The 144179-nt window shown below is 36.2% G+C and overlaps 5 protein-coding genes and 3 long non-coding RNA genes across 8 annotated transcripts; 4 read left to right on the plus strand and 4 right to left on the minus strand.

Annotated features, from left to right (window-relative positions):
* Positions 1 to 9526: 9526 nt before the first annotated feature.
* LOC127987101 (SLAM family member 9-like) lies at positions 9527 to 16093 on the plus strand. The gene is made up of 4 exons (XM_052589395.1): positions 9527 to 9874; positions 10349 to 10678; positions 15023 to 15364; positions 15599 to 16093. Exons 1-4 carry the CDS (start codon positions 9832 to 9834, stop codon positions 15724 to 15726), a joined length of 843 nt encoding a protein of 280 aa, XP_052445355.1. The 5' UTR covers positions 9527 to 9831; the 3' UTR covers positions 15727 to 16093.
* A 206-nt stretch (positions 16094 to 16299) lies between these two features.
* On the minus strand, positions 16300 to 21321 carry LOC127987127 (uncharacterized). The gene is made up of 5 exons (XM_052589426.1): positions 21142 to 21321; positions 18272 to 18679; positions 17585 to 17695; positions 17445 to 17491; positions 16300 to 17265 (listed from the first exon to the last, which is right to left on the minus strand). Exons 1-5 carry the CDS (start codon positions 21185 to 21187, stop codon positions 17236 to 17238), a joined length of 642 nt encoding a protein of 213 aa, XP_052445386.1. The 5' UTR covers positions 21188 to 21321; the 3' UTR covers positions 16300 to 17235.
* A 15155-nt stretch (positions 21322 to 36476) lies between these two features.
* Positions 36477 to 38040, minus strand: LOC127987162 (uncharacterized). Its single transcript, XR_008161075.1, has 3 exons — positions 37592 to 38040; positions 37415 to 37482; positions 36477 to 37050 (listed from the first exon to the last, which is right to left on the minus strand). It is a non-coding gene; the product is annotated as an uncharacterized LOC127987162 (long non-coding RNA).
* Positions 38041 to 38164: 124 nt separating this feature from the next.
* On the minus strand, positions 38165 to 39803 carry LOC127988003 (uncharacterized). The gene is made up of 4 exons (XM_052590491.1): positions 39755 to 39803; positions 39093 to 39419; positions 38661 to 38969; positions 38165 to 38172 (listed from the first exon to the last, which is right to left on the minus strand). Exons 1-4 carry the CDS (start codon positions 39801 to 39803, stop codon positions 38165 to 38167), a joined length of 693 nt encoding a protein of 230 aa, XP_052446451.1.
* An 8122-nt stretch (positions 39804 to 47925) lies between these two features.
* On the plus strand, positions 47926 to 51664 carry LOC127987158 (uncharacterized). The gene is made up of 5 exons (XR_008161071.1): positions 47926 to 47971; positions 48922 to 48942; positions 49050 to 49109; positions 50509 to 50820; positions 51366 to 51664. It is a non-coding gene; the product is annotated as an uncharacterized LOC127987158 (long non-coding RNA).
* A 15095-nt stretch (positions 51665 to 66759) lies between these two features.
* LOC127987163 (uncharacterized) lies at positions 66760 to 71814 on the minus strand. The gene is made up of 4 exons (XR_008161076.1): positions 71676 to 71814; positions 69922 to 71470; positions 69395 to 69611; positions 66760 to 67388 (listed from the first exon to the last, which is right to left on the minus strand). It is a non-coding gene; the product is annotated as an uncharacterized LOC127987163 (long non-coding RNA).
* On the plus strand, positions 71475 to 76766 carry LOC127987067 (uncharacterized). The gene is made up of 3 exons (XM_052589354.1): positions 71475 to 73155; positions 73578 to 73646; positions 74275 to 76766. The coding sequence occupies exon 3, from the start codon at positions 74401 to 74403 to the stop codon at positions 76522 to 76524; it is 2124 nt and encodes a 707-aa protein (XP_052445314.1). The 5' UTR covers positions 71475 to 73155; positions 73578 to 73646; positions 74275 to 74400; the 3' UTR covers positions 76525 to 76766.
* A 51148-nt stretch (positions 76767 to 127914) lies between these two features.
* Positions 127915 to 138609, plus strand: LOC127987115 (uncharacterized). Its single transcript, XM_052589414.1, has 6 exons — positions 127915 to 128082; positions 134090 to 134494; positions 134876 to 134947; positions 136305 to 136409; positions 136501 to 136551; positions 138084 to 138609. Exons 1-5 carry the CDS (start codon positions 128034 to 128036, stop codon positions 136548 to 136550), a joined length of 681 nt encoding a protein of 226 aa, XP_052445374.1. The 5' UTR covers positions 127915 to 128033; the 3' UTR covers position 136551; positions 138084 to 138609.
* Positions 138610 to 144179: the final 5570 nt, after the last annotated feature.

Here is a 144179-nt window from a genome sequence, read left to right on the forward strand (position 1 = left end):
CCATTGTCCGGTGAGTCTCATATTGCATGATCTTATTAACTGTTTATGTCCTGAACTGAAACTTTCTTTACCACGCTATTCAGCGCTAATCCCGACATTCAGTCAATTTCACTGGTTAAGGTAAGGTGTGGGGTAGGTTTAGGGGTTAGCATTTTTGTTGCATAGTGTAGGAAACACTTTAACACAACCAATAAAAACTTCAGAATCAGCTGTGGGGCGGAGTTTGCCCTGAAGTGGATTGGCGGGAAAATTGTGCATGCGTGTCTGTCACAGGATGACAGACAGGGAGGAACTATTGTCCTGGGAAATGTTTCAGAGTGGGAGCAGTTTGACACCGTGACACCGGGCCGGTTCCGGGGTTTCCCCCATGTATTGTGTCCGGGGCGCAGCGATGTAATGAAGAGACGAGCTTCAGCTGTGTGATAGGAGGGAAGTCAATGGCGATCGGACACAGACTGATTAGGTGGATTATAAAAGGGGCATTCTGACATGAAGAGGGGGAGAACAGAGTGGGAACAGGGATGGAAACGGAGCAGATGGATTAATGCCGCGGGGACAGAGCTGACGGATTAATACCGCGGGATGGTGGAGGACAGAGCGGGAAGGACTAACGCGGCGGGAAGGTGGAACTCTAGTCACAGCGTTTTGGGGAATTGGAGGAACAAATCTACAGAGTGAACTGGATGAGGATTGGAGAGCGGCTGAGCACCCCTATCATCTATGCAGCAGTGTTGGAGATTTAAGTTCTAGAATAGTAGAAGAGCTATATTCACTGTGTGTCTGCAGTGGACTGCAGTGCTTAGTGTGAAGTGAACACGGGTGGTTCTTTGAAGTAACCGATTGCATGCACAAGTGTGGGTGTATAATTTGGCTGTCGGCTCCGAAGAGAAGCCGCTGTGTGAGGACGTCATACCATTGTCCGTCCCATTATCTGCTGCTGTCTGCTCTGAAGAAAGGCCACTGGGTGAAGCTGTCTTACCATTGTCTGTTCCACTATCTGCCATCCGTTCTGAAGGTCCGCTCTGAAGGTAATCTGCCATGTGAAAGTCTCTTACTACAGGTTGTTCTATTACCTGCCGTTGTCTGCCCCGAAGAGGAGCTGTTAGGCGAAGATCCTTGTATCACTGTCTGTACGATCACCTGCTGTTCAAGGAGGAACTGTCGTGGGCTCGATCCTACTATTGCCTATACAGATACGTAATTTTACTTGTTTGGAGAGGAACTGCTGTGATACTCCCTTGTCACTGTTATGCAGGTATTGGCCATTGGCTGTCCAGAAGAGGAATCATTACTTATCAATGACTGCTTGGAAATGAATTGCTGAGTCGAGATCTTGTAGACCTATCTGTGCTGTTATCTGCTCTGTGGAAGGATTGAGTTTGCTTCCCGTTCTGTTATCTGTTGAGTTGGGACCATTGTGCCAAGAGCCCAGTTTTTAATAAAACTGAACTTTTATACTTGCCTTGCTGTCCGTCTGTGGTGTCTCTGGGTAAACTCCTCGAGGTGGTACGTTCGTTAGGGGCCCGTTCCGGCCTGTGACAACTCTCTCAATGGGAGGAAGCCATGACCTGTTTTGGAGTTCCCACCCCTTTTTGGAGATCTCCAGGCTGCAGTTATACCCTGCTCGCTAAATTTGTCCCTTTCACCCGATTGCCGTCGAGAAATCTCAGATCTGATTGTAGTTTTTGCAAGTTCAACATGGGTTACAAGTCGAAAGTTGAATGAACGAGTACTTATGTCCTTTCGATTTCTTACAGGTTGAGTTGTTGCCCATAACACACTAGCATTCTATTAATGAATGCTGATTGGTCCGTGAAGGAATGATTATGACCAGAGATACTGCTCGATGGATTCCGAATAAGAATCTGCGGGATCAGAACGTTAAGGTGGACTTTTTCATCCAAGTTTTTCTTTTCAACGCAGCAACTTTTTTTTTTTTTTTTTTTTTGGGTTGCTGGTACTTTTATCTGCCTATTATGTATGTACTATGAAATTTACATGGAAAATAAAGTTAATTTGAGTACTTCTGTTATTCTTGTGTTAAGAAATACCAGATACATATGGTATAGTATCGCCACCTTAAACACAAACAAATGTCACGCTCAATAGTGCTAAGTATCAATAAAAACTGAAAAAGGAAAAAAAATGCCTCGCAGGTGTGCAATGATAAATTGTTCTAATAGCGGGCAAGGGTTCTATTTCTCATTTACCAAGGACGAAAAAAGTTAACCCATGTGGACGGTGTTAACTGTCAAAGCCAACCTGAATTTACAGTGGTTCACGTGGGAGGGAAAGTTGGCCAAATGCCAAGTAGGCTAATGTCCAAAATCGGAGCACGAAAGCACCAGAGCCGTTAAATAATACATTTTTAAACGGCTCTGTAAAGCACCATAGACTTTCTCTGAAAGCACCAAACTGACTGAAGGATTGCCGTAAAGCAGTACCTCTGGTCGTACGATGTGTATGACGTCATTGACATTTTAAAAGACTTTTTAAAGCAAATAAGTGTCTCTAAAAAATCTAACACCCAGCAATGTGTAATTTCTTTGCATCTCCTTTTAAATACAACATTCAAATTACTAGACAAAAAAATTATATCCTCAGAAAAGTGGATTTTGAGGGTATACCGCCATTGACCACCATTCATTCTGCACTTGTCCTGTGAGCGCCCTCATATGGAATCAGAGTGGAACTGCAACCAGTTCAGAAGCCGGAAGTGTAGTGAGAGTGAAACTTCTCGCCATATTACACATTCTCTGATCTAAGCCTGAATTGACAAAGACAGTTGATGAACAGCATCATGGTACCAACAAAGCCGGATTGGAGAGGTTTGGTTTTGTCAACTCAAAACTAACCCTGTAACTGAATTTGTTCATGGTACAGGCCCGTGGACTGAATGAATGAATGACATCATTGTGATTTTCAATAAGATTACTTTAGTCTCTGGATGAACCAAAACTGTATAAAAGGTTATCTGCAAGATTCTTATTTTGACACTAGATGGCGCTCAGACAAAATGGCGTTCAAAGTAAAAAAAAAAGTGTCTGTTTTTGCCAAATGTGTTGCTGTTGCATTTTGCTTTTGGTAGCACTGTTATACAACTGAAAAATATACATATTTTTTGTTAGCGGTGTTGTTAGCTAGCTATTTAATTATCCCCAAAATAAAAATAAGTCAATAACAACCATCAGACATCTGCATGATATAACAATCACAGCAGTGAACAATAAATTGCATTTATTTCTAATGATGGCAAAAACAGGTTATGAACTGTTTGGGGCTTGATATGAAGAACATCAGTAGTTTTGAGAAATAACTGACTGATTTGACTAGAAGCTCTTTATATTGGAGAATAGCACATACATTCAGTTTACTTGTGCAGGTCAGTATATATCAAAACACTGCTTCATCATGTAGATTATCTCCTGGCTCAAATCTGAAAAATATTACTGAGACATTAAGATATTAAACATTTTAACACCATCGTTTTCTGTAACGCTGCTTTGAAACAATGGCTATTGAAAAAAAGCGCTATAGTAACAAATCAGACTTCACTCGAATTGACTGATATTTTATCACATACTGTTTTATCTGAGATAGTCGTGTATCAGTTAGATTCAGGATTTCATGGTAAAGTGGTTAGTTCTTGCTAAAGTTAGACTGAGTTTCATATGAAATGGAAAAAATGCATTTAACCACACTCTAATGATGCCTAAAGCAGTCTGTGTTTAATTTTAAGTCAACCGCAAACATTCAGCAATGTTCAAGCACAACTGTTTCCTGCAAATCTACACCGATGTAAATCAGATGCAAAAATGTTTCTTGTTTTGGGAATTTGTTAAAAAGAATAAAATAATTATAATTCTTTAAGAGGCTATAGAGTCAAAGACGAAAATGTTTGTGTTTCACAAGATTAAAATGATTTGTTAAAAGTATTTTGTATTCTTTAAGAGAGAATTTCATTAATCCAGCCCTGAATTTACACTTACAATCCTAAAACTCAATCTACATGTTTTCAAGGGCTGAGATGAAAGACAGACTCTGAGGTAGTCACAGGAGCTTCCTGTGAAAGTCACAAAGCGGGTCTGATACGTGTCTGATCATCTTCTCTTGACGATAGGTGCATATTCCACATCATCATCCTCTTTAACATCCTGTAAAAAAAAAAAAAAAAAAGAATGAATTCAGTCTTAAGTGTCTTTGACATCATGATGTTTTCCAGAAGCATTTGAAGAATCACAAAAGAATGTTCAGTATCTGAAACTGAAGATTTGAACTGTGATGACATCAGCTGACAGGAAATACTTCATCAGAGGCTCATTTTGAGCACTGGAAGCATGAACTAAGGGACCTTTTGATCTGTTATCCTTTAGTTACATGGTAAAAGGTTTCTGTGCACTGAATATTGATCCTACGACTTTATACTTCTCTAATATGGAGCCGCTTTGTGCTTTTGGCTCTATCACACAGATGGACACACTGTTGAAATGACACAGATACACAACATTAATTAGTGTATTACCGGTTTCTGTGCTTCTCTTTTGTAGAATGTAGGCTCAATGTAAGTGATCTCGTCTTCATGAGTCTCAGCTGTTTCAATGATAAAAATAATGGATTAAAACATTGCATTTCTGTGTTTTTAAAGGAGCATCAGTGAGTAGAGCTGGAGATCTTTGCCCGAACCCGAATTTCTATCATCTTACGCGGGCTCGGGCCGGGCTCGGGCTTGCGCTCCGGTTTGCGAGGTAAACGAGCGGTCATGTGATGTGTTTCGATTAGCACGAGAAAGATGCGAAAATGAATGCTGAGCAGGTGTAACGGAGGCTTGCCTCTGGTGATTACGTTTTGGTTGCACCAGCAACTAAAGCAAAGTCTGAGGTGTGGAAAAGTTTTGACCATGTTTATAATGAGAATAATGAGTGAATAATGACGCACCATCAGTGAGCGCAGGAACGCGCTGAAGACATCTACAGTGGATTCAATCATTTTCCTCCACAAAAACATGTAGACCTAGCCTAATCTCTCTGAGTAAAGGTTTTTAAAATGATAACTAAATATTCATTGAGTCTTAAATGCATAATGTTGACAGAGTATTTACGCTAATGTTGGCATTATTCTTTTATTAAATAAAGCATATCCGGCGGAGCCTTTATCTTAATTTCGTTATTGCCAAATACCCATCTTAATTTAAAATTTATCTTAATTTAATTTTTTTTTTTAAATGACTCGTTTTTATTGGTGCGTTGGTCTATTTATAGGTTAAATGAGCCTATGTCTAGAATGCTGAGATGTTACGATGTGACACAGGTCCTGTCGGGCCTAACTTTTAAGGCCCGATTACAGCTCTATCAGTGAGATATCTGCAGAGGTGGAGAGTCCAGGGGTCAGAAAGTAAAAGTCCTGCCACATTTTTGCTCCACCCATGAACTCAGCAGCTGATTTCACCAGAGGAGGAAACAAGTCATTCCTTCCAAGTCACAAACTAGTCTCAACTCAAATCCCAAGTCCTCAAAGAGTTAAAGTCAATGAGATAATTAAGAGACTAATTAAATGATGATTGTGCATTGGTGATGAACACCTGCTGTTATTGTGCGTTACAGAGGATCAGATGCTGATGTTTTATTGGTTAAAATTATGCCACCATCATGGAGATCAGTGTTTGCTTCAGTTGGGCTCTTGACCTTTGGTTTCTTATGTTAGATATTTCTCTGTAAAAGTACATGTGCTGTTATAAAACAGTGTGATCAGTGCTGTGCAGAAAACCGTTACTAGCCGGTTTTACATGATGAAGTAATTATTAGGCATCAGCCTGTTTATTTCCAAAACAATTTTATGTATTTATTATTAACAAATGTTCAGTTTTTAAATAACCTACCTTGTGGAACCATTGGTTTAATCACTATAATGAATACATTTCCTATTGTATGTAATAAATATACATTTTTCGAAATCTTTTCCTAATAAGACGCACAGACATCATGACCCAGCATATGAATCTCAACAATGGTGACAATCAACAAAACGCTTCAAGCTGAAGTGCATGCTGGGTAACACCATAGTAAAAACTCTGATTATGCACTGTAGCATGAATAATTATTGTAACCACTGTTGAGGATCATGTGATAAGTGCTCATGTCTAAAATCCCGAGCCTGTACAATTTTTTCCCCCAATATTTAAGCATTACAATAATATTTGTTTAATAGGACTTTTTTTGTAGTTCAGTAATTGCTGAACATAATTTAACAAACCAAAGAGAGACACCTTCATCAAGTTAATTAAAATGTTTTAGATGAAAAAAGGGCAATTAAATTTTCTACTTCAAGCTTTTAATTCAGCAATGTGTTAATGTTTACTACGTAACACAACCGCAAGTGTTTAAAAGCAAATTACTTTGAATTATTAAAAGGGTCAAGAGCCCAACTGAAGCAAACACTGATCTCCATGATGGTGGCATAATTTTAACCAATAAAACATCAGCATCTGATCCTCTGTAACCCCCAATAACAGCAGGTGTTCATCACCAATGCACAATCATCATTTAATTAGTCTCTTAATTATCTCATTGACTTTAACTCTTTGAGGACTTGGGATTTGAGTTGAGACTAGTTTGTGACTTGGAAGGAATGACTTGTTTCCTCCTCTGGTGAAATCAGCTGCTGAGTTCATGGGTGGAGCAAAAATGTGGCAGGACTTTTACTTTCTGACCCCTGGACTCTCCACCTCTGGATATCTGAATAGTGCTGCATAGTGTGTGATTTAACACTTACCTTCTTTGTCTGTTTTTCTACATTTCCTGCAAATACAAACTATCACGACTGCAGCAACAATCAGCAGACTACTATACCAACTAACACATGCTTCTGGCATCCAATAATACACATGTTTTCTACTCTTCAGGTTTAACATTTCTTAAAAATAAGGCAGACCACAGAAGTTTCACTTCCCCATATATAGTGCATTCAAGGTATAATGTTCATTCTCTGTGCTAGAAAAACAAAACCATGAGCTGTGGTTTTCTATGGGTCTGTTTAAACAGAATGTGGTTTAGCTGCAGTGGGGTATTGAACAGGTTTGGGTGTGTTGGGTGAGATCTAGTTTAAAACATTCATGCATGTTTTAACATCTGTTGTGAACATACTTTGTCTTTCTTAGTGAAGCAGCATGCTGCATTTGCTTGACTCATTTACTCAAGGGACTTGGCTATCGTTACTGATTCTATTTGGAAGTCTACCGGAAGTTAAGTTAGGGCCATAAAAGCATGCATGCGCAGTAACGTTTGTTTATGTTGTTGCCATTGAAACTGTCTATAGCCATGTACGCAGCACTGTGTCATATGCCACAGTTGTGCACAAGTGGTTTATCACAGCTCCAGATTTATTTGTTCATTATTTACGTCATCAGCGACTAGTCAACTTCGATTCGACTTTTAAAAATCTGAAGTCGTTCAAGCCCTATTGGATACAGAGCTCTGTGAACAGCCAGCCTCTTTTGCAATGACCTTTAGTGTCTTGCCCTCCTTGTGCAAGGTGTCAATGGTCGTCTTTTGGACAACTGTCAAGTCAGCAGTCTTCCCCATGATTATGTAGCCTACAGAACTAGACTAAGAGACCATTTAAAGGCCTTTGCAGGTGTTTTGATAGGAGTGTGGCACCAGGTGTCTTCAATATTGAACCTTTTCACAATATTCTAATTCTCTGAGACACTGAATTTGGGATTTTCCTTAGTTGATAGTTATAATCATCAAAATGAAAAGAAATAAACATTTGAAATATATCAGTATGTGTGTAATGAATAAATATAATATACAAGTTTCATTTTTTGAATGGAATTAGTGAAATCAACTTTTTGATGATATTCTAATTATATGACCAGCACCTGTATGTGAGTCAAAGTGAAACCGGCAGCATACAGAGCTGTGGTTTGATCTGTTGGGTGAAAAGAAGGAAGAAAAAAAAAACAGCTATTCAAACATGTGGTTTGTGTGAGTGTGATCTACTGATGGCATCATAAAACATCTTAACCTCCTAAAATCCCTTTACACTTTTAAGAGCAAAATAATAAATAAACAATTAGCCTACATTTTGGGAAGTCATTGTTGCAAAAATAATATAGATCAGATTATCTACAGGTCCTTCTCAAAAAATTAGCATATTGTGATGAAGTTCATTATTTTCCATAATGTAATGATACAAATTTAACTTTCATGTATTTTAGATTCATTGCACACCAACTGAAATATTTCAGGTCTTTTATTGTTTTAATACTGATGATTTTGGCATACAGCTCATGAAAATCTCAAAAAATTAGCATATCATGAAAAGGTTCTCTAAACGAGCTATTAACCTAATCATCTGAATCAACTAATTAACTCTAAACACCTGCAAACGATTCCTGAGGCTTTTAAAAACTCCCAGCCTGGTTCATTGCTCAAAACCGCAATCATGGGTAAGACTGCCGACCTGACTGCTGTCCAGAAGGCCATCATTGACACCCTCAAGCGAGAGGGTAAGACACAGAAAGAAATTTCTGAACGAATAGGCTGTTCCCAGAGTGCTGTATCAAGGCACCTCAGTGGGAAGTCTGTTGGAAGGAAAAAGTGTGGCAAAAAACGCTGCACAACGAGAAGAGGTGACCGGACCCTGAGGAAGATTGTGGACTGAGTCTGGAGTAGAAACATCCAGAGCCACCGTGCACAGGCGTGTGCAGGAAATGGGCTACAGGTGCCGCATTCCCCAGGTCAAGCCACTTTTGAACCAGAAACAGCGGCAGAAGCACCTGACCTGGGCTACAGAGAAGCAGCACTGGACTGTTGCTCAGTGGTCCAAAGTACTTTTTTCGGATGAAAGCAAATTTTGCATGTCATTCGGAAATCAAGGTGTCAGAGTCTGGAGGAAGACTGGGGAGAAGGAAATGCTAAAATGCCTGAAGTCCAGTGTCAAGTACCCACAGTAAGTGATGGTCTGGGGTGCCATGTCAGCTGCTGGTGTTGGTCCACTGTGTTTTATCAAGGGCAGGGTCAATGCAGCTAGCTATCAGGAGATTTTGGAGCACTTCATGCTTCCATCTGCTGAAAAGCTTTATGGAGATGAAGATTTCGTTTTTCAGCACGACCTGGCACCTGCTCACAGTGCCAAAACCACTGGTAAATGGTTTACTGACCATGGTATTACTGTGCTCAATTGGCCTGCCAACTCTCCTGACCTGAACCCCATAGAGAATCTGTGGGATATTGTGAAGAGAAAGTTGAGAGACTCAAGACCCAACACTCTGGATGAGCTTAAGGCCGCTATCGAAGCATCCTGGGCCTCCATAACACCTCAGCAGTGCCACAGGCTGATTGCCTCCATGCCACGCCGCATTTCTGCAAAAGGATTCCCCACCAAGTATTGAGTGCATAACTGAACATAATTATTTGAAGGTTGACTTTTTTTGTATTAAAAACAATTTTCTTTTATTGGTCGGATGAAATATGCAAATTTTTTGAGATAGGAATTTTGGGTTTTCATGAGCTGTATGCCAAAATCATAAGTATTAAAACAATAAAAGACCTGAAATATTTCAGTTGGTGTGCAATGAATCTAAAATATATGAAAGTTTAATTTTTATCATTACATTATGGAAAATAATAAACTTTATCACAATATGCTAATTTTTTGAGAAGGACCAATGCATGCAAGACAAGCCTGTTCATGTGAAGTGAGTGGGTGGTGCTCAGATATTATTGGTAGATAAATCACACACAACACTAGCTATATTGCAGTTTATCACTGTCCTGTGAGTCCTCTCATAAAGGCTAGGTGTTCACACACTTTAAGTGCTGTCATCTGAAAATGGTTTACATGTTTGTTTTGTTCTGCTTGTGGCGCCTGGTTGGTAAGTTATAATCATATTAATTTTAACTTTTTACTTTAGTTTTAATCTGATATATTTTATTTATAGAAATTTAATACAGAGCCATTAATATTTTTTTTTTTAAACAGCCAGATGATTTCCAAGATAAAAGCTTAAATGGTTGCTTAAACCAAATATTTGTGAGATCTAATTTAATCCAGAAGAGAAAAATATTGCAGGGGCAAAAACTATTAATCTGTTTTATGTCAAATAATTCATGGCTTTTCCACCTTGTAGTGGCATGAAATGATTATTGATTTATCTGAATAGAGACTAATGACAGACACTGTTATATTCTTCAATTTGTTGTATAGTTACTGATGTCTTTTTCCTGTTTTAGGCACATGTTAACAAATTAAGGGCTCTAAATATTGAACTGGGCTGCAGTTCAGTTTTGTTCTGTGTGGAATCTGGTCTATTTAAGTAAAACATCAAATCTGTGTCTCTGTTCTTTAGATGTATTTGGTGATATGGTTACAGTCACAGAGTCAGTGTCAGTGACGGAGGGAGATTCAGTCACTCTAGACTCTGGTTTTACTGAAATAATGGATGAAGATCTGATTCTGTGGAGGTTTGGATCTGAAAACACTGTGATAGTTAAAATCAATGTAATAGCCAACAGCATCTCTGTATATGATGAAGTTCTTCATGGGAGATTCAGAGACAGACTGAAGCTGAACAAAAAAACTGGATCTCTGATCATCACAAACACCAGAACTGAACACACTGGACTCTATCAACTACAGAGCAACAGTGTGATCAAGAGTTTCAGTCTCACTGTACACGGTGAGTTAAATGTTTGCTTCATCTATTTTATTTAAATTAAATACAATTTTATTTAAATTCCATTAAAAAAATGGCACTTAAAGTATTGAACTAAAATATTATTTCATCCATATCAGCTGGCTCTTAACCTGTTCAATGAAAGAAAACAAACACAATTCTGACAGGAACGGAAGCAAAATGAAATTTTATAGTTCCGAATAGGAAAATGTGAAAAGGCTATTAAACGGATTATAACGTTATTTTATCGTTCAATTTAATATTTTAAATTTGCTGGCAACCAATCACGAATTCCAGTAGTACAGTATATGCAAATTCACACCACACACACACAATACGATTGTAATTGCGTTAAGACCCACGGATTTTTTTAACTCTTCAAACAACGAATGCAAATGCAATAAAATGTGAGACACGCAATCGACGCTTTTCACATGCCCTCATGCCACCCATTTTCTCATGCACAGAAAAATCAAGAAGCAAAAAGGACACGGAGACCGACAGACTAGACAGAGCAGGTTACATATGATAGAAGAAAAAAACTCAGCTCTCAGATTCTGTCAATTTTATTACGAAATTCAAACAATAAATACTCCTCCGCTTGTCCAGGAACTCTGTGTAATCCGTACGGCTGTTAACATGGGCAGTTCGTGAATTTCACAAACGGTTTTAGTCCAGGCCTGTAGTTTTTTGCTGTTGTTAAAACAGCCAACCACACAACACGCTCTTCCCGGCATCACTCGACAGCATACGTATTAAAAAAAACTAAATAAAAATAACTTTTCGTACAGCCAACATCTGCTACAGCTGCATACGGGACAAACACGCTGCTTCTGCTACTTCCCCAGCAGCAAGGCATGCAGTAATGGCGGCGCTGCTTTACTTCCGTGTTTCGCATTGTTCACATGGATATTCCTCCAGGGCGATCAACTAATCCACATTCATGCTGCAATCCAGCGCCTTGTTCTCCACACTACAACGATAACATGATCAATTTATCGTCATCGCCTCGAAGAATCAGGAAGAGAAAGAAACAGCAAAGAGTAAGAAACCGCAATTAACTCTGCACTCTACCCACGCTCACCTCTCCCTTTTGTCCTCCCCTTAACCTAAAAAGTAGAGGACACACCAAAAAGGGGCCTGCAAGGAATCATCTGGTGGAAAGCAACTGATTGCAGTTTTGCTGTCCTAAACTTTTACACCACCAAAGTGACCGCCTCTCCAAACAGACCATCCTTTGAAATAGGGGCATCCATTTGTCATTTTCTTTAATGTGGGTGAGATTAAGCCAAAGGTGGCGCTCAACCGTAATCAACCCAGCCATAGAACGGCCTGCAGATCTGGTAGTATGTTTGGTAGAGCGTAGCGCCAAATCTGTTGCTCACCGCAGCTCTTTCACAGCCTCGGGTGTGATGCCCTCTCCATCGCCGAGTTCCTTTAAGTACTCTGCTTGGTAGGCTTGAAGAACCGCCATCGAGTGGAGCGATGCGGCCACCTGACCTGCAGCCATGTAGGATTTCCCAACGAGGCTGGACGTGACTCGACATGCCTTTGAAGGAAGAAGGGGGCAAGACTTTGAGACTTTATTTATTTATTTATCTATTAACTAAATATTTTAGTTTGTCATGTACATTTTTTTTTATTTGATCAGATAACATTTTAAGCTTTCATATGGTCATGTTACAACGTATCCATCAGATGTTGCAATGTAGCCAACCTATAGAGCATGTTGTCACATTTCACTTCCAGAAAAACATACACTGTAATTATGAAACAAAGCAACATATTTATACTAGACAAGTGTAAAATTACTGTGAATAAAAAATTATTTTCCTAACCCCGTGTGGATGTACACAAACTGAGAAAGTCAAAAAGTGTTACTTTGTGCCCCGCGCTCACCTAGGTCTAATAAAATGCGACCCGAGTTGCGACTTAGCCTAGGTGGGGTTTTTTTTTTTACTGCTGTGTGTGTGTGTGTACTTGGATGGGTTAAAGCTGAGCACCAATTCTGAGTAGGATTGTGGGTTACCATACTTGGCAAATGTCAGACTTTAACTTTCACCTCACTTTGGACAAGTCATTTGCATGCGTAAAATAAACGATTCGTTCAAGCAGAGCCCAATTTGATTGACTAGTGTGAGAGCTCTGTGCTGTGCCTGGACAGGGTTTGTTTAGCTGTCCCTGGCCCAGTTGGAAGAGGTGGGCCAGAGTGTGGTTTACTTGGGCTGGAACACGGTACACATGTAGTGTGAGCGCTAACCGCGCCGGAGCATGGAACTGCTACTATTTTGTATGCGTTACGTTCATCATTGAACGTAAACATATTATTACAACTATAGTACATTTTTCAATTAATTTAATTCAATCATGTATGTTTGCGTTTATAACAGGTCTGATTCTCACATAATTGATGAACAGGAATTGTAGTTTGCAAGTAAAGCTGCAAGTTCTTTCATTAACGTTAGCTGCCTCCTTAATAATTATCTGATATATACAAGTGAAAATCAAAAAAATTAATTATACAATATACCTTCTCAAAAAATTAGCATATTGTGATAAAGTTCATTATTTTCCATAATGTAATGATAAAAATTAAACTTTCATATATTTTAGATTCATTGCACACCAACTGAAATATTTCAGGTCTTTTATTGTTTTAATACTTATGATTTTGGCATACAGCTCATGAAAACCCAAAATTCCTATCTCAAAAAATTAGCATATCATGAAAAGGTTCTCTAAACGAGCTATTAACCTAATCATCTGAATCAACTAACTAACTCTAAACACTGGCAAAAGATTCCTGAGGCTTTTAAAAACTCCCAGCCTGGTTCATTACTCAAAACCGCAATCATGGGTAAGACTGCCGACCTGACTGCTGTCCAGAAGGCCATCATTGACACCCTCAAGCGAGAGGGTAAGACACAGAAAGAAATTTCTGAACGAATAGGCTGTTCCCAGAGTGCTGTATCAAGGCACCTCAGTGGGAAGTCTGTGGGAAGGAAAAAGTGTGGCAAAAAACGCTGCACAATGAGAAGAGGTGACCGGACCCTGAGGAAGATTGTGGACTGAGTCTGGAGTTGAAACATCCAGAGCCACCGTGCACAGGCGTGTGCAGGAAATGGGCTACAGGTGCCGCATTCCCCAGGTCAAGCCACTTTTGAACCAGAAACAGCGGCAGAAGCGCCTGACCTGGGCTACAGAGAAGCAGCACTGGACTGTTGCTCAGTGGTCCAAAGTACTTTTTTCGGATGAAAGCAAGTTTTGCATGTCATTCAGAAATCAAGGTGCCAGAGTCTGGAGGAAGACTGGGGAGAAGGAAATGCTAAAATGCCTGGAGTCCAGTGTCAAGTACCCACAGTCAGTGATGGTCTGGGGTGCCATGTCAGCTGCTGGTGTTGGTCCACTGTGTTTTATCAAGGGCAGGGTCAATGCAGCTAGCTATCAGGAGATTTTGGAGCACTTCATGCTTCCATCTGCTGAAAAGCTTTATGGAGATGAAGATTTCGTTTTTCTGCACGACCTGGCACCTGCTCACAGTGCCAAAACCACTGGTAAATGGTTTACTGACCATGGTATTACTGTGCTCAATTGGCCTGCCAACTCTCCTGACCTGAACCCCATAGAGAATCTGTGGGATATTGTGAAGAGAAAGTTGAGAGAAGCAAGACCCAACACTCTGGATGAGCTTAAGGCCGCTATCGAAGCATCCTGGGCCTCCATAACACCTCAGCAGTGCCACAGGCTGATTGCCTCCATGCCACGCCGCATTGAAGCAGTCATTTCTGCAAAAGGATTCCCGACCAAGTATTGAGTGCATAACTGAACATAATTATTTGAAGGTTGGCTTTTTTTGTATTAAAACACTTTTCTTTAATTGGTCAGATGAAATAGGCTAATTTTTTGAGATAGGAATTTTGGGTTTTCATGAGCTGTATGCCAAAATCATAAGTATTAAAACAATAAAAGACCTGAAATATTTCAGTTGGTGTGCAATGAATCTAAAATATATGAAAGTTTAATTTTTATCATTACATTATGGAAAATAATGAACTTTATCACAATATGCTAATTTTTTGAAAAGGACCTGTAAATTCATCACACAGAATATTAGCGAAAATGGTTTTCTCTGTTATCTCGTAGGCTTTATGATGAAAGCGTGTTCCGGCCCGGAAAGTTTAGTGCAAGTATGAGTGCAGGCCAGCGGGGAAGTGGGGAGGGGGGCGAATGCACTAGGGCTCGGTTCAAGGCAACAGTGCAGTGCGAGTACACTAGACACTCACTGACTGACTGACACGGCAATAAACACATTCTGATCTACAGAAGTTTTGTTTATGTCATTTTCAGCTCGTCTGTCTGTTCCTGTCATCAGCAGTAACTCTTCACAATGTTCATCATCATCATCATCTTCATCACAGCAGAATTGTTCATTGTTGTGTTCAGTGGTGAATGTGAGTCATGTGACTCTCTCCTGGTACAAAGGAAACAGTTTATTGTCCAGCATCAGTGTGTCTGATCTCAGCATCAGTCTCTCTCTACCTCTGGAGGTGGAATATCAGGAGAAAAACAGCTACAGCTGTGTGATCAACAATCCCATCACAAACCAGACCACACATCTGGACATCACTCAACACTGTAGCAACCAGACTCAACATCTGGACATCAGTCAACTGTGTCACACATGTTCAGGTACAGCAGCTGTGATAAGAGCATCAATTGAATCTATGCAATTAATACATTTGTTGATTTTACCGATACTGATAGCTTAGGATACAATAATTTATTAATGAAATTATGAATTAGCTCATGTCATCTTAAGCCTACTCACGTATTTCTAAAGGCTTGATTTTGAATATGTTTGTTTTTATCTAGAGACTAAAGTCAGCTTATTGAAAATATCACAATGTATTTATTTACTTACAGAAGTCCACATCCATTGTTGTGATACAGTTGAAGCTGTGATCCGATTGGTTATCTCTGCTCTGATGGGCGTGGCTACTGCAGCTGCTGTGGTTGTTTTGGTCAATGACGTCAGATCTGCTAGAGGATAAAAGAAAACAGAACAAATATCAGAAATATTCTGACATATTGTAGTTTTAATTGTAAAGTTGAAACTATGTGTGGTCTAAAAGTGTTTAGTGATGGTGAAACAAAGCTTTTCTTACAAACGTTTTCTACTGAATTCGATCAGAAAGGGTTCATTACCTGAATCTGGTGTTTTAGGAGACATCTGGTGGCCAAAGCGATGAACATTCTTTTAACTTTCTTCTTTAATACTATGCAAGTGTGCATTGTACATTTATTTGTTATTTATAGTTTTCATTATTTTTTTTTTATTTTTTTAAATCAATTTATGTAATGTTGCTATTTTCATTTTGTTTTATAATTGTTTGCAGCAACCATGAAAATAAAAATGTAACATTTGTCACACCAATAAATCATCCTAGAATTAAACTAAAACTGAATATTTACAGACTGATATACATCTGTGAATCATACACGGGCCTGTATAATAACTGCAGGAATGCCATAAAATAATCTGAATGAATAAAAATTCAGATTCAGTTTAAAATTATGGTTGAATAGAAACATTTGCAGCAGAAAACAGTTTATTTAAAACCCAGTGTAAAATGTATTATGAGACAATATAAGTGCAATAGCAACAGTTTCAGTAGCCTTAGTTCTCGAAGTATTTTTCCTATTTATTTTTTTCTATAAGGATTTTACTTAAATAGCAATATCTCAGATATGAATCACAACACAATTTTAAGCTGAAGAGGAAAAATCAAATAAACTTAACTTCACATGTACAAGTTTACATACAGAATCAAAAGTCCTTTTTACTTATCTAGAAAATAAAGATTCAACAGAATCCACAACAGCAGCTGCTTTCAAAGTTATTACAGCTCTTTTCTTTGTCAACTTCTGTCAAAGTAAAAGCTATGAACGGTGACTTTTTGTCCTTGTTTTGGTGCTGCAAACATTCATTCATCTTCATCAGCGAGCTCAACTGATTCTTTGTTTCTGATAAATGGGCTTTTTAGCTATTTTCATCTTTTTAATAATCACAAAGCATCTGTTGTATACATTTAGACAATACATTTATTTGTGATTTAAATACAAACCACTTAGAAAGAAAAAAATTATTCATGAAGCACATAAGGTACAAAGATATTTTACACAACTTTCACTTACTGTTTAAAAATAATACACAACCATGAACTAAAAAGTACTTATTACATGAACTATAACAAACTGCAGATGTTCTTTTGTTGTTTTGGATAAAAGATTACATAAACTTGCAGGGACTTTCCTTTGACAAATAATTACATGAAAATGAAATTGGTTGAAATGAACAATAAGAAAGACAATATGACTGAGCATCACACAGTTAATATTAGCTATGTTTCCAGTAACAGCCATTTCAATATTTCAATAACAGATATCACTGAGCGCTTAAACATTAATGAGAGACCTGCAAAGCATTTCAATGTTTCAGCTCAAAACTATTGCTTATTTTTAGAGACGCTTTTTTTTTTGCCCAAGATGTTGCAGTCCTCTCAGATTATTAGACCTTTTTCATTCGGTGTCTGTAAGAAAATAAAGATTGACATGAAGCAAAGAGAGAGAAATGAAGAATGCCATTTACAGAACATCTGTCATCAGTCAGAGAAATGGTTTAAATGTGTTTCTTCTGGAGATGATTTCGTCAGTGCAGGTGAAATCAAACACAGATCTAAAGACACACTACAGGAGTGCAGTATCTTACCTTATCCTTAGACATTTTTTCTAGAAAGTGTTTGATTTTCTTCATGTCTGTTTGAGAAAAATCATTACACACAATTAAACACTAATTTTGCAAAATGAAAAGGTTTTCCTCTCACTATAGTATCTGTAGCTGATACTTACCATCGCTGGAGCTCCTGCGGCGAAAGATCATCACACCACCAACAACTGCAGCCAGAAGCAGCAGAACACCAACAACAATTCCTGCTACGCCACCTGGAGACAGACCTGAACCTGGAACAGATATCATCATTAGTGTAAGAGTGAAAAAATATATTATATATGAAATATATTGCTGACACTCCTGCATGTAACTGACAGAAATATGAGGAAAATGCTCCCATCAGAACAATTTACTTTTATAATTACACTGTAATAGGTTTTGTGCGATTTGTTATAATTTTACAAAAAAATTTAATAAATAAATAAATAAATAAATAAAACCGAGTGGATGACACGTTCTTGTGTCAGTATTTTTGGCCCTGTGATATATTTTTGGGTTCTTCCTAGTTTTTCTCAGCTTTTGAGGCTGGAAATCATAAGAGAATAAAAATGAAATACAACATAACACAAATTGATATTGAAGGAATAAGTTATTATAACAGTTTTGTTCATTTACAGTTTCACACTAATAATATCAGCTGTTCAACCAGTCAGAGCGATCATTTAGATTTAAGACTGTTAAGGATTCAGAAAAAGAGTCTTAAATGACCAAACTGTAACTTCTCATTAACATACAGGAAAAGACAATAAACAGGTCTGGAGATCACGGTTCAATTATTACAGAGAAAATTACATTAAATAACTCACCATTGACAGTCAGATTGATTAATTTTAAGATTTCACCACCATGGTTGCTGCTTTTTTTGATGATTTTTGTGCTGTCACACTTTCTGCTTTTCTTTTCAGTCAAGCTTTCACTTTTTCCTGGATGGCTTATTCTGATGATGTCTGCTTCATAACGTCCAGTGTGTTCAGTTGTGGTGTTTGTGATGATCAGAGATCCAGACTCATAGTCCACCTTCAGTCGGTCTCTGAATCTCCCGTCAGGACCATCATATAAACAGCTCGTATCGCGATGTCCATTGATCAGAGCGATGAGAGTGTCATTAAAGTACCACCGCACAATGTCATGTTGTTGTTTGATAACACCAGTGTTTAGAGCAACAAGATTTCCCTCCTTCACTGACTTCACTTCAGCTTCATCATCAAACACACCTGCAGACACAAACGAACAGTTACAAGTGTGTGTGTGTGTGTGTGTTAATCTGTTCATTGCACACATATTGTGGGGACCAAATGTATAAAAATCTATTATATTGCAGGGTAGAGTTGTGCCGATAGATGATAGTATTGTGTATCAGTGATAGTCAGAGATATCAGCTGTGACTGATGCCTTTGACGATATCAAGACGATTATTATTATTATTATTATTATCAGGCTAGTATTATTATCGAATAATATTAGGGCTTTTTGGTTCAATCATACGTCTTTTTACGTGTTTTACAGTGTTGCACATTATAAACAATCAAACACATGATTCCGTGGAGTTTGTGAATGCAGTGCCAATCAGAGGCATTCAGATTGAAGTCGATGTTCTTTGATAATGTTTTTTTGCTCGTTTTCTGAAGTTGCTTTTTGAATAACTTAATAAATGTGAGCATTATAATTAGTAACTTGTCATACAGTGATCAGCCTGGGCTGCTTCAAGTTGAACACCGCTAACGTGTACATGTATATGCATCGCTCTGATCAAACAGCAAAACAAAGCCAAAACCTGGATATTTTAGGGCGATATACTGTAGAAATCCTGGTCAGAATGTTTCCCTGAAAAATGGTACATAAGGTCACCCTCATTTAGATGCATTTACACAGACTGTAAGGTAGGACATGAATGCATTTTCCCTCAAGCTACAAATGCATAAATGTTTTGAGGAATTAAAAACGAAAATGTTAAAAACTTATTTTAAATGATTTTAAAGGTCCCATGGCATGTAAATTTCAAATCACTTCACAACTCCATTTTCCAAAAGATGGGCAAAATTTTGTTTTATTTGGGGATTCCAGCTGTTCTGTTGAATAGTCTTCAAGTATTACGAAAAGCAGCAACTAGACTGCTGACTGAGCCCCAGAAACAGGTCAGTGTTTCCTCAGAGCTAGCTTCGTTGCATTGGCTGCTGATTAATTTTAGAATTAAATTCAAGGTTTTACTGTATGTTTTTAAAGCCTTGCATAGCACCTGAATACATATCGGACATGATCCAGTTTTATTCTACAACACGCTAATTGAGGTAATCTCAATTTTTTTATTAAAGGTCCTTAACTCCTGCTTAAAGTCCAAAGGAGACCATGCCTTTTTGATTGCGGCACCTCACCTCTGGAATGACCTGCCACTGGAAATTAGATGTTGTACCTCACTAGGTCATTTTAAAACACTCTTAAGAGGGCACTTACTTGCCCGGGCATTCGGTGAGAGATATTTGTGTATATATAAGATGGTCTGGTGTTTGTTTAGGTCATGTTGTTTTTTGATTATTTTGTTTTATATGTTGTTTTATTGGAAAGCACTTTGGTCAACTGGAGTTACTTTTAAATGTGCTATAAAAATAATAAACAAACAAACAAACAAACAATATTTTCCTAAATTTGTGCACATGTAACTTAAGAAGTATTGATGATATCTCAATATGATTTTCGATTCTGGTTCCTAAAAAAAAAAAAACTTTATTTTTTTAAGATCTAAGTCCAAATGTAGTATCCTACCCAATTCAGGGTAAGATACTACAATTGTCTACAATTACTACAATTTTCAATTGTCAAAAACCAAATGTGGTTTTCTTGTAATCGCTGTTGACAATGCAAATAATAGCAGTAACCAAGAATGAATAATTTAAGAATGAACTGTGTGACACATCAGACTTGAGTGCCCATGATTTTTAACACTAGGTATAAACAGTGTAAAATGCAAACTAAGATTACTCAGGATCCCATTGACTTAGGGTTTAGAATGGATAAGTGTTCATTATTTCAAGTGTAAGAGCCCGTCAGTGTTTAAGGTACTATCTGTGATTCTATTAAATATGTATATAGCCATATACTACTTTAATCTATAACTATATGATTCACATTTAATAACAAAAAAGAAAAATAAATTCGAATAAATTAATCCAGCTGAGGTAAATCTTGGTTTATTGATCTGAATTCAATGTGTGGCGAAAGCAACCACACTTCCCTATGAGGTGTGGGATTTGTTTAAAAGGTTAAACACTTTGGTCAACTTCGTTGTTTTATTAGGTGCTTTGTAAATAAAGTTGGATTTGATCGGCAAATGACATTTACATTCATTTACACACGTTTCATTTTAAACAACGATCATTACGAAATTACAGATACATATAACGTTAGCTTGAATTAGAAATAAGTGATGACGAGCTTGAAACTGCGTTAAATCGGATTCCGGAACAGGAAGAACTAAAGAAACTAAGCAATGCACTTCCATAAAGTTGATTCATACGAACAAAATCACTGTATTTATGTTTTATACTAATGCCTTAAACAGCGCTAAATAAAAGGCAAAATTTTAAGTGAAATGCTGATGGGCATAGTCGAAAATGAAGAACTTTTCATCATGGAAAACAAAGTGTAAAAAATAGCCTATATAATCAAATAGATGTCTTACCCTCAACGAAAAAGGCAAATAAAATGATCACAACGTAGCATCCCATTATTTTCACTGCGGTACCTCAAATAAACGAGATATGTTGGAAATTCGAAGTAAAATTAAGTCCTACGCGGAAGCCAGGAGAGCACCCACACCGGCCGGCATCATCCCAACAAGGAAGTAGTGATGTGTAGTTTTTTAAAGATTTGAATCTTTAATTTGACTCGGGAATAACGAGTCATCTCGGGGAAGTGATTCGTTCAGTCGCGCATGCGCAATAGCTATTATATAGGTTATGTTCTGCTAGTAGTTCACCTGTGTCTGGTTTGAAAACAAATATAGCAGTTAGCCAGCTCCCAAACAATGATGGAGTTTTATTAACATATAAATAGTTTTTGAATAAATTCAAAATACCAGTTAAACCTAAGGAATTTGCAGTTGTAATGGATGCAATCCCTCAATAAGTTTTGTTTCTTGTTAGAAATGCATGACATGAGAAAGATTTGAATTTTGAAGAGATCAAGAGTAAAATATTTATTGCTAATACAAATATTATACAAAATAGAGTCTCAAATAATTATATTAGGAATATACTTAATAACATTGTTTATCCTCCAGCTCGCTTTTTCTGGTCTTGGAGATGGGAATTGGCGTAAAGCTTGGAGAACAGTAGACAAATTTTATATTAATAAAGTAAAAGAGTTTTCTTTTAAAATAATGCATAGAATAGATCCAGTTAAACATGTGCTGGAATGCTTTAAATCAGAAATTGATTACTCTTGTGATGTCTGTAAAGGTGAAAAGGAAATTATTTTTCATTTATTTTTTTCATTGTATACATACAAAAATATGGACTGATGTGGAGTTTTTTATTAAGAAAATATTGGACATTTATTTGCAGTTGAGTGGATTTGATGTAATAATATACTTCAGTGATCATGGAGTTGACAAAGATGAAGCATATTTCATACAATTGTTAATTGTAATGGGGAAGTTTTATATTCATAAAATGAAGTGGTCAGGCTCCAAACCAAACTTTTCTCATTTTCTAAATGATTCCAAGCTGAATTGTAAGATTCTATGAAATTGCACAAGTAAAAAACCTATTCGAGCTTATAGTAAACAGGTATAAAGTGACACCCCCAAAATATTTATCTATTTATTTTTATGTTGTTATTGTCCTCTGGCATGGTTTTCATATTAATGTTGTTCATATTTTTTTCCTTCTCATTTTAATGTTTCTCGTTGCATTGTTTTGATATATGGTATAATAAAATTAAAATAAAACAAAGTTCACCTGTGTCAGTCAATGCAGTATTGAGCCAGAAAGAGAACTGATCAGTTCATCTTTCAGGTCTTCGGGTTGTTTGTTCTTTTGTCCCGTGATGTGACAACATTAGCATCTTTTCAAATATAGGCTAATTCATAAAGGTTTATCAGTTTCATACGTAACATTCAGTTTTCAGTTTAATTCTACAGTGATTTATCTACGTGATATGTATTTCTATTTGTGTATTTGTGGAGTTGTTTCCTGCACATAATTATAAAACAAAATGAAAACAGCATACTGACAAAAAAAAGGAGTAAATAAATAATAAAATGAAATATGAATTTATATTCAGTGTTTTGACCACCAGATAACCTTTTATAACATTAGATTAGAAGCCAGAACAGAGTGCTAGATGACTTTTCTTTTCTTTTCTTTTCTAATTTTAATAAAGTGTCTGTGGTGGTGGCTCAATATATGTTTTTCTTTAGTATGACCTCTAGACAGTTATTTAGTTAATATATATATATATATATATATATATATATATATATATATATATATATATATATATATATATATATACACAGTACAGACCAAAAGTTTGGACACACCTTCTCATTCAAAGAGTTTTCTTTATTTTCATGACTATGTAAATAGTAGAGTCACACTGAAGGCATCGAGGGCTATTTGACCAAGAAGGAGAGTGATGGGGTGCTGCGCCAGATGACCTGGCCTCCACAGTCACCGGACCTGAACCCAATCCAGATGGTTTAGGGGTGAGCTGGACCGCAGACAGAAGGCAAAAGGGCCAACAAGTGCTAAGCATCTCTCGGGGAACTCCTTCAAGACTGTTGGAAGACCATTTCAGGTGACTACCTCTTGAAGCTCATCAAGAGAAAGCCAAGAGTGTGCAAAGCAGTAATCAAAGCAGAAGGTGGCTACTTTGAAGAACCTAGACATATTTTCAGTTGTTTCACACTTTTTTGTTATGTATATAATTCCATATATAATTCCACATCTGTTAATTCATAGTTTTGATTCCTTCAGTGTGACTCTACAATTTTCATAGTCATGAAAATAAAGAAAACTCTTTGAATGAGAAGGTTTCTCCAAACTTTTGGTCTGTACTGTAAATACATTATATATATGCTTTAATTGGGAAAATAACACTGAGGCCTTCTGTAACTCTCTAGTGCATTTAGCTATTATTATGTGTTTGCAGGCATTAAACCACTGTACATGCTTGGAAACATTTTGCTTTTAACTTTCCACCCTTATGAAGAGCTGATATTTATCAGGTCTGTGAAGGTGTATTCTGTAAACATTACTTCTTTGTAAATGAATATACAAATATATATGACATATTCACTGAAATACATGCAACAGAACATCCATGAGACACATGTTAGTGGTTGAGCTCACGGTGCTGATGTTGTTTAGCTGCTGTTCTTTAACAATCCTCCAGATGGCGTCATTAATCAGTTCAAACAAAAACAAACCACTGATGATCGATCAGTACACTCTTATCGTCAGCTCGTCTCTGGTATTAATTCCACGTTAGTATTATTTTGTGTATGTGGTTCATCAGTCCTGCTTATTTCTTTACCATCTGTGAATCTTTGTTGTCTTCCAAGAGAATGATGTAGTGATAACTCATAACCCAAATGACATTAGCTTGATGGAGACTGTGACTGATTGGGACATTAATGAAGTGTAGTGTAAAAAGGCAAGCTGTCTATGAATGTAATGATCAGGTAAATGTTCCCCAGTAGACTTTACTGTGACTTTTTACTGTGACTGACTTTAACTGCTTTTGTCTTGTTTCTCTTTTCTTCAGTGATTCTACTCGTTAACAGCAGCTGTTAATCAGTGTCTGAATTCACTCATTAGTGTTCATTCTCTCTGTCAGGTGGACTATATTAGTAAACTCATGTAGGGAATAGTGAATGAGGGTGTAGGGTGTGATTTGAAACACAGCCGCTGAGTGTCGACTTTGAACGTTGTTAATTTACGATATATAACAGCAGGCTACCTTCTCGAAAATGATGAATATTACCCAGAATGCACTGTTTTATTGAAAAACAGTATAGACCAACGCTACTTTTGCGTCATCGAACGGTAACGCCCCTCTTTGGGGGAAAACAAACGGATTCCCCTGATACAGAACTCGCTCTAATTTCTTTATAGCAAAAATGGCACAAACATACACACTCTCTTTGCCGGCCGAGGACCGTGTGAGATATTCAAAGAAGCTACTGGATACGGTGTTTACAGAGGTGTCCCTTTGAAATGGTGGAAAACTGGATTAATAACCCCACGCAGTGGCCAAATATGGACATATAACGTTACCATTATCTCGTGGAATCACCAAGTAGCCTATTTTTTGTCATTAACACACTCACAGTATGATAAACTAGATGATGAGGCCATGTCAAGAGGAGTCAGTGGTTTACTTGGATCATATTTCACTTGATTTAAGCTATTGACAATTTTGTTGTAGTTAGAAATACGAAGCTGCTAGTAGCTACATGATTAACGTTAGCTCTCATTAGGCACGCTACCTTGGCTGTTAACTGATTTTACATTTGATATATTCGCAGGTTATGACTAAACAATATCTGTTTGAAATTGTCTCTGACTGGCCTGTACACATCAGAAACAATGAAAAACAAAAGGTCCCTGGAGCGAGTTCTGTATCAGGAATCTGTTTGTTTTCCCCCAAAAACGGGCGTTACCATTCGATGACGCAAAAGTAGCGTTGAAAAAAAGTGAAAGTGACATGACATTCAGCCAAGTATGGTGACCCATACTCAGAATCTGTGCTCTGCATTTAACCCATCCAAAGTGCACACACACACACTGTGAACACACACCCAGAGCAGTGGGCAGCCATTTATGCTGCGGCGCCCGGGGAGCAGTTGGGGGTTCGGTGTCTTGTTCAAGGGCACCTAAGTCGTGTTATTGCTGGCCTGGGATTTGAACCCACAACCCTAGGGTTAGGAGTCAAACTCTCTAACCACTAGGCCACGACTTCCCTTGGTCTATGTTACTGTCATGTAAATTTGGCCGTTTTTTTACAGCGATTTTTAACAGTGCTGAAGTTGGACCAATCAGATGTGAGAGAAGTGACACATGTCTTACACAAAGTCACTCCAGTTTATCTTGCTCCAAATTAAAGACTACTAATGCAAAAAAAAAAAAAAAAAGCCATTTTATGATTTATATAATTATTGGAATTCATATTATTATTATTATTATTATTTATCTTTCACACACAAGCAATTTTAGTTGTTATTATAAATTGTTTATTTGAAGTAAATCAAACTTGCTTTGTGTTGCAAGGCTTGTGATTGGCTGTTCACCAGTGATGTCACACATTCATGCGCATGCACTCCACAAACTCGGAATCTAAGCAGAGCCCGTCTATGGAGAGTAGGGGTGCTCCGATCACGATCGGCCGATCGTTATGCGCATCTCGTCAGTAAAGCCGGTTCTCTAATCAGCTGTTAATTCCATCAGGTGCGTGATTTCACTAGGGATTTCACTAGGGACCAAACGGTACCCGGGCTAATGAAATTTGGAAGTGATCATCCTTATCCCCTTGGAGCGGGGACTTTGGAGTGAGTAGGGCATGTGCGTGCCATTAAGTAGTCGTTAGGAATGAACTTTGCAAAAGGAGCGACATAATTTCCTCATTATCTTCAGCTGAGATGTTCCCGTGACAGCAGATTCACTGATGGACATCGACATAAAAACAATATACATTTAATGTTTTAAAAAGTTTTAAATATATTCGTTTTTATATATTATATACACTGTAAAACCCGACATATACCTTAACTCAAACCGTTTGAGTAAATAGATTGCCTTGATTTAAACCCTGTAAGTTTTAAAACTTTGCATTCAAGTAATTAAGTGATTAACTAAGTGCTGATTGAGAATTAGTGATGAACAGCTGCTGTTAACAAACAGAATCACTGAAGAAAAGAGAAACACAAGAACTACTACAACTGACTTCAGACACAGACTTAGATGAAATCAACTGAAATAAAATACATGAAATCTCTCAAGATCTGATTAAACAACCCCACAAACAGCATCAGCAGCTCCACTTATTAATAACCAGACTGACTTTATTTCTGTCAGACGTCTACAGAAGATCTTATTGAGAATGAACTAAGGTTTAGATGTTGATTTATTGTTTCATTTGAAGTAACCATGTTAGAGATCACTGTTTGCTTTAGTTGGGCTCTTGACCCTTGATTTCTGTCTTAGTCTTTTCTCTGGCTGTTATAACCGTGTGTTTCTAAAACACATTTGTTATAACTCAAAAGCCCTAAAGAAATATCATCAGGTGTTAACCTGTACCTAGGTGTAGGTTGTTTTACTTTATATTGGTGATGATAATCATCAATTATTGAACTGCTAGGAGTGTAATCTATGATGAAATAAGTGTTGTGTAATTTGATTTTTTTTATAGTAAACGTGATTCTAAGAGCCAGTGGTTCTGTGAAAATCAGTTAATACAAAGACTTCCCAAACAGTTTGGTCTTCTCTGGCGTCAGCTAGTCACACACAGACATCAATAATCAGAATATGAATCTCAACAATGGTGACCATAAAAAAAAAAATGCTGCAGAGCATGCTGGGCGCAATGGATGAGTTTTGTACTACAATAGTACCCAGCATGCATTGCAGCATATTTTTTGTCACCATTGTAGAGGTTCATATTCTGATTATTGATGTCTGTGTTTGACCAGTTACTGGCATAGAAGACAAATTTATGTGTACAAAATGTGTATGAAGTCAACTGATTATTACAGAATCACTGGCTATTGGTGTCATTTTTATTATGTCCACTTCCACTAATTACACATTTGTTTCATCAGAGATTAGACTCTGTACAGATCAATATTTGTGAATAATAATGAATAATTATCATCACCTATATAAAGTATAACACCCTACACCTAGGTACAGGTAAACACCTCATGGTATTTCTTCTGGGCTTTTGAGTTACAACAAATGTGTTTTAGAAACACACGGTTATAACAGCCAGAGAAAAGACTAAGACAGAAATCAAGGGTCAAGAGCCCATCTAAAGCAAACACTGATCTCTAACATGGTTACTTCAAATGAAACAATAAATCAACATCTAAACCTTAGTTCATTCTCAATAAGATCTTCTGTAGACGACTGACAGAAATAAAGTCAGTCTGGTTATTAATAAGTGGAGCTGGTGATGCTGTTTGTGGGGTTGTTTAATCAGATCTTGAGAGATTTCATGTATTTTATTTCAGTTGATTTCATCTAAGGCTGTGTCTGAAGTCAGTTGTAGTAGTTCTTGTGTTTCTCTTTTCTTCAGTGATTCTGTTTGTTAGCAGCAGCTGTTCATCACTAATTCTCAATCAGCACTTAGTTAATCACTTAATTACTTGAATGCAAAGTTTTAAAACTTACATGGTTTAAATCAAGGCAATCTGTTTACTCCAACGGTTTGAGTTAAGTTTACTGGTCGGGTTTTACAGTGTAGCATATTTTTAAAACGTATTTAAATATTAAATGTATGCTTATTTGCAACGGTTATGCTAACAACAATAAAAATAAAATAAAAAAATAAACATTTATAACAGTAAAACAGCGACATCTGCTGACGGTCACATGCTGCGCTGTCACAGGAACATCTCAGCTGAAGATAATGAGGACATTTTGTCGCTCCTTTAGCAAAGTGCTTTCCTAACGACTACTTAATGGCACGCACATGCCCCACTCACTCCAAAGTCCTCACTTCAAGGGGATAGGGATGATCACTTCCATTTGGAATTTGTCCAGACTAGTACCGGAACATCCCTAGATTTCACATAGAGCAGCTGTTACTACACAGAGCCGTTGTTAATAGAGAAGATGCGCAAATCCACTTCATTTTCAGGGTTTTTTGGCGCATCTTCTCTATTAACAACGGCTCTGTGTAGTAACAGCGGCTCTATGTGAAATCACGCACCTGATGGAATTAACAGCTGATTAGAGAACCGGCTTTACTGACGAGATGGGCATTAACGATCGGCCGATCGTGATCGGAGCACCCCTAATGGAGAGCCTTCCCACTCCCTATTAAGTCCTATTGTACCTAATTTTGGTTGCAGTTCCACCAGAGTTCCAAAAATGAGTGCAAAATGAATGGGAGTCTATGGGGCTAGATGGCTAAATTCAAGTGGGTTTAACTGCATACTAAAGATCTCCATAATGGGGCGTGAACTCCAAAATTGGGCAGAACCTCCAAAATGGGGCGGGGTCTCCTTTCGCAAAGACTTTCACCATTGGCTGTGGCTTCAGCCAATTGTTCCTGGCTTACATTTCAAAATAAAACCTTATAAATTCATTGTTTCTAGTTCATCTGAAAAAAAAAAAATGCTATATATAGATATTATTATTTGTGATGCTGGGTGTAACTAAAAAGGTGCCATTGTCCGGTGAGTCTCATATTGCATGATCTTATTAACTGTTTATGTCCTGAACTGAAACTTTCTTTACCACGCTATTCAGCGCTAATCCCGACATTCAGTCAATTTCACTGGTTAAGGTAAGGTGTGGGGTAGGTTTAGGGGTTAGCATTTTTGTTGCATAGTGTAGGAAACACTTTAACACAACCAATAAAAACTTCAGAATCAGCTGTGGGGCGGAGTTTGCCCTGAAGTGGATTGGCGGGAAAATTGTGCATGCGTGTCTGTCACAGGATGACAGACAGGGAGGAACTATTGTCCTGGGAAATGTTTCCGAGTGGGAGCAGTTTGACACCGTGACACCGGGCCGGTTCCGGGGTTTCCCCCATGTATTGTGTCCGGGGCGCAGCGATGTAATGAAGAGACGAGCTTCAGCTGTGTGATAGGAGGGAAGTCAATGGCGATCGGGACACAGACTGATTAGGTGGATTATAAAAGGGGCATTCTGACATGAAGAGGGGGAGAACAGAGTGGGAACAGGGATGGAAACGGAGCAGATGGATTAATGCCGCGGGGACAGAGCTGACGGATTAATACCGCGGGATGGTGGAGGACAGAGCGGGAAGGACTAACGCGGCGGGAAGGTGGAACTCTAGTCACAGCGTTTTGGGGAATTGGAGGAACAAATCTACAGAGTGAACTGGATGAGGATTGGAGAGCGGCTGAGCACCCCTATCATCTATGCAGCAGTGTTGGAGATTTAAGTTCTAGAATAGTAGAAGAGCTATATTCACTGTGTGTCTGCAGTGGACTGCAGTGCTTAGTGTGAAGTGAACACGGGTGGTTCTTTGAAGTAACCGATTGCATGCACAAGTGTGGGTGTATAATTTGACTGTCGGCTCCGAAGAGAAGCCGCTGTGTGAGGACCTCATACCATTGTCCGTCCCATTATCTGCTGTCATACTCGAAGCTGCTGTGTGAGTCTCTTACAACAGCTTGTTCTATTATCTGCTGCTGTCTGCTCTGAGGAAAGGCCACTGGGTGAAGCTGTCTTACCATTGTCTGTTCCACTATCTGCCATCCGTTCTGAAGGTCCGCTCTGAAGGTAATCTGCCATGTGAAAGTCTCTTACTACAGGTTGTTCTATTACCTGCCGTTGTCTGCCCCGAAGAGGAGCTATTAGGCGAAGATCCTTGTATCACTGTCTGTACGATCACCTGCTGTTCAAGGAGGAACTGTCGTGGGCTCGATCCTACTATTGCCTATAAAAGACCAAGATGGCGGCGCGAACACATCGTGAGGCTCAGCGTCTCTCCAGTTTTTGCAATTTTGCAGTTTTATTCCTGCTCATCTCGGGTCTGTTCGTACTGAACAGCTTTGCTTTAACATCATACACCCGACAGGAGCTTTTGGATATCGGTGAGGACTTTACCAGCAGTTTTATCACCAATCTTCGACTCATCCCTGAGATCGCTAGAACACCCGAAGCTTCGCACTCTACCCGGCCGGGCGGAAGTGCTCGCAGGCGGCGTCGAGATCGTAAACAAAGGCGGGGGAAGCGCGGAGGCCTAAGAGCTAAGCTAAAGCTAACACCGCTCCGGCTCTCTTTACCCAGCATTTTTCTCGCTAATGTGCGGTCACTGGTGAACAAAATGGATGAGTTACGACTCCGCATCACCCACAGTAAGAAACTTCTGGACTGCAATGTCATGGTTTTCACAGAAACATGGCTACACAGCGACGTACCCAACAATGCCATTGAGCTAGCAGGACGCTACACGCTCCGGGCAGATAGAACGGCAGATGACTCAGGCAAGACAAGAGGTGGTGGATTGTGCATTTATGTCAACAAAGCTTGGTGTACGAACACTGTCATTGTTGGGAGACACTGCTCAGCTAACCTAGAGTTTCTCATGGTTAAATGTAGACCTTTTTATCTGCCACGGGAGTTCACTTCCACCATAATAACCGCAGTCTATATTCCACCGGATGCTAATGCCAAGCTTGCTTTGAACGAACTTCATGCAGCCATTAGTAAACAACAGACTGCTCACCCGGAGGCTGCTTTTATTGTCGCGGGTGATTTTAATCACTGCAAATTAAAAACAGTACTCCCCAAATTTCACCAGCATGTTTCCTGCCACACCAGAGGAGACAAAACTTTGGATCATGTTTATACAAACATTAATGGAGCTTACATCGCGAGCCCCCTCCCCCACCTCGGACAGTCTGATCACCTTTCTTTGTTTCTCACCCCTAAGTATTCACCCCTCATCAACCGTGTGAAGCCATCAGTGAGGACCATCAAAGTGTGGCCAACTGGAGCTGACTCTTTACTTCAAGACAGGTTTCAACACACTGACTGGAGTATGTTTGCTTCACAGGCTGCCTGTGGCTCTCACACGGACATTGATATCTACACCTCCTCTGTACTGGATCACATCAACTCCACCATTGACAGTGTAACAACAGAAAAACAGATAACAACATACCCTAATCAGAAGCCATGGATGAACAAGGAGGTGCGACTTCTGCTGAAAGCCCGCAACACCGCTTTCAGGTCAGACGACGCTCAGGCCTACAGTAAATCCAGGGCTAACCTGAAAAGGGGCATCAAAAAGGCGAAGTACTGCTACAAGTTGAAGGTAGAGGAACACTTTTCCAACTCTGACCCCCGACGCATGTGGCAGGGCATCCAGATTATCAGTGACTACAAGTCAAGCAACTCCACACCAACAGTCACGGACGTATCCTTCCTTAACGAGCTAAATGACTTTTATGCTCGCTTCAACAGCGACAGCAAGGAGACGGCCACCAAAATCTCAGCCTCTTCAGACCACCAACCTCTCAAACTCACCTCCACAGATGTCCACACTGCACTGAGCCGGATCAACGCACGCAAGGCTGCTGGCCCGGATGGCATTCCTGGACGTGTGCTTAGGGCATGTGCAGAGCAGCTTGCAGGGGTCTTCACAGACATTTTCAACATGTCCCTCATCCAAGCAACTGTGCCTACATGTTTTAAGTCCACATCCATTGTGCCAGTACCAAAACACTCCTCCCCAACGTGCCTCAATGACTATCGCCCCGTAGCACTCACACCCATCATTATGAAGTGCTTCAAGCGACTGGTCCTAGCACATCTCAAAGACTGCCTCCCACCCACACTGGACCCACACCAATTTGCCTACCGCAGAAATAGGAGCACAGAGGATGCAGTATGCACAGTGCTGCACTCTGCACTCACACACCTGGACCATAACAACAGGTATGTTAGGATGTTGTTTGTTGACTTCAGTTCAGCATTTAACACCGTCATTCCTTCCAAGCTGACCACAAAACTTGGAGACCTGGACATTAACAGCTCCCTCTGCAACTGGATTATGGACTTTCTGACCAACAGGCCTCAGGATGTTCGGTCAGGCCACAACCACTCCACCACCATCACACTTAACACTGGCGTACCACAGGGCTGTGTGCTGAGCCCATTCCTCTACTCCCTTTACACCCACGACTGCAAGCCTGTGCATGGATCCAACTCCATCATTAAGTTTGCGGACGACACCACGGTGATTGGCCTCATCAGTGACAACGATGAGACTGCCTACAGGGAAGAGATACAGCACCTGGCCACATGGTGCGCTGACAATAACCTGCTCCTTAACACCAATAAGACCAAGGAGCTCATTGTGGACTTCAGGAAGAAGAAAGGAAGCACGCATGACCCCATCCACATTAACGGGATGGTTGTTGAACGTGTCTCCAGCTTCAAGTTCCTGGGAACCACCATCTCGGAGGACCTGTCCTGGGCCACAAACACCTCCAGCCTGGTCAAGAAGGCTCACCAGCGCCTTTTCTTCCTCAGGACACTGAAGAAGAACCAGCTGTCTTCAACCATCCTGGTGAACTTTTACCGGTGTGCGATAGAGAGCATCCTGACCAGTTGCATCACAGTCTGGTATGGGAACTGCTCAGTGGCTGACCGCAAGGCACTGCAGAGGGTGGTGAAAACTGCCCAGCGCATCACAGGGACACCACTTCCTGCTCTTGAGGACATCCAGAAGAAACGCTGTCTACGTCGAGCTTGCAGCATTCTCAAGGACTCCTCTCACCCTGACCACGAACTGTTTAACCTCCTCCCCTCCGGAAGGCGTTTCAGGAGCCTCCGGACAAGGACCACAAGATTCAGGAACAGCTTTTTCCCTAAAGCTGTCTCCTTGCTGAACTCTGCCCTCTGACACCCCTCAACACCCCCCACACCACACATAGACTCCTCCCCCTCTTCAACACTCTGATTTATTTATTTACTCACAACAAGCAAAAGTAACTTGTTATTAAAGTAACTTGTTATTACTTGCACTACTGCCTGTTCATCCAGGAACACTGTATAATCCATTTGCACAGGTTGAGTTGTTGTTGCCCATAACACACTAGCATTCTGCTAATGAGCGCTAATTGGTCAGTGAAGGAATGATAATGACCAGAGATACCGCTTGATGGCTTCTGAATCAGCGGCATCAGAATGTTAAGGCGGACTTTTTCGCCCAAGTTTTTCTTTTCAACGCAGCAACTCTTTTTTTTTTTTTTTTGTTGCTGGCAATTTTATCTGTCTATTGTTATACATGTACTTTGAAATTTACATGGAAAATAAATTGAATTTGAGTACTTCTTGTGTTAAGAAATACCGGATACATATGGTATAGTATCGCCACCTTAAACACAACTGTCATGCTCAATAGTGCTAAATATCAATTAAAAACTGAAAAAGAAAAAAAAGAAAAATGCCTCACAGGTGTGCAATGATAAATTGTTCTAATAGCGGGCAAGGGTTGTCCTATTTCTCATTAGCCAAGGACGAAAAAAGTTAACCCATGTGGACTGTTAATCGTCAAAGCCAACCTGAATTTACGGAGGTTCACGTGGGAGGGAAAGTTGGCCAAATGCCAAGTTGGCTAATGTCCCAAATCGGAGCACGAAAGCATCAGAGCGATTAAATAATTTTTCAACGGCTCTGGAAAGCACCATAGACATTCTCTGAAAGCACCAAACTGACTGAAGGATTGCCATAAAGCAGTATCTCTGGTCTTACGATGTGTATGACGTCATTGACATTTTAAAAGCCTTTTTAAAGCAAATAAGTGTCTCTAAAAAATCTAACACCCAGCAATGTGTAATTTCTTTGCATCTCCTTTTAAATACAACATTCAAATTACTAGACAAAAAAATTATATCCTCAGAAAAGTGGATTTTGAGGGTATACCGCCATTGACCACCATTCATTCTGCACTTGTCCTGTGAGCGCCCTCATATGGAATCAGAGTGGAACTGCAACCAGTTCAGAAGCCGGAAGTGTAGTGAGAGTGAAACTTCTCGCCATATTACACATTCTTTGATCTAAGCCTGAATTGACAAAGAAAGTTGATGAACAGCATCATGGTACCAACAAAGCCGGATTGGAGAGGTTTGGTTTTGTCAACTCAAAACTAACCCTGTAACTGAATTTGTTCATGGTACAGGCCCGTGGACTGAATGAATGAATGACATCATTGTGATTTTCAATAAGATAACTTTAGTCTCTGGATGAACCAAAACTGTATTAAAGGTTATCTGCAAGATTCTTATTTTGACACTAGATGGCGCTCAGACAAAACGGCCTTCAAAGTTTTTTAAAAAAAAGTGTCTGTTTTTGCCAAATGTGTTGCTGTTGCATTTTGCTTTTGGAAGCACTGTTATACAACTGAAAAATATACATATTTTTTTGTTAGCGGTGTTGTTAGTTAGCTAGTTAATTATCCCCAAAATGAAAATAAGTCAATAACAACCATCAGACATCTGCATGATATAACAATCACAGCAGTGAACAATGCATTGCATTTATTTCTAATGATGGTAAAAACAGGTTATGAACTGTTTTGGGCTTGATATGAAGAACATCAGTAGTTTTCAGAAATAACTGCCTGATTTGACTAGAAGCTCTTTATATTGGAGAATACAACATACATACAGTTTACTTGTGCAGGTCAGTATATATCAAAACTCTGCTTCATCAATTTAAACATTTAGATTATCTCCTGGCTCAAATCTGCAAAATATTATTTAACTTTAACATCATAGTTTTCTGTAAAACTGCTTTGAAACAATTGCTATTGAAAAAAAGTGCTATAGTAACAAATCAGACTTCACTCAAATTGACTGATATTTTAACTAGTGCTGTCAATCGATTAAAAAAAAAAAACTAATTAATCGCACAATTTTTTAAAATTAATCGCGATTAATCGCGATTAATCGCAATTAAAAGACTGAAACTTTTTGGATATGTAAATGTAAAATGTAAATAATTAATGTAAACTCAAGACAAAGAAACTATTTAAATTCAAAATATGATTGTTTATTGGAATTTTTGTTTAACTTGTAACACAGATTTTCTCATGTAAACAACATACCTGCAATAAACCATCAATATCCTCCAAATTAACTGTTGGCTTGAAAGCCATATTTATTACAGAAATAAAAACACAGGCATGTAAGTACCATTTGAATTTCAAAACAATCAATGCCAATAAAAAACAAAAAATGATTTCCATGTTGAATTCTAAGTGGACTGCAAAAAAATTCCAAAGTATAGTCATTGCCAGTGCTTTAAGTGGGCCGGTACGCACCGGTACTCAGTACCGCCACTTCCAAATATAGCTCTTGAGCGTACCGCCACCTCTCCGTGCGCCCAGAACGTGCTTTTAGTGTACCAGTACGCTCATTTGGACATCTGTTTTAATAGAGGTTTTAATCTTTTACCTGCACTACCGATTTTCAGAGCGCCCTTCACAATGCAAGCTTCCTAATTCATCCCACCCAGAGCAGAAACTACATTACCCATTCACCCTTAAGTTATACAAGTGAATAGCGCATGTGTCGCTTTTCCCGCTGTTAAGTGTCAACAACTCAACGTGGCCGGGGAAGGTGTGTGAAACTCGTTGTGAGTTATACTAAAGCAAAATCTTGAGTATTTATTGTCTGATAAACATTAAAAACTGTCTGCGGAGGTTGAGTCGTCCTGCAGCCCCCGCTGGCGGTTCATTGGCTGCAGCATCTTTTTTCTAAGTTCTAAAAAAATACCATAGACGGCAAGGCACACATTTAGATATTAATTTATCTAATTAATCTATAGCCTATGCACAAAGACAATATGATCTTTTTGTCCCCTTTTTGTTTTAAAGCTTGATGAAGAGAGAGAGCGCAAGTTGCAGCTGAGGAGGACAGTGACGCACGCGCACAGGAGTGATTGACAGTTCGCGGCACTGTGTACAAAAAATACTCCGCTACACAATTATTTCGTTATTTTCGTTTAAGCTTATTAACGTTAGCGTTACAGAAAGGTCTGATTTACGCACTGTTACAGTCATACAGTCATAATGTTTCTTGTGGCAGACTGAAGAGTAATCCGGCAGAGTTTTATACTGAAACTTTCCGTCTAAAAGTCCTTCCTTGGTCTTATCCATATTTCTTTGCACGTTGAACACACATAGGCCACAACTGGAAATAAAAAAAACTGCAACCGCGTTAATTGCGTTATTTTATTTTAACGTGTTAAATATTTCAAATTAATCTAATGCGTTAACGCGCTAATTTTGACAGCACTAATTTTAACACATACTATTTTATCTGAGAGAATCGTGTATCTTTTCAGTATTTCATGGTAAAGTGGTTGGTTAATGCTAAAGTTAGACTGCGTTTCATATGAAATGGAAATGGAAAAAGGCATTTAACCACACGCCAATGACGCCTTAGCAGTGTCTGTGTTTAAGTCAACCGCAAACATTCAGCAATGTTCAAGAACAACTGTTTCCTGCAAATCTACACAGATGTAAATCAGATGCAAACATGTTTCTCGTTTTGGGAATTTGTTAAAAATAATAATAATAAAATAATAATAATTATAATTCTTTAGGAGGCTATAGAGTCAAACAAGAAAATGTTTGTGTTTCACAAGATTAAAATGATTTTGTTTTCTTTAAGAGAGAATTTCATTAATCCAGCCCTGAATTTACACTTACAATCCTAAAACTCAATCTACATGTTTTCAAGGGCTGAGATGAAACGACAGACTCTGAGGTAGTCACAGGAGCTTCCTGTGAAAGTCACAAAGCGGGTCTGATACGTGTCTGATCATCTTCTCTTGACGATAGGTGCATATTCCACATCATCATCCTCTTTAACATCCTGTAAAAAATAAATAATTAATTCAGTCTTATGTGTCTTTGACATCATGCTGTTTTTCAGAAGCATTTGAAGAATCACAAAAGAATGTTCAGTATCTGAAAATGAAGATTTTAACTGTGATGACATCAGCTGACAGGAAATACTTCATCAGAGGCTCATTTTGAGCACTGGAAGCATGAACTAAGGGACCTTTTGATCTGTTATCCTTTAGTTACATGGTAAAAGGTTTCTGTGCACTGAATATTGATCCTACGACTTTATACTCGACTCTCTAATATTGAGCCGCTTCGTGCTTTTGGCTCTATCACACAGATGGACACACTGTTGGAGTGACACAGATACACAACATTAATTAGTGTATTACCGGTTTCTGTGCATCTCTTTTGTAGAATGTAGGCTCAATGTAAGTGATCTCGTCTTCATGAGTCTCAGCTGTTTCAATGATAAAAATAATGGATTAAAACATTGCATTTCTGTGTTTTAAAAGGAGCATCAGTGAGACAGCTGAATAGTGCTGCATAGTGTGTGATTTAACACTTACCTTCTTTGTCTGTTTTTCTACATTTCCTGCAAATACAAACTATCACGACTGCAGCAACAATCAGCAGAGATCCAGCAGCAGCAGAAGAAGAGATCAGTACTTTAACAGATGTTGAGTCTAAAACTACACAGATAGACACTCATTATGGTGATCTATTGAGAAGTGAACACAGTAATATTTTTCTGCTTTATTTAATTGAAAAAGCTTTTAGTTTATTCCAATCTCTACTGAGTCACTTCGCTTGGAGAAGGAACCAGGAGAGTACTGAAGTAAAATATTTTAGTTAAATTCACAAGGAGAAACAAACAGATACGGGACATATGAAAGCGGACATTGAACTAACAACAGAGGAAACAATTTAAAGACAGACACAGGTGGGATAAAGCTGGAAAAAAATTAATTAAACGGGGAACACTTGGAACTAATAGAACTGAAGACAGGAACAGAAACATGACTAATTAAAGAAAACAGGAACTAAGACTGGGTTAAAACAAGGAAACTGAAGTCCACAACACTGACATAATGCGGCTTACAGTAAAAATCTAATTGGACTTCATTTCCTTCATTTCAGGCTTAAACACCTGTAGAATGCATATAAATATGTACAGTACATACAATTCATCCAATTGACAGAGATGTTTACGTAGAGTAAAAAGAAAAAGAAAAAACATAGCTCAACAACTGTCAAAAATGTTATTTATAATGTGCTGAAACAATGGGTACATTTAAATCTAGACTCAAAACACATCTTTTTAGGTGTGCATTTACTGAGTACGTCCGAATGATTGCGCTGTGTTTTTTTTTTTTTTTTTTTTTTTTTTGTTATTATTATTATGAAATGCTTTAATTCATTTTAAATCCATTTTTAATCATTTCAAAATGTTATTCTTTGCTTTTGTTGCTTTTTCTAAATATTTCAATTTATGTAAAACACTTTGGATTATCACTGTGTATGAACTGTGCTATATCAACAAATTCGCCTTGCCTTTTATCATTGTAACCAGCTAGTCATTTAAATCAACTAAACCCATTTTAATCAAATCTATTATAGACATAAGAGCTGCTGTACCTGAACATGGCTGACAGAGTTTGCTGATGTCCAGATGTGTGGTCTGGTTTGTGATGTGATTGTTGATCACACAGCTGTAGCTGTTTTTCTCCTGATATTCCACCTCCAGAGGTAGAGAGAGACTGATGCTGAGATCAGACACACTGATGCTGGACAATAAACTGTTTCCTTTGTACCAGGAGAGAGTCACATGACCCACATTCACCACTGAACACACCAGTGAACAATTCTGCTGTGATGAAGATGATGATGAAGATGATGATGATGAACAGTTTGAAGAGTTACTGATGACGGGAACAGGAAGACGAGCTGAGAAAGATTAGAAACAAACATGTTAAGTGAGAGTTTGTGATGTCATTCAGTGAAAACCAAATATTTAGGATGCATTTACTTTTAAAACTATTGCAAATAAAAGACAAATATTTATCTCACCATAGACAGTCAGATTAAAACTTTTGCTAACATTTCTGATAATCTGTAGTGTATAGAGTCCAGTGTGTTCAGTTCTGGTGTTTGTGATGGTCAGAGATCCAGTTTGATGATCCAGCTTCAGTCTGTCTCTGAATCTCTCATCAAGAACATTATCATATACAGAGATGCTGTCGGCCATTACATTGATTTCAGCTACTGAAGTGTTTTCAGATCCAAACCTCCACAGAATCACATCATCATCCATCATTTCAGTAAAACCAGAGTCTAGAGTGACTGAATCTCCCTCCAGCACTGACACTGACTTCACTGTATTAACACCAAATGTACCTGAAGAGTTTGATCAAAGATGAAAAGGTAAACAATTTTATCATATCAACTGCTTTGTATTCAAAAGTGAAATGAAAAACAAATAGAAAAAATAATAAATGAAAGGAGAAATAGATAGACAGGGTTTGGGAGATAAATCATATATATATGGCTTTGGTGAGCTCATGTGAACAGACTGACTGAATCTGTCCTTAATTTGATCTCCTGCGATCCAATAGTTTGTACAATAGTTTTCCTGTACAATTTCAGAATGTATTTTACTCCGATATAATGAATGCAAATCAATCTTACTACCCTAAATAAAAATCAAAGCAAAACATACATTTGTAACTTACCATCCAATTGCCCCAAACACACGCAGAACAAAATGACAACATGAACCATTTTCTCTGAGCACTCTTAATATTATCATGAAACTCTACACTGTAAAACCCGACAAGTTAACTCAACTCAAATCGTTTGAGTAAACCGATTGCCTTGACTGTAATACCCGACAAGTAAACTTTACTCAAACGGTTTGAGTAAACAGATATCCTTAAGTTATGTTAACTCAAACCGTTTGAGGAAACCGATTGCCTTAAACCATTTAAGTTGAAAAAACTAACAGTTATGAGTACTCTGAACTTAATTCAGTTGAGTTCACTGAAAGAAGATATACATTGCAATTAAGTGATTAAGTGATTAATTGAGCTTTAGTGATGAACACCTGCTGTTAACAAACAGAATCACTGAAGAAAAGAGAGAAAGGAACAACAGCTGACTTCAGACACAGCTTCACTCAAACCTGACAAGTTATGTTAACTCAAACCGTTTGAGGAAACCGATTGCCTTAAACCGTTTAAGTTGAAAAAACGAACAGTTATGAGTACTCTTTACTTAATTCAGTTGAGTTCACTGAAAGATGTACATTGCAATTAAGTGATTAAGTGATTAACCAAGTGCTGATTGTGAATTAGTGATGAACAGCTGCTGTTAACAAACAGAATCACTGAAGAAAAGAGAAACACAAGAACTACTACAACTGACTTCAGACACAGACTTAGATGAAATCAACTGAAATAAAATACATGAAATCTCTCAAGATCTGATTAAACAACCCCACAAACAGCATCACCAGCTCCACTTATTAATAACCAGACTGACTTTATTTCTGTCAGACGTCTACAGAAGATCTTATTGAGAATGAACTAAGGTTTAGATGTTGATTTATTGTTTCATTTGAAGTAACCATGTTAGAGATCAGTGTTTGCTTTAGTTGGGCTCTTGACCCTTGATTTCTGTCTTAGTCTTTTCCCTGGCTGTTATAACCGTGTGTTTCTGAAACACATTTGTTGTAACTTGAAAGCCCAGAAGAAATGCCATCAGGTGTTAACCTGCACCTAGGTGTAGGTTGTTATACTTTATAAAGGTGATGGTAATTATTCATTATTATTCACAGTTATTGATCCATGTGGAGTCCAATCTCTGATGAAACAAATATGTAATTAGTAGAAGTGGACCTAGTAAAAATGACACTAAGAGCCAATGATTCTGTAATATTCAATTAATATTAAAATGACTTCATAAACATTTTGTACACAGACTTTTGTCTTCCATGCCAGTAACTGGTCAAACACAGACATCAATAATCAGAATATGAACCTCTACAATGGTGACAAAAAAACATGCTGCAATGCATGCTGGGTACTATTGTAGAACAAAACTCATCCATGGCTCCCAGCATGCTCTGCAGCATTTTTTTTTTTATGGTCACCATTGTTGAGGTTCATATTCTGATTATTGATGTCTGTGTGTGACTAATTGACACCATAGAAGTCCACACTTTTGGAAAGTCTTTGTATTAACGGATTATCACAGAACCACTGGCTCTTAGGATCACTTTTATTGTAATCAATCAAATTACATAACACTTATTTCATCAGAGATTAGACTTCTTATGAATCAATAATTGATGATTATCACCAATATAAAGTATAACAACCTACACCTAGGTACAGGTTAACACCTGATGGCTTTTCTTCTGGGCTTTTGAGTTACAACAAATGTGTTTCAGAAACACACAGTTATAACAGCCAGAGAAAAGACTAAGACAGAAATCAAGGGTCAAGAGCCCAACTAAAGCAGACACTGATCTCTAACATGGTTACTTCAAATGAAACAATAAATCAACATCTAAACCTTAGTTCATTCTCAATAAGATCTTCTGTAGACGTCTGACAGAAATAAAGTCAGTCTGGTTATTAATAAGTGGAGCTGGTGATGCTGTTTGTGGGGTTGTTTAATCAGATCTTGAGAGATTTCATGTATTTTATTTCAGTTGATTTCATCTAAGTCTGTGTCTGAAGTCAGTTGTAGTAGTTATTGTGTTTCTCTTTTCTTCAGTAATTCTGTTTGTTAACAGCAGCTGTTCATCTTTAATTCTCAATCAGCACTTAGTTAATCAATTAATTACTTAAATGCAAAGTTTTAAAACTTACATGGTTTAAATCAAGGCAATCTGTTTACTCAAACGGTTTGAGTTAAGTTAACTTGTCGGGGTTTACAGTGTATGAAGACAGCTCAGACTTGACAGAAGTGAGATATAAGAGCGTGTGGATCCTCCCCCAGCAGGATTCGACCACCCTTCACTGACCACAACCCTAGGGTTTCACTTAAATTACATCTAATATGTGCCATTTATTCAGATTCACTATATAGAGGCAGAAAACAATCTCTACAGGCAGATGTTAAATGATTATTGCAGTTTGTTATCATGTGATTTTTTTTAACTTAATTTATAATGGTCAGCCTGTGTAGATGTGCTATAGTGTCTATGAGTGATGAGTAAGAATAATTGGTTCCTGTAACTCTCAATGGACTGTTTCTCATACATCAGTAAAGTGTTTTTTTTTTTTTTTTTTTTTGTAAAAAGGAAGTCAAATCTTACCCACCTAGCCTACTACTGACCCACACGCATAAACTCGCATCCAGTAAAACACAGCGGGTTTCCATCCATCAGCTCACATTACATTTCTTTGAAAATAAATGTGACCACAGAATGTTTCACTTTGACACATCAACTACGCGCATTGCTGATCACGTTCATTCTCTTCGTTAGAAGAAAAAAGAAAGAAAGAAAGAAAGAAAGACCTTCAAGGCTAATTAATTATTCTGTTTTAACCTTTTCATGCATGAATTATGATAACCCCAGTCAGGATCTTTTTCCTATGTGTTTTTATTGCTCTTAGGGCATGAAAAACAAGAATTGCTTTTTTTTCTTCTTTTTTTTCGTTTCATCTCAGAGATCTTCAGATGTCCACTTGAGGGGACAGCATGCGGTTATGGTTTAAACTGAAGATATACTATAGTAAATGTAAGACAATAATCAAACAGATACAGTATGTGAATTTAACAAACTAATCAATACAATTATATCAAATCATGTGAAAACTATCAAATATATACAAAAAATATATATGCGAAATATTGCAAAGGCTTCATACAACTTCATACAAGTTGCACTTCGCGTATCTTTGATATTAGAACATGAAGACATGATTCCATCAGAATTTTCTACAACCTGTCAAGGTACAACTGTGGAAACCACTCAGATGCTCCCTTCAGTCCACCAGAGTATGGATATTCACTCTTATTAGCTGATAATTCTGATTATGATCAAGATGGACATGCACATTTCTATCATAGCCCTCCTCTGAGAAAACCTAGCGGTAATTTTTTTTCAATCTCATCTGAAATGATCAGTGTTGCATGGTTACTACTATCCAGATGTTTGTACAACAGGTCCAATAAGGTCAGTGTTGCATCCTGCACACCTCTTCCCGCCCTATAGGCAAATTGCATCGGGTCGAGAAATTATGACGTTCGTTCCAATAGTACCTCTTTTACTAATTTCTCGAATACCTTCATTATAAGCGAGGTCAAGGAAACAGGTCTATAATCTGTCAAGCCTTTAGGACAATTATTCTTTGCAACCGGAATAATAATTGACTCTTTCCGAAGTTTTGGTACATACTGAACCTCAAAAGACCAATTAAAAATATAAGTAAAAATAGGACCTAATTCTTCCGCACATTGTTTCAGGATCCTACCACTTATTCCATCTAGACCAGGATTCACTTTATTTTTATATTGTTTAAAAAGATTGACTGCATTTTCTACACTGAAGGAAACAAGTGAACTTCCCTCTTGAGAGGAGTTATGAAACTCATGTTCTATGTCACCATTCAGCTCTTCAAATCGAGCATAAAATGTATTAAAATCCTCTACAAGGACACTATCTAACTCATAACCGGGTACTTTCACTTGTTTTCTACATCCACTATTTAGGCCCGTCATTAGTTTAAGACTATCCCATACTGAGCCCATACAATTTGTTCTTAATTTAATTTAGACTTTTTCCTTATATCTTATTTTTTCCCTCCTAATTTCTTGCCTAATTAATTTCTGTACATTTTTAACTTCAAGCCCCTCGTTTAAGAACAGTTTAATATTTTCTTTATTAACAGACAGTCAAAACATCCTTGTAAACTCTCAATAGCATCATCAGTCCAAGATTTCACAGTTTTTGTTTAAACTTTTCCCCTCTTCAGTTCCGTAGCATAACATGGGATTAGATGAATACAACTAGATAAAAAAGTTCGTCAAGACAAACTTTAAGTTGGCTTGAGAAAGCCTGACCAGAAAGTCTGAAAAGTTTGAAAAGTTTGAAAAGTTTAAGAAGTTTAAAAAGTTTTAAGTTTGACGGTTTTCAGTCTGAGATAGATAGATAGATAGAGTTTGAAGATAGATAGATAGATAGAGTTTGAATATAGATAGATAGATAGATAAAGTTTGAAGATAGATAGGTAGATAGATAGAGTTTGAAGATAGTGTTTGAAGATAGATAGATAGATAGATAGATAGATAGATAGATAGATAGATAGATAGATTAGTTTTAATATAGATGGATAGAGAGATAGATTAGTTTTAATATAGATAGATAGATAGATTAGTTTTAATATAGATAGATAGATAGATGGATAGATAGATACAGTCAGAAGATAGATAGATACAACCATAAGATAGATAGAAAGATTAGTTTTAATATAGATAGATAGAAAGATAGATTTAGATAGATAGATTAGGTTTAATATAGCATGTTGCTAGCATGATTTTAGCATGATTAGCATGCGACTAGCATGTTGCTAACATGATTTTAGCATGATTAGCATGCGACTAGCATAATTCTAGCATGATTAGCATGTTGCTAGCATGATTTTAGCATGATTAGCATGCGACTAGCATGTTGCTAGCATGATTTTAGCATGATTAGCATGTTGCTAGCATGATTTTAGCATGATTAGCATGCGACTAGCATGTTGCTAGCATGATTTTAGCATGATTAGCATGTTGCTAGCATGATTTTAGCATGATTAGCAGGCGACTAGCATTTTGCCAGCATGATTTTAGCATGATTAGCATGTTGCTAGCATGATTTTAGCATGATTAGCATGCGACTAGCATGTTGCTAGCATGATTTTAGCATGATTAGCATGTTGCTAGCATGATTTTAGCATGATTAGCATGTTGCTAGCATGATTTTAGCATGATTAGCATGCGACTAGCATGTTGCTAGCATGATTTTTAGCATGACTAGCATGTTGCTAGCATGATTTTAGCATGATTAGCATGTTGCTAGCATGATTTTAGCATGATTAGCATGCGACTAGCATGTTGCTAGCATGATTTTAGCATGATTAGCATGCGACTAGCATGTTGCTAGCATGATTTTAGCATGATTAGCATGTTGCTAGCATGATTTTAGCATGATTAGCATGTTGCTAGCATGATTTTAGCATGATTAGCATGCGACTAGCATGTTGCTAGCATGATTTTTAGCATGACTAGCACGTTGCTAGCATGATTTTAGCATGATTAGCATGCGACTAGCATATTGCTAGCATGATTTTAGCATGATTAGCATGTTGCTAGCATGATTTTAGCATGATTAGCATGTTGCTAGCATGATTTTAGCATGATTAGCATGCGACTAGCATGTTGCTAGCATGATTTTAGCATGATTAGCAGGCGACTAGCATGTTGTTAGCATGATTTTAGCATTATTAGCATGTTGCTAGCATGATTTTAGCATGATTTTAGCATGATTAGCATGCGACTAGCATGATTTTAGCATGATTAGCATGTTGCTAGCATGATTTTAGCATGATTAGCATGTTGCTAGCATGATTTTAGCTAGATAGATAGATAGATAGATAGATAGATAGATAGATAGATAGATAGATAGATGAGTTTGATAGATAGATAGATAGATAGATAGATAGATAGATAGATAGATAGATAGATAGATGAGTTTGATGATAGATAGATAGATAGATAGATTCGTTTTAATATAGATAGATAAGTTTGATAGATAGATAGATGATAGATAGATAGATAGATAGATAGATAGATAGATAGATTAGTTTTAATATAGATAGATAGATGAGTTTGAATATAGATAGATAGATAGATAGATGAGTTTGATTATAGATAGATGAGTTTGATTATAGATAGATAGATAGATTAGTTTTTATATAGATAGATGAGTTTGATAGATAGATAGATAGATAGATAGATAGATAGATAGATAGATAGATAGATAGATAGATAGAGTTTGAATATAGATAGATAGATGAGTTTGAATGAGTTTGAATGGGTTAGTAATAGTACATAGGTTAGTCTGATTGAGTCTAATGGGCTTCAGTGTGTTTAGATTTGAATTTTTGACAGTTGGAGTTCACGGAATGTTCAGATGAGCAGAGGCTTTTCAATGCAAGTCTATGGGATTTTTATGATTTTTAATCTTCAGTTTTATGAAAAGTATAAGTCCGATCAGTTAGAAAAGATATAGCACACCCGGCGACATCAGTCTGAAGAGCTGGGCTGAGTTTGGAGTCTGTAGAGTTAACGGTCTAGGAGGAGTTAGAGTCAGAAAATTTAGTCTCAGAAGAATAATAATAACTAGAATTAAAAGTTAGTTAACTAACTTTGATGTTGGCTTGGCCATCTTGGCCATGGAGCAAAAGAGCCAAAGTACTTGTGTGCCCAACATTGAGTTGCCCCGCTGCAAAATTAATACACATAATAATGCCATAAAAAAATACACCTGCAACAGTCTTTTTCCATGCTCCCTTGCTGTTTTCTCTTTTTAATAAAAAGCCTGGGCTATGATAACAGCTATGACAGGGTTGTCTAGCTGGATGTGAAATAAGTCATGCCTATTTTTCTCGTGTATGTATTTCACAGTCCTGCCACCGTCGCGTTGTGGGCAACGACACACAAGATTACTGAAACAATGCATTTTAAATCAAGGAGATCATAAGGGGTCCAAGCACAATGGTTTGTATAGATGATGCAGTTACACACTGTTTAAAATTGTTTAATTTGTACTGTATGTTCATTCTATTTATTTATTTGTGCTATTTACATAATGTTTACATTTTTTTAAGTTTGTTTTTGTTAATGTAAAATAGCACTGCATAGTCTTCACTGTAAGATAAAATACACAATCAAACCAAAATGTATTCAGACACCTTCAACATTTCTCACATAATCACAGTTTATTTGCTGTAGTTTAGAAACTGGTAATAATATATGACAATAACTCAGAACAAATTCATCTTGATAATTTCGGATAACTTTGATAAAAAGATACACTGTTAGACTTTGCCGCAGTTTTACAGTAACTTACCGCAAAAAAGCCCAGTAAAATACCATTTATCTTATTCACGGTAAACTACTGTAATATGCACTGCATTGTGGGAATTTTGTATGAATTTTACAGTAACTTACTGTATATGGTAATTTACAGTACTTTACTGTTTACGCAAAAGCAGTAGTGCTACTGTAAATGAAGAAGACAGATTTCTATACATACAATTAAATTGTAATCACTGCCTTTGTCATTGTGTCCACAACTTGTATTTTAGGCCTATTAAAATGTCATATGATAATGTTTTATAGTTTTTTCTGTCTTGTTCTGCAGATGAAAATCATAAAATCATTCTCATTTCACACACTGGATGTTAATTTTAATAGTAGCATTTTCTCCAATAAAAAACAACAACAACAACAATAATAATAATAATAATAATAATAATAATAATAATAATAATAATAATAATAAAATAATAATAATAATAATAAATGGAGCAGAAACAATAGGGTCCTCTCACCATTGGTGCTCGGGCCCTAATAATAATAGTAATCGACAACTGGTTCCCATAGAGGCAAATTAGGCATTTTTTGTTTTATTTGTATGCCAGGTAAAAGAGCACAGGTGTGGTGATATTTAAATAGCAATAATAATAATAATAATAATAATAATAATAATAATAATAATAATAATAACTTTGCTTAAACCTCACAAATTTTAAATTGTTGCTCACGTGCAAAGCCCACGCAACGACCTGGCAGAATGTAAACTGATGTTTGTGTGACGTGTCGAGTGCGCGCAAAACTGACTTCTCTCAGAGTGGATCACTACCTAGACGCCAGCTGCGAGATTTTCTGAGGTAAGTACCTTTTACTTAACAAATTTATTTGATAAGTTACTTTAACAACGTAATAAACCATAACCAATATCAATTAAATATAGCTAAATTTATGAAGAAAGTAAATAATACAATCTAATAGGCTATTATTAACAGGACAGTCTGAAGGAACTTTTAGTTTTCCTCAAAAACTGCCGCTTTCATATCCCATTATGTCATACAGTTAACTGACTGCCTTTTCCAGTTGGACCCAATGTAGTATTTACACAAACAATGGTTTTCCGTATTTTTTTACGACCAGTTATGGTATATTTTACTCGTCATTTAAATGAATGCCGTTAAATGTGTGTGACGTTAGGCTATTTAAAGTAACGTTGGCGCAAATTCTCAAACGCACTCTCTCGCAGTCTCTCTCCCCCCGCAAGCAAGAGCACACACTCAATTGATACTGAAATAATGTATTGGCGCAATAGATTTGGCAAACGCTCCAGTGTATATTAGTGCTTATTTGTGTTCACTCTCTGGAGAATGGCAAATTAATCTTACAACGCGTTTTGCTGCGGTGAGCATCAATGTAGCCATTCACAGACATAACGTTAACGTTAGTTGTCTGGTCTCTTGAACGCAATGACCTATCAAAGGTGTTCAAGTTAGTCAGAATCTACTCACTGCTCATAACGCCATTTTAATTCAGTTCCGAATAATGCAGGCTCGCGAATCCTCTCATCAACAAAGTCTAGACAATATGTAAGAGGTTTTTTTTGACCGACAGCCAATTGAATGCTGCAAACTGTCTGGTTCACAGTGCGATTCACTCTGCACGTGACAGAAATATGACGTTAAAATAGTAACGCTTTTAAAGAAATGTAAATGCAGACCAATAGATTAACTGAAACATATTAATTGCAAAATATTTTAGATATTCTATGCTAATTATTGGTAAAAACTGATTTTCTTCTCCATTTTTTCAGTGTTGATTGTCATCTGATTGTGTAAGTGATCCCAGATCTGTGATTTAACATGTTCATATAGTCATTAGCCAATAATCATTGACGAAAAATAATGTTTTTTTCTTTTTCTCTTTTCCCTGTGTCAACAGGAGCTAACTACAGCCCAAAGGCTCTTTTAAGAGCCACAAGCACTGAGGATCTTTGGCTTTGTAAGTATATGTTTTGACTATCAGATGCATTACGTGATTAACATATTGTAATGCATAACTTGCAGGGCTTTATACTTACATTTCCTTTTAGGAGCACTTAGGTCATTTTTTTTTTTATCTAACCTTAATAAAAATTAAATAAAAAATAAAGTAAAACCCTGCCCTCTATTTAATATTCAGTTTCACATGGAAATACTTCATAACAGTTGTTTGCAACTTTCTGTTCACTGGGACTTTAATGAGGCTCTGAAGGGGCAAGAATGCATTTAAATTTATGATAACAATATGCTATGAGTTTAATGTTTTAAATGGAAGGTTTTGAATATAGAAATATTAAATGGTTTAAATAACTGAAAAAATACTTTAAAAATTAAACAAAAACTGCCAGTAGGGGACAGCAAGTCATTGTCTTTGTCACTGAATGATTCATTCAGTCAGTTCGTTCAAATGGCAGATTTATTCAGGAACAAAGCAAGCGACTTTTTGAATGGGTCATTGACTCACTAAATTTGTTTGAAAAGGCAGATTCATTCATAAACGAAACACCGCTGTGTAGTAGTGGGAAGTTTGGATCATTTTACTGACTCAGATATTTGAGTCTCATTCAGCAAAATTAAACAATCTTTTTCGAGTCATTTCGTTCATTTCGGAATAATATAAATAAAATGGTATGTTAAATATCCCAACACATCTAGAACTTACGAAAATGTTGATTACATTAGTAAAAAGAATACAAAATAAACTATAGGTTAATGCAGCCAAAGCCAAATAATAAGAAACCAAAATGTTTTATTAATGATTAGTTGTTAGGTCTTAAGTTCAGGCTATTGCAGTCTGACTCTGTTAGTTCACCTCACCTCCTGATCCGAGGCATTCTTTCCTTTGCAACTTCATATTTATCACGTTTGTTCTAGTTTGTTTAGTTGTCTGCTCGTCAGTGTCTGACTCTGATCTGTCTGCTGGCCTGTGCCATGTGTGAAACAGAAACGATTAGTTAATCTTTTCGAGTCTCGGGTTCAGGTCTGAGTCTTTCGTTCTTCCTCAGTCCCATAGAGGATATGCTGTCAATACCGGAAAGAGAAATGATTCGTTCATCTCTCGAGTCTTCGGGTCCGAGTCGTTCGTTCTTCAAGCCAGAAACCCATAGCACTATGCAGAAACAGAAATGATTAGTAAAAAAAATTTCGAGTCTTCGGGTTTGAGTCCTTCGTTCTTTTGTCACATGACCGCTGGTATCTCACATCACAACATTAGATTCGTATTATTAACTGCGTCTGACTGTATATTGTTTTATATTTAGGAATTAAAATACAAAATATTTGCAATAAACATTATCTGAAAAATAAAAGTTCCATCTATATATCATTCAATATCTGAGAATCTTTTTTTTTTCTTTCAGCCAACCTCAACCAAGATGTCGGTTGAGCAGGAGATGACATTGCCTACCACACTACAGGTGATCATGCTAGATATGAGAAATAATTGTTGAGAATTCTATTACAAGAAACAATTTAGCTGAAGATGCCTTTGTTTTAGGGAGTAGTCTGCTGTTTGCAACCTACTGGATGGTCAGAATTGAGGGGAAGGTCTTCTATGAAGCTAACCAACTTCATAACTTTGCCAGTGCTTTCGCTGTCTTTTTCGGCTCCTTTTATGTGTTCAATCTGGAGTATCAGGAGCCAGCATCCACTACACTGGAGACGGTACAGAGGTGAGTAATTCACCACAAAAAACTTATGTTACTTATGGATTAGTTAACCCAAAATTAAAATTAATGTATTCACACCCCATGTCATTCCAAACCTGTATGACTTTCTTTTGTGTAATACAAAAAGAAGATAATTTGAAGAATGTTGATCGTATATATATAGTATTTTCCGGACTATAAGTCACACTTTTTTTCATAGTTTGGCTAGTCCTGCGACTTATAGTCAGGTGCGACTTATTTATCAAAATTAATTTGACATGAACCGAGAGAGATGAACCAAGAGAAAACATTACCGTATCCAGAGGGCGCTCTAAATAAATGCGACCTATAGTCCAGTGCGACTTATATATGTTTTTTTTTCCTCGTCATGACGTATTTTTGGACTGATGCGACTTATATCTTATATCTTATATCTGGTGCTGGTGCTACAATCTGTAGAACTTGCTGTGTGAGTTTGTTACTACAAGGATGTAATTGTTTTGTTTTGTTTTCTTTATTTATTTATTTTCCCCTTTCTCCCTGTTTCTCTCTCTACATCCCATTTGCAGAAAGGAATTGATGCCACCTGACACCAGTGATCTGCTGTGATTTGTGGAGTGGAAGTTTGGAATTGTTTCTGAAGTGTATTTTTATTGTGATTTTTTTTTATTTTATTTGTTTTGTTTTGTAACTTAGTTTTGTTTTAATTAGATTATTTGTTTAAAATAAAATATTTTGTTTGACAAAAAAGCACAATAAAGAATATGTTGATGTACATGGACTCAAGTCACTTTTTTGGGAATTTGTTAAATTCAATAGCATTAATGTAAAATATAAATATTAAAATATTTTTAATAAATTACAATAAAATGACTTATATACTGTAAAATGAAATTGCAGTAAGGGAATCATACTGTAAAATTAAATCACGGTAAGGGCATTTTACTGTAAAATGTAATCACGGTAAGGGCATCTTACTGTAAAATGAAATTGCGGTAAGGGCATCTTACCGTAAAACACATTTACAGGTAAGCTACTGTAAAGGGGACCTTACAGTAACTTACTGGCAATAGTGCTGCCAGTAAGTTACCGCAAAAATACGATAAAAAGTCTAACAGTGTATGTAATGGAATCAACCAAAACTTCAGACTGTCAGTATGACAATATTTACACAACTATCAATACTTTGTTGAACAGTTACCAAGCAAGAAATGCTTAATTTGGTTCAGTCTGTGGTGTGAAAAGGTTCCATTAACAATTAAAGAAAGAAACACTTAAGCAAAACATGGGCAGGTCCTTAATTATTATTTTTTTAAATCAATTTCACTGGTAGCCTACTGTATGAAGAATTAGTGGGTATAATATTTCACAGATCACTATTTTGCCATACTCACTTACATAAATGAACTAGTGGCCTGCACCCACTAGTAAAACAATTATATCTTATTTTTGGATTGACTTTGGATAAATTCTTGTACTACAAGGTAATTCAGTCAAGAGCAGTGAGTGATTTACTTTCATTTTCATACATTAAAGACTCTGACAGCAGAGCTAGTAAATTAGGCGCGGTCCCTTTAAGAGACAAACCCATCCATTATGATGATACACATCCGATTTTTTTTTTGCAAATCTTTACTTTCACTTAAGACATAACCACATACTTATTCGAACACACTTTCCAACACGGGTATTTCGACATATTTTGTATGTATTTGTTGTCGGTACAAAAGCAAGAAGACTTTGAGACGCGTCTCTTCTTGCTCCCTGAACAACACCGCGCTGCTGAATTGAGCTCTTTTGCTTTTCGCTCTTTTTTCTGTTTATTTAAACTGCGATTTGAATTTGTTCGTTCAGGTCCAGGAGGAAGTGAACGTCCTGAACGACAGCTCTGTTCAGTGTTGCAGTCCCTGTCCGCGATACGCGCGGCTCTCTCTCGTGCACACGCGCCATCAGCTGCTCAGTTCAGTTTCCCGCTGCGCGGGGCTGAAGCCAACTTGATGTGTCGAATGCTCGGAGCACGTTATAAAACGTATTCTTAAAATACACATTTCTGTTTTAATAAATGGTCATATTAAATCATAGCATAACACATAAGTAGGTACAAAAATAATCAGTGATGCATGCGACCCTTTTGGTCTCAGTGTAGCTCCCTGCTTTACCATGTTATGCAACGCTGAGCAATTGCTGCGACGTTAAGCCTGACAGAGAAATCTCACAAGCACATATAAACACTCATTTTCATATGTGTAATATATTCTTCTAATTGTTTTGTGCCGTTTCGCTGCAGTGTTTTAATGTGAAAGGCTGTAAATGTGTACTTCAAGTGTTCAGAGGAATACATCCCGAGCTCATCTGTGACGTTCAGCATGATGATTCAGTTAGAAACCAGCTAAGACCAGCGTGACAGTGGCCAAAACTACTTTAAAACCATATAATATATTATTCTAATTGTTTAGTGCCGTTTCGCTGCAGTGTTTTAATGCGAAAGGCTGTAAATTCTCTGTGGACTTCAAGTGTTCAGAGAAATACATCGCCAGCTCGCGAGCAGTTGGCTGCCGCGAATATATAATGTTATTACTTTAAACAGTTCAGAAACATCTGAATTTAGCTCTTGGTGTGTTCTAACGTGTGGATTGCGTGTAATCGCGTTTTTAAAAGGTCTTAAATAAGAATGAATTCGCTAGTTCTCGGCTCCGTGTAGACAGCCTGGGCTGAGCAGCAGTATTTTTAACCAGTTTAAAAGTGAAACGAAACCCGACTCCGCCCCTAAATGTCATTGCAACTGTAGGGGCGCAATTTTTCTCAGACAATGTAAGTCTATGGGTAATGTATTTTGACATTTAAAAATTAATAAAAAAAAACTTTAAGTCTGATCAGTCTGAAAAGATATAGCACACACCACCGCTCTATCCCGCAGGTGTCTGCCGAGTTTGGGGCTTGTGGCTTTAAAGCCCTAGGAGGAGTTGCGTTCAGAATTTCTGTCAGAAAAATAATAAGAAGAAAAAGAAGAAGTTTAAATAGCATAACAGTATGTTGGCTTGTTGCCAAGCCAACATAACTAGATAAAAAAGTTCGTCAAGACAAACTTTAAGTTGGCTTGAGAAAGCCTGACCAGAAAGTTTGAAAAGTTTAGAAAGTTTAGAAAGTTTAGAAAGTTTAGAAAGTTTGAAAAGTTTGAAAAGTTTGAAAATGTGAAAAGTTTAAAAGTTTAAAAAGATTTAAAAGTTTAAGAAGTATAAAAATGACAGTGATTAACATATTGCTAGCATTACAAGCAAGTGACTACCATGTGACAAGCATGTACTTAGCATGATTAGCATGTTGCTAGCATGATTTTAGCATGATTAGCATTACTACTAGCATGTTGCTAACATGATTTTAGCATGATTAGCATGTTGCTAGCATGATTTTAGCATGATTAGCATGTTGCTAGCATGATTTTAGCATGATTAGTATGCGACTAGCATGTTGCTAGCATGATTTTAGCATGATTAGCATGTTGCTAGCATGATTTTAGCATGATTAGCATGTTGCTAGCATGATTTTAGCATGATTAGCATGCGACTAGCATGTTGCTAGCATGATTTTAGCATGATTAGCATGTTGCTAGCATATCTCTAGCATGACTAGCATGTTGCTAGCATGATTTTAGCATGATTAGCATTACTACTAGCATGTTGCTAACATGATTTTAGCATGATTAGCATGTTGCTAGCATTATTTTAGCATGATTAGCATGTTGCTAGCATGTTTTTAGCATGATTAGCATGCGACTAGCATGTTGCTAGCATGATTAGCATGTTGCTAGCATGATTTTAGCATGATTAGCATGCGACTAGCATGTTGCTAACATGATTTTAGCATGAGTAGCATGTTGCTAGCATGATTAGCATGCGACTAGCATGTTGCTAGCATGATTTTAGCATGATTAGCATGTTGCTAGCATGATTTTAGCATGATTAGCATGCGACTAGCATGTTGCTAGCATGATTTTAGCATGATTAGCATGTTGCTAGCATGATTTTAGCATGATTACCATGCGACTAGCATGTTGCTAGCATGATTTCAGCATGATTAGCATGTTGCTAGCATGTCTCTAGCATGACTAGCATGCGACTAGCATGTTGCTAGCATGATTTTAGCATGATTAGCATGTTGCTATTATGATTTTAGCATGATTAGCCTGCGACTAGCATGTTGCTAGCATGATTTTAGCATGATTAGCATGTTGCTAGCATGATTTTAGCATGATTAGCATGCGACTAGCATGTTGCTAGCATGATTTTAACATGATTAGCATGCGACTAGCATGTTGCTAGCATGATTTTAGCATGATTAGCATGTTGCTAGCATGATTTTAGCATGATTAGCATGTTGCTAGCATGATTTTAGCATGATTAGCATGCGACTAGCATGTTGCTAGCATGATTTTAGCATGATTAGCATGTTGCTAGCATGATTTTAGCATGATTAGCATGCGACTAGCATGTTGCTAGCATGATTTTAGCATGATTAGCATGTTGCTAGCATGATTTTAGCATGATTAGCAGGCGACTAGCATGTTGTTAGCATGATTTTAGCATGATTAGCATGTTGCTAGCATTATTTTAGCATGATTTTAGCATGATTAGCATGCGACTAGCATGATTTTAGCATGATTAGCATGTTGCTAGCATGATTTTAGCATGATTAGCATGTTGCTAGCATGATTTTAGCATGATTAGCATGCGACTAGCATGTTGCTAGCATGATTTTTAGCATGACTAGCATGTTGTTAGGATAGATAGATAGATAGATAGATAGATAGATAGATAGATAGATAGATAGATAGATAGATAGATAAGTTTGAATAGATAGATAGATAGATAGATAGATAGATAGATAGATAGATAGATAGATAGATGAGTTTGAATATAGATAGATAGATAGATGAGTTTGAATATAGATAGATAGATAGATGAGTTTGAATATAGATAGATAGATAGATAGATAGATAGATAGATAGATAGATAGATAGATAGATAGATAGATGAGTTTGATGATAGATAGATAGATAGATAGATAGATAGATAGATAGATAGATAGATAGATAGATAGATTAGTTTTAATATAGATAGATAAGTTTGATAGATAGATAGATAGATAGATAGATAGATAGATAGATAGATAGATAGATAGATAGATAGATGAGTTTGATTATAGATAGATGAGTTTGATTATAGATAGATAGATAGATTAGTTTTAATATAGATAGATGAGTTTGATAGATAGATAGATAGATAGATAGATAGATAGATAGATAGATAGATAGATAGATAGATAGATAGATAGATAGAGTTTGAATATAGATAGATAGATGAGTTTGAATGAGTTTGAATGGGTTAGTAATAGTACATAGGTTAGTCTGATTGAGTCTAATGGGCTTCAGTGTGTTTAGATTTGAATTTTTGACAGTTGGAGTTCACGGAATGTTCAGATGAGCAGAGGCTTTTCAATGCAAGTCTATGGGATTTTTATGATTTTTAATCTTCAGTTTTATGAAAAGTATAAGTCCGATCAGTCTAAAAAGATATAGCAACTAACTTCAGATCAGTCTGAAGAGCTGGGCTGAGTTTGGAGTTTGTAGAGTTAAAGCTCTAGGAGGAGTAGCAGTCAACAGTTTTAGTCTCAGAAGAATAATAATAACTAGAATTAAAAGTTAGTGAACTAACTTTGATGTTGGCTTGGCCATCTTGGCCATGGGGCAAAAGAGCCACAGTACTTGTGTGCCCAACATTCTTGAGTTGCCCCGCTGCAAAAAAAAAAAAAATAATAATACCATAAAAAATACACCTGCAACAGTCTTTTTCCATGGTCCCTTGCTGTTTTCTTTTTTAATAAAAAGCCTAGGCTATGATAACAGCTACGACAGGGTTGTCTAGCTGAATGCGAAATAAGTCATGCAAAAACCATAATCTCCTAAATACCATTCAATTTAATGTTATTTTAATAGTACTGACAACATATTTTAAGTTATCACACTACTGAAAAATTAAAGAAGGGACAGTATATATAGTATACTTCGGTGAGTCAAGAGCTAAACAAAAAGTCCTGTTTCATTACAAAATACTGTAACTTTTATAAACGTTATGCTATCACCACAAAATTTTAATTAATATTTATTAAAAAATAAATATTTCATAAAACTGAAACTTAAATATATTATTTCTATAGGCTATACAAAACAGAAAAGAAAAAAGACTAAATAATAAGGCTGAATAAGCTGATCTATAGCATGTTAAATGGTGGTTGCCTGTCTATGAATGGTACACCCCTCTAAGCACACAGAAGTGGTTTGACCCAAGTCCTCAGCAGCCAATGACACTGACCTGTTCAAACTGATTTTTAAGGCATACTTCACGTGTATTTCACGTGTATTTAACGTGTATTTAAAACGTGAAATATAGCTGATTTTTCATGAGTAAACAACGCGTATTTAACGTGTATTTGACCCTCTTGGCCTTCCATACACATTAGAAGGGAGACGTGAAAAAAGGACATCGCGTACTTTATCACAGAATATTTGTTCGGCAGCACTTGTTTAGTTTAAAAGTAGACATGTCAAACTTTCTATAGATATATCTCTCATGTCTCTTCGTTGAGTATTCATGGAGTTACAGTTCATTTTAATGACGTGTTTGTAAATGAAGATCAGCGCAGACAAGGTTGAAGACAGCACACCTTGTTTGTTATCTTTATTTTATAAGTGCACAAAGTTTTGTTGTTATTGTGTTTGTATCCAAAAAAAAGTAGACCCTTTACAGATTCGATTGATGTATTGCTCTTATCTGTACGTTTAAAACTGAAAATGTAATTTAAGTAATTGTCAGGGTTATCAGCAGAAAATGACTCAAAACGCGTATATGCGTTAATCGACTCCAGAGTTAAAAGGCTGTCGTGACTTTTTTTCCTTCCAGTATTCATAAGCTGTATCGCGCTGTCAAATTATATGTCATTTTGCACACATAAACATCTCAAAAACACCTGAATTCTGCTCTTGTTGTGTTCTAATGGGTGGATTAGTGCTGTGATATTATTTTTGGAATCTCTTAAAAAATGCTGATGAAGTGCTCATTTCTCTCTCTTCTTTCTCTCTGTTCTTTGGTCAGAGACATAATTTATTAATGAGATATCTGACCCGGTAATAATAACATATGTTGATTTGGCTTGTCAGAGTGAATGAAATGTGTAGCCTATTTATTTGTCTGATCTCGCCCCAAACGCGGCTGTCATGTGACTTTTTTTTCCCTTCGCGATGTCAAATATTGCATTTTGCACACATACACGGCTCAAAAACCCCTGGATTTTTCTCTTAGTGTGTTCTAATTGGTGGATTGTGTGCATTCGCAGGAATATTTATTTTAAGAAGCTCTTAAAAAATATATATAAATGACTTTACCATGTTGTGACGATGGATAACAATTGATGTGAGGTTCAGCCTGACAGATAAAATCTCACAATCACATATAAACACTCATTTTCATGTGTATAATATATTGTTCTAATTGTTTTGTGCCGTTTCGCTGCAGTGTTTTAATGTGACAGGCTGTAAATTCTCTTCAAGTGTTCAGAGAAATACATGGCGAGCTCGCGGGCAGTCGCGCTGCTGCGAATATATCATGTTATTACTTTAAACAGTTCAGAAACATCTGAATTTAGCTCTTGGTGTGTTCTAACGTGTGGATTGCGTGCAATCGCCGATATAATTTAATTATAAAAGGTCTTAAATAAGAATAAATTCGCTCGTTGTGAGCTCCGTGGAGACAGCATGAGCTGAGCAGCCGTGATTCTTCTCTCGTCTGTCTGACTGCTCTCTGCCCAGACATCAAGTATTCATAAGCTGTATCACGTTGTCAAATTATATTTCATTTTGCACACATAAACAGTTCAAAAACACCTGAATTCTGCTCTTGTTGTGTTCTAATGGGTGGATTAGTGCAATTCGCTGTGATATTATTTTTGGAAGCGCTTAAAAATGCGGATGAAGCGCTCATTTCTCTCTCGTCTTTCTCGCTGTTCTTTGGCCAGAGACATAATTTATAAATGAGACCTGACCCGGTAATAATAACATATGTTGGTTTAGCTTGTCAGTTTATATAGCTAGCCTATTTATTTGTCCGATCTCGCCCCGAAACGCGGCTGTCATGTGGACTTCAAGTGTTCAGAGAAATACATCGCGGGCTCGCGGACATTTGGCTGCCGCGAATATATCATGTTATTACTTTAAACAGTTCAGAAACATCTGATTTTAGCTCTTGGTGTGTTCTAACGTGTGGATTGCGTGCAATCGCCGTTTTAAAAGGTCTTAAATAAGAAAGAATTCGCTCGTTGTGAGCTCCGTGGAGACAGCAGCAGTGATTCTCTTCAAGTGTTCAGAGAAATACATGGCGAGCTCGCGGGCAGTTGCGCTGCCGCGAATATATCATGTTATTACTTTAAACAGTTCAGAAACATCTGATTTTAGCTCTTGGTGTGTTCTAACGTGTGAATTGCGTGCAATCGCCGTTTTAAAAGGTCTTAAATAAGAATGAATTCGCTCGTTGTGAGCTCCGTGGAGACAGCCTGAGCTGAGCAGCAGTGATTCTTCTCTCATCTTTCTGACTGCTCTCTGCCCAGAAATCAATTATTAATGAGCCCTGACCCCTGTAATAATCAGATATGTTGGTTTAGCTTGTCAGTTTGAGGGAAATTGTATTATTTACTTGGTATTTTTAACCGGTTTAAAACTGAAACGAAACCTGACTCCTCCCTTTAATCTCGGTTATTGCAACTAGGGGCGCATTTTTTCTCAGTTAATGTAAGTCTATGGGTAATGTATTTGACATTTAAAAATTAATAAAAAAAAAACTTTAAGTCTGATCAGTCTGAAAAGATATAGCAACCATCACCGCTCTATCCCGCAGGTTTCTGCCAAGTTTGGGGCTTGTGGCTTTAAAGCCCTAGGAGGAGTAGCGTTCAGAATTTCTGTCAGAAAAATAATAATAAGAAAAACTAGAATTAAAAGTTAGTGAACTAACTTTGATGTTGGCTTGGCCATCTTGGCCATGGGGCAAAAGAGCCACAGTACTTGTGTGCCCAACATTCTTGAGTTGCCCCGCTGCAAAAAAATAAAATAATAATACCATAAAATACCAATGTGTCCCTGAGCAAGACACTTAACCTCTAGTTGCTCCAGAGGCGTGCGACCTCTGACATATATAACAATTGTAAGTCGCTTTGGATAAAAGCGTCAGCTAAATGAATAAATGTAAGTGTAATGTAAATAAAAAAATACACCTGCAACAGTCTTTTTCCATGGTCCATTGCTGTTTTCTTTTTTAATAAAAAGCCTAAGCTATGATAACAGCTAAGACAGGGTTGTCTAGCTGAATGCAAAAAAAGTCACGCAAAAACCATAATCTCCTAAATACCATTCAATTTAATCTTATTTTAATAGTACTGACAACATATTTTAAGTTATCACACATTACTGAAAAATTTAAGAAGGGACACTATTTATAGTATACTTAGGCGTGTCAAGAGCTAAACAAAAAGTCCTGTTTCATTACAAAATACTGTAACTTTTATAAACTTTATACTATCACCACAAAATGTTTATTAATATTTATTATAAAATAAATATTTCATAAAACTGAAACTTAAATATATTATTTCTATAGGCTATACAAAACAGAAAATAAAAAAGACTAAATAATAAGGCTGAATAAGCTGATCTATAGCATGTTAAATGGTGGTTGCCTGTCTATGAATGGTAGCCTACAGCCCTCTAAGCTCACAGAAGTGGTTTGACCCAAGTCCTCAGCAGCCAATGACATTGACCTCTTCAAACTGATTTTTAACGTTTACTTCACGTGTATTTAACACGTGAAATACACGTTAAATACCCGCTGATTTTTCACGTATATTTGACCCTCTTGGCCTTCCATACACATTAGACGTGAAAAAAGGACATTGCGTTGTTTTGATATGGATTACTTTATCACAGAATATTTGTTCGGGAGCACTTGTTTGGTTTAAAAGTAGACATGTCAAGTTTTCTATAGATATATCTCTCATGTCTCTTCGTTGAGTATTCATGGAGTTACAGTTCATTTTAATGTCGTGTTTGTAAATGAAGATCAGCGCAGACCAAGGCTGCAGACAGCACACCTTGTTTGTTATCTTTATTTTATAAGTGCCCAAAGTTTTGTTGTTATTATGTTTGTATCCAAAAAAAGTAGACCCTTTACAGAGACACGTTAAAATTCACGTCTATTTGACCCTCTTGGTCTTCCATACACATTAGACGTGAAAAATGGACATCGCGTTGTTTTGATATGGATTACTTTATCACAGAATATTTGTTCGGCAGCACTTGTTTTGTTTAAAAGTAGACATGTCAAGCTTTCTATAGATATATCTCTCATGTCTCTTCGTTGAATATTCATGGAGTTACAGTTCATTTTAATGACGTGTTTGTAAATGAAGATCAGCGCAGACCAAGGCTGCACCTTGTTTGTTATATTTATTTTATAAGTGCACAAAGTTTTGTTGTTATTATGTTTGTATCCAAAAAAAAGTAGACCCTTTACAGATTCGATTGATGTATTGCTCGATTAAAACTGAAAGTTTAATTTAAGTAAATTTCGGGGTTATCAGGAGAAAATGACTCAAAACGCGTATATGCGTTAATAGACTCCAGAGTTAAAAGGCTGTCGTGACTTTTTTTCCTTCCAGTATTCATAAGCTGTATCACGCTGTCAAATTATATTTCATTTTGCACACATAAACAGTTCAAAAACACCTGAATTCTGCTCTTGTTGTGTTCTAATGGGTGGATTCGTGCAATTCGCTGTGATATTATTTTTGGAAGCGCTCATTTCTCTCTCGTCTTTCTCTCTGTTCTTTGGCCAGAGACATAATTTACGTTATAAAACGTATTCTTAAAATACACATTTCTGTTTTAATAAATGGTCATATTAAATCATAGCATAACACATAAGTAGGTACAAAAATAATCAGTGATGCATGCGACCCTTTTGGTCTCAGTGTAGCTCCCTGCTTTACCATGTTATGCAACGCTGAGCAATCGCTGCGATGTTCAGCCTGACAGATAAATCTCACAAGCACATATAAACACTCATTTTCATGTGTATAATATATTCTTCTAATTGTTTTGTGCCGTTTCGCTGCAGTGTTTTAATGTGAAAGGCTGTAATTTCTCTGTGGACTTCAAGTGTTCAGAGAAATACATCGCTAGCTCGCGGGCATTTGGCTGCCGCGAATATATCATGTTATTACTTTAAACAGTTCAGAAACATCTGAATTTAGCTCTTGGTGTGCTCTAACGTGTGGATTGCGTGCAATCGCCGTTTTAAAAGGTCTTAAATAAGAATAAATTCGCTCGTTGTGAGCTCTAAGAGACAATGCCTCCAGCAGCTGACCAGCCGTGATTCTTCTCTCGTCTGACTGGTCTCTGCCCAGAAATAAATTATTAATGAGCCCTGACCCCTGTAATCAGATATGTTGGTTTAGCTTGTCAGTTTGAGGGAAATTGTATTATTTACTTGTATTTTTAACCAATGTAAAAGTGAAAGTAAACAAAACTCCGGGTATTGCAACCAGTAGGGGCGCGATTTTTCTCAGACAATGGAAGTCTATGGGTAATGAGTTTTTACATTTAAAAATTAATAAAAAAAAAACTTTAAGTCTGATCATTCTGAAAAGATATAGCAACCTGCACCGCTCTATCCCGCAGGTGTCTGCCGAGTTTGGGGCTTGTGGCTTTAAAGCCCTAGGAGGAGTAGCGTTTGACATTGCTCAGAAAAATAATAAGAAAAAAAATAAAAATAAGAAGTTTAAATAGCATAACAGTATGTTGGCTTGTTGCCAAGCCAACATAATAAGAAGTTTAAATACAATATCAGTAAGTTGGCTCTCTCAAGCCAACTTAACTAGAATTAAAAGTTAGTGAACTAACTTTGATGTTGGCTTGGCCATCTTGGCCATGGAGCAAAAGAGCCAAAGTACTTGTGTGCCCAACATTGAGTTGCCCCGCTGCAAAATTAATACAAATAATAATGCCATAAAAAAATACACCTGCAACAGTCTTTTTCCATGCTCCCTTGCTGTTTTATTTTTTTTATAAAAAGCCTGGGCTATGATAACAGCTATGACAGGGTTGTCTAGCTGGATGTGAAATAAGTCATGCCTATTTTTCTCGTGTATGTATTTCACAGTCCTGCCACCGTCGCGTTGTGGGCAACGACACACAAGATTACTGAAACAATGCATTTTAAATCAAGGAGATCATAAGGGGTCCAAGCACAATGGTTTGTATAGATGATGCAGTTACACACTGTTTAAAATTGTTTAATTTGTACTGTATGTTCATTCTATTTATTTATTTGTGCTATTTACATAATGTTTACTTTTTTTAAGTTTGTTTTTGTTAATGTAAAATAGCACTGCATAGTCTTCACTGTAAGATAAAATACACAATCAAACCAAAATGTATTCAGACACCTTCAACATTTCTCACATAATCACAGTTTATTTGCTGTAGTTTAGAAACTGGTAATAATATATGACAATAACTCAGAACAAATTCATCTTGATAATTTCGGATAACTTTGATAAAAAGATATGTAATGGAATCAACCAAAACTTCAGACTGTCAGTATGACAATATTTACACAACTATCAATACTTTGTTGAACAGTTACCAAGCAAGAAATGCTTCATTTGGTTCAGTCTGTGGTGTGAAAAGGTTGCATTAACAATTAAAGAAAGAAACACTTAAGCAAAACATGGGCAGGTCCTTAATTATTATTTTTTTAAATAAATTTCACTGGTAGCCTACTGTATGAAGAATTAGTGGGTATAATATTTCACAGATCACTATTTTGCCATACTCACTTACATAAATGAACTAGTGGCCTGCACCCACTAGTAAAACAATTCTATCTGATTTTTGGATTGACTTTGGATAAATTCTTGTACTACAAGGTAATTCAGTCAAGAGCAGTGAGTGATTTACTTTCATTTTCATACATTAAAGACTCTGACAGCAGAGCTAGTAAATTAGGCGCGGTCCCTTTAAGAGACAAACGCATCCATTATGATGATACACATCCGATTTTTTTTTGCAAATCTTTACTTTCACTTAAGACATAACCACATATTTATTCGAACACACTTTCCAACACGGGTATTTCGACATATTTTGTATGTATTTGTTGTCGGTACAAAAGCAAGAAGACTTTGAGACGCGTCTCTGCTTGCTCCCTGAACACCAGAACACCGCGCTGCTGAATTGAGCTCTTTTGCTTTTCGCTCTTTTTTCTGTTTATTTAAACTGCGATTTGAATTTGTTCGTTCAGGTCCAGGAGGAAGTGAACGTCCTGAACGGCAGCTCTGTTCAGTGTTGCTGTCCCTGTCCGCGATACGCGCGGCTCTCTCTCGTGCACACGCGCCATCAGCTGCTCAGTCCAGTTTCCCGCAGCGCGGGGCTGAAGCGCGAGCTCACTGTGACGTTCCGCCTGATGATTCAGTTAGAAACCAGCTAAGACCAGCGTGACAGTGGCCAAAACTACTTTAAAACCATTTAATATATTATTCAAATTGTTTTGTGCCGTTTCGCTGCAGTGTTTTAATGTGAAAGGCTGTAAATGTGTACTTCAAGTGTTCAGACTACATCGCAAGCTCATCTGTGACGTTCAGCATGATGATTCAGTTAGAAACCAGCTAAGACCAGCGTGACAGTGGCCAAAACTACTTTGAAACCATTTAATATATTATTCTAATTGTTTTGTGCCGTTTCGCTGCAGTGTTTTAATGTGAAAGGCTGTAAATTCTCTGTGGACTTCAAGTGTTCAGAGAAATACATTGCCAGCTCGCGAGCAGTTGGCTGCCGCGAATATATAATGTTATTACTTTAAACAGTTCAGAAACATCTGAATTTAGCTCTTGGTGTGTTCTAACGTGTGGATTGCGTGTAATCGCGTTTTTAAAAGGTCTTAAATAAGAATGAATTCGCTAGTTCTCGGCTCCGTGTAGACAGCCTGGGCTGAGCAGCAGTATTTTTAACCAGTTTAAAAGTGAAACGAAACCCGACTCCGCCCCTAAATGTCATTGCAACTGTAGGGGCGCAATTTTTTTTATTTTTTTTTACATTTAAAAATTAATAAAAAAAAAACTTTAAGTCTGATCACTCTGAAAAGATATAGCACACACCACCCCTCTATCCCGCAGGTGTCTGCCGAGTTTGGGGCTTGTGGCTTTAAAGCCCTAGGAGGAGTAGCGTTCAGAATTTTTTTCTCAGAAGAATAATAATAATAAAAATAAAAATAAGTTTAAATAGCATAACAGTATGTTGGCTTGTTGCCAAGCCAACATAACTAGAATTAAAAGTTAGTGAACTAACTTTGATGTTGGCTTGGCCATCTTGGCCATGGAGCAAAAGAGCCAAAGTACTTGTGTGCCCAACATTGAGTTGCCCCGCTGCAAAATTAATACAAATAATAATGCCATAAAAAAATACACCTGCAACAGTCTTTTTCCATGCTCCCTTGCTGTTTTCTTTTTTTAATAAAAAGCCTGGGCTATGATAACAGCTATGACAGGGTTGTCTAGCTGGATGTGAAATAAGTCATGCCTATTTTTCTCGTGTATGTATTTCACAGTCCTGCCACCGTCACGTTGTGGGCAACGACACACAAGATAACTGAAACAATGCATTTTAAATCAAGGAGATCATAAGGGGTCCAAGCACAATGGTTTGTATAGATGATGCAGTTACACACTGTTTAAAATTGTTTAATTTGTACTGTATGTTCATTCTATTTATTTATTTGTGCTATTTACATAATGTTTACATTTTTTTAAGTTTGTTTATGTTAATTTAAAATAGCACTGCATAGTCTTCACTGTAAGATAAAATACACAATCAAACCAAAATGTATTCAGACACCTTCAACATTTCTCACATAATCACAGTTTATTTGCTGTAGTTTAGAAACTGGTAATAATATATGACAATAACTCAGAACAAATTCATATTGATAATTTCGGATAACTTTGATAAAAAGATATGTAATGGAATCAACCAAAACTTCAGACAGCTGTCAGTATGACAATATTTACACAACTATCAATACTTTGTTGAACAGTTACCAAGCAAGAAATGCTTAATTTGGTTCAGTCTGTGGTGTGAAAAGGTTGCATTAACAATTAAAGAAAGAAACACTTAAGCAAAACATGGGCAGGTCCTTAATTATTATTTTTTTAATCAATTTCACTGGTAGCCTACAGTATTAAGAATTTGTGGGTATAATATTTCACAGATCACTATTTTGCCATACTCACTTACATAAATGAACTAGTGGCCTGCACCCACTAGTAAAACAATTCTATCTGATTATTGGATTGACTTTGGATAAATTCTTGTACTACAAGGTAAATCAGTCAAGAGCAGTGAGTGATTTACTTTCATTTTCATACATTAAAGACTCTGACAGCAGAGCTAGTAAATTAGGCGCGGTCCCTTTAAGAGACAAACGCATCCATTATGATGATACACATCCGATTTTTTTTTGCAACTCTTTACTTTCACTTAAGACATAACCACATACTTATTCGAACACACTTTCCAACACGGGTATTTCGACATATTTTGTATGTATTTGTTGTCGGTACAAAAGCAGGAAGACTTTGAGACGCGTCTCTGCTTGCCCTGAACAACACCGCGCTGCTGAATTGAGCTCTTTCGCTTTTCGCTCTTTTTTCTGTTTATTTAAACTGCGATTTGAATTAGTTCGTTCAGGTCCAGGAGGAAGTGAACGTCCTGAACGAGAGCTCGGTTCAGTGTTGACGCGCGGCTCTCTCTCGTGCACACGCGCCATCAGCTGCTCAGTCCAGTTTCCCCCTTACAAAAAATTACTGCAGTTTTTTAGAAGTAATACTACAGTTTTTGTTACATGTAGAAAAATGCAGTTTTTTGGACACGAAAAAACTGCAATATTGCAGTATTACTGTAAAAAAAAGAAGTCTGAAGTTTTACTTTTGTATTGTAGTACTACTGCAGTTGTACTGCAGTTGTATTTTAGAAGTACTTCAGCTGTACTGAATCTGTATCACAGTATTATTTTACTAGTACTTTAGATGTATTGGAGCAGATGCAGTACAGCTGAAGTATTTCTAAACTGCAGTACAACTGCAGTAGTACTAAAATAAAGATTACAACTAAAGTACAAGTACTAATAAAGTGCTGTACAGATACAACCGGGTTATCCAGAAAATAGTTTTATTTTCACACATATATTAATTTATGTACAAAACAACAGTGAATCTGCAATTTAACAATACATTTTTTTATTTATTTAAACTTTAAATAACCGGCTGAGAGTTAGAAACTAAATTAATAAATTAATCATTTGCAAATAAACACTTTATAGTCTATTTTCATTACTCAGGAAGGTTTCGTTTTTTGAATAGCTTGTCCTCGTTGTTAAGCTTGGTTCTTATGACTGCCTTTACATCAGATGAAGACACACTGAATTTCTTTTGGATATAGTCTGAAAAAGAAAAGAAAAAAAAAGATTCAGAAAAAATATCAAGTTTCAGTTACTGTCTACAACATATAGTAACATATAGCATATAGTATGCTTAAACTGAATTTTGCATTGTGGTTTCACCAAATGTTTGGGGTAACTATTCATACTGTTCCCTAATTCGTTTGTAATGGCATACTGGTCAGCATTAATGGCTATGAACATTTCAAGTAAATTAAGTTAAGGTAACACTTTACTTCTTAAAGCATTTATGTATAATACATAATTAAGGTGTTCATAATGCACATTATATTGCATTATATATTTTCATAAGTAATTGTTATTAAAGTTAAAATGCATTATATTTGCAGATTGGTTGTTACATCTGAAATTGGTTGTTTGTCATTTGTTTTAAAGCATTACACATTATGCACAACACTTTTTTTATGAAGCCTGTATTTATAATGCATTAAAAGTGTATTTTTATTGTATTATAATGCATGCATAATGCCTTATAAACAACTTTATAATGTGTTATATCGTCTCAATGATAATCGTAACAACAGTAATAATACTTATTTGTGGTTAAAAGTGTTAAGAGTATGACTATTTATAATTTTATTCACTTGTAATAATGGATTATATATCCCATAGTTTCATATATTTTGTTTTCCCAAGAGTCATACTGTATCTTGACTTTGTTGACTTAAGTTACAACATTGTATTTTTAAATGTAAAAGAGTTTCCAGTGAGTTAAAAGGGATAGTTCTGGCTTGTTAAAGCAGACAAAGACTACTTATAAATATCATGAGCACATTGTTAAGTGCTTTAGATCTTTAAAATTTGTTATTGTCGCTTTACTTTCAGCAGATAAAGAGACTCATTAGATGTAAAATGATACTGTGCGGATCTTCAATGTCAACAATGTCAAGATATGAGTCTTGGGTAAGCAAAATAAAGGAAACTATGGGCTATATAATCCATTATTGTATAAGTGAATTAAATTGTTCATTGTGTGTTATAAACAGTATTACTCTTAATGGTTATTACCACAAATAAGTAATTATTATTAATATTATTGCTATTACCCATGAGAAGATATAACAGTTATTATAAGGTTGTTTATACGTTTATTTGTTTATATAATGCATTATAAAGGCTGGTGTTATGCACTCTTAAACGTTATGACCACAAATAGGTAAGCATTATAATGTATTATTACTGTTGTTATGTTTTTTTATATGATAATACAAAATGATAAGTACAGGCTTCATAGGAATTGTTACTCAAATCTAATGCATTAATACAATGAAAAACACATGGGGAAGTGGTCTCATTACGCTCACATATAGAGCAAAACCCACTTCATGGAAAATCATGATTTCTGTTGTTGAAACTTTACTTTTTATTAGGCAAGGTAAATATGTTGTTCTTAAGTTATCTGTGATATAGCAGTCACTGGAGAAGTACTAAAACTTGAATCATATGCTAACTGATATGATTTATCTTTTTGATATTTTTTCTTTATTTACAAATTTAACATCTGAAAATAGTTGGTTATGTAAAAAAAAAAAAACTTTTCCATATGTATACAGTTTATCAACAATTATTTAATAATTGTAAAAAAATAATTGAATTAAAGTGTTTATTTTTTTATGCATTTTTTTAAATGTTAAGAATTTAAATGTAAAAGGCATAGAGGGCTTAAGAGCATGTGAGTATCAAATGTGTTTTAATTCCACTCCAGAGTTTTTAAATTTGCAATTAATTAAGTCTTTTATTATCATTTGATGACAAAAGATCACATGCTATTTAAAATGGGAGATAAATCTTGATTTAATACTCACCTAATTCTGAAAGCTATTAATATAACAATTCGAAAATACTTACAAATTTACTATAAACAACTAATTATATACATGGAATGAAACAAACTAAATTGTTTGACAAATAAATAATAAAGCAACTGATAAAAATTTCAAATTCTCTTTCACAGCAGAGCTAGTCTGTAGAAATACATGAGGAGTTACCTATTAAGACGGACACTGTGTGAGCTGGAAGTGCCTCCTTGCTGGTCTCTGCATTGGGTGCCTTTCTTCCATTTAGAGAGTGAGTGGCAAGAGTTTCTCGCCCAAAGGTTACAAGGAAAAGCTCGCTGGTAAATTTTTTAAAATCTTGGGTGTTGATCCTATCAAACTGGCTTCTCTTGATCCGCACCCCCTCCCCCAAATTGATGTAATCGACTACCTAGTGGGGAACAGCAGAGAACAAATTGTTTTATTTTCTGAAAAAGTAAAAGAATTGAAAAAAAGTTGACCACCACAGTGATAGACTACAATCTAAAACAAAATGGCTCAGAAATGCCTTTTAGAATAAATTATAAAGCTACAGAGAAAAATCCAAATACTTTGCCCAGTACAGAGTTAAAAACAACATCAGCAACCACAAGTTGTGTTAAGTGAAAGAGGTAGATTTTAACACACCTTCTAGCCAGAATTGAAAATTCTGACAGAAAATGGAATACAATACAATAACTGTATAATTGGGACCTACTTACCTGCTTACTTCCTTGAGCAGAGCATGGTTCTTGAGTTTGAGAACAGATGTTTTGAGAAGATGAGGTCTGCAGAGTGTCAGGCTTGTGCTTTGAAATGCACATCTTTATTTCTCCTACTGTGCCTTTAAGCTCCTGCACAACAGCATGCATTTCTGAAAAAAGCAGAACGACACAATCATGTTCACAATCCACAAAACCTTTACAGTGCCCTCCACATCTATTGGCACCATTTATCCTCTTGGTCTTTCATTCAAGATTCTAATCTAAAATCAAAATAAAATAATTGGGAAAAATATTAATATGAATTGATAAATACAGTCGTGGTCAGGATAAATGGGGAGTTGAAAAATTAGCCTATTTCCAAAAAAAAAAAAAAAAAGTGGAGTGTTCCTTTTCATCAGGCACAGCATTTTCCTAATGAAGCTGTCACTTTAATTGTCAGTTCGCAAAGACCCACCCCCCTTAGTTACTGTCGCTATGCCTGACAAGCTACACTGCTCTCATGACATTCCATGTTCTTACGCAAGGAAAAATACATTGCGTAGCAGAGAGGAGACTGACAACGCACTCACTGACAGACAGGACAGACCAGGTTACTTTTCGGTTACTTTTGATATTTCTGCGTGTGAGATCATTGCAAGATCTCTTTTTGCGAGTGACTGCCTGTGTGTGAGTGTGTGTGTGTGTGTGTGGGCATGTTTTTGTGACATATCAGGACACAACTCTGTATAATGACATTGGTATGACACAGGTATTACAAGGAGAGGGTGACTTATGAGGACATAACCCATGTCCACATTTTTCAAAACGCTTATAAATCATACAGAATGAGTTTTTTTGAGAAAGTAAAAATGCACAAATATTCCTGTGAGGGTTAGGGTTAGGGTTAGTGAATGGCGATAGAATATACAGTTTCTACATTATAAAAACCATTACGCCTATGGGATGTCCCCACTTTTCACAAAAACAAACGTGTGTGTGTGTGTCCTACAATAAAAGCAGCAAATTAATTTAGAACAGTGATTCAACTGACTTGTAACCTGTGCATTCATTGTTTAATGCACACCTTCCAGCCAATCAGAATCGAGTATTCAAAAATAATATGATATTATATATACTGAAGAAGATAGCTCACAAAATTGAGAACAATTGCAGCACTATAGCTAGATTTCATTACCTTTCCACTCCCTCAGCTCTCTCTCTGCTTTTATCCTGAAGCGACGCTCATATTTTAAATCTTCTTTAAGCTCTTTAATTTCATTTTTAAACTCTTTGATCTCTTCAGCCATGTCTGACCTCTTACATGGCTGAGGAGACAAAGGACTTGGTACACTTGAATCCTTCAGCACTCCCACGGCAGGTCTTGGTTCCTGAAGTACAATATCAGTTATTATGTATTCTAGCTGTAAAGTTATAGTTTATAAAAGATAAAATAAAGTAGTTTCCTGCTGACATTTATTTGAGTGCAGCTTTGTTTCACCGCAGCCATAATCTTCTGTTGAATGATGTTTTTGGTATTTTTCTTTTTTTTGGTTACCGGTGCATTTTCCTGAAAATAGAAATCACACAATAAAAAAGTATCCCAGAAAAATGTAACTATTAAACATAAATGCTTGTCTACAGTGCATTTAGTACATGTATAAAATACACAGGACTAGGCCTACATGTAACTGGATTTCTTGATCTCATTTAAATACTATCTAAAATCAGGTTGACATTTGAGTTAGAATGTGAAATTTTTTTTATCCATTTACCAGGTCCAGAAATGAAGTCTCGCCAACATCTGTTGAGGACCTTTTTACTTTCTCTCTTCTACCCTTTCCTAATGTTTCCTCTGTTGCAAAGAGGGGTAAACTGTCAAAGTCACAGCCATTTTCAATTTTTTTTCTCAAGTCAATTAAGGGCTGACGCTCTCCTAAAAAAAAAAAAAAAAAAGACATTCAGTGCAGTTTTGTTTATTCCATTATTATAAATGTTTTTTTTTTCATAAGTTTTTATATTTTAATTATTGAGCTTCAATGATAGCTTAATACATTTGTCTATTCACAAAGGATTGTACGTTAACTGGTTGGAGTGAGACTTTAATGATAGCCTACGATTAATCAGTCTCACTTTGAAATTAATATCTTTCCAACGCAATAAAATGGATCCCATAAATGGTCAGTTTACTTCTGGTAACTGTATAACTAAAACATGACAGTGAATGTATCACCTCCAAAAAAACAACATTGTTTTGTCTTTCAATCAGACTCGAGGTCTGTGTTGATCAGTCCTCGCGAGGCTGCGCTCGTGCTTTAATTGCGCACCTGCGCGTGCGCTACAAATCAGTACGTTAGCAGCGTTTCCCCCTATTTTCTCAACTGTGTTTGAATAAAAGATAAATAAAAGTATTTGTACAGCTCTCTAAATTAAATAACCAAAGATAAGAGGAAATTATAGCCTACTCACCACTAAACTGGATGACTCGACAAGGCCAACGCTGCAGCTCGCCTGACGAAGTTTTCTTCCAGTAAACATATGCTTCCTCATCTTTGTTCCACTTGTGAATGGCCTCGGGGTGTAGTTTTGACATATTTTTGTGTTTTATTTGTGAAAGTTCACATATATGAACGGTGTTGTCTGTGAAAAAATCTACCAAAACGTATTTTATGTCCATCCTGAGCGAACGTAGGACGCTGACTGACAGTTTGCTCATCAAGTATCAGTTGCTCTCGAGACTCGTTGTCAGGGCAACGAACGCGCGAAGAAGATCTAGTCACGCGCGTGCTAATTATCTATGAGGGTGAAATGTCCGACAGGCGAAAAAAATACAAATCTTTTTTAGAAGATGACTATATTCACAAGAAAAAAAATCCCAGAAGAAACAAGTATAAAATATTTCTGGAAGATGATGAAGAAGAACCCCACAGAAGCACAAGTGTGCGGAGAAATAGGGAAGGTGATGTTGCAAGCCTGTCACCTCAGGTAAAATAAATCAAGTCAAAGTTCAATTAAATAAATACATCTTAGCCAATATAACCTCTAATTCAGTTCCCTTAATATTATTTAACAGTATTTTTAATTATTATTCATTATAATAATACACATTTTGCAATACATGGAGACATTACACAACTGGCTTAAAGGTAATTTAGTTTTTTACTTTAGACACACACAGAGAACCGAGTTGATGCTGAGTCTGAGGAAGACACACAACTGCTCTGCAGAGAAGAGGCAGCTAGGCAACTCACTGAGGTATTACAAAATATTTAGTTTGCTCTTGATTTTATATATATATATTTTATTTTAATCATATTTATTTATTTCATTTTGATTGTATGCCAACCATGCAGTCAATCAATTGGTAGCACTTTACAATAAGGTTTTATTAGTTAACATGAACTAAAAATGGGCAATAGACTTCTACAGCATGTATTAATCTTAGTTAATTTCAACATTTACTAATACATTATTAAAATAAAATGTTGTATTTATTACCATTAGTTAATACACTGAGCAAACAATTAACCGCTATATTTGTATTAAAAAATAAACAAATGTATTGCTCATGGTTAGTTAACAAAGATCTTACTGTAAAGTGTTACCAATCCTTTAACAGTTTACCATTTTATTTAATATTTCTTGTAAGCCTAATGGTCATTTACATTTTTCTTCAGCCAGATGACATATCAGGTGGTGATATAGAAGACGAAGAGCAAAACACACATTGGTTGAGCAATGAAGAGGTAGGGTATAGTCTAGGACATGTTTGCTTGTTATGCAAATGTGCTATAAAGTACATTTAGCCAACTGGTCAAGCACATCCATGGACAGTGTCTAAATGAAACAATTATTTTTTAAGCCTTCCTTTTTATGATGACGTTATCCTTTATTAATATGTAATTACAATCATACAGATGAATAAAAAGTTGAAAATAAATTCTGTTACCGAATAATCCCATGGAGGATAACATTTAATTTCAGAAAACCGATTGTGCCAACCATTCAAATTTAACAACTAATATTTGTATTATATTATTAATTTAAATGTATTTAACTTGAGTATTAAAGCAATGAATTAATCATAAAACACTTCAGTTCAACTCTCCTGATCGATTGAGTTCACACATTAACATTTTTCTACTTAGTGCAATGAACTAAATATTTAAGTGATAATAACTTGTTTCAATTAGTATATTTGACTATTTTACACTCCATCGCTGTATTTAAATTCACAGTACATTTGATTTTACAGTAAAGCACTGGCAGCACTGTTTTCTGAAAGTTATGCATGAGTAATTTGGACAACTGGAATGTAAAATGACTTTAAATGACCATACATACATTTATTTCCTTCTCATTTTTAATCTCTAGCAAAGCAGTTCCAATCTTGAGGATGGAAATATCAGAACCACCACTTGTGTCATTGATGGAGACCAGCCTTTGTATCCTGGAGCCAAACTTTCAAAAGGGGAAAGTCTAACTGCACTTCTGGGCTACATGCTACGCCACCATGTGACCAAAGCAGGAAGTCAAGATTTACTGCATCTGTTGCAGATGCTTCTCCCTGAAAATAGTTTACCCTCCACCAACTACCTGTTCAAGCGTACTTTTGACACAGCCAGCTGGCAGTTACATCACTATTGTCTGAATCCTGACTGTGGGGCTTACATTGGCATATTAGATGTCGAAAGTGTACTATGTCCAATGTGTGATACAGAATGCAAAGTATCAGAACATCTGAGTAAAGGCTATTATTTTATGTACACCCCCTTGAGAGATGAAATTAAAAATCTTTTTGAAAATCACAAACTAAATGAAAAACTATCACAGACAAACAACTCTGATTGCATCCAAGATATCAGTGATGGTACACTGTATAAGAGAATTCCAATGCTGACAGAGCAGGGAAATATATCTTTGACATGGAATACAGATGGTGTCCCAGTGTTTAACTCTTCAAGCTATTCAATGTGGCCAATTCAGTGTACCATAAATGAAGTCCCTCCTTCTGAACGAAAAAACTTTGTGTTGGTGCCTGCACTCTGGTTTGGGCAAACCAAGCCAAAAATGGAAAGCTTTCTTAAACCATTCATTGAAGAGTGCAGATCTTTAGAATCTGAGGGTGTTGTGTGGCACAACACTTTGACAAAAACTTACGAATGTTCAAAAGTTGCTGCAATTCTATGCAGTGTTGACTCTGTTGCAAGGGCTCCAGTGCAGAATATCAACCAGTTTAATGGGGCACATGGCTGTAATTTTTGCACTCATTCTGGAGAGAGAGTGGAAAAGGGTGATGGGTTTACCAGGGTCTACCCACTCTCAGTACCCATTCCAAGTCTGAGAACACATGAAGGCATGATCCATGATGCAGAACTGGCCTCTGTAAATAACCCAGTCAATGGTGTTAAAGGACCAAGTCTTTTAACCACATTACAGTGTTTTGACATGGCAGAAAGTTTTGTTCCAGACTATTTACATAGTGTACTTCTTGGAGTAGTGCGGCAAATAACAGGCTTGTGGTTTGACAACAAAGTGCCAGAAGTAAACGTCAAAAATCCATGTGTCTTGAAAGAGATAGACAAACGTTTGAAATCAGTCAGGCCACCTAGCGAGATAACCCGTCTGCCACGATCTGTAAAAGAACGGCAAAAATGGAAAGGAAGTGAGTGGAGAACATTTCTTTTAATCTCTCCATTTATACTGATGGGTTTAATCCCGACACAGTATTTCCACCACTGGATGCTACTAGCCTTTGCAGTTTATCTGCTAACTAGTTCACATATTTCACATGTGAACATCGACAAGGCTCATATGGCTCTTTGTGAGTTTGTACTTCTAACCGAGTCTCTGTATGGAAAGCAAGAAGTGTCTTACAACATTCATCTCCTCACCCACTTAGCTGAGAGTGTCAGAAGACATGGACCTTTGTCCTTGACGTCAACATTCGTCTTTGAAGGACATAATGGTAGACTGCTCAAACTTTTCAATGGAACACAACATTTACCATTGCAAATAGCTCAAAATCTAGCAAGACTAAAGGAGCTAAAAAGATTAACTAGAATTTACATTGCAGAAGACTCCCTGGCACATGAATATGTTTCATCAGCACTTCGGGGTTATTCCTTGTGCAAAAACGTTGCACAGGTCAGTAGCTGCAATTTTTTTGGTCATGGTCAGGTGAAGGAGCTACCAATGTCTCAGCACATCCTACTACAGGATTCTGGAATTCATACAGAACAAAATCAAGCCACCTACTTTCAGAGGTTTGTTTGTGATGGGACACTCTACTCCACTGATCAGTATGACTCAAAATACTCCAGATGTAATTCTTTGGTAACCATTGGCCAACAGGTTGCAAAAATTGAACACATCATTGTTGTTCAAACACAGGCCACCCCCAGACAACCAGTTTTACTGGTAAGGTTAACAAATCAAATTCAAGCCTTTCACAAAAAGCGAACAGAGTATGTTTGCATGGATTCTCACATACTTAATGTCACATTCTGTGCAGGCTACAAGGCAGTACTTCCATCTGAAGTAACAAACAAATGTATAGAAATTGTAAAAAGACCAGATGGGCTTGTCATTTTGCCCCTACCAAACACATATGAAAGAGATTAAAAAATAAGCAGAATTTGATTTACTGTAGTATCTCAGTGTACTATGTGAGGAGGAGAAAATTAATGCTTTGAGAAAAGAATGTTTACGGATTAATCATTAGTACAAATTTAGTAAAATTGCAATTGTGTATGCTTACCCATCAATTCATTAGAATAACTCAATATAAATATATTTCTTGTATTAACTGCATGTTTCAATCTCAGAATGTGACAAATGATATGTATATATGTATAAAAAGTACAAAATGCAATACAAATAAACATTAATTGAAAATCACATGTGTACTTGCTTATTTAAAATAATTACTAACGAGATTAACAAATAATCAGATTCAGATTTATTGTGACAGTATATCTCAATGCAAAATGTGACGAGGAGAAAATTAATACTTTGGGTAAATAATTTATATTATTGCATCCTTAGTACAAATATAATAAAAAAAATATTCTGTATATTTACCCATGAATTTTGAGAACTCCATATAAATTTACACAAACCATTTGCATCTTTTATGCATTGGCTATATCTTAATTGTTGTGTTTTATTGATTTTATATGAAGAATTGAATTGTCAGCAAGTGTCCACAAAGTCACCAAGTCTCATGCCATTTAGATTAAGACAACTTTTATTATTATTATTATTATTATTTAAGATAGCTTAAGGGTTAATGTTACAGTGGTCCATAGCTTTTACTTTCTGTACAGTAGTAGCCTACTGTTACCACAGTTGCAGTAATGTAGTATGAGTGTAGGTTTATACCTGCATTTCAGTACTTCATTATATTGGAAAACTACAGTTGTACTTCATTTGACTGCAGATGTACTAACATTTACTGTAGTTTTACTGCTGTCGTACTTCAATGTACTGCAGCTGTACTGCCATTATACTGCAAATCTACGGCTGTGCTTAAGTATACTGCAGTTAAACTGCTTTGTACTGCAGTTTTACTGCAGTTGTACTTCAATATACTGCAGTTGTTTTTTGTAAGGGCCCGCAGTGCGGGGCTGAAGCGCGAGTTTACTGTGACGTTCCGCCTGATGATTCAGTTAGAAACCAGCTAAGACCAGCGTGACAGTGGCCAAAACTACTTTAAAACCATTTAATATATTATTCAAATTGTTTTGTGCCGTTTCGCTGCAGTGTTTTAATGTGAAAGGCTGTAAATGTGTACTACTTCAAGTGTTCAGAGGAATACGTCGCGAGCTCGCTGTGATGTTCAGCCTGATGATTCAGTTAGAAACCAGCTAAGACCAGCGTGACAGTGGCCAAAACTACTTTAAAACCATTTAATATATTATTCTAATTGTTTTGTGCCGTTTCGCTGCAGTGTTTTAATGTGAAAGGCTGTAAATTCTCTGTGGACTTCAAGTGTTCAGAGAAATACATTGCCAGCTCGCGAGCAGTTGGCTGCCGCGAATATATCATGTTATTACTTTAAACAGTTCAGAAACATCTCAATTTAGCTCTTGGTGTGTTCTAACGTGTGGATTGCGTGCAATAGCGTTTTTAAAATGTCTTAAATAGGAATGAATTCGCTTGTTGTCGGCTCCGTGTAGACAGCCTGAGCTGAGCAGCAGTGATTCTTCTCTCGTCTGACTGCTCCCCTCCCCTAAATGTCATTGCAACTGTAGGGGCGCAATTTTTCTCAGACAATGTAAGTCTATGGGTAATGAATTTTGACATTTAAAAATTAATAAAAAAAAAACTTTAAGTCTGATCAGTCTGAAAAGATATAGCACACACCACCGCTCTATCCCGCAGGTGTCTGCCGAGTTTGGGGCTTGTGGCTTTAAAGCCCTAGGAGGAGTAGCGTTCAGAATTTCTGTCAGAAAAATAATAATAAGAAAAAGAAGAAGAAGAAGTTTAAATAGCATAACAGTATGTTGGCTTGTTGCCAAGCCAACATAACTAGAATTAAAAGTTAGTGAACTAACTTTGATGTTGGCTTGGCCATCTTGGCCATGGAGCAAAAGAGCCAAAGTACTTGTGTGCCCAACATTGAGTTGCCCCGCTGCAAAATTAATACACATAATAATGCCATAAAAAAATACACCTGCAACAGTCTTTTTCCATGCTCCCTTGCTGTTTTCTCTTTTTAATAAAAAGCCTGGGCTATGATAACAGCTATGACAGGGTTGTCTAGCTGGATGTGAAATAAGTCATGCCTATTTTTCTCGTGTATGTATTTCACAGTCCTGCCACCGTCGCGTTGTGGGCAACGACACACAAGATTACTGAAACAATGCATTTTAAATCAAGGAGATCATAAGGGGTCCAAGCACAATGGTTTGTATAGATGATGCAGTTACACACTGTTTAAAATTGTTTAATTTGTACTGTATGTTCATTCTATTTATTTATTTGTGCTATTTACATAATGTTTACATTTTTTTAAGTTTGTTTTTGTTAATGTAAAATAGCACTGCATAGTCTTCACTGTAAGATAAAATACATAATCAAACCAAAATGTATTCAGACACCTTCAACATTTCTCACATAATCACAGTTTATTTGCTGTAGTTTAGAAACTGGTAATAATATATGACAATAACTCAGAACAAATTCATCTTGATAATTTCGGATAACTTTGATAAAAAGATATGTAATGGAATCAACCAAAACTTCAGACTGTCAGTATGACAATATTTACACAACTATCAATACTTTGTTGAACAGTTACCAAGCAAGAAATGCTTAATTTGGTTCAGTCTGTGGTGTGAAAAGGTTGCATTAACAATTAAAGAAAGAAACACTTAAGCAAAACATGGGCAGGTCCTTAATTATTATTTTTTTAAATCAATTTCACTGGTAGCCTACTGTATGAAGAATTAGTGGGTATAATATTTCACAGATCACTATTTTGCCATACTCACTTACATAAATGAACTAGTGGCCTGCACCCACTAGTAAAACAATTCTATCTTATTTTTGGATTGACTTTGGATAAATTCTTGTACTACAAGGTAATTCAGTCAAGAGCAGTGAGTGATTTACTTTCATTTTCATACATTAAAGACACTGACAGCAGAGCTAGTAAATTAGGCGCGGTCCCTTTAAGAGACAAACGCATCCATAGAGCTCGGGCGTAGACGTCATGGAATGGTGCATTGTGGGTAACGGCGGCCATTTTAGAGGCATCGCAAAGCAGGTTTGTAATAAGATAATAGCCAGTCTCCAGAAAAAGTTATAGAACGTGACAAAAAAAGTTGCCTATACCTATACGGACAAACTTAATAATGAAGCCAAACAACGCTACTTAAAAAAAAAGAGGTTGTAGGCGGAATCGATCCCTATGAACACATGAAAGTTTACCAAGCCTCAGTTTCCCTGATAATTTATCCTACCGGGTCTGTGGAGTGAGCGCTTACACCTCCGATCAATTTAAAAATGTCACTTTCACTTTTTAAAAAGTCACTGGAGGCTCACCTGCAGATCATAAATGGATCTGCAAATTAAACGTGGAGAAAACAATCTTTTTCACTAAGGAAATGTTAACATTAACCAAGCATCAGTGGTGACACACACACACACACACACTTATCAGATTCTGCGAGCTATGAAGCTTGTCTATGCGGGTTTGTTACACTTCAGGAGTAATTACTCACCTATCATGCTTGCAAAAATCCACTGTTTTCCTCCGGTAGTTCTGTAATCCGGTATAATATTGACGAACATTCACCTCAGACACAACCCACCATTCACCAAAACAAAGACGCTTAACTTCCTATTTTGAAGTTCGTTCCAGTTTTTTTTTTTTTTAAACAAGTTGTTCAAATTTGTTAAATACAGTCAGCACAAAAATATCAAAAAGCAAATTAAGTTCAGGATTGGGTCAAAAGAAAATGTTTAAACAAAAAATACAGACACTAAACTGACTCCCTTACTGGCCAAAAACTAGAGAAAACGTAATGTGTTTGTGTGTGTGTATGTGAGAGAGAGAGAGAGAGACCATACACAACATGTCTCACCATAACTATGTATTATAATATTATCGAAGGTGATGGTTTCCCTCCGTACAGTGGCGACCCAAGCCATCTGACGCCTCTTGGTGATTTCAGACACCTTGTGTTTTTTTTCCAAGTAGGAAAATGTTGAAAACTAATATGATTCACGAGGCGTTTGCCCTGTCGATCATGAAACCGATTACAGCAGTTCACAATACAGCAATACTGAACCATTTTCCAAAAAATAATCAAAATTAATGACCAAATGACCAACGTTACCTAATGCCTACTATACAGTACATCTACTTCTGTACCGCGATTCCCACAATGCATTGCGACGTGACGCAACGATCCCGACCTCTATTATGATGATACACATCCGATTTTTTTTTTGCAAATCTTTACTTTCACTTAAGACATAACCACATACTTATTCGAACACACTTACACGGGTATTTCGACATATTTTGTATGTATTTGTTGTCGGTACAAAAGCAAGAAGACTTTGAGACGCGTCTCTGCTTGCTCCCTGAACAACACCGCGCTGCTGAATTGAGCTCTTTTGCTTTTCGCTCTTTTTTCTGTTTATTTAAACTGCGATTTGAATTTGTTCGTTCAGGTCCAGGAGGAAGTGAACGTCCTGAACGACAGCTCTGTTCAGTGTTGCTGTCCCTGTCCGCGATACGCGCGGCTCTCTCTCGTGCACACGCGCCATCAGCTGCTCAGTTCAGTTTCCCGCAGCGCGGGGCTGAAGCCAACTTGATGTGTTGAATGCTCGGAGCACGTTATAAAACGTATTCTTAAAATACACATTTCTGTTTTAATAAATGGTCATATTAAATCATAGCATAACACATAAGTAGGTACAAAAATAATCAGTGATGCATGCGACCCTTTTGGTCTCAGTGTAGCTCCTGCTTTACCATGTTATGCAACGCTGAGCAATTGCTGCGACGTTAAGCCTGACAGAGAAATCTCACAAGCACATATAAACACTCATTTTCATATGTGTAATATATTCTTCTAATTGTTTTGTGCCGTTTCGCTGCAGTGTTTTAATGTGAAAGGCTGTAAATGTGTACTTCAAGTGTTCAGAGAAATAAATCGCGAGCTCATCTGTGACGTTCAGCATGATGATTCAGTTAGAAACCAGCTAAGACCAGCGTGACAGTGGCCAAAACTACTTTAAAACCATATAATATATTATTCTAATTGTTTTGTGCCGTTTCGCTGCAGTGTTTTAATGCGAAAGGCTGTAAATTCTCTGTGGACTTCAAGTGTTCAGAGAAATACATCGCCAGCTCGCGAGCAGTTGGCTGCCGCGAATATATCATGTTATTACTTTAAACAGTTCAGAAACATCTGAATTTAGCTCTTGGTGTGCTCTAACGTGTGGATTGCGTGCAATCGCCGTTTTAAAAGGTCTTAAATAAGAATAAATTCGCTCGTTGTGAGCTCTAAGAGACAATGCCTCCAGCAGCTGACCAGCCGTGATTCTTCTCTCGTCTGACTGGTCTCTGCCCAGAAATAAATTATTAATGAGCCCTGACCCCTGTAATCAGATATGTTGGTTTAGCTTGTCAGTTTGAGGGAAATTGTATTATTTACTTGTATTTTTAACCAATGTAAAAGTGAAAGTAAACAAAACTCCGGGTATTGCAACCAGTAGGGGCGCGATTTTTCTCAGACAATGGAAGTCTATGGGTAATGAGTTTTTACATTTAAAAATTAATAAAAAAAAAACTTTAAGTCTGATCATTCTGAAAAGATATAGCAACCTGCACCGCTCTATCCCGCAGGTGTCTGCCGAGTTTGGGGCTTGTGGCTTTAAAGCCCTAGGAGGAGTAGCGTTTGACATTGCTCAGAAAAATAATAAGAAAAAAAATAAAAATAAGAAGTTTAAATAGCATAACAGTATGTTGGCTTGTTGCCAAGCCAACATAATTAAAAGTTAGTGAACTAACTTTGATGTTGGCTTGGCCATCTTGGCCATGGAGCAAAAGAGCCAAAGTACTTGTGTGCCCAACATTGAGTTGCCCCGCTGCAAAATTAATACACATAATAATGCCATAAAAAAATACACCTGCAACAGTCTTTTTCCATGCTCCCTTGCTGTTTTCTTTTTTTAATAAAAAGCCTGGGCTATGATAACAGCTATGACAGGGTTGTCTAGCTGGATGTGAAATAAGTCTTGCCTATTTTTCTCGTGTATGTATTTCACAGTCCTGCCACCGTTGCGTTGTGGGCAACGACACACAAGATTACTGAAACAATGCATTTTAAATCAAGGAGATCATAAGGGGTCCAAGCACAATGGTTTGTATAGATGATGCAGTTACACACTGTTTAAAATTGTTTAATTTGTACTGTATGTTCATTCTATTTATTTATTTGTGCTATTTACATAATGTTTACTTTTTTTAAGTTTGTTTTTGTTAATGTAAAATAGCACTGCATAGTCTTCACTGTAAGATAAAATACACAATCAAACCAAAATGTATTCAGACACCTTCAACATTTCTCACATAATCACAGTTTATTTGCTGTAGTTTAGAAACTGGTAATAATATATGACAATAACTCAGAACAAATTCATCTTGATAATTTCGGATAACTTTGATAAAAAGATATGTAATGGAATCAACCAAAACTTCAGACTGTCAGTATGACAATATTTACACAACTATCAATACTTTGTTGAACAGTTACCAAGCAAGAAATGCTTAATTTGGTTCAGTCTGTGGTGTGAAAAGGTTGCATTAACAATTAAAGAAAGAAACACTTAAGCAAAACATGGGCAGGTCCTTAATTATTATTATTATTAAATCAATTTCACTGGTAGCCTACTGTATGAAGAATTAGTGGGTATAATATTTCACAGATCACTATTTTGCCATACTCACTTACATAAATGAACTAGTGGCCTGCACCCACTAGTAAAACAATTCTATCTTATTTTTGGATTGACTTTGGATAAATTCTTGTACTACAAGGTAATTCAGTCAAGAGCAGTGAGTGATTACTTTCATTTTCATACATTAAAGACACTGACAGCAGAGCTAGTAAATTAGGCGCGGTGCCTTTAAGAGACAAACGCATCCATTATGATGATACACATCCGATTTTTTTTTTGCAAATCTTAACCACATAACCACATACTTATTCGAACACACTTTCCAACACGGGTATTTCGACATATTTTGTATGTATTTGTTGTCGGTACAAAAGCAAGAAGACTTTGAGACGCGTCTCTGCTTGCTCCCTGAACAACACCGCGCTGCTGAATTGAGCTCTTTTGCTTTTCGCTCTTTTTTCTGTTTATTTAAACTGCGATTTGAATTTGTTCGTTCAGGTCCAGGAGGAAGTGAACGTCCTGAACGACAGCTCTCTTCAGTGTTGCTGTCCCTGTCCGCGATACGCGCGGCTCTCTCTCGTGCACACGCGCCATCATCTGCTCAGTTCAGTCTCCCGCAGCGCGGGGCTGAAGCCAACTTGATGTGTTGAATGCTCGGAGCACGTTATAAAACGTATTCTTAAAATACACATTTCTGTTTTAATAAATGGTCATATTAAATCATAGCATAACACATAAGTAGGTACAAAAATAATCAGTGATGCATGCGACCCTTTTGGTCTCAGTGTAGCTCCCTGCTTTACCATGTTATGCAACGCTGAGCAATTGCTGCGACGTTAAGCCTGACAGAGAAATCTCACAAGCACATATAAACACTCATTTTCATATGTGTAATATATTCTTCTAATTGTTTTGTGCCGTTTCGCTGCAGTGTTTTAATGTGAAAGGCTGTAAATGTGTACTTCAAGTGTTCAGACAAATACATCGCGAGCTCATCTGTGACGTTCAGCATGATGATTCAGTTAGAAACCAGCTAAGACCAGCGTGACAGTGGCCGAAACTACTTTAAAACCATATAATATATTATTCTAATTGTTTTGTGCCGTTTCGCTGCAGTGTTTTAATGCGAAAGGCTGTAAATTCTCTGTGGACTTCAAGTGTTCAGAGAAATACATCGCCAGCTCGCGAGCAGTTGGCTGCCGCGAATATATAATGTTATTACTTTAAACAGTTCAGAAACATCTGAATTTAGCTCTTGGTGTGTTCTAACGTGTGGATTGCGTGTAATCGCGTTTTTAAAAGGTCTTAAATAAGAATGAATTCGCTAGTTCTCGGCTCCGTGTAGACAGCCTGGGCTGAGCAGCAGTATTTTTAACCAGTTTAAAAGTGAAACGAAACCCGACTCCGCCCCTAAATGTCATTGCAACTGTAGGGGCGCAATTTTTCTCAGACAATGTAAGTCTATGGGTAATGAATTTTGACATTTAAAAATTAATAAAAAAAAAACTTTAAGTCTGATCAGTCTGAAAAGATATAGCACACACCACCGCTCTATCCCGCAGGTGTCTGCCGAGTTTGGGGCTTGTGGCTTTAAAGCCCTAGGAGGAGTAGCGTTTAGAATTTCTGTCAGAAAAATAATAATAAGAAAAAAAAGAAGAAGTTTAAATAGCATAACAGTATGTTGGCTTGTTGCCAAGCCAACATAACTAGATAAAAAAGTTCGTCGAGACAAACTTTAAGTTGGCTTGAGAAAGGCGGTGCTGAAAGTTTGAAAAAGTTAGAAAAGTTTGAAAAGTTTGAAAAGTTTAAGAAGTTTAAAAAGTTTTAAGTTTGATGGTTTTCAGTCTGACATAGATAAGATAGATAGATAGATAGATAGATAGATAGATAGATAGATATATAGATAGATAGATAGATAGATAGATAGATAGATAGATAGACACAGTCAGAAGATAGATAGATAGATCTAGGGTCCCCAGGAGTGGTTGCTAAGGTGTTACTAAGCGGTTGCTAGGGTACCCTGAGTGGTTGCTAAGGTGTTGCTATGCGGTTGCTATGGTATCTGGGATGGTTGCTAGGGTGTTGCGATGCGGTTGCTAGGGTACCCTGAGTGGTTGCTAAGGTGTTGCTATGCGGTTGCTAGGGTATCTGGGATGGTTGCTAGGGTGTTGCTATGCGGTTGCTAGGGTACCCTGAGTGGTTGCTAAGGTGTTGCTATGCGGTTGCTAGGGTACCTGGGATGGTTGCTAGGGTGTTGCTATGCGGTTGCTAGGGTACCCTGAGTGGTTGCTAAGGTGTTGCTATGCGGTTGCATAGGGTATCTGGGATGGTTGCTATGCGGTTGCTAGGGTAGCCTGAGTGGTTGCTAAGGTGTTGCTATGCGGTTGCTAGGGTATCTGGGATGGTTGTTAGGGTGTTGCTATGCGGTTGCTAGGGTACCCTGAGTGGTTGCTAAGGTGTTGCTATGCGGTTGCTAGGGTATCTGGGATGGTTGCTAGGGTGTTGCTATGCGGTTGCTAGGGTACCCTGAGTGGTTGCTAAGGTGTTGCTGTGCGGTTGCTAGGGTACCTGGGATGGTTGCTAGGGTGTTGCTATGCGGTTGCTAGGGTACCCTGAGTGGTTGCTAAGGTGTTGCTATGCGGTTGCTAGGGTATCTGGGATGGTTGCTAGGGTGTTGCTATGCGGTTGCTAGGGTACCCTGAGTGGTTGCTAAGGTGTTGTTATTCGGTTGCTAGGGTATCTGGGATGGTTGCTAGGGTGTTGCTATGCGGTTGCTGGGGTACCCTGAGTGGTTGCTAAGGTGTTGCTATGCGGTTGCTAGGGTATCTGGGATGGTTGCTAGGGTGTTGCTATGCGGTTGCTAGGGTTTTGTAATGAGGTTGCTAGGATACCCTGGGTGGGTTCTAGGTTAGTTTGGATAGTTGCTAGAGTGTTGCTATGAAGATAGATAGATAGATAGATAGATAGATAGATAGATAGATAGATAGATAGATAGATAGACAGATAGACAGATAGATAGATAGATAGATAGATAGATCGATAGATCGATAGATAGATAGATTAGAAACAGTCAGATTATAGATAGATAGATAGATAGATAGATAGATAGATAGATAGATAGATAGATAGATAGATTAGAAACAGATAGATTGTAGATAGATAGATAGATATATTAGAAACAGACAGATTATAGATAGATAGATAGATAGATAGATAGATAGATAGATAGATTAGAAACAGATTATAGATAGATAGATAGATAGATATATTAGAAACAGACAGATTATAGATAGATAGATAGATAGATAGATAGATAGATAGATAGATAGATAGATAGATAGATAGATAGATAGATAGATAGATTAGAAACAGATTATAGATAGATAGATATTTAGAAACAGTCAGAAGATAGATAGATAGATAGATAGATAGATAGATAGATAGATAGATAGATAGATTAGAAACAGTCAGATTATAGATAGATAGATAGATTAGAAACAGACAGATTATAGATAGATAGATAGATCGATAGATAGATAGTTTAGAAACAGACAGATTATAGATAGATAGATAGATTAGAAACAGACAGATTATAGATAGATAGATAGATAGATAGTTTAGAAACAGACAGATTATAGATAGATAGATAGATAGATAGATAGATAGATAGATAGATAGATAGATATGATATGATAGATGAGTTTGAATGAGTTTGAATGGGTTAGTAATAGTACATACAATATGTACACAGTAAACTTTAAGTTGGCTTGAGAAAGCCTGACCAGAAAGTCTGAAAAAGTTTGAAAAGTTTGAAAAGTTTGAAAAGATTGAAAAGTTTAAGTTTAAAAAGTTTTAAGTTTGATGGTTTTCAGTCTGAGATAGATAGATAGATAGATAGATAGACAGATAGATAGATAGATAGATAGATAGATAGATAGATAGACAGTCAGAAGATAGATAGATAGTTAGATAGATATATAGATAGATAGATAGTTTGAAAATGTGAAAAGTTTAAAAAGTTTAAAAAGATTTAAGTTTAAGAAGTATAAAAATGACAGTGATTAACATATTGTTAGCATTACAAGCAAGTGACTATCATGTGACAAGCATGTACTTAGCATGATTAGCAAGGTATCTAGCATGTCGCTAGCATAATTAGCAAGTGACTAGCCATGTCGTTAGCATGATTAGCAAGTTACTAGCATGTCGCTAGCATGATTAGCAAGTTACTAGCATGTCGCTAGCATGATGTTAACATGATTAGCATGTTTCTAGCATGCGACTAGCATGTTGCTAACATGATTTTAACATGATTAGCATGCGACTAGCATGTTGCTAGCATTATTTTAGCATGATTAGCATGTTGCTAGCATGATTTTAGCATGATTAGCATGCGACTAGCATGTTGCTAGCATGATTTTAGCATGATTAGCATGTTGCTAGCATGATTTTAGCATGATTAGCATGCGACTAGCATGTTGCTAGCATGATTTTAACATGATTAGCATGTTGCTAGCATGATTTTAGCATGATTAGCATGTTGCTAGCATGATTTTAGCATGATTAGCATGCGACTAGCATGTTGCTAGCATGATTTTAGCATGATTAGCATGTTGCTAGCATGATTTTAGCATGATTAGCAGGCGACTAGCATTTTGCTAGCATGATTTTAGCATTATTAGCATGTTGCTAGCATGATTTTAGCATGATTAGCATGCGACTAGCATGTTGCTAGCATGATTTTAGCATGATTAGCATGTTGCTAGCATGATTTTAGCATGATTAGCATGCGACTAGCATGTTGCTAGCATGATTTTTAGCATGACTAGCATGTTGCTAGCTTGATTTTAGCATGATTAGCATGCGACTAGCATGTTGCTAGCATGATTTTTAGCATGATTAGCATGTTGCTAGCATGATTTTAGCATGATTAGCATTTTGCTAGCATAATTTTAGCATGATTAGCATGCGACTAGCATGTTGCTAGCATGATTTTAGCATGATTAGCATGTTGCTAGCATGATTTTAGCATGATTAGCATGTTGCTAGCATGATTTTAGCATGACTAGCACGTTGCTAGCATGATTTTAGCATGATTAGCATGCGACTAGCATATTGCTAGCATGATTTTAGCATGATTAGCATGTTGCTAGCATGATTTTAGCATGATTAGCATGTTGCTAGCATGATTTTAGCATGATTAGCAGGCGACTAGCATGTTGCTAGCATGATTTTAGCATGATTAGCATGTTGCTAGCATGATTTTAGCATGATTAGCAGGCGACTAGCATGTTGCTAGCATGATTTTTAGCATGACTAGCACGTTGCTAGCATGATTTTAGCATGATTAGCATGCGACTAGCATATTGCTAGCATGATTTTAGCATGATTAACATGTTGCTAGCATGATTTTAGCATGATTAGCATGTTGCTAGCATGATTTTAGCATGATTAACAGGCGACTAGCATGTTGCTAGCATGATTTTAGCATGATTAGCATGTTGCTAGCATGATTTTAGCATGATTAGCAGGCGACTAGCATGTTGTTAGCATGATTTTAGCATGATTAGCATGTTGCTAGCATTATTTTAGCATGATTAGCATGCGACTAGCATGTTGCTAGCATGATTTTAGCATGATTAGCATGTTGCTAGCATAATTTTAGCATGATTAGCATGTTGCTAGCATGATTTTAGCCTGATTAGCATGCGACTAGCATGTTGCTAGCATGATTTTTAGCATGACTAGCACGTTGCTAGCATGATTTTAGCATGATTAGCATGCGACTAGCATGTTGCTAGCATGATTTTAGCATGATTAGCATGTTGCTAGCATGATTTTAGCATGATTAGCATGTTGTTAGGATAGATAGATAGATAGATAGATAGATAGATAGATAGATAAGTTTGAATAGATAGATAGATAGATAGATAGATAGATAGATAGATAGATAGATAGATAGATAGATGAGTTTGAATATAGATAGATAGATAGATGAGTTTGAATATAGATAGATAGATAGATAGATAGATAGATAGATAGATAGATAGATAGATAGATAGATAGATAGATGAGTTTGATAGATAGATGAGTTTGATAGATAGATAGATAGATAGATAGATAGATAGATAGATAGATAGATAGATAGATGAGTTTGATGATAGATAGATATATAGATAGATTAGTTATTAGTTATAGATAGATAGATAGATAGATGAGTTTGAATATAGATAGATAGATAGATGAGTTTGAATATAGATAGATAGATAGATAGATAGATAGATAGATAGATAGATAGATAGATGAGTTTGATAGATAGATGAGTTTGATAGATAGATAGATAGATAGATAGATAGATAGATAGATAGATAGATAGATAGATGAGTTTGATGATAGATAGATAGATAGATAGATAGATAGATTAGTTTTAATATAGATAGATAAGTTTGATAGATAGATAGATAGATAGATAGATAGATAGATAGATAGATAGATAGATAGATAGATTAGTTTTAATATAGATAGATAGATGAGTTTGAATATAGATAGATAGATAGATAGATAGATAGATAGATAGATAGATAGATAGATAGATAGCTAGATAGATAGATAGATAGATAGATGAGTTTGATTATAGATAGATGAGTTTGATTATAGATAGATAGATAGATAGATTAGTTTTAATATAGATAGATGAGTTTGATAGATAGATAGATAGATAGATAGATAGATAGATAGATAGATAGGTAGATAGATAGATAGATAGATAGATAGATAGATAGATAGATAGATAGATAGATAGATAGATAGAGTTTGAATATAGATAGATAGATGAGTTTGAATGAGTTTGAATGGGTTAGTAATAGTACATAGGTTAGTCTGATTGAGTCTAATGGGCTTCAGTGTGTTTATATTTGAATTTTTGACAGTTGGAGTTCACGGAATGTTCAGTTGAGCAGAGGCTTTTCAATGCAAGTCTATGGGATTTTTATGATTTTTAATCTTCATTTTTATGAAAAGTATAAGTCCGATCAGTTAGAAAAGATATAGCACACCCGGCGAGATTAGTCTGAAGAGCTGGTCCGAGTTTGGAGTCTGTAGAGTTAAAGCTCTAGGAGGAGTTAGAGTTGATAATTTAGTCTAAGAAGAATAATAATAACTAGAATTAAAAGTTAGTGAACTAACTTTGATGTTGGCTTGGCCATCTTGGCCATGGAGCAAAAGAGCCAAAGTACTTGTGTGCCCAACATTGAGTTGCCCCGCTGCAAAATTAATACACATAATAATGCCATAAAAAAATACACCTGCAACAGTCTTTTTCCATGCTCCCTTGCTGTTTTCTTTTTTTAATAAAAAGCCTGGGCTATGATAACAGCTATGACAGGGTTGTCTAGCTGGATGTGAAATAAGTCATGCCTATTTTTCTCGTGTATGTATTTCACAGTCCTGCCACCGTTGCGTTGTGGGCAACGACACACAAGATTACTGAAACAATGCATTTTAAATCAAGGAGATCAAAAGGGGTCCAAGCACAATGGTTTGTATAGATGATGCAGTTACACACTGTTTAAAATTGTTTAATTTGTACTGTATGTTCATTCTATTTATTTATTTGTGCTATTTACATAATGTTTACTTTTTTTAAGTTTGTTTTTGTTAATGTAAAATAGCACTGCATAGTCTTCACTGTAAGATAAAATACACAATCAAACCAAAATGTATTCAGACACCTTCAACATTTCTCACATAATCACAGTTTATTTGCTGTAGTTTAGAAACTGGTAATAATATATGACAATAACTCAGAACAAATTCATCTTGATAATTTCGGATAACTTTGATAAAAAGATATGTAATGGAATCAACCAAAACTTCAGACTGTCAGTATGACAATATTTACACAACTATCAATACTTTGTTGAACAGTTACCAAGCAAGAAATGCTTAATTTGGTTCAGTCTGTGGTGTGAAAAGGTTGCATTAACAATTAAAGAAAGAAACACTTAAGCAAAACATGGGCAGGTCCTTAATTATTATTTTTTTAAATCAATTTCACTGGTAGCCTACTGTATGAAGAATTAGTGGGTATAATATTTCACAGATCACTATTTTGCCATACTCACTTACATAAATGAACTAGTGGCCTGCACCCACTAGTAAAACAATTCTATCTTATTTTTGGATTGACTTTGGATAAATTCTTGTACTACAAGGTAATTCAGTCAAGAGCAGTGAGTGATTTACTTTCATTTTCATACATTAAAGACTCTGACAGCAGAGCTAGTAAATTAGGCGCGGTCCCTTTAAGAGACAAACGCATCCATTATGATGATACACATCCGATTTTTTTTTTTGCAAATCTTTACTTTCACTTAAGACATAACCACATACTTATTCGAACACACTTTCCAACACGGGTATTTCGACATATTTTGTATGTATTTGTTGTCGGTACAAAAGCAAGAAGACTTTGAGACGCGTCTCTGCTTGCTCCCTGAACAACACCGCGCTGCTGAATTGAGCTCTTTTGCTTTTCGCTCTTTTTTCTGTTTATTTAAACTGCGATTTGAATTTGTTCGTTCAGGTCCAGGAGGAAGTGAACGTCCTGAACGACAGCTCTGTTCAGTGTTGCTGTCCCTGTCCGCGATACGCGCGGCTCTCTCTCGTGCACACGCGCCATCAGCTGTTCAGTTCAGTTTCCCGCAGCGCGGGGCTGAAGCCAACTTGATGTGTTGAATGCTCGGAGCACGTTATAAAACGTATTCTTAAAATACACATTTCTGTTTTAATAAATGGTCATATTAAATCATAGCATAACACATAAGTAGGTACAAAAATAATCAGTGATGCATGCGACCCTTTTGGTCTCAGTGTAGCTCCCTGCTTTACCATGTTATGCAAGGCTAAGCAATTGCTGCGACGTTAAGCCTGACAGAGAAATCTCACAAGCACATATAAACACTCATTTTCATATGTGTAATATATTCTTCTAATTGTTTTGTGCCGTTTCGCTGCAGTGTTTTAATGTGAAAGGCTGTAAATGTGTACTTCAAGTGTTCAGACAAATACATCGCGAGCTCATCTGTGACGTTCAGCATGATGATTCAGTTAGAAACCAGCTAAGACCAGCGTGACAGTGGCCAAAACTACTTTAAAACCATATAATATATTATTCTAATTGTTTTGTGCCGTTTCGCTGCAGTGTTTTAATGCGAAAGGCTGTAAATTCTCTGTGGACTTCAAGTGTTCAGAGAAATACATCGCCAGCTCGCGGACATTTGGCTGCCGCGAATATATCATGTTATTACTTTAAACAGTTCAGAAACATCTGAATTTAGCTCTTGGTGTGTTCTAACGTGTGGATTGCGTGCAATCGCCGTTTTAAAAGGTCTTAAATTAGAATGAATTCGCTCGTTGTGAGCTCCGTGGAGACAGACTGAGCTGAGCAGCAGTGATTCTTCTCTCGTCTTTCTGACTGCTCTCTGCCCAGAAATAAATTATTAATGAGCCCTGACCCCTGTAATAATCAGATATGTTGGTTTAGCTTGTCAGTTTGAAGGAAATTGTATTATTTACTTGTATTTTTAACGGTTTAAAAGTGAAACGAAACCCGACTCCGCCCCTAAATCTCATTGCAACTGTAGGGGCGCAATTTTTCTCAGACAATGTAAGTCTATGGGTAATGAATTTTGACATTTAAAAATTAATAAAAAAAAAACTTTAAGTCTGATCAGTCTGAAAAGATATAGCAACCAGCACCGCTCTATCCCGCAGGTGTCTGCCGAGTTTGGGGCTTGTGGCTTTAAAGCCCTAGGAGGAGTAGCGTTCAGAATTTCTGTCAGAAAAATAATAATAAGAAAAAAAAGAAGAAGTTTAAATAGCATAACAGTATGTTGGCTTGTTGCCAAGCCAACATAACTAGATAAAAAAGTTGGTCAAGACAAACTTTAAGTTGGCTTGAGAAAGCCTGGCCATTTTAAAGAGTTTAAAATTAAATTTTAAGTTAAGTTAAAAAGTTTGATAATTGCTATGCAGTTGCTAGGGTACCCGGAGTGGTTGATAAGGTGTTGCTAGGGTACCCGGAGTGGTTGCTAGGGTGTTGCTATGCGGTTACTAGGGTACCTGGGATGGTTGCTAGGGTGTTGCTATGCGGTTGCTAGGGTACCTGGGATGGTTGCTAGGGTGTTGCTATGCGGTTGCTAGGGTACCCTGAGTGGTTGCTATGCGGTTGCTAGGGTATCTGGGATGGTAGCTAGGGTGTTGCTATGCGGTTGCTAGGGTACCCTAAGTGGTTGCTAAGGTGTTGCTATGCGGTTGCTAGGGTACCTGGGATGGTTGCTAGGGTGTTGCTATGCGGTTGCTAGGGTACCCTGAGTGGTTGCTAAGGTGTTGCTATGCGGTTGCTAGGGTACCTGGGATGGTTGCTAGGGTGTTGCTATGCGGTTGCTAGGGTACCCTGAGTGGTTGCTAAGGTGTTGCTATGCGGTTGCTAGGGTATCTGGGATGGTTGCTAGGGTTTGCTATGCGGTTGCTAGGGTACCCTGAGTGGTTGCTAAGGTGTTGCTATGTGGTTGCTAGGATACCCTGGGTGGTTTCTAGGTTGGTTTGGATAGTTGCTAGAGTGTTGCTATGAAGATAGATAGATAGATAGATAGATAGATAGATAGATAGATAGATAGATAGATAGATAGATAGATTAGAAACAGTCAGATTATAGATAGATAGATAGATAGATAGATAGATAGATAGATAGATAGATAGATTAGAAACAGACAGATTATAGATAGATAGATAGATAGATAGATAGATATAATAGATAGATTAGAAACAGTCAGATTATAGATAGATAGATAGATAGATAGATTAGAAACAGACAGATTATAGATAGATAGATAGATAGATAGTTTAGAAACAGACATATTATAGATAGATAGATAGATAGATAGATAGTTTAGAAACAGACATATATATAGATAGATAGATAGATAGATAGATAGATAGATAGATAGATTAGAAACAGTCAGATTATAGATAGATAGATAGATAGTTTAGAAACAGACATATTATAGATAGATAGATAGATAGATAGATAGATAGATAGATAGATAGATAGATAGAATAGATAGATTAGAAACAGTCAGATTATAGATAGATAGATAGATAGATAGATAGATAGATAGATAGATAGATAGATAGATAGATAGATTAGAAACAGACAGATTATAGATAGATAGATAGATAGATAGATAGATAGATAGATAGAATAGATAGATTAGAAACAGTCAGATTATAGATAGATAGATAGATAGATAGATAGAATAGATAGATTAGAAACAGTCAGATTATAGATAGATAGATAGATAGATAGATAGATAGATAGATAGATAGATAGATAGATAGATAGATTAGAAACAGACAGATTATAGATAGATAGATAGATAGATAGATAGATAGATAGATAGATAGATAGATAGATAGATAGATAGATTAGAAACACACAGATTATAGATAGATAGATAGATAGATAGTTTAGAAACAGACAGATTATAGATAGATAGATAGATTAGAAACAGACAGATTATAGATAGATAGATAGATAGATAGATAGATAGATTAGAAATAGCTAGATAGATAGATAGATAGATAGATAGATAGATAGATAGATAAATATATATGATAGATGAGTTTGAATGAGTTTGAATGGGTTAGTAATAGTACATAGAATATGTACATAGTACATAGACTATGAGTTTAATGGGCTTCAGTGTGTTTAGATTTGAATTTTTGACAGTTGGAGTTTGACGGAATGTTCAGTTGAGCAGAGGCTTTTCAATGCAAGTCTATGGGAGTTTTTATGATTTTTAATCTTCAGTTTTATGAAAAGTATAAGTCCGATCAGTCTAAAAAGATATAGCAACTAACTTCAGATCAGTTTGAAGATCTGGGCTGAGTTTGGAGTCTGTAGAGTTAAAGCTCTAGGAGGAGTAGCAGTTGAAAATTTTAGTCTCAGAAGAATAATAATAATAATAATAACTAGAATTAAAAGTTAGTGAACTAACTTTGATGTTGGCTTGGCCATCTTGGCCATGGAGCAAAAGAGCCAAAGTACTTGTGTGCCCAACATTGAGTTGCCCCGCTGCAAAATTAATACAAATAATAATGCCATAAAAAAATACACCTGCAACAGTCTTTTTCCATGCTCCCTTGCTGTTTTCTTTTTTTAATAAAAAGCCTGGGCTATGATAACAGCTATGACAGGGTTGTCTAGCTGGATGTGAAATAAGTCATGCCTATTTTTCTCGTGTATGTATTTCACAGTCCTGCCACCGTCACGTTGTGGGCAACGACACACAAGATAACTGAAACAATGCATTTTAAATCAAGGAGATCATAAGGGGTCCAAGCACAATGGTTTGTATAGATGATGCAGTTACACACTGTTTAAAATTGTTTAATTTGTACTGTATGTTCATTCTATTTATTTATTTGTGCTATTTACATAATGTTTACATTTTTTTAAGTTTATGTTAATTTAAAATAGCACTGCATAGTCTTCACTGTAAGATAAAATACACAATCAAACCAAAATGTATTCAGACACCTTCAACATTTCTCACATAATCACAGTTTATTTGCTGTAGTTTAGAAACTGGTAATAATATATGACAATAACTCAGAACAAATTCATATTGATAATTTCGGATAACTTTGATAAAAAGATATGTAATGGAATCAACCAAAACTTCAGACAGCTGTCAGTATGACAATATTTACACAACTATCAATACTTTGTTGAACAGTTACCAAGCAAGAAATGCTTAATTTGGTTCAGTCTGTGGTGTGAAAAGGTTGCATTAACAATTAAAGAAAGAAACACTTAAGCAAAACATGGGCAGGTCCTTAATTATTATTTTTTAAATCAATTTCACTGGTAGCCTACAGTATTAAGAATTTGTGGGTATAATATTTCACAGATCACTATTTTGCCACACTCACTTACATAAATGAACTAGTGGCCTGCACCCACTAGTAAAACAATTCTATCTGATTTTTGGATTGACTTTGGATAAATTCTTGTACTACAAGGTAAATCAGTCAAGAGCAGTGAGTGATTTACTTTCATTTTCATACATTAAAGACTCTGACAGCAGAGCTAGTAAATTAGGCGCGGTCCCTTTAAGAGACAAACGCATCCATTATGATGATACACATCCGATTTTTTTTTGCAACTCTTTACTTTCACTTAAGACATAACCACATACTTATTCGAACACACTTTCCAACACGGGTATTTCGACATATTTTGTATGTATTTGTTGTCGGTACAAAAGCAAGAAGACTTTGAGACGCGTCTCTGCTTGCCCTGAACAACACTGCGCTGCTGAATTGAGCTCTTTCGCTTTTCGCTCTTTTTTCTGTTTATTTAAACTGCGATTTGAATTTGTTCATTCAGGTCCAGGAGGAAGTGAACGTCCTGAACGAGAGCTCGGTTCAGTGTTGACGCGAGGCTCTCTCTCGTGCACACGCGCCATCAGCTGCTCAGTCCAGTTTCCCGCAGTGCGGGGCTGAAGCGCGAGTTTACTGTGACGTTCCGCCTGATGATTCAGTTAGAAACCAGCTAAGACCAGCGTGACAGTGGCCAAAACTACTTTAAAACCATTTAATATATTATTCTAATTGTTTTGTGCCGTTTCGCTGCAATGTTTTAATGTGAAAGGCTGTAAATTCTCTGTGGACTTCAAGTGTTCAGAGAAATACATTGCCAGCTCCCGAGCAGTTGGCTGCCGCGAATATATCATGTTATTACTTTAAACAGTTCAGAAACATCTCAATTTAGCTCTTGGTGTGTTCTAACGTGTGGATTGCGTGCAATAGCGTTTTTAAAATGTCTTAAATAGGAATGAATTCGCTTGTTGTCGGCTCCGTGTAGACAGCCTGAGCTGAGCAGCAGTGATTCTTCTCTCGTCTGACTGCTCCCCTCCCCTAAATGTCATTGCAACTGTAGGGGCGCAATTTTTCTCAGACAATGTAAGTCTATGGGTAATGAATTTTGACATTTAAAAATTAATAAAAAAAAAACTTTAAGTCTGATCAGTCTGAAAAGATATAGCACACACCACCGCTCTATCCCGCAGGTGTCTGCCGAGTTTGGGGCTTGTGGCTTTAAAGCCCTAGGAGGAGTAGCGTTCAGAATTTCTGTCAGAAAAATAATAATAAGAAAAAGAAGAAGAAGTTTAAATAGCATAACAGTATGTTGGCTTGTTGCCAAGCCAACATAACTAGATAAAAAAGTTCGTCAAGACAAACTTTAAGTTGGCTTGAGAAAGCCTGACCAGAAAGTCTGAAAAGTTTGAAAAGTTTGAAAAGTTTAATAAGTTTAAAAAGTTTTAAGTTTGACGGTTTTCAGTCTGAGATAGATAGATAGATAGAGTTTGAAGATAGATAGATAGATAGAGTTTGAATATAGATAGATAGATAGATAAAGTTTGAAGATAGATAGGTAGATAGATAGAGTTTGAAGATAGTGTTTGAAGATATATATAAATATAGATAGATAGATAGATTAGTTTTAATATAGATAGATAGATAGATAGATAGATAGATGGATAGATAGATACAGTCAGAAGATAGATAGATACAACCATAAGATAGATAGAAAGATTAGTTTTAATATAGATAGATAGAAAGATAGATTTAGATAGATAGATTAGGTTTAATATAGCATGTTGCTAGCATGATTTTAGCATGATTAGCATGCGACTAGCATGTTGCTAACATGATTTTAGCATGATTAGCATGCGACTTGCATGATTCTAGCATGATTAGCATGTTGCTAGCATGATTTTAGCATGATTAGCATGCGACTAGCATGTTGCTAGCATGATTTTAGCATGATTAGCATGTTGCTAGCATGATTTTAGCATGATTAGCATGTTGCTAGCATGATTTTAGCATGATTAACATGCGACAAGCATGTTGCTAGCATGATTTTAGCATGATTAGCATGTTGCTAGCATGATTTTAGCATGATTTGCAGGCGACTAGCATTTTGCTAGCATGATTTTAGCATGATTAGCATGTTGCTAGCATGATTTTAGCATGATTAGCATGCGACTAGCATGTTGCTAGCATGATTTTAGCATGATTAGCATGTTGCTAGCATGATTTTAGCATGATTAGCATGTTGCTAGCATGATTTTAGCATGATTAGCATGCGACTAGCATGTTGCTAGCATGATTTTAGCATGATTAGCATGTTGCTAGCATGATTTTAGCATGATTAGCATGTTGCTAGCATGATTTTAGCATGTTTAGCATGCGACTAGCATGATTTTAGCATGATTAGCATGTTGCTAGCATGATTTTAGCATGATTAGCATGTTGCTAGCATGATTTTAGCATGATTAGCATGCGACTAGCATGTTGCTAGCATGATTTTTAGCATGACTAGCATGTTGTTAGGATAGATAGATAGATAGATAGATAGATAGATAAGTTTGAATAGATAGATAGATAGATAGATAGATAGATAGATAGATAGATAGATAGATAGATGAGTTTGAATATAGATAGATAGATAGATAGATGAGTTTGAATATAGATCGATAGATAGATGAGTTTGAATATAGATAGATAGATAGATAGATAGATAGATAGATAGATGAGTTTGATAGATAGATAGATAGATAGATAGATAGATAGATAGATAGATAGATAGATAGATAGAGTCAGAAGAAAGATAGAGTTAGATGATGATAGATAGATAGATAGATAAATAGATAGATTAGTTTTAATATAGATAGATGAGTTTGATGATAGATAGATAGATTAGTTTTAATATAGATAGATAAGTTTGATAGATAGATAGATAGATAGATAGATAGATTAGTTTTAATATAGATAGATAGATGAGTTTGAATATAGATAGATAGATAGATGAGTTTGATTATATATAGATGAGTTTGATTATAGATAGATAGATAGATAGATTAGTTTTAATATAGATAGATGAGTTTGATAGATAGATAGATAGATAGATAGATAGATAGATAGATAGAGTTTGAATATAGATAGATAGATGAGTTTGAATGAGTTTGAATGGGTTAGTAATAGTACATAGGTTAGTCTGATTGAGTCTAATGGGCTTCAGTGTGTTTAGATTTGAATTTTTGACAGTTGGAGTTCACGGAATGTTCAGATGAGCAGAGGCTTTTCAATGCAAGTCTATGGGATTTTTATGATTTTTAATCTTCAGTTTTATGAAAAGTATAAGTCCGATCAGTTAGAAAAGATATAGCACACCCGGCGAGATTAGTCTGAAGAGCTGGTCCGAGTTTGGAGTCTGTAGAGTTAAAGCTCTAGGAGGAGTTAGAGTTGATAATTTAGTCTAAGAAGAATAATAATAATAACTAGATAAAAAAGTTCGTCAAGACAAACTTTAAGTTGGCTTGAGAAAGCCTGACCAGAAAGTCTGAAAAGTTTGAAAAGTTTAAGAAGTTTATAGTTTTAAGTTTGACGGTTTTCAGTCTGAGATAGATAGATAGATAGAGTTTGAAGATAGATAGATAGATAGATAGATAGATAGATAGATAGATAGATAGATAGATAGATAGATAGAGTTTGAATATAGATAGATAGATAGATAAAGTTTGAAGATAGATAGGTAGATAGATAGAGTTTGAAGATAGTGTTTGAAGATAGATAGATAGATAGATAGATAGATAGATTAGTTTTAATATAGATGGATAGAGATAAACATCTAACATTACCATGTTGCTAGCATGATTTTAGCATGATTAGCATGCGACTAGCGACTAGCATGTTGCTAGCATGATTTTAGCATGATTAGCATGCGACTAGCGACTAGCATGTTGCTAGCATGATTTTAGCATGATTAGCATGCGACTAACATGTTGCTAGCATGATTTTAGCATGATTAGCATGCAACTAGCATGTTGCTAGCATGATTTTAGCATGATTAGCATGTTGCTAGCATGATTTTAGCATGATTAGCATGTTGCTAGCATGTTGCTAGCATGTTGCTAGCATGATTTTAGCATGATTAGCATGTTGCTAGCATTATTTTAGCATGATTAGCATGCGACTAGCATGTTGCTAGCATGATTTTAGCATGATTAGCATGCGACTAACATGTTGCTAGCATGATTTTAGCATGATTAGCATGTTGCTAGCATGATTTTAGCATGATTAGCATGCGACTAGCATGTTGCTAGCATGATTTTATCATGATTAGCATGTTGCTAGCATGATTTTAGCATGATTAGCATGCGACTAGCATGTTGCTAGCATGATTTTAGCATGATTAGCATGCGACTAGCATGTTGCTAGCATGATTTTAGCATGATTAGCATGATTAGCATGCGACTAGCATGTTGCTAGCATGATTTTAGCATGATTAGCATGTTGCTAGCATTTCTCTAGCATGACTAGCATGCGATTAGCATGTTGCTAGCATGATTTTAGCATGATTAGCATGTTGCTAGCATGATTTTAGCATGATTAGCATGCGACTAGCATGTTGCTAGCATGATTTTAGCATGATTAGCATGCGACTAGCATGTTGCTAGCATGATTTTAGCATGATTAGCATGATTAGCATGTTGCTAGCATGATTCTAGCATGATTAGCATGCGACTAGCATGTTGCTAGCATGATTTTAGCATGATTAGCATGTTGCTAGCATTTCTCTAGCATGACTAGCATGCGACTAGCATGTTGCTAGCATGATTTTAGCATGATTAGCATGTTGCTAGCATGATTTTAGCATGATTAGCATGCGACTAGCATGTTGCTAGCATGATTTTAGCATGATTAGCATGTTGCTAGCATGATTTTAGCATGATTAGCATGTTGCTAGCATGTTGCTACCATGACTAGCATGCGACTAGCATGTTGCTAGCATGATTTTAGCATGATTACCATGTTGCTAGCATGATTTTAGCATGATTAGCATGCGACTAGCATGTTGCTAGCATGATTTTAGCATGATTAGCATGTTGCTAGCATGATTTTAGCATGATTAGCATGTTGTTAGGATAGATAGATAGATAGATAGATAGATAGATAGATAGATAGATAGATAGATAGATAGAAACAGTCAGAAGATAGATAGATAGATAGATAGATAGATAGATAGATAGATAGATAGATAGATAGATAGATAGATAGAGTTTGAAGATAGATAGATAGATAGAAAGATATATAGATAGATAGATGAGTTTGATTATAGATAGATAGATAGATAGATGAGTTTGATTATAGAAAGATAGATAGATAGATAGATAGATAGATAGATAGATAGATAGATAGATGAGTTTGATTATAGATAGATAGATAGATGAGTTTGATTATAGATAGATAGATAGATAGATAGATAGATAGATAGATAGATAGATAGATAGATGAGTTTGATTATAGATAGATAGATAGATGAGTTTGATTATAGATAGATAGATAGATAGATAGATAGATAGATAGATAGATAGATAGATAGATGAGTTTGATTATAGATAGATAGATAGATAGATGAGTTTGAAGATAGATAGATGAGTTTGATTATAGATAGATGAGTTTGATTATAGATAGATAGATAGATTAGTTTTAATATAGATAGATGAGTTTGATAGATAGATAGATAGATAGATAGATAGATAGATAGATAGATAGATAGATTAGTTTTAATATAGATAGATGAGTTTGATAGATAGATAGATAGATAGATAGATATATAGATTAGTTTTAATATAGATAGATAGATGAGTTTGAATTTAGATAGATAGATAGATGAGTTTGATTATAGATAGATAGATAGATAGATAGATAGATAGATAGATAGATAGATAGATAGATAGATAGATAGATAGAGTTTGAATATAGATAGATGAGTTTGAATGAGTTTGAATGGGTTAGTAATAGTACATAGGTTAGTCTGATTGAGTCTAATGGGCTTCAGTGTGTTTAGATTTGAAATTTTGACAGTTGGAGTTCACGGAATGTTCAGTTGAGCAGAGGCTTTTCAATGCAAGTCTATGGGATTTTTATGATTTTTAATCTTCAGTTTTATGAAAAGTATAAGTCCGATCAGTTAGAAAAGATATAGCACACCCGGCGAGATTAGTCTGAAGAGCTGGTCCGAGTTTGGAGTCTGTAGAGTTAAAGCTCTAGGAGGAGTTAGAGTTGATAATTTTGTCTCAGAAGAATAATAATAATAACTAGATAAAAAAGTTCGTCAAGACAAACTTTAAGTTGGCTTGAGAAAGCCTGACCAGAAAGTCTGAAAAAGTTTGAAAAGTTTGAAAAGTTTGAAAAGATTGAAAAGTTTAAGTTTAAAAAGTTTTAAGTTTGATGGTTTTCAGTCTGAGATAGATAGATAGATAGACAGATAGACAGATAGATAGATAGATAGATAGACACAGTCAGAAGATAGATAGATAGCTAGATAGATATATAGATAGATAGAGAGATAGATAGATAGATAGATAGATAGATAGATAGATAGATAGATAGACAGTCAGAAGATAGATAGATAGTTAAATAGATATATAGGTAGATAGATAGTTTGAAAATGTGAAAAGTTTAAAAAGTTTAAAAAGATTTAAGTTTAAGAAGTATAAAAATGACAGTGATTAACATATTGTTAGCATTACAAGCAAGTGACTATCATGTGACAAGCATGTACTTAGCATGATTAGCAAGGTATCTAGCATGTCGCTAGCATAATTAGCAAGTGACTAGCCATGTCGTTAGCATGATTAGCAAGTTACTAGCATGCCGCTAGCATGATTAGCAAGTTACTAGCATGTCGCTAGCATGATGTTAACATGATTAGCATGTTTCTAGCATGCGACTAGCATGTTGCTAACATGATTTTAACATGATTAGCATGCGACTAGCATGTTGCTAGCATTATTTTAGCATGATTAGCATGTTGCTAGCATGTTTTTAGCATTATTAGCATGCGACTAGCATGTTGCTAGCATGATTTTAGCATGATTAGCATGTTGCTAGCATGATTTTAGCATGATTAGCATGTTGCTAGCATGATTTTAGCATGATTAGCATGCGACTAGCATGTTGCTAGCATGATTTTAGCATGATTAGCATGTTGCTAGCATGATTTTAGCATGATTAGCAGGCGACTAGCATTTTGCTAGCATGATTTTAGCATGATTAGCATGTTGCTAGCATGATTTTAGCATGATTAGCATGCGACTAGCATGTTGCTAGCATGATTTTAGCATGATTAGCATGTTGCTAGCATGATTTTAGCATGATTAGCATGTTGCTAGCATGATTTTAGCATGATTAGCATGCGACTAGCATGTTGCTAGCATGATTTTTAGCATGACTAGCATGTTGCTAGCATGATTTTAGCATGATTAGCATGCGACTAGCATGTTGCTAGCATGATTTTAGCATGATTAGCATGTTGCTAGCATGATTTTAGCATGATTAGCATGTTGCTAGCATGATTTTAGCATGATTAGCATGCGACTAGCATGTTGCTAGCATGATTTTTAGCATGACTAGCATGTTGCTAGCATGATTTTAGCATGATTAGCATGCGACTAGCATGTTGCTAGCATGATTTTAGCATGATTAGCATGTTGCTAGCATGATTTTAGCATGATTAGCATGTTGCTAGCATGATTTTAGCATGATTAGCATGCGACTAGCATGTTGCTAGCATGATTTTTAGCATGACTAGCATGTTGCTAGCATGATTTTAGCATGATTAGCATGCGACTAGCATGTTGCTAGCATGATTTTAGCATGATTAGCATGTTGCTAGCATGATTTTAGCATGATTAGCATGTTGCTAGCATGATTTTAGCATGATTAGCATGTTGCTAGCATGTTGCTAGCATGATTTTAGCATGCGACTAGCATGTTGCTAGCATGATTTTTAGCATGACTAGCATGTTGCTAGCATGATTTTAGCATGATTAGCATGTTGCTAGCATGATTTTAGCATGATTAGCATGCGACTAGCATGTTGCTAGCATGATTTTAGCATGATTAGCATGTTGCTAGCATGATTTTTAGCATGACTAGCATGTTGCTAGCATGATTTTAGCATGATTAGCATGTTGCTAGCATGATTTTAGCATGATTAGCATGCGACTAGCATGTTGCTAGCATGATTTTTAGCATGACTAGCATGTTGCTAGCATGATTTTAGCATTATTAGCATGCGACTAGCATGTTGCTAGCATGATTTTAGCATGATTAGCATGTTGCTAGCATGATTTTAGCATGATTAGCATGTTGCTAGCATGATTTTAGCATGATTAGCATGCGACTAGCATGTTGCTAGCATGATTTTTAGCATGACTAGCATGTTGCTAGCATGATTTTAGCATGATTAGCATGCGACTAGCATGTTGCTAGCATGATTTTAGCATGATTAGCATGTTGCTAGCATGATTTTAGCATGATTAGCATGCGACTAGCATGTTGCTAGCATGATTTTAGCATGATTAGCATGTTGCTAGCATGATTTTAGCATGATTAGCAGGCGACTAGCATGTTGTTAGCATGATTTTAGCATGATTAGCATGTTGCTAGCATGATTTTAGCATGATTTTAGCATGATTAACATGTTGCTAGCATGATTTTAGCGTGATTAGCATGTTGCTAGCATGATTTTAGCATGATTAGCATGCGACTAGCATGTTGCTAGCATGATTTTTAGCATGACTAGCATGTTGTTAGGATTGATAGATAGATAGATAAGTTTGAATAGATAGATAGATAGATAGATAGATAGATAGATAGATAGATAGATAGATAGATAGATAGATAGATAGATAGATAGATAGATAGATGAGTTTGAATATAGATAGATAGATAGATGAGTTTGAATATAGATAGATAGATAGATGAGTTTGAATATAGATAGATAGATAGATAGATAGATAGATAGATAGATAGATAGATAGATAGATAGATGAGTTTGATAGATAGATAGATAGATTAGTTTTAATATAGATAGATAAGTTTGATAGATAGATAGATAGATAGATAGATAGATAGATAGATAGATAGATTAGTTTTAATATAGATAGGTAGATGAGTTTGAATATAGATAGATAGATAGATAGATGAGTTTGATTATAGATAGATGAGTTTGATTATAGATAGATAGATTAGTTTTAATATAGATAGATGAGTTTGATAGATAGATAGATAGATAGATAGATAGATAGATAGATAGATAGATAGATAGATAGATAGAGTTTGAATATAGATAGATAGATGAGTTTGAATGAGTTTGAATGGGTTAGTAATAGTACATAGGTTAGTCTGATTGAGTCTAATGGGCTTCAGTGTGTTTAGATTTGAATTTTTGACAGTTGGAGTTCACGGAATGTTCAGATGAGCAGAGGCTTTTCAATGTAAGTCTATGGGATTTTTATGATTTTTAATCTTCAGTTTTATGAAAAGTATAAGTCCGATCAGTTAGAAAAGATATAGCACACCCGGCGAGATTAGTCTGAAGAGCTGGTCCGAGTTTGGAGTCTGTAGAGTTAAAGCTCTAGGAGGAGTTAGAGTTGATAATTTTGTCTCAGAAGAATAATAATAATAAGTTTAAATAGAATATCAGTAAGTTGGCTTTCTCAAGCCAACTTAACTAGATAAAAAAGTTCGTCAAGACAAACTTTAAGTTGGCTTGAGAAAGCCTGACCAGAAAGTTTGAAAAGTTTATAAAGTTTATAAAGTTTGAAAAGTTTGAAAAGTTTGAAAAGTTTGAAAATGTAAAAAGTTTAAAAGTTTAAAAAGATTTAAAAGTTTAAGAAGTATAAAAATGACAGTGATTAACATATTGCTAGCATTACAAGCAAGTGACTACCATGTGACAAGCATGTACTTAGCATGATTAGCATGTTGCTAGCATGATTTTAGCATGATTAGCATGCGACTAGCATGTTGCTAACATGATATTAGCATGATTAGCATGTTGCTAGCATGATTTTAGCATGATTAGCATGCGACTAGCATGATGCTAGCATGATTTTAGCATGATTAGCATGTTGCTAGCATGATTTTAGCATGATTAGCATGCGACTAGCATGTTGCTAGCATGATTTTAGCATGATTAGCATGTTGCTAGCATGATTTTAGCATGATTAGCATGCGACTAGCATGTTGCTAGCATGATTTTAGCATGATTAGCATGTTGCTAGCATGATTTTAGCATGATTAGCATGTTGCTAGCATGATTTTAGCATGATTAGCATGCGACTAACATGTTGCTAGCATGATTTTAGCATGATTAGCATGTTGCTAGCATGATTTTAGCATGATTAGCAGGCGACTAGCATTTTGCTAGCATGATTTTAGCATGATTAGCATGTTGCTAGCATGATTTTAGCATGATTAGCATGCGACTAGCATGTTGCTAGCATGATTTTAGCATGATTAGCATGTTGCTAGCATGATTTTAGCATGATTAGCATGTTGCTAGCATGATTTTAGCATGATTTTAGCATGATTAGCATGCGACTAGCATGTTGCTAGCATGATTTTAGCATGATTAGCATGTTGCTAGCATGATTTTAGCATGATTAGCATGCGACTAGCATGTTGCTAGCATGATTTTAGCATGATTAGCATGTTGCTAGCATGATTTTAGCATGATTAGCAGGCGATTAGCATGTTGTTAGCATGATTTTAGCATGATTAGCATGTTGCTAGCATGATTTTAGCATGATTTTAGCATGATTAGCATGCGACTAGCATGATTTTAGCATGATTAGCATGTTGCTAGCATGATTTTAGCATGATTAGCATGTTGCTAGCATGATTTTAGCATGATTAGCATGCGACTAACATGTTGCTAGCATGATTTTTAGCATGACTAGCATGTTGTTAGGATAGATAGATAGATAGATAAGTTTGAAAAGATAGATAGATAGATAGATAGATAGATAGATAGATAGATAGATAGATAGATAGATAGATAGATAGATAGATAGATGAGTTTGATGATAGATAGATAGATAGATAGATAGATAGATAGATAGATAGATAGATAGATAGATTAGTTTTAATATAGATAGATAAGTTTGATAGATAGATAGATATATAGATAGATAGATAGATAGATAGATAGATAGATTAGTTTTAATATAGATAGATAGATGAGTTTGAATATAGATAGATAGATAGATAGATGAGTTTGATTATAGATAGATGAGTTTGATTATAGATAGATAGATAGATTAGTTTTAATATAGATAGATGAGTTTGATAGATAGATAGATAGATAGATAGATAGATAGATAGATAGATAGATAGATAGAGTTTGAATATAGATAGATAGATGAGTTTGAATGAGTTTGAATGGGTTAGTAATAGTACATAGGTTAGTCTGATTGAGTCTAATGGGCTTCAGTGTGTTTAGATTTGAATTTTTGACAGTTGGAGTTCACGGAATGTTCAGATGAGCAGAGGCTTTTCAATGCAAGTCTATGGGATTTTTATGATTTTTAATCTTCAGTTTTATGAAAAGTATAAGTCCGATCAGTTAGAAAAGATATAGCACACCCGGCGACATCAGTCTGAAGAGCTGGTCCGAGTTTGGAGTCTGTAGAGTTAAAGCTCTAGGAGGAGTTAGAGTTGATAATTTTAGTCTCAGAAGAATAATAATAATAACTAGATAAAAAAGTTCGTCAAGACAAACTTTAAGTTGGCTTGAGAAAGCCTGACCAGAAAGTTTGAAAAGTTTATAAAGTTTATAAAGTTTGAAAAGTTTGAAAAGTTTGAAAAGTTTGAAAATGTAAAAAGTTTAAAAGTTTAAAAAGATTTAAAAGTTTAAGAAGTATAAAAATGACAGTGATTAACATATTGCTAGCATTACAAGCAAGTGACTACCATGTGACAAGCATGTACTTAGCATGATTAGCATGTTGCTAGCATGATTTTAGCATGATTAGCATGCGACTAGCATGTTGCTAACATGATATTAGCATGATTAGCATGTTGCTAGCATGATTTTAGCATGATTAGCATGCGACTAGCATGATGCTAGCATGATTTTAGCATGATTAGCATGTTGCTAGCATGATTTTAGCATGATTAGCATGCGACTAGCATGTTGCTAGCATGATTTTAGCATGATTAGCATGTTGCTAGCATGATTTTAGCATGATTAGCATGCGACTAGCATGTTGCTAGCATGATTTTAGCATGATTAGCATGTTGCTAGCATGATTTTAGCATGATTAGCATGTTGCTAGCATGATTTTAGCATGATTAGCATGCGACTAACATGTTGCTAGCATGATTTTAGCATGATTAGCATGTTGCTAGCATGATTTTAGCATGATTAGCAGGCGACTAGCATTTTGCTAGCATGATTTTAGCATGATTAGCATGTTGCTAGCATGATTTTAGCATGATTAGCATGCGACTAGCATGTTGCTAGCATGATTTTAGCATGATTAGCATGTTGCTAGCATGATTTTAGCATGATTAGCATGTTGCTAGCATGATTTTAGCATGATTTTAGCATGATTAGCATGCGACTAGCATGTTGCTAGCATGATTTTAGCATGATTAGCATGTTGCTAGCATGATTTTAGCATGATTAGCATGCGACTAGCATGTTGCTAGCATGATTTTAGCATGATTAGCATGTTGCTAGCATGATTTTAGCATGATTAGCAGGCGATTAGCATGTTGTTAGCATGATTTTAGCATGATTAGCATGTTGCTAGCATGATTTTAGCATGATTTTAGCATGATTAGCATGCGACTAGCATGATTTTAGCATGATTAGCATGTTGCTAGCATGATTTTAGCATGATTAGCATGTTGCTAGCATGATTTTAGCATGATTAGCATGCGACTAACATGTTGCTAGCATGATTTTTAGCATGACTAGCATGTTGTTAGGATAGATAGATAGATAGATAAGTTTGAAAAGATAGATAGATAGATAGATAGATAGATAGATAGATAGATAGATAGATAGATAGATAGATAGATAGATAGATGAGTTTGATGATAGATAGATAGATAGATAGATAGATAGATAGATTAGTTTTAATATAGATAGATAAGTTTGATAGATAGATAGATATATAGATAGATAGATAGATAGATAGATTAGTTTTAATATAGATAGATAGATGAGTTTGAATATAGATAGATAGATAGATAGATGAGTTTGATTATAGATAGATGAGTTTGATTATAGATAGATAGATAGATTAGTTTTAATATAGATAGATGAGTTTGATAGATAGATAGATAGATAGATAGATAGATAGATAGATAGATAGAGTTTGAATATAGATAGATAGATGAGTTTGAATGAGTTTGAATGGGTTAGTAATAGTACATAGGTTAGTCTGATTGAGTCTAATGGGCTTCAGTGTGTTTAGATTTGAATTTTTGACAGTTGGAGTTCACGGAATGTTCAGATGAGCAGAGGCTTTTCAATGCAAGTCTATGGGATTTTTATGATTTTTAATCTTCAGTTTTATGAAAAGTATAAGTCCGATCAGTTAGAAAAGATATAGCACACCCGGCGACATCAGTCTGAAGAGCTGGTCCGAGTTTGGAGTCTGTAGAGTTAAAGCTCTAGGAGGAGTTAGAGTTGATAATTTTAGTCTCAGAAGAATAATAATAATAACTAGATAAAAAAGTTCGTCAAGACAAACTTTAAGTTGGCTTGAGAAAGCCTGACCAGAAAGTTTGAAAAGTTTGAAAAGTTTGAAAATGTGAAAAGTTTAAAAAGTTTAAAAAGATTAAAAAGTTTAAGAAGTATTAAAATGACAGTGATTAACATATTGCTAGCATTACAAGCAAGTGACTACCATGTGACAAGCATGTACTTAGCATGATTAGCAAGGTATCTAGCATGTCGCTAGCATAATTAGCAAGTGACTAGCCATGTCGCTAGCATGATTAGCAAATTACTAGCATGTCTCTAACATGTTTCTAGCATGTTTAGCATGCGACTATCATGTTGCTAGCATGATTTTAGCATGATTAGCATGTTGCTAGCATGATTTTAGCATGATTAGCATTCGACTAACATGTTGCTAGCATGATTAACATGTTTCTAGCATGATTAGCATGTTGCTAGCATGTCGCTAGCATAGTTAGCAAGTGACTAGCCATGTCGTTAGCATTATTAGCAAGTTACTAGCATGTCGCTAGCATGATTAGCAAGTTACTAGCATGTCGCTAGCATGTTGTTAGCATGATAAGCATGTTTCTAACATGCGACTAGCACGTTGCTAGCATGATTTTAGCATGATTAACATGTTGCTAGTATGATTTTAGCATGATTAGCATGTTACTAGCATGTTGCTAACATGATTTTAGCATGATTACCATGTTGCTAGCATGATTTTAGCATGATTAGCATGCGACTAGCATGTTGCTAGCATGATTTTAGCATGATTAGCATGCGACTAACATGTTGTTAGCATTATTTTAGCATGATTTGCATGTTGCTAGCATGATTTTAGCATGATTAGCATGCGACTAGCATGTTGCTAGCATGATTTTAGCATGATTAGCATGTTGCTAGCATGATTTTAGCATGATTAGCATGTTGCTAGCATGATTTTAGCATGATTAGCATGCGACTAGCATGTTGCTAGCATGATTTTAGCATGATTAGCATGCGACTAGCATGTTGCTAGCATGATTTTAGCATGATTAGCATGTTGCTAGCATGATTTTAGCATGATTAGCATGTTGCTAGCATGATTTTAGCATGATTAGCATGCGACTAGCATGTTGCTAGCATGATTTTAGCATGATTAGCATGTTGCTAGCATTATTTTAGCATGATTAGCATGCGACTAGCATGTTGCTAGCATGATTTTAGCATGATTAGCATGTTGCTAGCATGATTTTAGCATGATTAGCATGCGACTAGCATGTTGCTAGCATGATTTTAGCATGATTAGCATGCGACTAGCATGTTGCTAGCATGATTTTAGCATGATTAGCATGTTGCTAGCATGATTTTAGCATGATTAGCATGCGACTAGCATGTTGCTAGCATGATTTTAGCATGATTAGCATGTTGCTAGCATTATTTTAGCATGATTAGCATGCGACTAGCATGTTGCTAGCATGATTTTAGCATTATTAGCATGCGACTAACATGTTGCTAGCATGATTTTAGCATGATTAGCATGATTAGCATGTTGCTAGCATGATTCTAGCATGATTAGCATGCGACTAGCATGTTGCTAGCATGATTTTAGCATGATTAGCATGTTGCTAGCATGATTTTAGCATGATTAGCATTCGACTAGCATGTTGCTAGCATGATTTTAGCATGATTAGCATTTTGCTAGCATGATTTTAGCATGATTAGCATGCGACTAGCATGTTGCTAGCATGATTTTAGCATGATTAGCATGTTGCTAGCATGTCTCTAGCATGACTAGCATGCGACTAGCATGTTGCTAGCATGATTTTAGCATGATTACCATGTTGCTAGCATGATTTTAGCATGATTAGCATGCGACTAGCATGTTGCTAGCATGATTTTAGCATGATTACCATGTTGCTAGCATGATTTTAGCATGATTAGCATGCGACTAGCATGTTGCTAGCATGATTTTTAGCATGATTAGCATGTTGTTAGGATAGATAGATAGATAGATAGATAGATAGATAGATAGATAGATAGATAGATAGATAGAAACAGTCAGAAGATAGATAGATAGATAGATAAAAGGAGTCAGAAGATAGATAGATAGATAGATAGATAGATAGATGAGTTTGATTATAGATAGATAGATAGATGAGTTTGATTATAGATAGATAGATAGATAGATAGATAGATAGATAGATAGATAGATAGATAGATGAGTTTGATTATAGATAGATAGATAGATGAGTTTGATTATAGATAGATAGATAGATAGATAGATAGATGAGTTTGATTATAGATAGATAGATAGATAGATAGATAGATAGATAGATGAGTTTGATTATAGATAGATAGATAGATGAGTTTGATTATAGATAGATAGATAGATAGATGAGTTTGAAGATAGATAGATAGAAAGATATATAGATAGATAGATGAGTTTGATTATAGATAGATAGATAGATGAGTTTGATTATAGATAGATAGATAGATAGATAGATAGATAGATAGATGAGCTTGATTATAGATAGATGAGTTTGAATATAGATAGATAGATAGATAGATAGATAGATAGATAGATAGATAGATAGATAGATAGATGAGTTTGAATATAGATAGATAGATAGATAGATAGATAGATAGATAGATAGATAGATAGATGAGTTTGAATGAGTTTGAATGGGTTAGTAATAGTACATAGGTTAGTCTGATTGAGTCTAATGGGCTTCAGTGTGTTTAGATTTGAATTTTTGACAGTTGGAGTTTGACGGAATGTTCAGTTGAGCAGAGGCTTTTCAATGTAAGTCTATGGGATTTTTATGATATTTAATCGTTATTTTTATGAAAACCGTAAGTCCGATCAGTTAGAAAAGATATAGCACACCCGGCGAGATCAGTCTGAAGAGCTGGTCCGAGTTTGGAGTCTGTAGAGTTAAAGCTCTAGGAGGAGTTAGAGTTGATAATTTTGTCTCAGAAGAATAATAATAATAAGTTTAAATAGAATATCAGTAAGTTGGCTTTCTCAAGCCAACTTAATAATAAGTTTAAATAGAATATCAGTAAGTTGGCTTTCTCAAGCCAACTTAATAATAAGTTTAAATAGAATATCAGTAAGTTGGCTTTCTCAAGCCAACTTAATAATAAGTTTAAATAGAATATCAGTAAGTTGGCTTTCTCAAGCCAACTTAATAATAATAAGTTTAAATAGAATATCAGTAAGTTGGCTCTCTCAAGCCAACTTAACTAGATAAAAAAGTTCGTCAAGACAAACTTTAAGTTGGCTTGAGAAAGCCTGACCAGAAAGTCTGAAAAGTTTGAAAAGTTTGAAAAGTTTAAGAAGTTTAAAAAGTTTTAAGTTTGACGGTTTTCAGTCTGAGATAGATAGATAGATAGAGTTTGAAGATAGATAGATAGATAGATAGAGTTTGAATATAGATAGATAGATAAAGTTTGAAGATAGATAGGTAGATAGATAGAGTTTGAAATAGTGTTTGAAGATAGATAGATAGATAGATAGATAGATAGATAGATAGATAGATAGATAGATTAGTTTTAATATAGATGGATAGAGAGATAAACATCTAACATTACCATGTTGCTAGCATGATTTTAGCATGATTAGCATGCGACTAGCGACTAGCATGTTGCTAGCATGATTTTAGCATGATTAACATGCGACTAGCGACTAGCATGTTGCTAGCATGATTTTAGCATGATTAGCATGCGACTAACATGTTGCTAGCATGATTTTAGCATGATTAGCATGAGACTAGCATGTTGCTAGCATGATTTTAGCATGATTAGCATGTTGCTAGCATGATTTTAGCATGATTAGCATGTTGCTAGCATGTTGCTAGCATGTTGCTAGCATGATTTTAGCATGATTAGCATGTTGCTAGCATGATTTTAGCATGATTAGCATGCGACTAGCATGTTGCTAGCATGATTTTGCATGATTAGCATGCGACTAACATGTTGCTAGCATGATTTTAGCATGATTAGCATGTTGCTAGCATGATTTTAGCATGATTAGCATGCGACTAGAATGTTGCTAGCATGATTTTAGCATGATTAGCATGCGACTAGCATGTTGCTAGCATGATTTTAGCATGATTAGCATGATTAGCATGTTGCTAGCATGATTCTAGCATGATTAGCATGCGACTAGCATGTTGCTAGCATGATTTTAGCATGATTAGCATGTTGCTAGCATGTCTCTAGCATGACTAGCATGCGACTAGCATGTTGCTAGCATGATTTTAGCATGATTAGCATGTTGCTAGCATGATTTTAGCATGATTAGCATGCGACTAGCATGTTGCTAGCATGATTTTAGCATGATTAGCATGTTGCTGGCATGATTTTAGCATGATTAGCATGCGACTAGCATGTTGTTAGCATGATTTTTAGCATGATTAGCATGTTGCTAGCATGATTTTAGCATGATTAGCATGCGACTAGCATGTTCCTAGCATGATTTTAGCATGATTAGCATGTTGCTAGCATGATTTTAGCATGATTAGCATGTTGCTAGCATGATTTTAGCATGATTAGCAGGCGACTAGCATGTTGCTAGCATGATTTTAGCATGATTAGCAGGCGACTAGCATGTTGCTAGCATGATTTTAGCATGATTAGCATGTTGCTAGCATGATTTTAGCATGATTAGCATGTTGCTAGCATGATTTTAGCATGATTAGAAGGCGACTAGCATGTTGCTAGCATGATTTTAACATGATTAGCATGTTGCTAGCATGTCTCTAGCATGACTAGCATGCGACTAGCATGTTGCTAGCATGATTTTAGCATGATTAGCATGTTGCTAGCATGATTTTAGCATGATTAGCATGCGACTAGCATGATTTTAGCATGATTAGCATGTTGCTAGCATGTCTCTAGCATGACTAGCATGCGACTAGCATGTTGCTAGCATGATTTTAGCATGATTACCATGTTGCTAGCATGATTTTAGCATGATTAGCATGCGACTAGCATGTTGCTAGCATGATTTTAGCATGATTACCATGTTGCTAGCATGATTTTAGCATGATTAGCATGCGACTAGCATGTTGCTAGCATGATTTTAGCATGATTAGCATGTTGCTAGCATGATTTTAGCATGATTAACATGTTGTTAGGATAGATAGATAGATAGATAGATAGATAGAAACAGTCAGAAGATAGATAGATAGATAGATAGAAGGAGTCAGAAGATAGATAGATAGATAGATAGAAAGATATATAGATAGATAGATGAGTTTGATTATAGATAGATAGATAGATAGATGAGTTTGATTATAGATAGATAGATAGATAGATAGATGAGTTTGATTATAGATAGATAGATAGATAGATAGATAGATGAGTTTGATTATAGATAGATAGATGAGTTTGATTATAGATAGATAGATAGATAGATAGATAGATAGATAGATGAGTTTGATTATAGATAGATAGATAGATGAGTTTGATTATAGATAGATAGATAGATAGATAGATGAGTTTGATTATAGATAGATAGATAGATGAGTTTGAAGATAGATAGATAGAAAGATATATAGATAGATAGATGAGTTTGATTATAGATAGATAGATAGATAGATAGATAGATAGATAGATAGATAGATAGATAGATAGATAGATAGATGAGCTTGATTATAGATAGATGAGTTTGATTATAGATAGATAGATAGATAGATAGATAGATAGATAGATAGATAGATAGATAGATAGATAGATAGATAGATAGATGAGTTTGATTATAGATAGATAGATGAGTTTGATGATAGATAGATAGATAGAAACAGTTAGTAGATAGATAGATAGATAGATGAGTTTGAATATAGATAGATAGATAGATAGATAGAGTCAGAAGAAAGATAGAGTTTGATGATTATAGATAGATAGATAGATAGATAGATAGATAGATAGATAGATAGATAGATAGATAGATAGATAGATAGATGAGTTTGAATATAGATAGATAGATAGATAGATAGATAGATAGATAGATAGATAGATAGATAGATAGATAGATGAGTTTGAATGAGTTTGAATGGGTTAGTAATAGTACATAGGTTAGTCTGATTGAGTCTAATGGGCTTCAGTGTGTTTAGATTTGAATTTTTGACAGTTGGAGTTTGACGGAATGTTCAGTTGAGCAGAGGCTTTTCAATGTAAGTCTATGGGATTTTTATGATATTTAATCGTTATTTTTATGAAAACCGTAAGTCCGATCAGTTAGAAAAGATATAGCACACCCGGCGAGATCAGTCTGAAGAGCTGGTCCGAGTTTGGAGTCTGTAGAGTTAAAGCTCTAGGAGGAGTTAGAGTTGATAATTTTGTCTCAGAAGAATAATAATAATAAGTTTAAATAGAATATCAGTAAGTTGGCTTTCTCAAGCCAACTTAACTAGAATTAAAAGTTAGTGAACTAACTTTGATGTTGGCTTGGCCATCTTGGCCATGGAGCAAAAGAGCCAAAGTACTTGTGTGCCCAACATTGAGTTGCCCCGCTGCAAAATTAATACACATAATAATGCCATAAAAAAATACACCTGCAACAGTCTTTTTCCATGCTCCCTTGCTGTTTTCTTTTTTTAATAAAAAGCCTGGGCTATGATAACAGCTATGACAGGGTTGTCTAGCTGGATGTGAAATAAGTCATGCCTATTTTTCTCGTGTATGTATTTCACAGTCCTGCCACCGTTGCGTTGTGGGCAACGACACACAAGATTACTGAAACAATGCATTTTAAATCAAGGAGATCATAAGGGGTCCAAGCACAATGGTTTGTATAGATGATGCAGTTACACACTGTTTAAAATTGTTTAATTTGTACTGTATGTTCATTCTATTTATTTGTGCTATTTACATAATGTTTACTTTTTTTAAGTTTGTTTTTGTTAATGTAAAATAGCACTGCATAGTCTTCACTGTAAGATAAAATACACAATCAAACCAAAATGTATTCAGACACCTTCAACATTTCTCACATAATCACAGTTTATTTGCTGTAGTTTAGAAACTGGTAATAATATATGACAATAACTCAGAACAAATTCATCTTGATAATTTCGGATAACTTTGATAAAAAGATATGTAATGGAATCAACCAAAACTTCAGACTGTCAGTATGACAATATTTACACAACTATCAATACTTTGTTGAACAGTTACCAAGCAAGAAATGCTTAATTTGGTTCAGTCTGTGGTGTGAAAAGGTTGCATTAACAATTAAAGAAAGAAACACTTAAGCAAAACATGGGCAGGTCCTTAATTATTATTTTTTTAAATCAATTTCACTGGTAGCCTACTGTATGAAGAATTAGTGGGTATAATATTTCACAGATCACTATTTTGCCATACTCACTTACATAAATGAACTAGTGGCCTGCACCCACTAGTAAAACAATTCTATCTTATTTTTGGATTGACTTTGGATAAATTCTTGTACTACAAGGTAATTCAGTCAAGAGCAGTGAGTGATTTACTTTCATTTTCATACATTAAAGACTCTGACAGCAGAGCTAGTAAATTAGGCGCGGTCCCTTTAAGAGACAAACGCATCCATTATGATGATACACATCCGATTTTTTTTTTTGCAAATCTTTACTTTCACTTAAGACATAACCACATATTTATTCGAACACACTTTCCAACACGGGTATTTCGACATATTTTGTATGTATTTGTTGTCGGTACAAAAGCAAGAAGACTTTGAGACGCGTCTCTGCTTGCTCCCTGAACAACACCGCGCTGCTGAATTGAGCTCTTTCGCTTTTCGCTCTTTTTTCTGTTTATTTAAACTGCGATTTGAATTTGTTCGTTCAGGTCCAGGAGGAAGTGAACGTCCTGAACGACAGCTCTGTTCAGTGTTGCTGTCCCTGTCCGCGATACGCGCGGCTCTCTCTCGTGCACACGCGCCATCAGCTGTTCAGTTCAGTTTCCCGCAGCGCGGGGCTGAAGCCAACTTGATGTGTTGAATGCTCGGAGCACGTTATAAAACGTATTCTTAAAATACACATTTCTGTTTTAATAAATGGTCATATTAAATCATAGCATAACACATAAGTAGGTACAAAAATAATCAGTGATGCATGCGACCCTTTTGGTCTCAGTGTAGCTCCCTGCTTTACCATGTTATGCAACGCTGAGCAATTGCTGCGACGTTAAGCCTGACAGAGAAATCTCACAAGCACATATAAACACTCATTTTCATATGTGTAATATATTCTTCTAATTGTTTTGTGCCGTTTCGCTGCAGTGTTTTAATGTGAAAGGCTGTAAATGTGTACTTCAAGTGTTCAGTCGCGAGCTCATCTGTGACGTTCAGCATGATGATTCAGTTAGAAACCAGCTAAGACCAGCGTGACAGTGGCCAAAACTACTTTAAAACCATATAATATATTATTCTAATTGTTTTGTGCCGTTTCGCTGCAGTGTTTTAATGCGAAAGGCTGTAAATTCTCTGTGGACTTCAAGTGTTCAGAGAAATACATCGCCAGCTCGCGGACATTTGGCTGCCGCGAATATATCATGTTATTACTTTAAACAGTTCAGAAACATCTGAATTTAGCTCTTGGTGTGTTCTAACGTGTGGATTGCGTGCAATCGCCGTTTTAAAAGGTCTTAAATTAGAATGAATTCGCTCGTTGTGAGCTCCGTGGAGACAGACTGAGCTGAGCAGCAGTGATTCTTCTCTCGTCTTTCTGACTGCTCTCTGCCCAGAAATAAATTATTAATGAGCCCTGACCCCTGTAATAATCAGATATGTTGGTTTAGCTTGTCAGTTTGAGGGAAATTGTATTATTTACTTGGTATTTTTAACCGGTTTAAAAGTGAAACGAAACCCGACTCCTCCCTTTAATCTCGGTTATTGCAACTAGGGGCGCAATTTTTCTCAGATAATGTAAGTCTATGGGTAATGTATTTTGACATTTAAAAATTAATAAAAAAAAAAACTTTAAGTCTGATCAGTCTGAAAAGATATAGCACACACCACCGCTCTATCCCGCAGGTTTCTGCCGAGTTTGGGGCTTGTGGCTTTAAAGCCCTAGGAGGAGAAGCGTTCAGAATTTCTGTCAGAAAAATAATAAGAAGAAAAAGAAGAAGTTTAAATAGCATAACAGTATGTTGGCTTGTTGCCAAGCCAACATAACTAGATAAAAAAGTTCGTCAAGACAAACTTTAAGTTGGCTTGAGAAAGCCTGACCAGAAAGTCTGAAAAGTTTGAAAAGTTTAAGAAGTTTAAAAAGTTTTAAGTTTGACGGTTTTCAGTCTGAGATAGATAGATAGATAGATAGAGTTTGAATATAGATAGATAGATAGATAAAGTTTGAAGATAGATAGGTAGATAGATAGAGTTTGAAGATAGTGTTTGAAGATAGATAGATAGATAGATAGATAGATAGATAGATAGATTAGTTTTAATATAGATGGATAGAGAGATAAACATCTAACATTACCATGTTGCTAGCATGATTTTAGCATGATTAGCATGCGACTAGCGACTAGCATGTTGCTAGCATGATTTTAGCATGATTAGCATGCGACTAGCGACTAGCATGTTGCTAGCATGATTTTAGCATGATTAGCATGCGACTAACATGTTGCTAGCATGATTTTAGCATGATTAGCATGCGACTAGCATGTTGCTAGCATGATTTTAGCATGATTAGCATGTTGCTAGCATGATTTTACCATGATTAGCATGTTGCTAGCATGATTTTAGCATGATTAGCATGCGACTAGCATGTTGCTAGCATGATTTTAGCATTATTAGCATGCGACTGACATGTTGCTAGCATGATTTTAGCATGATTAGCATGTTGCTAGCATGATTTTAGCATGATTAGCATGCGACTAGCATGTTGCTAGCATGATTTTAGCATGATTAGCATGTTGCTAGCATGATTTTAGCATGATTAGCATGTTGCTAGCATGATTTTAGCATGATTAGCATGCGACTAGCATGTTGCTAGCATGATTTTAGCATGATTAGCATGTTGCTAGCATGATTTTAGCATGATTAGCATGTTGCTAGCATGATTTTAGCATGATTAGCATGCGACTAGCATGTTGCTAGCATGATTTTAGCATGATTAGCATGTTGCTAGCATGATTTTAGCATGATTAGCATGCGACTAGCATGTTGCTAGCATGATTTTAGCATGATTAGCATGTTGCTAGCATGATTTTAGCATGATTAGCATGTTGCTAGCATGATTTTAGCATGATTAGCATGTTGCTAGCATGATTTTAGCATGATTAGCATGCGACTAGCATGTTGCTAGCTTGTTTTTAGCATGATTAGCATGTTGCTAGCATGATTTTAGCATGATTAGCATGCGACTAGCATGTTGCTAGCATGATTTTAGCATGATTAGCATGTTGCTAGCATGATTTTAGCATGATTAGCATGTTGCTAGCATGATTTTAGCATGATTAGCATGCGACTAGCATGTTGCTAGCATGATTTTAGCATGATTAGCATGTTGCTAGCATGATTTTAGCATGATTAGCAGGCGACTAGCATGTTGTTAGCATGATTTTAGCATGATTAGCATGTTGCTAGCATGATTTTAGCATGATTTTAGCATGATTAGCTTGCGACTAGCATTATTTTAGCATGATTAGCATGTTGCTAGCATGATTTTAGCATGATTAGCATGTTGCTAGCATGATTTTAGCATGATTAGCATGCGAGTAGCATGTTGCTAGCATGATTTTTAGCATGACTAGCATGTTGTTAGGATAGATAGATAGATAGATAGATAGATAGATAGATAGATAGATAGATAGATAGATAGATAAGTTTGAATAGATAGATAGATAGATAGATAGATAGATAGATAGATAGATAGATAGATAGATGAGTTTGAATATAGATAGATAGATAGATAGATGAGTTTGAATATAGATAGATAGATAGATAGATAGATGAGTTTGAATATAGATAGATAGATAGATAGATAGATGAGTTTGATTATAGATAGATGAGTTTGATTATAGATAGATAGATAGATTAGTTTTAATATAGATAGATGAGTTTGATAGATAGATAGATAGATAGATAGATAGAGTTTGAATATAGATAGATAGATGAGTTTGAATGAGTTTGAATGGGTTAGTAATAGTACATAGGTTAGTCTGATTGAGTCTAATGGGCTTCAGTGTGTTTAGATTTGAATTTTTGACAGTTGGAGTTCACGGAATGTTCAGATGAGCAGAGGCTTTTCAATGCAAGTCTATGGGATTTTTATGATTTTTAATCTTCAGTTTTATGAAAAGTATAAGTCCGATCAGTTAGAAAAGATATAGCACACCCGGCGAGATTAGTCTGAAGAGCTGGTCCGAGTTTGGAGTCTGTAGAGTTAAAGCTCTAGGAGGAGTTAGAGTTGATAATTTAGTCTAAGAAGAATAATAATAACTAGAATTAAAAGTTAGTGAACTAACTTTGATGTTGGCTTGGCCATCTTGGCCATGGAGCAAAAGAGCCAAAGTACTTGTGTGCCCAACATTGAGTTGCCCCGCTGCAAAATTAATACACATAATAATGCCATAAAAAAATACACCTGCAACAGTCTTTTTCCATGCTCCCTTGCTGTTTTCTTTTTTTAATAAAAAGCCTGGGCTATGATAACAGCTATGACAGGGTTGTCTAGCTGGATGTGAAATAAGTCATGCCTATTTTTCTCGTGTATGTATTTCACAGTCCTGCCACCGTTGCGTTGTGGGCAACGACACACAAGATTACTGAAACAATGCATTTTAAATCAAGGAGATCATAAGGGGTCCAAGCACAATGGTTTGTATAGATGATGCAGTTACACACTGTTTAAAATTGTTTAATTTGTACTGTATGTTCATTCTATTTATTTATTTGTGCTATTTACATAATGTTTACTTTTTTTAAGTTTGTTTTTGTTAATGTAAAATAGCACTGCATAGTCTTCACTGTAAGATAAAATACACAATCAAACCAAAATGTATTCAGACACCTTCAACATTTCTCACATAATCACAGTTTATTTGCTGTAGTTTAGAAACTGGTAATAATATATGACAATAACTCAGAACAAATTCATCTTGATAATTTCGGATAACTTTGATAAAAAGATATTTAATGGAATCAACCAAAACTTCAGACTGTCAGTATGACAATATTTACACAACTATCAATACTTTGTTGAACAGTTACCAAGCAAGAAATGCTTAATTTGGTTCAGTCTGTGGTGTGAAAAGGTTGCATTAACAATTAAAGAAAGAAACACTTAAGCAAAACATGGGCAGGTCCTTAATTATTATTTTTTTAAATCAATTTCACTGGTAGCCTACTGTATGAAGAATTAGTGGGTATAATATTTCACAGATCACTATTTTGCCATACTCACTTACATAAATGAACTAGTGGCCTGCACCCACTAGTAAAACAATTCTATCTTATTTTTGGATTGACTTTGGATAAATTCTTGTACTACAAGGTAATTCAGTCAAGAGCAGTGAGTGATTTACTTTCATTTTCATACATTAAAGACTCTGACAGCAGAGCTAGTATATTAGGCGCGGTCCCTTTAAGAGACAAACGCATCCATTATGATGATACACATCCGATTTTTTTTTGCAAATCTTTACTTTCACTTAAGACATAACCACATACTTATTCGAACACACTTTCCAACACGGGTATTTCGACATATTTTGTATGTATTTGTTGTCGGTACAAAAGCAAGAAGACTTTGAGACGCGTCTCTGCTTGCTCCCTGAACAACACCGCGCTGCTGAATTGAGCTCTTTTGCTTTTCGCTCTTTTTTCTGTTTATTTAAACTGCGATTTGAATTTGTTCGTTCAGGTCCAGGAGGAAGTGAACGTCCTGAACGACAGCTCTGTTCAGTGTTGCTGTCCCTGTCCGCGATACGCGCGGCTCTCTCTCGTGCACACGCGCCATCAGCTGCTCAGTTCAGTTTCCCGCAGCGCGGGGCTGAAGCCAACTTGATGTGTTGAATGCTCGGAGCACGTTATAAAACGTATTCTTAAAATACACATTTCTGTTTTAATAAATGGTCATATTAAATCATAGCATAACACATAAGTAGGTGCAAAAATAATCAGTGATGCATGCGACCCTTTTGGTCTCAGTGTAGCTCCCTGCTTTACCATGTTATGCAACGCTGAGCAATTGCTGCGACGTTAAGCCTGACAGAGAAATCTCACAAGCACATATAAACACTCATTTTCATATGTGTAATATATTCTTCTAATTGTTTTGTGCCGTTTCGCTGCAGTGTTTTAATGTGAAAGGCTGTAAATGTGTACTTCAAGTGTTCAGTCGCGAGCTCATCTGTGACGTTCAGCATGATGATTCAGTTAGAAACCAGCTAAGACCAGCGTGACAGTGGCCAAAACTACTTTAAAACCATATAATATATTATTCTAATTGTTTTGTGCCGTTTCGCTGCAGTGTTTTAATGCGAAAGGCTGTAAATTCTCTGTGGACTTCAAGTGTTCAGAGAAATACATCGCCAGCTCGCGGACATTTGGCTGCCGCGAATATATCATGTTATTACTTTAAACAGTTCAGAAACATCTGAATTTAGCTCTTGGTGTGTTCTAACGTGTGGATTGCGTGCAATCGCCGTTTTAAAAGGTCTTAAATTAGAATAAATTCGCTCGTTGTGAGCTCCGTGGAGACAGACTGAGCTGAGCAGCAGTGATTCTTCTCTCGTCTTTCTGACTGCTCTCTGCCCAGAAATAAATTATTAATGAGCCCTGACCCCTGTAATAATCAGATATGTTGGTTTAGCTTGTCAGTTTGAGGGAAATTGTATTATTTACTTGGTATTTTTAACCGGTTTAAAAGTGAAACGAAACCCGACTCCTCCCTTTAATCTCGGTTATTGCAACTAGGGGCGCAATTTTTCTCAGATAATGTAAGTCTATGGGTAATGTATTTTGACATTTAAAAATTAATAAAAAAAAAACTTTAAGTCTGATCAGTCTGAAAAGATATAGCACACACCACCGCTCTATCCCGCAGGTTTCTGCCGAGTTTGGGGCTTGTGGCTTTAAAGCCCTAGGAGGAGAAGCGTTCAGAATTTCTGTCAGAAAAATAATAAGAAGAAAAAGAAGAAGTTTAAATAGCATAACAGTATGTTGGCTTGTTGCCAAGCCAACATAACTAGAATTAAAAGTTAGTGAACTAACTTTGATGTTGGCTTGGCCATCTTGGCCATGGAGCAAAAGAGCCAAAGTACTTGTGTGCCCAACATTGAGTTGCCCCGCTGCAAAATTAATACACATAATAATGCCATAAAAAAATACACCTGCAACAGTCTTTTTCCATGCTCCCTTGCTGTTTTCTTTTTTTAATAAAAAGCCTGGGCTATGATAACAGCTATGACAGGGTTGTCTAGCTGGATGTGAAATAAGTCATGCCTATTTTTCTCGTGTATGTATTTCACAGTCCTGCCACCGTCGCGTTGTGGGCAACGACACACAAGATTACTGAAACAATGCATTTTAAATCAAGGAGATCATAAGGGGTCCAAGCACAATGGTTTGTATAGATGATGCAGTTACACACTGTTTAAAATTGTTTAATTTGTACTGTATGTTCATTCTATTTATTTATTTGTGCTATTTACATAATGTTTACTTTTTTTAAGTTTGTTTTTGTTAATGTAAAATAGCACTGCATAGTCTTCACTGTAAGATAAAATACACAATCAAACCAAAATGTATTCAGACACCTTCAACATTTCTCACATAATCACAGTTTATTTGCTGTAGTTTAGAAACTGGTAATAATATATGACAATAACTCAGAACAAATTCATCTTGATAATTTTGGATAACTTTGATAAAAAGATATGTAATGGAATCAACCAAAACTTCAGACAGCTGTCAGTATGACAATATTTACACAACTATCAATACTTTGTTGAACAGTTACCAAGCAAGAAATGCTTAATTTGGTTCAGTCTGTGGTGTGAAAAGGTTGCATTAACAATTAAAGAAAGAAACACTTAAGCAAAACATGGGCAGGTCCATAATTATTATTTTTTTTAATCAATTTCACTGGTAGCCTACAGTATTAAGAATTTGTGGGTATAATATTTCACAGATCACTATTTTGCCATACTCACTTACATAAATGAACTAGTGGCCTGCACCCACTAGTAAAACAATTCTATCTGATTTTTGGATTGACTTTGGATAAATTCTTGTACTACAAGGTAAATCAGTCAAGAGCAGTGAGTGATTTACTTTCATTTTCATACATTAAAGACTCTGACAGCAGAGCTAGTAAATTAGGCGCGGTCCCTTTAAGAGACAAACGCATGCATTATGATGATACACATCCGATTTTTTTTTTTTGCAACTCTTTACTTTCACTTAAGACATAACCACATACTTATTCGAACACACTTTCCAACACGGGTATTTCGACATATTTTGTATGTATTTGTTGTCGGTACAAAAGCAAGAAGACTTTGAGACGCGTCTCTGCTTGCCCTGAACAACACCGCGCTGCTGAATTGAGCTCTTTCGCTTTTCGCTCTTTTTTCTGTTTATTTAAACTGCGATTTGAATTTGTTCGTTCAGGTCCAGGAGGAAGTGAACGTCCTGAACGAGAGCTCGGTTCAGTGTTGACGCGCGGCTCTCTCTCGTGCACACGCGCCATCAGCTGCTCAGTCCAGTTTCCCGCAGTGCGGGGCTGAAGCGCGAGTTTACTGTGACGTTCCGCCTGATGATTCAGTTAGAAACCAGCTAAGACCAGCGTGACAGTGGCCAAAACTACTTTAAAACCATTTAATATATTATTCAAATTGTTTTGTGCCGTTTCGCTGCAGTGTTTTAATGTGAAAGGCTGTAAATGTGTACTTCAAGTGTTCAGAGGAATACGTCGCGAGCTCGCTGTGATGTTCAGCCTGATGATTCAGTTAGAAACCAGCTAAGACCAGCGTGACAGTGGCCAAAACTACTTTAAAACCATTTAATATATTATTCTAATTGTTTTGTGCCGTTTCGCTGCAGTGTTTTAATGTGAAAGGCTGTAAATTCTCTGTGGACTTCAAGTGTTCAGAGAAATACATCGCCAGCTCGCGAGCAGTTGGCTGCCGCGAATATATAATGTTATTACTTTAAACAGTTCAGAAACATCTGAATTTAGCTCTTGGTGTGTTCTAACGTGTGGATTGCGTGTAATCGCGTTTTTAAAAGGTCTTAAATAAGAATGAATTCGCTAGTTCTCGGCTCCGTGTAGACAGCCTGGGCTGAGCAGCAGTATTTTTAACCAGTTTAAAAGTGAAACGAAACCCGACTCCGCCCCTAAATGTCATTGCAACTGTAGGGGCGCAATTTTTCTCAGACAATGTAAGTCTATGGGTAATGTATTTTGACATTTAAAAATTAATAAAAAAAAAACTTTAAGTCTGATCAGTCTGAAAAGATATAGCACACACCACCGCTCTATCCCGCAGGTGTCTGCCGAGTTTGGGGCTTGTGGCTTTAAAGCCCTAGGAGGAGTTGCGTTCAGAATTTCTGTCAGAAAAATAATAAGAAGAAAAAGAAGAAGTTTAAATAGCATAACAGTATGTTGGCTTGTTGCCAAGCCAACATAATAATAAGTTTAAATAGAATATCAGTAAGTTGGCTCTCTCAAGCCAACTTAATAATAATAATAATAAGTTTAAATAGAATATCAGTAAGTTGGCTCTCTCAAGCCAACTTAATTAAGATCCGACGAACCCAGGTAATAAAGAAGCTTTGTATGCTCCTTAATAGAGCCAAAGCATTGGTCATGGTTATGAGTAAGGAAACGCATTACAAGTAACATGCATTACGTAATCCAATTACTTTTTGATGTTATGAGTAAAGAAATGCATTATGGTATCAGATTACTTTTTGATGTTATGAGTAAAAAAACGCATTACAATAACGTGCATTGCGAAATCAGATTACTTTTTGATCTAACAAGTAAAGTAATGCATTACAAGTGTCATACATTATGTAGTCACATGACTTTTTCGATGTCAATGAAAATTACATTCTAATAATTCAAATACATTTATTTACAGTAAAAAAAGTCACTGCAGATTAAGTTTTAAGTTTCAAAAACAATATTCACATTATAATTATGATTTGCAGCTGAAATATAGCAATTTATGCATGTGTTTAATCAGAGTTTTCTCTCAATCTAAAATTAAAACTTTGAAAATGTTACTGTGATATGACTCATTAGATATTGCTTGATGCTGCAACATTTTTTTTACCTACAAGAGTCTCCTAGGATAGAAGGAATGGGTGGATATTCCGGAGCAACTTGGCATGTCTGACTGACCCTTGGCCATCTTGGTTTGGAGGGGGAAAAAATTTAAACACAACAGCTTGACTCTTGGTTGCAATTTATAGGATGATGCACCAGGGTCCAATGAAGAGGCTGGTTTGCAACTTTGCCATACAAACCCGTGCAAATTCAAGAAAATGCTTTTTTTAATAGCTCTCCACTGTAGTTACCACTATGCTTGAAAGGGTTAATTTAAAACGAAACTAAACTTTACCATAGATCACGTATTTTCTGAGAAACGATACAAGCCTCGAAACGAAAATGAAATTGCCATGCATACTGTATGGCTTTAGCCTCTGTTTCATAAGTAACATCATTAATAAATTGATCTACAGGTTTAGGCTGGCGCTGGTCTCACTGAAAAACCAGCTGATGAGTGCTCAAACGTTAAAAGCTGCAAACAATTGCACAAGCTAAAACCTAAAGCAGGTGTAAAACAGTTTTCAGCAGGGATAACAAAATTGCATTGTAGCTAGATATTTTACTTTTATTATAGGTTGACTGATAGAAAACTAATCAATTCACATGACACACACCCTACATTCCCTTCTCCTCCCCTCTCACATGCCTAAAATAAAACCGCTAAGTTACTATCGCTTTCTTTATACAGCAACGTCGGAACCAGCATGTTACAGTGTGTCCCATTACATTTACTTTTCTTTTCGTGTTATTACAGATTTAACTGATTAATCAGGGGAACTAAAGCTGTAATGATGGGAGGCTACCTTGTGCTCACTTTGATTGTTTTTCTTGTTGATGGTAAGTCATTTTACTTAAATTGCATGTGATATTTGCCTTGGATAAAATGTCTCTGTCACTTTCTACACTGTATATCGGTTAGTAGAAAATCTACATTTAAATAAACTTAAGCGAGGGTAGCGTATCCGAGCGGTCTAAAGGAGAAGCACCCGACTGTAAGTGTACCCGACTGCAGCAGATCGATGAGGGGCTGCACGTGGGGCGGGGTTACACGTGCAGCCCCGCCCCACACCTACTCTGATTGGTTCGATCATCTTTCATAGACAAACATGGTAGGAAATGTGTGTTTAGTTTGTATAGGACAGAGTATGTAGTTTAAAAAGCCAAAAACGCTGTGCAGTTTGATAAAGCCTTTATTATAATGCAGTTGTTTATTGTTAACTTGGCTCACTGTCTGATTTATTGAATCACGAGATGTTACACTCTAAAAACTGCTGGGTTGAAAACAACACAATTTGTGTTATTTTGGCAACCCAGCGCTGGGTCAAAAGGGACGAACCCAACGCTGGGTTATTTTAACCCAACCCAGTTGGGTTATCATATTTAACCCAACCTGCTGGGTTCCTATTATATGGTTTAAAAATACTACATTGCAGGGTTTCAAAAACCAGCGCGGGTGTTTCTTATCACTGTATTTCAGAAGAAAAATTACTGTATTTAGTAAATGTTCGATTTCATTTCGCATGTAACGCTTGATAAGGCAGTGTTTGTGAGCTCAGCGCCGCTCTGCAGCCGTTACCGGAGAAACCCTTACCTCTCCCGCTCTTAGCGCCTCCTCCTGGAAGAAAATAAACTCGTGGAATGCCGGAGTGCAAGGCTGTGGGGAAACACTGCATTGAGCTTGGCTAAAATTAACCCAAATTGAGCTAGCCATTAAACCTACAAATGTTGTTAATTTTAAATATCACTTTTACACACAAATAATAATTATCAAAAGGAAAATATTAAAAACAAGAGAAAAGTCAAAAAGTAACATGTTAGAAGAAATGGAGAAAAGTATGGCATTAACAGCTACAGAATTCATAAAGCATTGAACATTTGTTGAATATAACTTAAGATCAAATTGGACTTTGTTCAATTTTATATATTGTATAAAAATATACGAAAACACTATTATACAATAAATGGACAATTAGTTAGGTTCTTTACCAGCTATTCTGGCATGACAGTACACAAATAAACCACAACATTAACATTGATATTATAACATTTAACAGACGTGTGAGTGTGTGTGTGTGTGTGTGTGTGTGTAAGAATGTGAGCATGTGTATGAATGACAGAGTGTAAACTCTTCTACTAAACAACACAGAACAAGCATTTAACATTGTTTTTACAAATTATACACTTACAGTTTATACACTTACATCAATGTCAATTTTCATAATCTCTTTAGCATATTTGATGTAGTCATGAAGAAGCCCCATCAGCACAGCATGTGACATCTTCTACTTCACCCAGGGCAGCGTTATCCTTTAAAACCACCGCTGCATCAGTTTAGGGGAAAGAAGATTCTCCTCTCTGACCAGCATTCATCCCAGTCACCGCCTGTTCTTCATCAGTGGCCTAGAAAGAGAAACACATTTGAAAAAAGAAAACATTTAATTAAACTATCCATTTTCAGATAGAGGTGTATTCACATCCGTAAGGACAGGTAAATAATCGGTTTTATTATTTCAACACTTTGTGCGGTTGTTTAATGTCTCGGTCCACCACAGCGCTCCAGAAGGCTATAAATTGGCAGCACTAGTGTGAGGGCAGGTGATATTGTTTGAAAAAATATATTGCTTTCAGAAAGCTACTTTACTAAAACAGACATGACATTCACATACCTCACACATTCTCATGTACGTGGAGGGCTGCTCTTCAAACGGTTCATTCACCAAATAATAAAAATGGTCATAATTTACTCTCCCCTACTTTCTGCTAATTTTTGGAACACAAATAAATATATTTAATATTCTCTTAATTTTTGTCATCCATTGCTGGTCTGGGAGACCAGTATTTTATTTTGAACATACATGTTTGCTATCATATAATTTAAGATTTATTCATATATAAATATCAGAATGAATTACTTCTACAATAACTTTGTATTTATGAGGCTTGAAAATCTTGATTATCTAAACTATAAATGGATTAACAAAATTATGAGAAAATAAAAAATATATTAATTTGTGTTGTAAAGACAGACAAAAGTCTTATAGGTTTGGAATGACATGAGGGCAAGTAAATGATTTTTTGTGTGAACTTTACCTTTAAGAGGGAAGACCAAGAATGATGACTCTCCAAATCAGACAACTCCAAAGTTGGTTTGAGTTCTGCAATGAAAAACAGACATTAATGGTTTCAATGAAATGAGCACGTAATCACACTGTTGCTGCATCAAAATGTGAATTAAACAGGCAGGAGACAACAGAAACATTTATTTTCTAAAAATAACTTACATTAAATCTCAAAAGAATGATGATCTCCCATGTCTCTGGCTTTTAACATCTACAAAAACAAAAAACAAACATTATTTTACTCTTAGTAAAAAAAACAACAACAACTGATAACTGATAACATAAAATTATGAAGATTACTTGCCTTAAACGATCTTTCCCTCTCTTCAGAAGAAGCTGAGAAAACCACCTCATCACACAAGCAGACTTGTATGTCCTTAACTCCAAAGTTAGTTTGAGTTCTGCAAAGAGGGACATCAATGGTTTCAATAAAATATGAACATATAAATCACACTGTTGTTGCATCAAAATGTGAAGTAAACAGGGAGGACACAAAAGAAACATTAATTTTATAAAAAAAATAACTCATCAGTCTCAAAGAATGAAGTTATCTTGTCTCTGGATTTCAACATCTACAAAAACAAACATTATTTTAGTCTTAGTAAAAAAAAAAAAAAAAAAAAAAAAAGATAACTTGATAGAATTCTAAAGTTTACTCGCCTTAAACCTGTCTGTCCCTCTCTTCTGAAGAAGCTGAGAGCATCTCCTCCTCCTCCTCCTCACACAGTCTGACTGAGACTCCTCACACAAACAGCTTCTGTGTCTTTAACCCTCGGCTCGAGGACAATGAAGACAGGAGCTGGACAAGTCTGAAATATTACATGTAAAACAGACTTTTAACAATTACCACTTCAACAGCCTCAAAATAATTATGCTAGTCTTTACTACATAATGCCGTTTCCTTTAGGAGACAAACATACATTCAGTTTAACCGCGAAAATAAGACAACAAATTAACATGAGCGTAACAGTAACCATAACAGTCTATTAATAACTCAAAAAGTGCAGATAATGTAAACTCTTACGTAAATATGACATAAGACATTCACGGACGTTATATTAAAAGTACCTCTTCCGTTCAGTAACGTTAAATGAGGCCGTTAAGACCTCCGTGTCTGAGGCGAAAACTGCGTCTGCGTTTTTTTTTTTTTTAATATACATATATAACGTTAAAGGGTAACTAAACCCCTGGTCAGAGCCTGACTCCACCCACTGGCAATATTTGAAAAATGCTGAAAAGTGAGCAGAGCACAGCGGAGATAGAGGGGATGAACCGAGGGCGGGGCTGAGCGAGTGCGGCGTGAACCTGAGACACGCAGTGACGGATTGATTGACAGCTGCTGTCAGAGACGCTAAAATGTAGAGTGACTATAGTGACGCAAGTAGCTTTGCAACAGAGCACGTTCATTTGGAGTAGAGGACTTTTCTCCCCCACCTTCACCTGAAGTGGAAGATGTCGAGGTGTCTGTTCATATGCTGGCTCAAACGGCGATCTTAACTCCCGCACCGCGTCGCTTTTCAGCGCGAGCTGTGTGGAGAAGCCCATTTCCACCTCCATTGCGTTGGAGAAGTAATCCCCTGTAAAATGCAGTTTGCACACTCCAGCTCTAGGCGGGAACTCGCGGTCTTCCAGGCCAAGTGCATGCAACCACTGGCGCCTAATTTTAAAGTCTGCTGGAAAACTATGAAGTCCAGCAGTGCTGTCGCAACCAGCAACACACCTACTTACCATCCTGACCACTGTACTAAATACAGATAAATCTACACTAACTTGAAGATCTAAATAACTACATAATTGCCATGCTAAATAGATGCTATTATAGTCTATCCTGGTCGTTTTCAATACTCGCAATTCCAACTCCTGACTCACTAGCTCACAGTCACTACAGTGATTTTGAGGGAACAAGATGGTTTTATACTGCCAAGGGCGTGGTAGCTCGTACCAAGGGGCGTGGTGAGCTGGAAACTGCTTACGTCACTTGCCACCGCAACATCCAATAGGAAAAATCAACTGCAGTAGCCACCGTTCAACCTGAAGAGGGCAGCACTCAGACGTTTTTACACCATATATTGTATAATTAAAACACTTTATACTCAAATGCCAAAAAAGTTACTTGAATCAATGAACAGCACTAATAAAGCCCCATTCTTATAGATCATTAACTAAAAAAAGTTGGTTTAGGGTTTAGTTACTCTTTAAGCTCCTTTGTGTCCGCCTTTCATACAACCGGGTAAACAATAAACACTAACTTTAAATTTTGAATCTTTTCTTACCATAATGTCTTTCACTCGCTTCTCGCTTCTTTCACAATGAGAAAATGGCGGCTGCTCGACCTGGAGACGTACGATCTCAACGTGACGTGCGTGGCACTGCTGGGTTAAAATCCAGAGCAATTTTCAACCCAAACTTGGGTTAAAACCATAGACTGTATAAAAATATGGACGTAGTGTCCGTGACGTCACCCATAGACTCATGAAGTGTGTTTTTGAAGCCTAAAGTGTGCAGAGTGAGCCGTTGCCATCTTGGCAGAACGTCACCGCGCGACTCTCCCGGACAATCGAAAATGGGCAAAAAGGCGGGAGCTACTTGCTGAAGCCACGCCCACTTAGCGCGACGGCAGTGTCCGCAGTGGCAATCAACCTGTCACACAAGTGGCCACGCCCTTAATTATGCAGAACTTTAAGTCTTAATATAATTGAAACGGATGAGTTATAAAAAAAAATCACCCCCCTCACAGTTGTCACGAAGGGCAAAATTAGCTATTTAGACCAAAATCTTTTTTTGAACCAGGCTGTAAACATGTTTTTTTTCTGCTGTAAAGTTGGGCATTTTAACATGGGGAGTCTATGGGACTGACTCCCTTTTGCAGCCAGCCTCAAGCGGCCAGTCGATGAATTGCAGTTGTAGTCACTTCCTTATTGGCCTCACGAGAGAGAGCGGTTGGCGCTCGGTTAAAACATCCCAAAGTCCTACGCAGCGGTCTCAACCCAGCATTTGGGTTGAAAAAACAACCCAGCGTTTTTTAGAGTGTAGCTGCTGCAAGTTTAATCTTCTAGACCAGTCGAATTCACAAAAGAATTAGGGACATTCTACAATGACATTCTACGCGCTTAATGTGAAAGTACGTGGCTTTATGCATTAAAACAGTGTTTTAAAAAGACCAAACTCAGTAAACAAATTATTTTTAAACCATTCTACTCACAGACAAAAAGATATGAGCCTAGAATACGAAGGCAACGCGTTTAATTGCGCGTTCCTCCCCTAGCTTGTCTGTAAATAGAATGCTTTATTAAAAATGTTTGGCGTTTGGAGAGAGCGGGATGTTGCTGCTCGGTTCATATTCGAATTTGAGTATGGGTCACCGTACTTGGCTGTATTCACTGTCACTTTCAATTTAACTCACCAACTGAGTATACACTCTAAACATAAGTCAAACAGAAAACGAAAGTTTTGCTTTGATATTCAAAGAAATGATTCCAGCTTCTGTTTCACTTCACTAATATGACTTTCAGTGGTCGACTAAACAGATGATAAAGTGTTCAAGTAGTTAATGTATTAAATGTTTATCTGTGATTATCTTACCTCACATTTCTTTTCACCATGAAAAATGTAGAACAGTAAATCCCATCTTCTGTGATTATATTCGCCGAAATCATCTTTTGCCATTTAAACAACAAACGGTTAAAGTTAAGAAGGTCAAAAATATAGTTTGTCACTGTCTCCAGGTCTGGTTGCTGACACATCTGGATTGAACTTGCTGTCAGTGATGGAGGGACACAATGTGACTCTAAGCACAGGAGTTACCAAACAACAACGTGACAAGATGCTGTGGTATTTCAACAATACTCTGATAGCTCTGATCAATGGAGATCCCAGTAAGAGTTGTCTGTATTATGGTGAAGGAGGGATATTCAGAGACAGACTGAAGGTGGACTATGAGACTGGATCTCTGATCATCACAGATATCACATCTCAACACGCTGGACGTTATGAAGCAAATTTCATCCAAAGCAAGAGCACGGGAACCAGCCAAAGCTTGAATCGAAACAGCAAGTGTGACGGCACAAAAATCACCAGAAAAATGAGCAACATCGGCGAAAACATAAAAACTTTAAGTGTGTCTGTCACTGGTGAGTATAATTCAGTCATTCAGGGATCCATTCACTCACATGTGCTGTATTTTAAAAACAAATATGGTTAAACTCAGCAATTCTTTGAATATGGATGTTTAGATGGTATTAAAAATATTATAATTTGGTCCTCTAAGACTTTTTATCAGAAATAAAATCAGAATTGATCACTTTGACTAATGATGTTCCTTATTCCACAATAACAGCCGATATTAGAAACAGGACACTGTAGGTGGTTTGTTCCTTGTTTAGAAAGGTTTTCCTGCAGCTACAAATAAATAGAAATGGCTTTAGAAAAATAAATGAATTAAAAATAATACTAAATAAAAATAATTGTGTTTTTTTATTATTTATTCATTATCATTCGCTTTTGTTTTCCAGCCTTTCTCTCTAGAACTGACAAACCCAACGTAGTATCATACAATCGGGACAAGGAACAAGAGCATGAGAGCAGTATGTTTTCTCCTCCCTTCCTCCTTTATTTATGTACAATAGATCACAGAACAAATACTAGTTCATTTATAAAGGCACATTGTTCTAAAGAGTGACCGCCTCCAACATATTCCTCCCAAATTGATCTCTGACAGTTATATTCAGGTTTGTGAGCAATGATTTTATTGTTAGTATTATTACTAACTTATTTTATATATAATGTTATTTATTTTTAACTGATTGTAATCTTAAATATATTATTTATTGTGTGTGTGTGTGTGTATATATATATATATATATATATACACACTGAAAAAAATGTTATGTTGAATTTACTTAATTTTATTACATCAAGGGGTTGCACGAAATAAATTTATCTAAATCCAGATATAGTTTATAAGTTGAGTTTACTTATATTTTATAAATTGGTTGTACTTACATTTTATACATTGAGTTTATTAATCTCTTTCAGTAATTTCAGATTAATTATATTCATAATTTTAGCTAAACTATTTTGAGTAGAATTTACTCAAATTAATTGTGCAACCAGATCAATTTAATCGTTTAATTTCTACATATTAGATTAATTTTAATCCAATATATTTTTTATCTATTGCATTTTTCATTAATATTCAGACAAATAAAGCAAACCCAATATTTTCAACTCTAACTTTATTTTTCTGATCCAAGAGATATTTTTGCTCTCCCAAACAAGAGTGCCTGTATAAAATAACTCAGTAGTCACCATTTCTCAGAGACCTCAATACTTGGTACACCATACACAATGACGGTAACAATCAGTGAATAGTGTTTGAGTATAAATGGGTCATTTTGAGTAGAAAATGAACTTCAGGCATCACAAAAATGAATGTCACTAAAAGTAACATCAAAAGCAACCATAAAACTGTGTAAATACAACTCGAAAACTGTGAAAAATTTAACATTTTTAATTATTCATGCCCCAGTGCATGATGGGAAATACACTGAAAAAAAATGATTCATTGAATTTACTAAAAAATATTATTTAAATATAGCTAAAATAAATTGATTGCAACCACTTACCATAATTTTTTTAAGTAAATTCAATTAATCATACCATCATAATCATAATTTGTTTAAAACCAATTAATAATTATTAATTAAAATCAAAAACTAAATTTAAATGGATTAAATAGCAAAATTGAATTACGCTTAATTTAATTGGGGCCATAATCATTTTTTTCAGTGTATATAGGTATTTAATAAGCAATAATTTCAGAAATTAGTCTTTCTGATCTCTACAGGATCTTTGAGAGGGTCCATAAAAGAATATATCCAGTGAATACTGTACAACAGACTGTCAGATTCACTCACACTAATGTCTCTTTTCTTAATTCAGGTCTGTCTTTAGGTCTTATAGCTGGAATATGTGTTGGTGTGTTTCTGCTAGCTACAGCTGCTGTTCTTGGTGTGATTTGCTATCATTGCAGGAGATCTAGCAAGGGCAAGTATCACCTACAGATAAGATTTTGACAGAAAAACCATCTTTATTAAGTAAAATTAATGTTTAATTGTCTGTGTGTTTTTCTTAACAGAAAATGTTGAGAAAAACAAGTCTGAGCAGCTGCTGAAAGTCCCATTGTGAGGTAAGACACTGTGTTATTGTACATTGAAAAAGAAAAAATGATTGAACTTGCAATCAATTTATTTTAGCTATATTTAAGTGAACAAATTTAGTTGACTAACTTTCAACATTATTTTTATTGAAATGTAGCTAAAATGAAGGTATATGGATTAATAAATGCCTTCTGAAGTGAAGCGATGCATTTTTGTAAGAAAAATATCCATATTTACAACTTTTATAAACGTTAATCTCTGAAGTAGCATCCATCAGATGATGTAGGCCAGGGGTCGGCAACCTACAGCACATGTGCCAACAGTGGCACACAGAGGGATGAACGCTGGCACGCGAGCGATAGCGAAAACTGCATACTGACGTACATTCTGAGGTAATAACTTCTCATAGTCACAAAGGAACTGATAGGAACTATAAAAACTATTAAAGTGTGAGAATTAAGTTGTGCTAGTCGCTGCACATACTTGGTGCTTCAGATCAAATCCTCAGCGGTCTTACAGCGCTCGTCAATTTCAAAATGACTGAGATGGCCAATCAAATCAAAGTAGGCGGGGTTTACTGTTCACAGAAGCAAAGTGCAAAGCGTCAGTTTAATGTTAAAGTTGGCACGTCATGCCGAAAATGTTGCCGACCCCTGATGTAGGCATAGTGTAAACTCCTTTGAGAATATGCTAGTCTCTCGAGGAACAAGTTTTGTTTACAGCAAAGGAAAACCAGAGCCTATTGTCTTATGCTGAAATCTCAGACATTTTTCTTTACAAATCTTTAATTTTGTACTACTAATTTGTGACTGGTGTTCTGTTTTGCTTTCTCCTCTGCACTTCCACGTTTGTCACTCGCGTAGTCGTCATTGCGTTTGCCCACATCCTACGTCATCCGGTGGACAACACTCTCGTGAACGTGCGCACGATAGGTAGCAAAGCTACAGATAAAGGTTTATTAAGTTGTAAATATGGATATTTTTCTTACAAAAATGCATTGTGCCGCTTCAGAGGGCCTTTATTAACCCCTCTCAGAGCTGTGTGGACTTCTTTTATAATGGATTGGTTCAGTTCTTTTGGACATTATATTCTGGGCTACCATCCACTCCCATTATAAAGCTTGGAAGAGCCAGGATGTTTTTAAATATAACTCTGATTGTATTCGTCTGAAAGAAAAATGTCATATATGAGGCTTGAGGATGAGTAAATCATGGAGTAATTTTCATTTTTGTGTGAACTATTCCTTTAATATAACATAATTTATGTCTCCATGTTGCCATTTCACATCATCAAAATAATGTCGACCCAACATATGTATAAAACAATGTGCTGTTTTTTTTTAAAATAATACAAGTCTTTCATGGGTTTTCTACTGCACCTTTCAGACACATCATGTCTATTATATTAAGCCATACAAGCCCTAATACTCTGGGTTCCCTTTAACTGGAAATCTTGTTAACTTGATGACAGATGTGATGATTTTTTTTAAAACAAATAAATAAACTGTAAACATTGTTTATATATTTCTCTTTGTTTTCTGTGATTACTTGTTTTCTTACAGAACGACAAAGGTCGAGCGATTTGACAACATTGTAACAAGAACTGGGCCCCCTCAGACTCAAATATAAGGAGAGCAATTTAGTGTGGAAGAACAGTGAACCAAATCTTGTAAAATGGTTATTAAAAGTACAAATGAATATTTACTATTTACTATTAAATTTGAATGTTCCTGGAGTGGCTGTTTGAGTGTTTCTGCAACCACGAGGTGGAGGCAGTCGCTGTAATACCTACCGAAATGGAAATGTTTTTTTTTATTTGTTCTTGTATCTATTTACAAATAATCTGACTGTAACACTGTCCTATAATTTTCATAACATATGGTGTTTTGTAAAATGATCTTTCACATACAAACACACAACTCTAAATATGACTGCTAAAATCATGCAGAGATGCATAACATAAATTATTAATTAACTTAATTTCTGTACATTTCTTTTATAGAACGTTGTTTCAGCGAAAGTGATCCCTTCTGTATAAGTCTCAGCTGTTTAAACCAACATGACAGAAGAATTAAAATACTAAAACTCTTATCTTATTAGCACCCTTCATTTGTTTTTGTTACAGAAACGGTTTTCACTTGAATATACACTCACCTAAAGGATTATTAGGAGCACCATACTAATACTGTGTTTGTCCCCCTTTCGCCTTCAGAACTGCCTTAATTCTACATGCCATTGATTCAACAAGGTGCTGAAAGCATTCTTTAGAAATGTTGGCCCATATTGATACGATTGCTTCTTGCAGTTGATGGAGATTTGTGGGATGCACATCCAGGGCACGAAGCTCCAGTTCCACCACATCCCAAAGATGCTCTATTGGGTTGAGATCTGGTGACTGTGGTGGCCATTTTATTACAGTGAACTCATTGTCCTGTTCAAGAAACCAATCTGAAATGATTCGAGCTTTGTGACATGGTGCATTATCCTGCTGGAAGTAGCAGAGGACGGGCACATGGTGGTCATAAAGGGATGGACATGGTCAGAAACAATGCTCAGGTAGGCCGTGGCATTTAAACGATGACCAATTGGCACTAAGGGGCCTAAAGTGTGCCAAGAAAACACCCCCCACACTATTACACTACCACCACCAGCCTGCACAGTGGCAACAAGGCATGATGGATCCATGTCCTCATTCGGTTTACGCCAAATTCTGACTCTACCATCTGGATGTCTCAACAGAAATCGAGACTCATCAGACCAGGCAACATTTTTCAAGTCTTCAACTGTCCAATTTTGGTGAGCTCGTGCAAATTGTAGCCTCTTTTTCCTATTTGTAGTGGAGATGAGTGGTACCCGGTGGGGTCTTCTGCTGTTGTAGCCCATCCACCTCAAGGTTGTGTGTGTTGTGGCTTCACAAATTCTTTGCTGCATACCTCGGTTGTAACGAGTGGTTATTTCAGTCAAAGTTGCTCTTCTATCAGCTTGAATCAGTCGGCCCATTCTCCTCTGACCTCTAGCATCAACAAGGCATTTTCGCCCACAGGACTGCCCCATACTGGATGTTTTTCCCTTTCCACACCATTCTTTGTAACCCTAGAAATGGTTGTGCATGAAAATCCCAGTAACTGAGCAGATTGTGAAATACTCAGACCGACCCGTCTGGCACCAACAACCATGCCACGCTCAAAATTGCTTAAAGGGGGGGTGAAATGCTATTTCATGCATACTGAGTTTTTTACACTGTTAAAGAGTTGGATTCCCATGCTAAACATGGACAAAGTTTCAAAAATTAAGTTGTACGTTCCGGTTTGTCACAAGTTTCGGAAAGTTTTTTTCTAGTATGGGTCTGTGTGACGTTAGATGGAGCGGAATTTCCTTATATGGGTCCTAAGGGCACTTCTCCTGGAAGAGCGCGCGCTCCCGTATAGCAGAGCAGAGACATTCACTGACCAGAGCGAGAGAGCGAAATGTCACCAAAGAAGTGTGTTTTTGGTTGCCAGGGCAAGACAACCCTGCACAGATTACCAAAAAAAAAAACAGCATTAAGGGACCAGTGGATGGAGTTTATTTTTACAGAGTATCAACGGAGTTGTGCAAGTGTTTTTGTTTGTTCCCTGCATTTCAAAGATGCTTTTACAAACAAGGCCCAGTTTGACGCCGGATTTGCATATAGTTTATTTCTTAGCTTTATGAAACTGTAGTAGCCTATCTTCACAAAGAGTAATCTACTTCATAAATGAGTTGAAGTCAATCTTTACTTCTATCTTTAGAAACTGCACAGGCATCGGCATCGCAGGCCGTCTCTATCAAGGATTCCGTTACACAAACTTCAAGGTAAGAACACAACACTTAATACAACATCGACACCTTATGGTTACTCTACGATACTACAGAAACAGCCCCTAGAGGTCGACCGTTGTAAATATATGCGCGAGAAGTCAGCACCCCGTTTATTGTTATTATTATTATTATTTATGTATTTATTTATTTATTTATTTCATTCTGTGGGCAACTGTTTGATTGTCTGATTGATATAAATTGTTAGCCTGAATGCACTGTAAGTTGCTTTGGATAAAAGTGTCTGCTAAATGGATTAATTAAAATGTTTTAATAAAATTTTTAATTTAATTTAATTTAAATTTAAGTAATTAGAAAAATATCCTGCTATTTTAACATAGTATAAACATAGTCAGAGATTTATATTTGTTTATATATTTTTATATAAATATATTTTGCTGTTATTTATTGTAAGTAAATTAATAAATAAAATCAAACTTAGTGATAGGCTTTACCAATCTTATTTGCGTAGGAAGTTGGCGCGTGACGAATCTGCATTTTGGCGGATAATAGTCTATGCTTGCTTATTGCATGACATGATTTTTTATTTTTTTTTTTAATAACATACAACAACTGAATCTTTACCAAACCAAAATAAAGTTGAAGATGCCCGACTCCAGACAGGAAAGTTTACATCCCAATATAATTGATTGCACACAGAACACAACCTAGAAACATGTTTCAGAATATAAACTGCTTAATCGACCATTTTCAGTAAGAATTAATGTTACTAAACTTGTTTATGGTGCATTCTGCACGCGCGCACACACACACACACACAGAGCAGTGTTCATCATTTATGCTGTGGCGCCCACACTGAAAAAAAAAAAAACCTGTTGGATTAACAAAAAATATATGTACATCGGTTGCACATAATAAAGTTAGGTATACGCAACATGATTTACACATGTTAAAGATATATAATTTGTGCTTGTTAAACTAACATGATTTTTATATGTTAAAAATACATAATTTGTTTGTTAAATAAACATGATTTATATATATTCAAAATACATAATTTGTGCTTGTTAAAGGGAAATGATTTTTATATGTTAAAAGTACATCATTTGTTTGTTAAATAAACTTGATTTCTTTATGTTCAAGATACATAATTTGTGCTTTTTAAACTAACATGACATTTTTATATTTTGCATTCATATATGCTGAGGTTTCAATAAATGAAACTAACCTGATTAAGATTTAGAATACTATAAGCTGACTTTAATAAGAATTTTTTTTTTTTACATCCACTTGTTTTGAGTACATGAACAACATTACTGCAGTTTAAAAGCAGTAAGACCAGCAAACACATTTCTTGAATCAAATCGCTATTCTTTTTTTAAAGTTACATTAAATGTTGTGCTATTAGAAGTAAGCTTTCTGTGTGGATATTTGAAGTTAAAAATAGCTTAGATTACATGAACAAATGTCAATGAACAATGACCGCACATAAGTACTCGTATCACTTTACTCATTTCATTTATTCATCACTTCAAGTAAAAGACAATGCACAGTCAAACATGTCGTGGAAAAGGTGAACAATAATAACCATTCGTAGAGTAACTGCAACAAAACAAACATTAACACAATACACCGTCAAACAGGTGTAGAGGAAAAGATGAACAATATCAAGTCAAAAGCATACCTTGATATTTTTGTTTTCAATTTTAAAATCATAAGAAGTCAAATTCATGCATTTCTTTTAAGAGTACAACTCATTTTTATATATGTGCTACAGAAGTAAAGGAACAGTATCAAGTTATTAAAAAACATACCTTGACATTTGTTTTAAAGTTTAAAATCATAAGAGAAGTCAAATAGATGCATTTTTCTTAACGGTACACTAATTTTTATGTATGTATTTTATGTACAGAAGTTAATGAACAGTATACCAAAAAGCATTGCCGTAGCTAATGCAAAGTTGTCCAAGCCTTGCAAGCAGAGGTGGAGAGTCCAGGGGTCAGAAAGTAAAAGTCCTGCCACATTTTTGCTCCACCCATGAACTCAGCAGCTGATTTCACCAGAGGAGGAAACAAGTCATTCCTTCCAAGTCACAAACTAGTCTCAACTCAAATCCCAAGTCCTCAAAGAGTTAAAGTCAATGAGATAATTAAGAGACTAATTAAATGATGATTGTGCATTGGTGATGAACACCTGCTGTTATTGTGCGTTACAGAGGATCAGATGCTGATGTTTTATTGGTTAAAATTATGCCACCATCATGGAGATCAGTGTTTGCTTCAGTTGGGCTCTTGACCCTTTTAATAATTCAAAGTAATTTGCTTTTAAACACTTGCGGTTGTGTTACATAGTAAACATTAACACATTGCTGAATTAAAAGCTTGAAGTAGAAAATTGAATTGCCCTTTTTTCATCTAAAACATTTTAATTAACTTCATGAAGGTGTCTCTCTTTGGTTTGTTAAATTATGTTCAGCAATTACTGAACTACAAAAAAAGTCCTATTAAACAAATATTATTGTAATGCTTAAATATTGGGGGAAAAAAATTGTACAGGCTCGGGATTTTAGACATGAGCACTTATCATATGATCCTCAACAGTGGTTACAATAATTATTCATGCTACAGTGCATAATCAGAGTTTTTACTATGGTGTTACCCAGCATGCACTTCAGCTTGAAGCGTTTTGTTGATTGTCACCATTGTTGAGATTCATATGCTGGGTCATGATGTCTGTGCGTCTTTTTAGGAAAAGATTTCGAAAAATGTATATTTATTACATACATTAGGAAATGTATTCATTATAGTGATTAAACCAACGGTTCCACAAGGTAGGTTATTTAAAAACTGAACATTTGTTAATAATAAATACATAAAATCGTTTTGGAAATAAACAGGCTGATGCCTAATAATTACTTCATCATGTAAAACCGGCTAGTAACGGTTTTCTGCACAGCACTGATCACACTGTTTTATAACAGCACATGTACTTTTACAGAGAAATATCTAACATAAGAAACCAAAGGTCAAGAGCCCAACTGAAGCAAACACTGATCTCCATGATGGTGGTATAATTTTAACCAATAAAACATTAGCATCTGATCCTCTGTAACGCACAATAACAGCAGGTGTTCATCACCAATGCACAATCATCATTTAATTAGTCTCTTAATTATCTCATTGACTTTAACTCTTTGAGGACTTGGGATTTGAGTTGAGACTAGTTTGTGACTTGGAAGGAATGACTTGTTTCCTCCTCTGGTGAAATCAGCTGCTGAGTTCATGGGTGGAGCAAAAATGTGGCAGGACTTTTACTTTCTGACCCCTGGACTCTCCACCTCTGCTTGCAAGATGTTCTGGCCTTCCATAAAAATCCTGATGTCATCTGATCGGTCACGGAATTTGAGAATGTAGATTCCCACTGTGGTGTCCTCTGTGGATTTTTGGATGAAGGCTTCGTCATCATCCTGCAGAATGCACAGACAAAATGAGATTCGACAGAACACCGGGCACTGCTTTGGGAATATTTAAACAAATGCAATTTCAATCATTTAATAATGTAGATATCATGAAAAATGTGAACTTGTATATAATGAGAACCAGACAAGACCAAGAAAGACAGATGATGGATTACAGATTACTGTTAGACCTCAGTTCCTAGGATTGTGGATGGTAGTCCTACAAGTTTAGATCAAAGATACCCAATTGTGCAGTGGTCAGCAACCTTACGGCTGGCAGATGGATAATTACAGAGTGATTTGTTGGATCTGTGGTTTCTGAAACTTTATTAGTATTTTTTGCACCTAACTTAATAAAACATGCTATGTGACGATGTGGAATGATAATCTCAAAATATATGTC

The sequence above is a fragment of the Carassius gibelio genome, chromosome B22, assembly GCF_023724105.1.
Source record: "Carassius gibelio isolate Cgi1373 ecotype wild population from Czech Republic chromosome B22, carGib1.2-hapl.c, whole genome shotgun sequence".
Classification (NCBI taxonomy): Eukaryota; Metazoa; Chordata; class Actinopteri; order Cypriniformes; family Cyprinidae; genus Carassius; species Carassius gibelio.

Bases quoted from the DNA above. Each gene is read 5' to 3' on its own strand.
- LOC127987101 (XM_052589395.1), top strand. From the start codon at position 9,832: ATGGTTTACATGTTTGTTTTGTTCTGCTTGTGGCGCCTGGTTG. The intron at 10,679-15,022 runs GTGAGTTAAATG...TGTCATTTTCAG, and splicing joins TTTCAGTCTCACTGTACACG to CTCGTCTGTCTGTTCCTGTC. The intron at 15,365-15,598 runs GTACAGCAGCTG...ATTTACTTACAG, and splicing joins ACTGTGTCACACATGTTCAG to AAGTCCACATCCATTGTTGT.
- LOC127987127 (XM_052589426.1), bottom strand. From the start codon at position 21,187: ATGGGATGCTACGTTGTGATCATTTTATTTGCCTTTTTCGTTGAGG. The intron at 17,696-18,271 runs GTGAGTTATTTA...TATCTGTTCCAG, and splicing joins AATCAATCTGACTGTCAATG to GTTCAGGTCTGTCTCCAGGT. The intron at 17,266-17,444 runs GTAAGATACTGC...ATTTTCTTACAG, and splicing joins AAAAAATGTCTAAGGATAAG to ACACCGAATGAAAAAGGTCT.
- LOC127988003 (XM_052590491.1), bottom strand. From the start codon at position 39,803: ATGGTTCATGTTGTCATTTTGTTCTGCGTGTGTTTGGGGCAATTGGAT. The intron at 39,420-39,754 runs GTAAGTTACAAA...CAAACTCTTCAG, and splicing joins GTGTTTGGGGCAATTGGATG to GTACATTTGGTGTTAATACA. The intron at 38,970-39,092 runs GTGAGATAAATA...AATCTTTCTCAG, and splicing joins TTTTAATCTGACTGTCTATG to CTCGTCTTCCTGTTCCCGTC.
- LOC127987067 (XM_052589354.1), top strand. From the start codon at position 74,401: ATGCTACGCCACCATGTGACCAAAGCAGGAAGTCAAGATTTACTGCAT.
- LOC127987115 (XM_052589414.1), top strand. From the start codon at position 128,034: ATGATGGGAGGCTACCTTGTGCTCACTTTGATTGTTTTTCTTGTTGAT. The intron at 128,083-134,089 runs GTAAGTCATTTT...CACTGTCTCCAG, and splicing joins GATTGTTTTTCTTGTTGATG to GTCTGGTTGCTGACACATCT. The intron at 134,948-136,304 runs GTATGTTTTCTC...TTCTTAATTCAG, and splicing joins GGAACAAGAGCATGAGAGCA to GTCTGTCTTTAGGTCTTATA.